This window comes from Grampus griseus (assembly GCF_964374135.1).
Source record: "Grampus griseus genome assembly, chromosome: 3".
Lineage (NCBI taxonomy): Eukaryota > Metazoa > Chordata > Mammalia > Artiodactyla > Delphinidae > Grampus > Grampus griseus.
The window spans coordinates 136,218,005-136,362,183 of NC_139019.1; the positions used below are offsets into that span (position 1 = coordinate 136,218,005).

Consider the following 144,179-nt stretch of genomic DNA (forward strand, 5'->3'; position numbering starts at 1 on the left):
AGGTAAAATTGTCATTATATGCAGATGACATGATGTTATACATAGAAAACCCTAAGGACTCCACACAAAAACTACTAAAACTGATAAATGATTTCAGCAAGGTAGCAGGATACAAGTTTAACATATAGAAACCTGTTGCATTTCTTTATACTAACAATGAAATATCAGAAAGAGAAAGTAAAAAAAACAATTCCTTTTAAAATTGCATCAAAAAAGCCCAAAACCAAAACCAAACTTAGGAATAAACCTGACCAAGGAGCTGAAAGACTTATCTGCTGAGAACTATTAAACAATGATAAAGGAAACTGAAGATGATACAAAGAAATGGAAAGATATTCCATGTTCTTGGATTTGAAGAATTAATATTGTTAAAATGGCCATACTACTCAAAACAATCTATAGATTTAATGTGATCCCTATCAAATTACCCATGACATTTTTCAAAGAACTAGAACAAAGAATCCTAAAAGTTTTTTGGAGCCACAAAAGACCCAGAATTGCCAAAGCAATTCTGGGGAAAACCAGCAAAACTGGAGGCATAACCCTCCCAGACATCAGACAATACTACAAAGCTACTGTAATCAAAACAACATGATATTGGCACAATAACAGACATATGGATCAATGGAACAGTAGAGTGAGCCCAGAAATAAACTCACACACCTATGGCCAATTAATCTTTGACAAAGGAGGCAAGAATATACAATGGAGAAAAGACAGTCTCTTCAGCAAGTGGTGTTGGGAAAGCTGTAAATGTAAATCAATGAAGTTAGAACACACCCTCAAACCATACACAAACAATAAACTCAAAATGCCTTAAAGACTTAAATATAAGACATGACACCATAAAATTCCTAGAAGAGAATATAGGCAAAACATTCTCTGACATAAATCGTACCAATGTTTTCTTAAGTCAGTCTCCCAAGGCAAAAGAAATAAAAGCAAAAATAAGCAAATGGGACCTAATCAAACTTATAAGCTTTTGCACAGCAAAGGAAACCATAAACAAAATGAAAAGACAACCTACGGAATGGGAAAAAATATTTGCAAATGATGTGACCAACAGGAGCTTAATTTCCAAAATATACAAAAACTCATACAACTCAACAACAAAAAAACAAACAACCCAATCTAAAAATGGGCAGAAGACCTAAAGAGACATTTCTCCAAAGAAGACATACAGATGGCCAATAGGCACATGAAAAGATGCTCAACATTGCTACTTATTAGAAAAATGCAAATCACAACTATAATGAGGTATCACCTCACACTGGTCAGAATGGCCATCATCAAAAGTCTACAAATAACAAATGCTGGAGAGGGTGTGGAGAAAAGGGAACCCTCCTACACTGTTGGTGGGAATGTAAATTGGTGCAGCCACTATGGAAAACAGTGTGGAGGTTCCTTAAAAAACTAAAAATAGAGTTACCATATGATCCAGCAATCTCACTCCTGGGCATATATCCGGAGAAAACTCTAACTCAAAAAGATATATACAGGGGCTTCCCTGGTGGCGCAGTGGTTGAGAGTCCGCCTGCTGATACAGGGGACACGGGTTCGTGCCCCAGTCTGGGAAGATCCCACATGCTGCGGAGCGGCTGGACCTGTGAGCCATGGCCGCTGAGCCTGTGCATCTGGAGCCTGTGCTCCGCAATGGGAGAGGCCACAGCAGTGAGAGGCCCGCGTACCGCAAAACAAAACAAAACAAAAAGATATATTCGGCCCAGTGTTCATAGCAGCACTATTTACAATAGCCAAGACGTGGAAGTAACCTAAATGCCCATCTACAGATGAGTGGATAAAGAAGGTGTGTGTGTGTGTGTGTGTGTGTGTGTGTGTGTGTGTCTCTAAGTCAGCCATTAAAAAGAATGAAATAATGCCATTTGCAGCAACATGGATGAACCTTGAGATTATCATACTAAGTGAAGTAAGTCTGACAGAGAAAGATAAGTACCACATGCTATCACTTATATGTGGATCTAAAATATGATACAAATGAACTTACTTATGAAACAGAAACAGACTCATGGATATAGAAGACAAACTTATGGTTACCAAAGGGAAAGGGGGTGGGTAGGGATAAGTTAGGAGTTTGGGATTAGCAGATAGAAACTACTATACTTAAAACAGATAAACAACAAGGTCCTACTGTATAGCACAGGGAACTGTATTCAATATCCTGTAATTAGCCATAATGGAAAAGTATATGAAAAAGAATATGTCTGTATCTATCTATCTATCTATCTATCTATCTATCTATCTATCTATCTGAATCACTTTGCTATACACCACAAACTAATACAATATTGTAAATCAACTATAGTTCAATAAAAATAAAAAAGAAAGAAGTATCCCAGATCTTGTAAGACCAGTTCCGTGAAAAGGGTCACCACAGCTGTGTGCCCCTATTTGGGACCCTGGGAGCTAAGGGAAGCAAAGCTGAGACAGGCTTCCTCCATTTCTTGCCCTGTGTGGTCACATGACTTACTAAAAGATTTTGCGCGCTTGACTAGTTAAATCAGGACTCTTACCTAACCTTGCCGTGGGAGTTTGTGCACGTGGGCTGTCCCTGTCAACCCGGAGCAGACTATAAGTATGGCACAAATATCTTCCCAAGAATGAAAGGAAGACCAAGTTTCAAGAAAGGAGGCAGAGGGCCAAAGACACCGCCTTTACTTCCCTCTATTGCATTCTTTCTAGACAGGTGGGAGGGATCGTGCCCACAGAAGGGAGAGGTGGTGGGGTTTGGAGCCTAAACGGCCCTGATGCAAACTTTATGATTAGGAAAACAGTCTTTGGTCTGATGACTCAAAAATATTTTTCCAAGTGGCATGTCTAAACAAAGACTCTCTACTCCAATCTTGTCTGCTTACAGACCAGGGGGGAAAAGGCATTTCACTTTCCCTCCGGCAGGACTATTAAATGCTGGCTCAGAACTCACCACTTTCCCAAGAATATTACCCCACCCTAAAGCCACAGATTTTAGAGCAGCCAATTAGACAACAATAACAGATGCTTCCTTGATCTTTGTAGTAAAAGAAAAAAGCCAGCTTTTGTTGTAGTGGTTGTTATTGTTGATTTTTGGTTCAGAGCAATGGGCTTCTTTGGAATGGGGTTGGGTGCTCTGCCATGACCTGGCATCCTTGGGGCTTCAGAGGCAAGTTCTGGCTGAGTTTACAAGGGAAAGGTAAAGCACTGGTTTTGCCAAGACATTACCCAACGAGGTTGGTTGCCAGACGGGCGGGTGCAAGAGGAGGCAACACAGAAAGCCTGCCAAGCAGGGGTGAGTGGGAGCCAGGAGCCAGGGCATCCCCCCGGGGCTGACACGGACGTTCTCCATGGACTCACTCAAGGGTCTGCCACTCAGACACAGAGAGTTTACAGGTTAGTGTCAGAGCCCTTTAAGGCAACATACATCACCCCCTTTAGCGAATGCCTCCCAGGCTGTACAAGGTGCCCGTCTGAGCCAAATGAAGACCATTTTCCAGTGGGGTGATGGTATGCTTAGAGCGTTTCTCAATCTTGGTTGCTCACTGGAATCATCAGAAATAGAAACATGAATGCTCAGGCCCCACCCTAGACCGAATATCCCAGAATCTCAGGGGAGAGAGCTTGACATTGTGTTCTATGAAAACTCCCATTTCCCCTCCCTGTCATCAGTTATGTGAACGTTTGTCCAAGGCAGACAGCTTTCCTTTAGAAAAGTCATTTAAAACTTCTATTAGTTATCCATCTGTCTAGAACACATGAGCTTTAAGAATTAAATCCTCAAAATCAACTCACGAGGCATAACAGTAATCCCTTTTCAAGATGAGAACATCGAGGCTTCCAGCTCAGTGAGTTGACCAAAGTCATGGAGCTAATACACGGTGGAGCAAAGATGAGAACCTGGGACATGTGACCCCAAATGTGCTTAATTCATAGCTGGCAGCGACCTTGCAGGTCAGCACAAGCATCATGGTATTTGACTTTTAGGACAGCCAGTCAGAGTTGTAAGCAACGTATTTTCAGGTGATGAAACAGGGAAAGAGAGAGGTTTAACATGTTGCATGAGGCCACACAGCAAGCCTCAGCAGAGTTGAAACCAGAGCCTATGTTTCCTGACCCTTGACCCAGTGCCCTCCCTAACACATAGCCAGGATGCTGACCCCACTGACCCCAGATTTTCAGCCTGACTTGTAGAACAGCATAGTTAGCAGCTCATAAAGAGAACACATCACCATCCTGTCTTGCTCAGGCAACAAGAGTTGGGTCTTACTCTCTGTGTCCATTTCCTTATTGTTCCTAAATGCATTTAGTTAGAACTGGACTTGGAATGTGCCAGCCAGGGCAGAACAATGACATCCAGGATCTGGAGGCAGCTCATAAGTTGACGTGTCCCTTTCACTGACCATCAGCTAAGGGCCCCGAATAAAAGTTATACTGACTGACTCAGGGCTGCAATTTTTCTGGGCTGCTGAGATTTGTCCGGCTGGGCAATGAATCTGTGTATCCCAAATGAGATGTACACAGGAAAGCTTCCTTTTTTCCCCCGTGTCCTGGGGGAGACATTCTCAGACACACGGGATGCCCATGGTATCTAGAACTGGAAGATGCCAAAAGACACTGGTAATGCAAGACTTACTACCTGTGCCCAATGAGAATTCACTGAATTCATTGTCCAAATATTTAGGTAAAGAACTGAGGGGAAGGGCATTCCATTCAGAAGGGACAGAATTAAATTAAAGAAGGAAAGACTTGACAATATGCATGTCCTGTTGTTACTTCATTTGGGAAAATCAAAAAGAAAAATAAAACCTAAAATCTTCTCAAAGGATCATTCTTCTTGTAGGTTTATAAGCATCATATGTCTTAACACACTGTTATTGTTTTCTCCTGCTACTATTGCATTTCTGTGCATGATAATAACATAAGAGAGTTAAATTTGTACTTACTTAAAGTTAGATAAACAACAACCCAGAACATACAGTCTCACAGCATTTCTTGTCACAGCCAGAAAACAGAGTCCTGGATAATGAATACTAGGTAGCAATGTGGAAAAGGCTCTTGATATCATGTCAGATGAAAAAACCCAGCAGCTATAATTTATGTGTACTATGACTGCAAAAATGTTAAAATATGTAGTTTGTGTGTGTGCACGTGTGTGTGTGTATTAGTGGGGGAAATAAAAGACTGGAAGGAGATTCACCAAAATGATCATTTTGAAAATCTAATGTTCTAATAATGGGATAATAGCACTTGCAGTCCCTCTGTATGTGTGTCTTGTTCAAGATACCTGGGGCTCCCTGAGGCCTTTTCTGTAAGTGCAGAAGACTCTGGATGATGTGTTCCCCAGAGGAAAAGCCTGGTGCAGAGGAAAGTGTGATGAGATGGGAGTCAGAGGCCCTGGTTCTGGCCTTGACTTTTTGGGCATGCTGTGTCATCTTGGGGAAGGAACTCAGTTTCTTCACCTGCTGCCTGGACGTCTAGTGGTAACTATCCCAATGGATCAAATGTGAGGAGCCAGATGCAGAAAGCCCCAAAGTTGCAAAGTCGAACATCCTAGGGGCCTGGCAGTTAGCCTAAGGGAGTGACGTGGACTGAGTAAATTTGACAGAGATGTTCTTTGCATCATAACAATTTAAGGCTCTTTATCACAATAAATACATTCTCCCATTTTTCTTGAAACCTAAGCCTTACGGGCTCATCTTTTGTTTTTCCACTTTATAGAAACGTGGACATGTCAGATATTTCTTTTTCCTCTTAACTGTGTTTTGGAAAAAATGCATAATGAACATGCTGCTGGGCCTCAGCTCAGGGATGAGGATACAGAGAGAGGGGGTGAGGGACAGTGATGGACTGAGGACGGCACGCCCAGGCTGAGCACTGACTTCTTCATTCAAACCACTTATTGCCACAGGGAAATGCCGGCTTAGTGGGGACACTTTTTTCAATCCCATTTAGAAATCTCCCAATTTCTAAACATTGAACATTTGAAATTAACAAGAATCCTACACCTGTGTAGATTACATACAAGACCAAGAGCTGCCATTCTGAGAGCTCTTCAGGGTTTATACACCCTTTTCTCTTTCATACCCCAGAGCCCTCCCCCTTCTCTCCCCGAGACAGGCCACTAGCAATTCAAAGAGGAAAAGGCAGGGACTTACTATGGAGCTGCTGAAGGCCACAGCGGGCTGTGAGATTTCACAGCGCCCCCTGGACCTTTGTCGCCAGTGGCCCTGGATGCGTGCCCGGGCACTCTGGCTCCTCAGAGGCTGGGACCCTCCTTGGCCCCTTATTGTTGCTGGTCCCTGGTCCCTTCGGGCTGGGAAGGACAAGCACCGGTATTGGGTCCACTCTTCACTGTCTGAGTCCAGCTCCTCTGGGGTCTCTAGTCGCTTAGCTGCAGGAAAGGAAGCCCGTTATTGCGCCAGTCACACCTTGGCCAGATCATGGTTGGGGAGATGCCAGACTTTGGGGGTGGAGCTAAGAGTAGGCAGCTGGCTACCCCAGCTGGTGAAAGAGGGGTGCAACTAAGTTGCACAGGTTCAAATCCTGGCTCTCCTACCTCCTAGCTATGTGACTTTGCGCTTCGCATAACCCATGCCTCTCTTTCCTCAATTAGGGGTTATAAAAAAGTACCTAACTCACAGGTTGTTTTGAAGACTTAATGATATAATGATATAAAAGTGATTAGCATACTCTAAGGACTGGTAGCGGTAGCTGTATTATTATTAAGAAGAGATTAGAAGCTCCATGTAAATGGTTACCACTGTGGCAAAGGGGATTGGACCGCCTTTAATATCCCCTCTTTTCTCTTTCTCCATCCCTCCCACTCAAAAGAATGAATGCTGCTCTTGTGAGTTTCTTCTCCTAGTTAGGAAGCGCGCGCGTGTGTGTGTGTGTGTGTGTGTGTGTGTGTGTGTGTGTGTGTTGTCAGGGGAGGGAGCTGAGGGGATCAGTCAGCTCTGTCGGCCACCTTCAGTCTGTGCAAGATGACAGTCCAGGCATTTTATAGCCACATCCCCTAAGGCAAAGCTTTGCGTCAGTGAAAATCTAAGAGATCAGTTACTATGGAGGGCGTTTCCTGGATGTATCACATCTCACCATGTGCCTACACCTGGGCCTGTCCTCTCAGGTAAGGGGACGTGAGAAATTCTTAAACTTTGGCTACATGACTGGCACATAATTTGGACATTTCCCCAGTGCATTCCTGACAGATAAAAATCCTGTGTGTAAATGGCACCAAAGATCAACCGACTGGAGGGCTACCACACAGGAGATCACTGATAGCCTTTGTGAACAAATGCAAGTTTACAAGTGATAAGAACAGCATTGATCTTTGACAAGGAAGCCACAGGGATGCAGGAAGCTACTTCCCACAGAGCCACCCAGCCTCTGCTGGGAGCCAGGATAATGGTTTTTATCATCATTCTCTCAGGAGAGCAGGGGCAATTCCTTTAGAAGAGGGGTGGGAGCCCCTGGAAGCCCTCGTACCATTTTCTTGGTGAGAATACTCGTGGCCCATGATGGTACAACGCCTGAACACCATCTTGTTCTCGGTCAGTGTCCCCGTCTTGTCAGAGAAGATGTACTGGATCTGGCCCAAGTCCTCAGTGATGTTGAGGGCTCGACACTGAATGGACAAATAGGTCTCTTCATCGTACAGGTCAAGGTCATTGTGCAGGAAGAAGACTTGCCCGAGCTTCACCAGCTCGATGGACACGTACAGGGAGATTGGGATCAGTATCTGTGGGGAGATCAATTCCCATCGTATCAGAAAACGGGCCGGTCCCCCATCTCAGAACCTTCACTGGGTGATGGGAGTAGCAAAGGGATTTCATGGAAAGCTCAGGTCAGCTCACATGTGGACTTTCTCTGAGAAGTTAAAGATTAATGACCTCATGCCTCCCTTGGCATTCTTAGGGTCATCTGAAAAAGAGATACACCTTCTTCAACCAGAGATATCCAGTACGGGGTAGGCACTCACCATTGCTTGTTTAATGACTGAGCCAGGAGGAGGTAAGGAGCTCTAGCTACCTCAGTCCAGAGTCTCCTGGTGCCCCTCGGATCTCTATGCCACCAAAGACCGCTGCCCACTTTGATGGGTATTCAGACTCATTTTCTTTTGAAGGATAGTTAACTTACAATGTTGTGTTGGGTCCAGGTATGCAGCAAAGTGATTCAGTTTTATGTATATAATATACATATATATATTCTTTTCCATTGTCGTTTATTACAAGGTTTTGAATATGCTACACAGTAGATTCTTGTTGTTTATCTATTTTATATATAGTAGTGTGTATCAGCTAATCCCAAACTGCTAATTTATCTCTCTCCCCCCCTTTTCCCTTTGGTGACCATAAGTTTGTTTCCTATTCAGACTCATTGTTGATCACTGCCCACTGATCCAATACCTAGTACCTATCAGGTGCTTTAGGTGTCACATGCCATTTTAGGTCCTGCAAATGGCAGTGAGCAGAACAAAACCTCATGTTCTAGTAAACAAACAAAGAAATAGATACTGGGTAGCGGTAAGTCTCATGAAAAAGCGTAAAGAAAAGTGAAAAGGGTGAAGGCTGGGAGGGAGTGGGTCATAAGCCATGACCTTTGCGCAGAGACCTGAAGAAATGAGGGTGTGAGCGTGAGGTTATCTGTGGGAGGAGGAGGGTTCTGGGCAGCGCATGGGTGGCTGGGTGCTTGCAGGGTGGGCATGAGAGTCAGCAGGCCTGTGTGTGAGTGTGCAGGAAACAGCTTGGAGACGTGGTCCAGAAAGGAGTCAGGGTCCAGATCACCTAGGACCTTGTTGGTTGCAGTCAGAACTTCAGTTTTCACGTTGAGTGGATGTGAAACCACCAGAGGGTTCAGTGCAGAGGACAGCATGACCCGATTCACATTTTAAAAGGATTACTGTGCTCAGTGAATGAACGAACTAATGAATGAAAAAGGATCATCAGTAAGAGGACAGTGAAACACCCTCAAATACTGTAGGGACTCAAACACAGATGGGGTTTTGTTAAAACAAAACTACAACCTGCCTTATCTTTTCATAGACTGTGATTACTTATAGAGCCTGAGGATTTTTTTAATCTGTCTCTTTATACTTCACTGCAGGTGTTTACCTACAGTCGTTGCCTTTCTTACGTCCCTCATAGGTGCTCTATGTTTTTGTTTCTTTCCTCCTATATAGTGCCAGTTCTCTTTTTCCATCTCAAACTTTCAAATGAGAAAACACTAACCTGTGGTTTCTTTCTCTCAGTGTTTGGGGTCTGAAAGTTCTCTGTGCTGCATTATCTTTTGTTGTTCCCAGGTCACTAGGGTTTACCTGTTTAGGTCTGGCAGAGGGACAGGCACACGTGGATCACTGCTATAATCTTACTTTTAAATGGAAAATGCTGATAAATATTTTCCTCTGCTATTATCTGAGGCCAAGGTCCCCTCCACAAGGCAGGGCTGGTCCTGGCATAATCCCAGTTGTGAATACTTTCAAAGACCCATAAGAAAGCGATAAACATTTCCCCATCTCAGTCCAGTTCTTTCACGGGGCCAGCGCTGATTTTTCTTTAGTTTGCAAAGTTGTGCAGATATTGGCCACGGGTCTTCTGGGTCCCAAGTTACAGAGGGCCTCCTACCTGGAGCAGAATGATCATGGTGAGGAACATGTAGAAGCCTCCAAGGGCAAGGGGAAGGAAGTTGCCCTCGGCATCTGGCACATCAAAGGGAGGGTGTTCTGCAAAGGTTCCATTCCAGAGGCTGTGACCTAAGAGGAGGCAAAGCCAGGCATGAGGCAAAATCTCCCATTAATCCTAAATGGGTCACTTACATCAGCCCTTCCCTGACCTATTGCCAGAAGCGAGCGTGCTTTGGAGGAACCCATCCTTTTTCTATATAACATAGGTGTGTGTGTGTGTGTGTGTGTGTATTAATTTAGCTCTAAAGTGGTCCTTCATATATACTACATTTCAATCTCTTGATAGGCATTAGGTCTGTCCTCCCAGAGGAGACTAGCGTGGGGATTACTTACATTTTGTGGAAGTCCTGTTATTCAGGGGTTGGAAAGCAAGAAAGGGGCATGAGTTTTTTTTTTTTCAGTTGTGTGGTAGAAAGTACATGGCTGGGAAGTCTTCACAGACCTGTATCCTAGTCCCTCTTTCTCTCCCATGCACATACCCATCCACCCATCCATCCATCCAATCAATCATCCAATTACCCATCTACCCATCCACCCGTCCATGCATCCATCTATCCATCCGTCCGTCCGTCCATCTATAGCTCTGTTCAGTCACTCCTCCCTGCCTCCTTCCTTTCCCTCCCTTTATCCAAAATTTTTTAATTCAAGAAGGAGTCGGTCCTACTTCTTGTCTTTGAGGAGTTCCCTACCAAGTCAGGGAGTCCGATGTAAAGATACAAATCCCACCTAGCATGAGGGGTGCTATGCTAGATCCCGGAACACTACGAGAGCCCATAGTGACAGCACCAGATGCAGACCGAACCCTCTGTTTCCTTAACTGCAAATGGGGATAACAACACCCATCAAGTGAGGATTGATAAGTGCACCTCGCACCAAGCTCTCTGAATCTCAGCATCCTCATCTTGCAATTAGTAATAATACCTTCTCCATGGGGTTGTTGTGAGAACAGGATAACCTAATGTGTATGATGCTCTTGGCCCCAGGGCCGGGACTATAGAGAATAAAAGGCATAGGGGTTCCTACCCTGCCCCTAAGATACTTCTTTGCACAGGAGGTTGGGTCACATACCATCAGATACAGCAGAAGAAAGGAGACTTACAGACGTGAGGTTAAGGGCCAAATGTAAGGCACAGAGTAAGGGTTACTACAGACCGTGAAAGAAGTCAGAGCAGGCTGCATGGAGGAGGAGGAGGCCTGGAGGGGTTCTGAAGCCCAGGTGGGTACTGGGTGATCAGAAAAGCCTGGGGAGGACATTCTGGGCAAATAAAAAAGAAACACCATCTTCACACAATTAAAGCAAACATGTGATAAATGACCCTGAATGGTGTTCATTCGAGAGCTTTCACCTCCTGCGGGAGCTGTGTTTGATACGGTGCCAGCAGCGGCCTGTGTTATTCTCAGGCAGAATAGAATCCTGCCCCTCCCAATTACTTTCTCCACGTATTTATTATCTTGGGCAATCTACCAAGCTGCTTCTGGTTGGCCTGTACCTCATCTAACTCTGTGACCTTTTAATCATTCACTTCCTTTCCCTGGAGACGCAGTGAGATGATCTCCAATGTCCTTTCCAGGTCTGACGTTCCCTGAAAAACCTGTCCCGAAGCAGAGCTGACAGTTCTCCAGAATTTCCGGGGACACAGGGATGGCCCACAAAACGAACAGTTGGTTTTCTGGTTTGCCTGCTTCCGTCCCATGCGGGTGCTGCCCTTCCAGCCACGAGCCCCTCACATGGAGTGCCATTAGACACATCTGGGAAGCATATTCATTCAAAACTCCAGGCCACGCACAAGATTGAATCCCACTGTCTTCACTGTGGTGACATAGAAAATCTCTGTGGGCCTAGGAAGATCTTAAGCTTTGGACACTGTCTTTCTTTTAATCTTTTTAAATTTTGTCCACACCTCATGTCTTGCAGGATCTCAGTTCCCCTGCCAGGGATTGAACCCGGGCCACAGCCGTTACAGCACTGAATCCTAACCTCTAGGCCACCAGGGGGCTCCCTGGACACTGTCTTTTAAAAACAGTGATGGGTGCGATTTCTGACAAAAGTAAAGCCCAAACGCTATAGCTGCTCACTGGCGTGAGGATGGCAGGGGGTTCTGGACTCAGCATACGAGTTCTCCCTTTTGATCCTCCCTGCTTCTTTTTGGGGTCTCCTTTAGGGTCCTGAGAACCATCGTTAGTGTTAAGCCACAGAGGGGGAGAGTGGGTAAGAGTGAGGGCCCCTCTTCCCCTACCCTCTGAGGATCTACTGAAATGGCTCTGATCACTCATGTCTACACCTCCCACAGCTGTCTACACCTGGCCGTCGTAGAACCTGGCCACGGCCCATTTCTAATCAGGTCTCCATCCTTGGCCTTGCTCTTGGCACACCAAATGGCCGAACACTCCTCTGCATAACATGGCTCTCCTTCCTGCCGCTGTGCTTTGCTTGTGCTGCCCCTCGGGTCAAGTGACCTCTCTCTTTCCTTTCACAGCTGCCTGCCCCCTCCTGTTCCTGTCCCCGCCCTCCTCTGGTGAACACCTGCTGCATCTGGGAATCAGCTGCAGCGAGACTTTCTTCCTTGATGCTCCCATAATCCCGGTCGTGGGCTGGATAATGGCCCCCTAAGGTGTCCACGCCCTCATCCCTGGGCCCTGCGAATGTGCTACCTTAGATGGCAAAAGGGCCTTTGCAGATGTGATTTAGTTAAGGATCTTGAGATAGAAAGAAGAGCCTGGATTATCCAGGTGGGCCCAATGATGGAACTACAAGCGCCCTTATAAAAGGGAGGCAGAGGGCCACACTCCCACAGACAAGGAGAAGGAAGTGTGAGTGGAAATTGGAGTAATGCGCTTTGAAAATGAAAGAAGATGCTTCAAAGGGAGAAACACAGGCAGACGGTAGAAACTGAAAAAGACAAGGGACCGATTCTCCCTCTGGAATCTGCAGCCCAGAGGACACCTTGGTCTCAATCCAGTGAAACCGACTCTGGACTTCTGAACTCCACAGCTATAACAGAATCAACTAGCATTGTTTTAAACCACTGAATTTGTGTTGACTTTTGACAGTGGCACTAGGACACGAGCACAGTACCTGGTACCGCCCTCACTGAGTGGGACAGATGGTGTTACTGATTCTGTTCTCAGATTGGACTTCCTCCTACTAGACTATGAGGACCTTCCTGCTCTTTGAGGACCGGTCCTGTGATCGATTCATCTCGTTACCCTTTCATGACAAGGGGGTGCCTGGGTTCAGGAAGTATTTCTTGGACAGACACATGATAGACGCTCTTCCTAAGATTTAGAGTGCATACTACATTCAGGAGAATGTCATCTGCATTTGTACTTAATTGGCACCCTGTTAAAATACGGAGTAGGCTTTCTTTGAGGCTTTTCTTTCTTTAGATGAGGAAACTGAGGCTCCGAGTTGCAGCAACTCGCCCAGAGAAACAGAAGATGATTGTGGGGTTGTCCTTTCCAGAACATTCCATACCTACAGCCCCAGTGAGGCACATGAGGAAGAGGATCCCGATGCAGAAGAAGATGTCTGTGTTCATGCGCCGCTCGATCTTGCTGCGTTTGTACCGCGGGCCGCTGTTGTTCAGCATGGCTTTTGTCTCATGGCCTTTGAGAGAAAATGAGATCGTCAGCCCTTGGCCCCTGTTTGCCTCTGGCTCTTCTCCCATGAGATTTCGATACAAGAGAAGCTTCATTCTCTAACCTGAATCTGTCCTGCTGCAGGGAGGTTCTGGGAACGGCCGGAGAGACCTCACACAACTTGTCGGCAGGTTTTTACTGAACATCCCCTACCTGCCAGACACTGGTGGGCATGGACAGAGCTACTGTGCACAGGCTGTGCCCTTGCACAACTCGAGAGGTAGCCCTCATTTTGTAGCTGTCATAGATTTGTAAGTCCATTAGGACACATTTGTAGCAAATGACAGTAAGCTGTCTTGAGGAAGGGCCATCTTTTTCTAATTTGCACAGAGGTGCTGTTATGGGCTCAGTGGTGGGATACAGTGGTGAGAAAGATGATTCACAATCTGGTGAAAATACACAGGGAAATAAGTAAATAAGGTAATTACAGTTAGCCATAAGTCCCATGAAGTAAACAATAAATAAAGGGCTAATAAATAAGAGATGGTGTTAGAGTGTGGTCAGGGAAGGCTTCTCAGAGGAGGTGACATTTGAGAGAGACCTGAAGGGAGAGAGAAGAGTTGGGAGAAAAGGGTTTTAGGCTGGGGAACAGTATGTGCCAAGGCCCTGTGGCAGGACTGTGCTTGAGGCCAGTAATTATCATGCTTGCTTCTTTGCCTAAGGTGTTGTCGTGCTCTTGCAAGAGTGGTGGCGGCCAAAGGTCTCCACCCCAGCATTAACTCTGGGCAGCTACTCTCCTACCCTGGAGTTCTGCATAAAGTTCTGTTTAAAGAAAAGACAGTAAAATTTTAAAACTACTGAGCTCATTCAGGCACCCACCGCCCTTTTTTTCCCCAATTAGAGAAATTCAGGACCAAAACGTAGAAGGGACCCGCTCCAAACGAAAGAATAAATTGACACCAGAGCCACATGGAGAGCCCAGGATTCTGACTCCCAGTCTATTTCTCCTTCCAGTAACTCCTGGAACCCAAACCACCCATTTAAGAGTTGAGAGTCAAACTGAGCCTTTGTCTTTAGAACAGAGCCTCCCCTTTGGGGCTGCCAAATTGTATTCACCACGCTGTACCCCTCAGCAGTCAAATTAAAAGAGACCCGTCACACATTTTCTGTGCAAAATTAGAGAAAACCAATACATCAGCTCCAGCAGTGTGTGGTTTAATGCTACTTAGCTGGTGGCCTCGTGGATTTAAAGCAGCAACAACACTGTAGGCGTGAGCATGCTAGGCTTATTAAATTAGACTCAAGTTGCTGCAGCTGTGCAGGGGCTGACACAGCTGTGGTTCCTGCGTGCCCCAGGCTCACCCCGTAAAAGGGGTCCTCGGACCACCCCCTTCACCCACCTGCTTCCTCACTTCCTAAGATCCCCCTGTTCTTTTGGCAAAATTTGGGCTCAAGGGGGAGGCAGTATGGTGTAGTGGATAGAATGTGGGCTCTAGCGTCCGACAGAGCTTGGCTCTGTAGGTACCTGACCTTGGGTTACAGGGAATTAATCTCAGGAGACATGTGACCTTGGGGGAATTAATCCTTTTGTAACTCAACCCCTTATCTGCAAAATGAGATATAATTGTTGCGTGTTTTGGGGTGGGGGAGTGAACTGATATACACAAAGTACCTAAATTAGTTTCCAGTACACAGTAGGGGCTCAATAAACGTTTGCTGTGAGGAGCGCATACCTCCACACTGAATCTCTTCCTTCTGGAAAGCTCACTTGTCCATTTTCTGGCCTTTGACTCTGAGGTGCTCCCACTTTGTCCATCTGTATTACCAAGGCAGAGAATGTAGCTCTAGGCCAGTCATTCTCCCCAGGGGACACCTGGCCAAGTCATGAGAAATTTTTGGTTGTCACCTTTGAGGAGGTGGTGCTAATGACATCTAGTGAGCAGAAGCCAGGGATGCTGCTAAACACCCTATAGGGTGGCCCCCACCACAAAGAACAATCTGGAACAAATGTCAATGGTGCTGAGGTGGAGAACCCCTGGTCTACACAGTAACACTAAACACAATTTGCATCATTTTTGCTCACATTTCTTGAGGCCCTAATGGGTGCCAGGCATTGTGAACCTTATAACCCTAGGAGGCAGGGGTTATCAGTGCTCCTTGTGGTGAAAACTGAGCCAGCTTCTCAGCAACTTGCAGCCAGGCAGCGATTCAGCCCCAGGCGGCCTGAGTCCCCAGTCACGATTAACTCTCCCTCCATCTGCCTCCCCACACACCGCTCCCATCACCCACTCCGACCTTTGTTTCTGATTAGGCAAAGAAGCAAATCCGTGTCTATGCAGGTTTTTTAGGGCGGTAGGCATTGTGGAAGTGTTCTTGTCTACTAGGTCTACCAGATGGCATTGAACTCCATTGCCAAAGACCCTTGAAAGCAGTGACCTGTACTGACAAATATAACATCCCTCCCCCAAATTAGGGAAAGCCAGCTAGATTGTGACACAACTTTTTAAAAAACATATTTTTGTTTTTTTTAAAATTTAATTTGATTATTTTTTATACTGCAGGTTCTTATTAGTTATCTATTTTATACATATTAGTGTATATATGTCAATCCCAATCTCCCAATTCATCCCACCACCACCGCCTCCCCTCATTTTCCCCCCTTGGTGTCCATACATTTGTTCTCTGCATCTGTGTCTCTATTTCTGCCTTGCAAACTGGTTCATCTGTACCATTTTTCTAGATTCCACATATATGCGTTAATATATTTGTTTTTCTCTTTTTGACTTACTTCACTCTGTATGACAGTCTCTAGGTCCATCCATGTCTCTACAAATGACCCAATTTTGTTCCTTTTTATGGCTGAGTAATATTCCATTGTGTATATGTACCACATCTTCTTTATCCATTCATCTGTCAATGGACATTTAGGTTGTTTCCATGACCTGGCTATTGTAAATAGTGCTACAATGAACATGGGGGTGCACGTGTCTTTCTGAATTATGGTTTTCTCAGGGCATGTGTCCAGTAGTGGGATTGCTGTGTCATATGGTAGCTCTATTTTTAGTTTTTTCGGGAACCTCCATACTGTTCTCCATAGCAGCTGTATCAATTTACATTCCCACCAGCAGTGCAAGAGGGTTCCCTTTTCTCCACACCTTCTCCAGCATTTGTTGAAAAACCTATTTTTCTTTCACAGTCCCCCAAAGGGAATCTTAGGGTGGATTGATGTTTTAGTACTCTTCTATGTCTAACAAAAGTGGGAGTCTACTCCGACCAAAACGAATCAAATCAAACAAAGTAACAAGCAAATGAAATACTACAAGGTGTCCCAGTGAGTGGAAGATCCAGGGAAACGTATGCTGGAGACTTCCAGGGAAGGTAGACACTCCAGGGGGACTGTGTTTCCTCTATAGAAGAAGTCTGCAGTTGTTCACGTAACAATAGACACGTACTGAGTACCCACTGAGTGCCAGGTGCTAGGTACTGGGGATACAGCAGTCCCAAGACCTCCCTCCAATACTTCAGGTACCATTGTGAGAAGTGCTGCTGTTACCTTTTATCAATGGGAAGCAAAATCAAAGTGCAAAGGAGAGATAGGCCACCATATATGGAGACACAAAATGAATAGAGGTAATAATAAAAACAATAACTAAAACCCATCCCGCCCTCACTTGCTACACACAGTTCTGGGTTCTTTCCATGTGCTGGGTCACTGGACCCTCATGGGGGGCCTATGGGGCAGGTAGAAATATTCTTCCTGTTGTATAGCTGAGGACACTGAGGCACACAAGGTGAAGTTGCTAAGTTTGGTGAGGTTATTCCTCAGGCTCAAGGAGATACTCTTCATCCCACCTGTGGTTAGTGTCAGAAAAGTGTTAGGGACACATGAGCATGAGTCCCCCTCCCTGTCTTATCTGGATGAGTGACAGTAACTTGGAACTGAATTATGTCTCTGTGGACCAAGTGAGCTGCTGTGATTCCAGCCTCAGTTTGCTTAGCTGAGAAATGGGAAGTCACATGACTCTACTCCTTAGAACTGATGTGACTTCCCACTGACTGAAGATAAATTTGGAGGAGGTTTTGGAGAGAGGATAAAGGACAGGGACATAGGAAGCTGTCCAGGGACAGTTACCCGCGTAGATGACAATGCCAACAGCCACTTTGGTGTTTCTGATGGTGCAGCCTCGAAGCAGAAGACTCTCACTGCCAAAGCCGGTTCTGCTCTGGTCGGGATGTTCCCTGGGGATGAGGAAAGACAGGGAGCTGTTTGGTGGCCTCTCCACGCTGTCACCGGTGAGTGCCATAGAATTAGAGGGGCGAGTAACAAGATCCCTCTTCTCTCTCTTCCTCAGAAGAGTGATATTAACTCAGAATCTAATCCCCGTGTTCAAGTGCAACCCTTCATTGCTCCTGGGATGTCTAGTGGGGGCTGGACCATTAGAAGGGAATTACCCATCCCTAAGGACGTAATCATTTACTCACCTAAAAGGCAGAACTCTGCTGAGGAAGCCTTGAAATAAACAGACCTCACAGGAGGTGGACCAGCGACCCTGTGCAACATCGTGCATGGCAGCTTCTCAAAAGCGAGGTACGTGGAGTGTTTCCCTTTCTCTAGCCTCCAGAAGCACTGCAATTTTCCACCTCACCCTAGAAACTTCTGAGTCAGCCCACATTAGTGATTACGCAGCGTCTGGCCCTTATTCTATCCTGATGCCCTCCATTTGGGTTTTTCAGGAATTTAAAATATAACTTTCCCCCAACATTGGGGAGAACAGAAAAGTAATAATCTGAACCCTTAGGGATTTTTCTCCTTCTAATTCTTTAATGCTTCATGTCTCTAGGTCCAGTTATAAGTGTTTTCCATGTATTAATTAATGGTCATGACAACCTTATAAGATAGGTCATGTTTCCTACTCATTCTATAGATAGGGAAATTGAGGCAAGTTCACAGAGCTAGTATGTGGCAGAAAGGGGATTCAAACCCAGGGAGTCTGCCTCCAGAGTGCTATACTGCCACTCAATACTCCTCTTAATAATAATTCTTTGTTTGTAAACTACATTTATTTACATTATTTTATTTGTCTCTTCACAGCTCTGGGAAGTTAGTACGGTGATCATCCTCACTCGTAAGAACGATGAAGCTCAGAGAGGATGAGAGACTTTTCCAAGGCCACTCACCTAGTACATGGAATATCCTAGGACTTGGGAACCCAGGCCCCAGACACCAACCCTCATGTGGTTTTCACTACACCAGGGTTCCCAAGGTAGCACCCCGTTAATTGACATTGAATCGGAGTCATTCCCATTTGCAATTCTTTGAAATCTAACGAGGAAATGTCTTAGTATTTCGTTCACGTTTTTCTAGCCCTTATTTATCTAACTTTTCAACACAGAGGAGGCTTTGGCAAGTAAGTCTGTAGTTAGAATGAAATAATAACTGTTTTGATTTCATTTTATTAATTTTACTGTTATGAAATTTATATATGGAAAGCAATACTGCCATAAATCTATGGCAATCTACATAGGGCAGTGATGCTTGATGCCCACAGTGCCAGTAACATACATTTTCCTTTGGAAATAAAGAAAGCCAATTAAAAAGTTGGAAAGTAGAGGTGTTTTATGAATGTGATACAAATCATAAACGTGGTCCGAGAATGGCTAAATTTTATGACCTACCTCTCTTTATCAAGGAGGGAGTTGGCTATGGATAGAATATTGGGATAGAAACTTGAATGATTCAGTGTCAGTAGCTAGTGGTTTAAAGAGCGTTTTTTTATGATTCTCTGAGGTGATAACATATGACAGCATCTTTTTCTCCCGGTCATAATGTTCCTTTTTCAATGGATGGTAGAAAGAGATTAGCCATCTCATAGCTCTTCTATTTAGTGCTCTGTTTACAGGGATTTTTTTTTTTTTTTTTTTTTTTTTGCATACGTGGGCCTCTCCCGTTGCAGAGCACAGGCTCCGGATGCGCAGGCTCAGCGGCCATGGCCCACGGGCCCAGCTGCTCCGTGGCATGTGGGATCTTCCCGGACCGGGGCACGAACCCGTGTCCCCTGCATCGGCAGGCGGACTCTCAACCACTGCGCCACCAGGGAAGCCCCAGGGATGTTTATTTAACCAACTCAGAGCATTATGAGGGGGAGCATATTTCTTCACCTCAACACTACTGACATGTTTTGGGGGATCGTTCTTCGTCGCGGGCGCTGTCCTGTGCTTTGTAGGGTGCCGAGCAGCAGCCCTGGCCTCTACCTACCAGATGCCAGCAGCACCCCCTTCCCTAGTTGTGACAACCAACAATGTGTCCAGACTCGCTAAAGGTCCTCTGATTGAGCGGAGGAGATGGGGTTTGAGAACCACTCCTTTAGAGAGATCTTATTGTTTAAAAGTTACATTTTCAAATCTGACATTCCTAACCTTCAAAGCATTAAAAACTACTCATTTTCTAGCCAACCTGGCTATCCCCAGGAGAACTCCTAAATTAAGGGGACCCAAAGAAGCTTCCAGAGACCTGGAGGCATCAGGCAGTGGGTTTGTTCAGGAAGAGAGTGCTTATCATCTGTGGGTGCTGGGCCTTGGCAGGGATGTAGGACCACAGTGAATTCCCCAGCATCCCGTGGGTTGGCTGCTGGACTGACCAACTGGACTTTCAGGGCTCACGCATGAGGCCCGGGCAGGTGGGGAAAGACAACTCTAAGGGCAGCAGCCAGGAAGAGGAGGTGCTGGGGGTTGAATGGAACTGGGAAAGTTCTGTCTGAGATGAAGGGCCAGAGCCCAGGATGAAGCTTAGAAAGGCTGGGTGCTGGCATGAGCTGTTTGGGGGAGAAAGGATTACAAAGAGAAACCCAGCGATGAGGCTGCTCTCTAAGAGGAAGAATGGCTCAAGGCATGGGTCACTTGGGATGAACCAAATCCACAAAACTCAGACACGAGGGGTAGCCTCCTTGCCCCGGCAGGTGGCAAGCTCTACCTTGCCAGATGACTGCAACGAACCCTCTTCTCCCCCAGGAGCTCGTGCCCTTCTCGCCTGTCTCCGTCTGCTCTCTATGAGCTTTTAAAAAGTAATTTGCATTGAAAAGCTGCTATTTCTCTTGTACTGTTCTTACCCTTTCCCCTCTTTTCTTGCTCCTCAAGATATCTCATATGGCCTGAGAAAATGTGGGTGGAGGGAAAGCATTGACACCTGCCTCCCAAGAAGCCTTCTTAAGCTTCATTGCAGGGCACATTGGTAGAGAAGTTGCTATAACATGTCTGAGCTGTGGGTGCAGACAATGGAAAACACACCGGGGTTGGAGTGAAAAGACCCAGCTGTAAGTCCTGGCTTTGCCTTGAAGCTGCTGTGTGCCTCTGGGAGAATCCTGAAAAATCTTATCATCACATGTCCCATCTGAAAAATGGGAATCATAATTCTCACTTCCCTGGGTTGTTTTGCAGATTAAATGAGACGATGTTCTGTGAAAGTCCTCTAACTCTTAAAGCCAGAATACAGGCATTTATTCACATCTGTTACCACTACTCTTTTTTTTTTTTTTTTCCAGTAAGACCGGCGGTCAAATGTGGGAGCAAAATTACAGTAAAACTCTTATGCTGAACCAGAGGTGAGGAACAATAACAACAATAATTGCAACAGCAGCAGTTGCATTAACTATCTACTCTGTGCCAGTTTCTGTGCTACGGGCTTTGCATATGATCAGTTCTTAGACAAGAAAAATCCTATGATGTAGATATAATCTTTATTTTACAGATGTGGAAATGAAGGCCCAGAGAGGTTAATTAATTTACTCAAGGTCACACAGCTTGTAAGTGATAGAGCCTGGTTTCGAACCTAGGTCTGTCCAACTCCAAAGTCCCCATTCTTACCTACAGGGCAGTAAAGGCCCCTTCAGAAATCTAATCTAAATTCAATCATACTTGCCTCCCCTGAATCAGAGTGTGGTCTCGATTTTGATGCTGTTTCACCAGAGTTCTGAACTATTAGTGAATTTAACCCTGTGAGATAATTAAATATCACTCCAGCAAAAAAAAAAAAAAAAAAGACTAGAAAAGTTTTCCCAATTTAGTTAGTTTTCTCTAGCCCTTTTTTTTGTGATAAAAAGAAATAAACTTCCTTAGGACCCAGATGCTTATCTGTTTGGCCATTTCAAGAAAAAATGTTTTCTAGCTGCAGACGAGATATTTACAAGCAGCACACAGGCAGCACATACTTACATATAACCTTTAAACCTGTTAAGGTGGTTGTTAGGCTTCTCACACACGATGATGTTGTGGAAACCTTCTGGTTGGAACTGTACCTCCTGTGAAAGAGAGGACGCTGTGAGGTTATTAAGTCAGAGGGATCTCGTTTTAATAGGATCATCAGGAGAGCTAATCACTGTTAGAACCATTGCAAATAAGGTAATCCCCGCTTTGTCACACTGTGATAGTTGTAATGTGTTAAAAGAAACAGTCAAATCCTCATTAAGGAGGAGAGAATAGATGCAGATGAAAAGTTGGATGCGCTGCAAAGGGAGGGCCCTGTCCTGACCACTCTTCCCCGGCCTGGGTTTGAGTCTCTAGACTCAAGCTGCCCCACAGAACTTACTGCAATGATGGAAATGTTCTATGTCTGCACTGTATAATGTAGAAGCCACACATTGCATGTGGCTGTTGAAATATGGTAGTATGACTGAGGAACTGATTTTTAAATTTTATTTAATTTCACTTAACTAATTTAAAGTTAAATAGCCACATGGCGGCTAGTGGCTACCAAACTGGGCAGCATAGAAACAGATGATCAAAAAAGTAGAGATTATAAATCACACAACCTACAGCTAGCCAATATTCGTGGGTATACAGAACTTCCAGGCTTTAAAAAATATATGCGTATACCTACATACACATTTATGTATGGACAAACACACACATTTATGCATTTCAACAATGAGATTTAGTGTTCATACAACTTGAACATTTTTACATGTTACCTGGATAGATACCTATTGCATGAGTGTCGCCCTATTTCATTTAATTCTTTCACTACTGAACATTGACATGGTTTCAATTGTTTGGCTGTTGCAAAAATGCTGTGCAAATAGTAGCTAATAAAATAAGTAGGGACTTCCCTGGTGGCAAGGTGGTTGGGAGTCTGCCTGCTGGTGCCGGGGACATGGGTTAGAGCCCTGGTCTGGGAGGATCCCGTGTGCCGCAGAGCATCTGAGCCCGTGCACCACAACTACTGAGCCTGTGCTCTGGAGCCCGTGAGCCACAACTACTGAGCCCGTAAGCCACAACTACTGAAGCCCGCACACCTGGGGCCTGTGCTCTGCAGCAAAGAGAAGCCACCACGATGGGAAGCCCGTGCACCGCAACAAAGAATAGCCCCCGCTCGCTGCAACTAGAGAAAGCCCACGTGCAGCCACAAGGCCCAATGCAGCCAAAAATAAATAAATTAAAAAAATTCTCAACAAACAAACAAACAAACAAAAAACACAAAACAAGTAGCATTTACTAGACTCTTATTTCTGTCAGATGCTGCAATGAGAACTTAAGGAATGCTATTTTTTTTTCAAGCTTTCAATCATTTTATGAAGTAAGTACTTTGATTAGCCCCTCTTTAGAGATGGGAAAACTGTGACTCACAAGGGTTAAGTGGCTGTCCGTGGTCATATCAAGACTGGGATTTGAATCCAAGTCTGAGTGCAGACCCTCTGTTCTTTACTTGCACAGCACACTGCCCCCTGGTGAACATTCTTATAGCAAAGCATTTAAAACACATTCTTGACTTCACTTTTTCTCTTTCATTCAGTATTTTAGTTGTACAATCTCTTTAAGTTCAATGAGTGGGAAAACACAACTAGGGGCGGGGAGATCTTGCTTTCTAATTCTACCCCACATTGCCTAATAGTACATTCAACTGTCGAGCCTCAGTTTTCTCCTCTGTAGAATGGGGCTGACACCCCCTCCCTGTCCATCTTACTTGTGCCCCAGAAGATAGAATCCATGTGGGAAAGTTTTGAAAGGTATAACATGCTATGCATATAGAATGAAGTACTACTAAAGGTGGGATTGGAAGTGGTTCCCAGGGTAGAGCTTTTAGCACGGGGAGTGAATTTATCACTCCAAGCTTCAAGGTACAGCTGTTCAAAGGAGTAAATTGATTAGAAGAAATGATAGCATTTTCTGGCTTCGTGTAAATATACTGTCCATTGGTTCTGTGGGGCGCCAACATAAACTCTCCATTCACTTGAAATAAATTAACCATCCAGGAGTTTCTAAAAATACAGCCCTCTTCCCTCCAAGTATTGATTCTTTCAGGGACAAACACTTGCCGAGTTCTGAGATGATGACAAATCATGCTGTAATTTGTCAGCTGCTTTCACGGCCCTGATTAAGCCGTGTGCTTCCCTCCTGATCTGTACCGCTCAGCTCATTGCTAGCTTTCTAAATCCAAACTTATTTCAGATGTGAGCGGCAGCAGGGTCTGAGAGCTAATGATCCTGCTGCAGTGAGTCCCTGTCAGCTGTTTAATCATACCTGGCGGATCCCCGGCAGTGCTCAAGTCTCTTGTCCCTCAGTGGGGCTTCCCAGTGACCTTCCTCTTGAAGCATCCCTTGCTCTTTTATTCTTCTGGGCACTGGCCTTGGGTGCTCTGTCTCCCTCTCTACACGGAGAGGTGATTTCGCCCTTTCTAGCTCTCTGTCCTCGGGCCCCTTCTGTTCCTCCCCGAGATGGACTGTGGAGAGGGCCACACGGCCCTGCTGTCTCCAGAGACCCCATCAGCATTGCTTGCTTCTTAGGCTTTCCTGTAACTCACTCTAGGGAGCTGCTAGGAGAACTCAAGGACAGCAGCGGCAGGGGCATTGCCAAGCCCTACAAATCTATCAGGGTCCTTATTTTTTACCTTGTTCAGGAATTTCTGATTCACTTCTGACTCACTACCCCTTAGCTTTTCTTAGCTTGGGAATGAAGTCCACCTAACCACCTTTTCTTTCAGACCCAGCCTTTTATCTAAGGTGTTGTCCTTATGAAAGGAACAGCCATCAGGGTACAGGAAAAGGCAAACCCTTTCCAGAGAGCACAGTGTGTTTGTGGTTCTTCAGGCCAGACCTACTGATCTGGAGTATTTACTATGTGCCAGGCACCTGCCATAAAGTTCTCACAGTAACCTTAAGAGATGTGGACAGAAGTGCAAATGCAGATTCAATAAAGCAATTGTCTTATGTTTGGTAAGTAACAGAGCCTGCAATGCAATCCACATCATCAGACTCCAAAGCCAATCATCAATCATTATTGTCTTTGTTATCATCGTCATCACCAATACATTTATTCCACTTTCTCCTCTCATTATTATTATTATTATTACAGTACTTACTGAATGCTTATTGTGTGTCAAGTATAACTAAATATTTTATACATGCTATTCTCTTGAATTCACACAATAACTCCACCAGGTAGGTACTATTATTACCCTATTTTACAAATGAAGGAACTAAGGCTTCGAGAGATTCAGTGGATTTTCCCAATGGTGCACGGCTAGCAAAGCAGAAGACAGGCTTTAACCTCAGGACGTCTGATGCCACACAGCCTGCTCTCTTAAACCACAGTGTTATTTTTTTTTTTTTTTAATTTTTTTTGGCGGTATGCGGGCCTCTCACTGTTGTGGCCTCTCCCGCTGCAGAGCACAGGCTCCGGACGCGCAGGCTCAGTGGCCATGGCTCACGGGCCCAGCCTCTCCGCGGCATGTGGGATCTTCCCAGACCGGGGCACAAACCCGTGTCCCCTGCATCGGCAGGCAGACTCCCAACCACTGCGCCACCAGGGAAGCCCCACAGTGTTATTTTGATGCACAATGAAAGATTATTGTTTCAGATCTCCTTTTGGCTCTATTTCCTTTTCTATATTCCTTTTCCACTTCCTATGACCGAAGTACAATACATGAGGTCTGTATATAGTTGACTCTTGAACAACATGGGTTTGAACTGTGTGGATCCACTTATGCAGGTTTTTTCAATAGTGAATACTACAGTGCTACCCGATCTGTGGTCGGTTGAACTGGTAGATGTGGAACTGCGAGTACATAGGACTGACTATAAATTACATGTGGATTTTCCACTGTGTGGATGGCTAGCATCCCTGACCCCAGTGTTATTCAAGGGTCAACTGTATGTGGAATCTAAATTTAAAGAAAAAAGCTTATTGCCAGAGGCAGGGAGTTGTGGGTGGGTGAAATGGGTGAAGGGAGTCAAAAGTTACAAACTTCCAGTTAAAAAATAAATAAGTCAAGGAATATAACATAAGCATGGCAACAATATTTAATAATACTGTACTGCATATTTGAAAGTTGCTAAGAGAGTACACCTTAAAAGTTCTGTTCATAAGAAAAAAAATTAACTATGTATGATGACAGATATTAACTTAGACTTACTGTGATCATTTCACAATATATACAAATATAAAATCATTATGTTAGACACCTAGAACTAATATAATGTTATATGCCACTTGTATCTCAATAAAAAATGTAAGCAAACCCCAGTGTCTAGAAACTATCGTCATTATCACCATCACTACCACCCTTCTTAACTTGGGTCAGATAAGGAAGAATCAAAAAGTAAATTACATAATATTGTCCTGCTGACCTTTGATTGACTGCTATTAACATTTTTTTATTTCTTTGATTGTTTCTAAAAGATTTGTATTTATGTTTCATGAAAGGTTTTGCACTGGCTCACTTTCATTTTTTCTAGTGTCTACATAGACATCTGGTTGATTGGCAGCTCAAGGCATTTTTAGACCAGGGTAGCTCAACTTGCCACTCTTGACATTTTGGGCTGGATAATTCTTTGATGTTTAGCAGCATCCCTGGCCCTTACCAACTTGATGCCAGTAGCACCCTCTCCTTCTCCCCCTCAGTTGTGACAGCCAAAAATGTTTACAGACATTTCCAAATGTCCCTTGGGGGAGGGGGAAGAACAAAAAATTGCTCTAGAAAAAGTTCCAAGTTAACAGGAGATGAAGTTGCAGAGATTGAGAATACCCTCTATCCTAACAGTCCATTAGGAAAGGACACAATCCAAATTTCTATATTTTCTTCTCTTCAGTTGGAAAAAAGTTAGGTTTTATGACTGGGGGTCATAATGACTTGTAATAAGAGAAATCTGTATATATCATTTGTATACCACAGAAACTACTGTATAAGCATGGTGGAGGTTCCTGGCAATATATGTACTATCCTACAGTTACAAATAAAAGGGGGGCGCTTCCCTGGTGGCACAGTGGTTAAGAATCCACCTGCCAATGCAGGGGACATGGGTTCGAGCCCTGGTCAGGGAAGATCCCACATGTCACGAAGCAACTAAGCCTGTGCACCACAACTACTGAGCCTGCACTCTAGAGCCCGTGAGCCACAACTACTGAGCCTGTGCTTTAGAGCCCGCGAGTCACAACTACTGAGTTTCTGTGCCACAGCTACTAAAGACCGCACGCCTAGAGCCCATGCTCCGCAGCAAGAGAAGCCACTGCAATGAGAAGCCCACGCACTGCAATGAAGAGTAGGTCCTGCTCACCACAAGTAGAGAAGGCCTGCATGCAGCAACAAAGACCCAACGCAGCCAAAAATAAATAAAAGGGGATTTGTTATGAAAAAAGAATTCATTTTTAATATATAGTAGAAAATATATAAAAATTACTACAACTAATAAGCAATGTGGTGTGTTACCTCTTCCAAGTATAATTTGCATTTTAAAGTAGGGTACCTTCAAAAGGTAGAGGTTAAGACACTAAATTGCCTAGACAGAGAACATTCTTTTGAGAATTATTACTATATATATATATATATTTATTTTTAAAAATAAATTTATTTATTTATTTATTTTTGGGTGTGTTGGGTCTTCGTTTCTGTGCAAGGCCTTTCTCTAGTTGCGGCGAGCGGGGGCCACCCCTCATCACAGTGCGCGGGCCTCTCACTGTCGTGGCCTCTCCTGCTGCGGAGCACAGGCTCCAGACACGCAGGCTCAGTAGTTGTGCCTCACGGGCCCAGTCGCTCCGCGGCATGTGGGATCCTCCTGGACCAGGGATTGAACCTGTGTCCCCTGCATTGGCAGGCAGACTCCCAACCACTGCGCCACCAGGGAAGCCCCTTTATATATATTTTTAACATTTGAGAGGTTTTTTATCTGCCACCTCCTCTATGAAGCCCACCCATATCCCCAAAGACTGTTTCACCCTAGCCAACAAAAATTGCTCTTTTAACATGTTTCCACATCCACTCTCATGCCTCCATTTAACACTGATGTATCTAGATCTCTGCTTCCTTGAATAAGCTGTCAGCTTCCTCTAGAGCATCTCCTGTGATATCTTGTGTTAACAGGCACACTATAAAGATTTGGAGAGGTAAGGTTAGTGCTGGGGAGATGAATATTATAAATATAAATACTGAAAGGTGATGGATGAGGAGGTAACAAAGAAGACCTCTCTGTAAAGACTGCCCCACACAAGTAGGAAAAGCCCCAGGTACAAATCTTAACTTTGATTCATGGGAATAAGATTGCTTCTTGCAAGGAAATTCTTTGGCTCAACTAATAAAAAAAAGAAAAAAAGTAGTCAAAATCCTAGATCCCAACATGGGCCAGACTAGTCTCCCATCCATCCATCCATCCATCCATCCATCCATCCATCCATCCATCCATCCAACGATCTATGTATGAGCCATGGAAGTGAGAATTAGAGAGAAGGAAGAGGTTATTGACACAAATCAATTATTGCAGCCATAAAACAACTCAAAGTTCCCAGTTTAGCTGGATGTGTCAATGGTGGTATCAGTGAAAGCAAAGAAAAGTGAGCCAAGTGTTAGTGTGTAATGACTCTCCGGGATTAATGTACTCCTCACTGACCTATGCCCTAGATACAGTAGGCTGTATCCTCCTGGGGCAACTGGGAAGGCCATGGTGAAACAAAGAGGTTGTGATATATTCCTGTATCTAGACTAGGCCATTTCCTTTGAATTAGCCTCAACTCTTACTTTCCTAGGCTTATTTTTCACTATTATTCAAAGTTGATCAATAAATATGATTACATAAATGTATCTTTTGAAATTGTCTGTAGTGGATAGGTGTTTTCTGGTGACTCACTCTCTATCGTGTTCTCCTTTCTTTAACAATCCTTTAACTTCCTTTTGGAAAACTACCTTTTCTCCCTGGTTCATAATCTTAATGAGACTATAAATCACGATGCCCTGCCCACTAAATTTGCTCACTGTGGGACTTTGCCTTGAGTAGAATAACTCAGGGAAGGAAAAACAAAGGAGAACCTTAAGTAATTGCTGCTACCGATATTCTCCTGCTGAGCTGAAATTTCCTGGTACTTGTCTCTGAGCCTGGTTCTTCAGATTTCCTTAGAATCTGTGAGTCATATTGTGTACTTCACCCCTTCCACCTCACCTCCCGGCACATTGTTCGATAATTCCGTTTTGTTTAAGTGAGCCAGAATCATTTCTGTTCCTTGAAAACAAAGAATCCTAATCAACACAGTGGTCTACTCAGTCCACTGGACATCTCTAGGCCTTTAAAAAATAATGATGTGTATTTACTTGGTAAAATCACACTTCACAAAATGCTGCCCCTTATTTATGTGATCTTATTTGATCTTCCCAACTCTTCTGTGAAGTGTTCAGGACAGGTTAGTCCCATGTTATAAGAGAGAAACCTGAGTGTTGGTGATGCTAAGTAACTTGCCCAAGGTCACACAGCTCATGAACACCCACATTTGTCTGATTCTAAAGCTTGTGCTTGTTCTTTGCTGGATGTAAGCATTTAATGCTGTCTTCTTATAGAGCAAACCCTCTGAGCCTTTTTCATGATGTCTTTGCAAGTTTTTCTCATTGACAATTCCCTTAAACCTTCATTGCCAAGCTCAAGGGTTTACCTCTTAAGGACCCATATGTCTACCATAGATCATACAAATTCTCCTTCCTTTGAGCCTAGACAATTTGTAATAGCCATACCACTCACTTGGAACTTGAAATGTTTTACACTTTTATTTGTCAAATACCAAGCTGTTTCTATAAGCCAATTGGTAGATGAAGCACTGCAACTTGTGTATACATCCCCATGTGCACCAAAATGCTGTCTGTAGACAGAGTAAAAATAACTCTAACACATACATGGTTTTCAAATTTCTGTAGGAATTCCTGAGATCAATAAATACAAATCCATTTAAAAAGGTCACCAAATTCATGGTCGCTTGTTTTAATTTATTTTCTTAACTAACGGACACTGAAAAGACAACCACCTTCAGGGAGGAGGGATTTGGGGGTTAGGATTATCAAAATTTTTTGATAGTCACTGCGGGTATTTATGTTAAAGAAAAATAGGGACCCACAGTTCTAAGCTCTTACAGGACAGGGAGTATGTCTTAGACCATTCTGAAACCCCTCTACAGCCATTAGGAAATATTCAAGAAAGATTCTGCCAGCCAAATGGCAGAGTAAGAAAACCATGAGCTCAACTCCTCCCATGGGCGTATCAAATTATAACTATTTACAGAGCAACTATCGATGAGAATGACCTGAAGACTAGCAGAAGAGAGCTTTCAAAACTAAAGCTATAATGAAGGAACCACAAGGAGATGGGTAGGAGGTACAGAGATGTGGTAATAGTCAAGACCCATACCCCCAGGTAAGCAACCCACAGATGGGAGGATAATTCACAACTGCAAAGGTTCTCCCCAAGGAGTAAGTTCTGAGCCCTACATCAGGCTCCCCGGCCCAGGAGTTCTGCATGAGGAAGACAAGCCCCTAGACTACCTTGTTTTGAAGGCCAGTGGGGCTTGTGTATGGGACAGCTGAAGGAAACAGAGACTTCATTCTTAAAATTCATATGCAAAATCTCACACACTCTGAGACCCAGAACAAAGGCTGTCATTTGAAAGGAGCCTGGGTCAGACCCACTTACTAATCTTGGAGAGCCTCCCAGAGAGGCAAGAGGCAACTTGGACTCCCTCTGGGGAGTGGAAGTCATTTTCAGAAGCTCATTCTACCACGAGGACTCTGATGCTGCCAATTGCCATCTTGAAGTCCTCTTTCTAGCCTATTAGAGCTGGGGCCTGGCCCCACCCACCAGCCTGTGAAACACAATGATTCAAAATCTATGCAACACAGCAAAAGCAGCTCTAAGAAGGAAGTTTATAGAGATACAAGCTTACCTCAGGAAACAAGAAAAATCTCAAAAGAACAACATAAACTTATAGTTTAACTAGAAAAAGAAGAACAAACAAAACTGTAAGTTAGTAGAAGAAAAGAAACAGTAAAGATTAGAGTGGAAATAAATGAAATAGAGACTAAAAAACGAAAAAGAAAGAACAATGAAATTAAGATCTGGTTCTTTGAAAAGATAAACAAAATTGATAAAGCTTTAGCCAGACTCATCAAGAAAATGAGAGAAAACTCAAAAAAGTCAGAAATGAAGGAAGCTACAACTGACACCACAGAAATACAAAGGATCAGAAGAGACTACTATGAAGAGTTATATGCCAATAAAATGGAAAGACAGAAGAATGGATAAACTGGTAGAAACATATCATCTCCCAAGACTGAATCAGAAAGAAATATAAAATATGAACAGATCACTAATACCACAAATGAAATTGAATCAGTAGCCAAAAAAACTCCCAATAAGCAAAATTCCAGGACCAGATGGCTTCACAGGTAAATTCTACCAAATACGTAAAGAAGAGTTACTTCCTATGCTTCTCAAACTATTCCTCAAAATTGAAGAGGAATGCTTTCAAACTCATTCTATGAGTTCAGCATCACCCTGATTCCAAAACCAAAGACAAAAAAAGAAAAATTAGATATGGGGAGAGGGAAGGGTAAGCTGTGACAAAGTGAGAGAGTGGCATGGACATATATACAATACCAAATGTAAAATAGACAGCTAGTGGGAAGCAGCTGCATAGCACAGGGAGATCAGGTAGGTGGTTTGTGACCACATAGAGGGGTGGAATAGGGAGGGTGGGAGGGAGGGAGATGCAAGAGGGAAGAGATATGGGAACATATGTATATGTATAACTGATTCACTTTCTTATAAAGCAGAAACTAACACACCATTGTAAAGCAATTATACTCCAATAAAGATGTTAAAAAAAAAGAAAAATTACAGGCCAATATCAATGACAAATATATATGGAAAAATCCTCAACAAAATATTAGCAAACCAAATTTAACAATACATTAAAAAGATCATTTACCATGATAAAGTGGGATTTATTCCAGGGCTGCAGGGATCATTCAATATCTGCAAATCAATGTGATGCACCATATTAACAAACTGAAGAATAAAATGTCATATGGCCATCTCAAGAGATGCAGAAAAAGCTCTGACAAAACTCAACATCCATTTATGCAAAAAAAAAAACCTCTCAACGAAGTGGGCATAGAGGGAATACAACTAAACATAATAAAACCCATGTAAGACAAACCTGCAAGCAACATCATACTCAACAGTGAAAAGCTGAAAGCATTTCCTCTAACATCAAGAACTAGACAAGGATGCCAACTATTACCACTTTTATTCAACATAGTATTGGAAGACCTAGCTATAGCAATCAGACAAGAGAAAGAAGTAAAAGGCATCGAAATAGGGAAGGAAGAAGTAAAAGGTCACTATTTGCAGATGACATGATACTACGCATAGAAAATGCTAAAGACGCCAACAAAAAACTACTAGAACCCATCAGTGAATGTGGTAAAGCTGCAGGATACAAAATTAATACATAGAAACCTGTTGCATTTCTATACACTAACAATGAACTATCAGAAAGAGAAATTAAGGAAACAATCCCATTTACATTTGCATCAAAAAGGATAAAATACCTAGGAATAAATCTAACCAAGGAGATTAAAGACCTGTATTTGGGAAACTGTAAGACACTGATAAAAGAAACTGAAGACAACACAAACAAATGGAAAGATACACCATTCTCATGGATTGGAAGAAATAATATTGTTAAAGTGACCATACTGCCCAGTGCAATCTATAGATTCAATATAATCCCTATTAAAACACCAATGGTAAATTTTACAGAACTAGAACAAATAATTCTAAAATTTAATTAGAAGCACAAATGATGCAGAATAGCCAAAATAATGTTGAGAAAGAACAGAAGAACTGGAAGTATCACACTCCCTGATTTCAAACTATACTACAAAGCTACAGTCATCAAAATGGCATGGTACTGGCATAAAAAATGACACATAGATCAATGGAACAGGATAGAGAGCCCAGAAATAAACCCATGTTTATATGGTCAATTAACTTATGACAAAGGAGGCAAGAACATACAATGGGGAAAGACAGTCTCCTCAATAAATGGTGCTGGGAAAACTGGACAGCTACATGTGACATAAACTGTACTACTTTCTCATACTACATACAAAAATAAACTTAAAATGAATTAAAGACTTAAATGTGAGACCTGAGAGCATAAAACTCCTAGAAGAAAACATAGACAGTACATTCTTTAACATCAGTCTTAGCAATATTGTTTTGTATCTGGTTCCTCAGGCAAGGGAAACAAAAGCAAACTTCCAGTTACAAAATAAATGAGCCATGAGGATGAAATGTACAATATGGGGAATATAGTCAATAATAATGTAGTATCTTTTTATGGTGACAGATGGTAACTAGATTTGCGGTGATCATTTTGTAATGTATAGAAATATCGAATCACTATGTTGTGCACCAGGACTAACATAGTGTTGTAGGTCAATTATAGTTTAATACCAGCCAACCAATCAAACAAACTCATAAAAAAGAGATCAGATTTATGGTTACCAGAGGCAGGAGGTGGGGCGGGGGGGAATTGGATGAAGGCAGTAAAAGGTACAAACTTCTAGTTATAAGATAAATAACTATTAGGTAAGGAATGTACAACATGATTAACATTGCTGACATGAATTAACATTGCTGTATGTTATATATGAAACTTGGTAAGAGAATAACTCCTAAGAATCCTCATCACAAAGAAAAACATACTTTTTCGTTTTCTTTTATTGTGTACCTATATGAGATGATGGATGATCACTAAACTCATTGTGGTAATCATTTCATGATGTGTGTCAGTCACATCACTATACTCTATACCCTAAACTGAAACAGTGCTGTATGTCAATTATATCTCAATAAAACTCAAAGAAAAAGAAAAGCAAAACAAAAAAATAAAGAGCTAAGCGCATTAAAAAAATAAAACGAAAGATTCTGTTCATTGAAGAAAGAGAAATCAGCTAAACTCTTTCCTCCAACAGAGAATGCACTTATATACTGAGCTTTTATCATAAGCTGGTGATGTATGTGAAAAAGAAGAGTTGAACAAGGGATTGCCAAGCTTCTGCAAAGCTCTCAGAGTGTGTTTTTACACAACCCTCAGGTTAGACGACTAGAAGAGCCAACTCCACTCCATGCCAGGAGGAGAATGACAAAGCAGCATTTGTAAGTCATTTGTGGACTCTGCAAGGACTCACAGGCTCACAGGAACTCTGCAAGGATGGGGGTTACAGGGTACACAAACCACACCAACCTGGGCAGCTACACAGGAGATATACTGAGACCTTAGAAGAGTGCTACTTAAAGTGGTTAAAAAAATTTTTTTTTCTTTTTTTAGCATACTAGTTTGGATAAATGGTAGAATTAAATGTTCTTCATGCTCCAGCTGCTGAGTCAGGTGACTGAGGTTTCCTCCCTGACATGCAAATTAATCCTGTGATTTCTGAGAATTCTATCTGAAAACTAATGACATTTACCAGCACTCGATAACCTTTCTGCTTTCTGGTCAGAGTCCTTTTCAAGATAACCTGCAACAGTGACTGGCAGATACTTTCCTCTCTGACTCTGGATGAGGAAATTGTCTGCGTGTGCAAGTAACTGGGTCTTCCTACCTGCCCCAGTGATTCCCACAAAAGCACACAGAGAGGGCTGGAGGGCTGTGGGAGAAAAGGTCTATTTAAGGATTCCTTATAGTCTGTGTTCCCTTTTTTTTAAGTGGACAAATATTCTGATTTTTATTCAGGGCGAAGACTAAATTTAATCTTGAAATCTTCCCATGACATTTTTCCAACAAAAAGGCATGGGTATGGCATGTGAAGCTAATACTGAAAAAAGAATGATTTCTTCTGTCATTCCTAAAAGGAATCAATTAATTATTTGTGGAATTGTTTGTTAACAATTGTCTGTTTAATTCCCTCTTAGAGCCTGTATGTCTCTTGTTTACACCTGGACCCCCAGAACATGCTACAGTACTTGCCGTATAGAAGGCATTCAGTCAATACTTGGTGAATGAATGCATGAATGCATGCTGGAAATATGGGCAGCTGCCACCAGATGGGCAGTGGAGCCTTAAGGGAGTGTTGCAAAGATATTCTTTTCTGTACACATTTTTATTGCTGTGGATAACTGAGACGCAAGAAAATGACATGAGATCCAATGTTTTGTACCTCATGTTTTGGCAAAAGAGGTGACAAAGAAGCGAGTATGAATTCCAGTTTGAGAAACTCTATATTCAGTTATTTCCAGAAGAGATGATCATAATGAGTCACCCCTGTGATAACAACAACAACAGTGACAAATCCTAACACAGTGTCTGGCAACAGAAGGACCTAATTGGGTGCTGGTTGAGTAAATGAATTTATCAAATGAACTACAAAGAGGTATGTGCAGTGGTTGAGAGTGGTAAGAACGAAGTCTATGGGAGCACAAAGAAAGGAGGGATTCATCCCACGTACCTGGTGCCTAGGCAGACAAAGGGCAGATGGGAAAGGGCTTTTGGGGAAGAGGAAATGCCACTGGGAGCTATAGGAGAGAGGACATTGGACCCCCCTCCTTAAGCATAGATGACCTTGGTTGTACCTAAGTTAGGCTTATATAGCCCTGATGCAGAATAGATGCAATGGATATTTATTGCTGTGCTGCTCAGTACCCTCCTGCTTCACAGGCCAATTTCAAATATGAAGTTGAACTAGAGGATGCCAAGGACAGAATCCTTCCCCAGTGGCCAGAGTGAATTGTTCTAGGGGTGGGCACATGATACCAGCCAGGCTAATCCCTGGGATGCTTTTCAAGTGGGACAACAGGGAAGGTCCCCAGTCCCTTTTTGGGGGGTGGGGCATAAATGCAGTTTTATTGGTGCCAATTTTTCTTCCACATGAAAGAAACTGACTAAAACCAAACATGGAGAGAAATGTAGACAAAGGAGATGGAGATTGTACTGATGGATAGAAATTTCGGGTCCATAGCACTCTGAGGCCCATCTCACACTGTATCCTTCCAATAAGACTCCTTTTTGTCCAAGCTACTTCGAACTGGAGTTCCGTCACCTGCAAACAAGAGTCCCGACTAATCCATATACTAGAGTGGTGTGTCTCCCCTTTGAGATACCAAGTATTTCCCACATTGGCCTGAAATATCCACAATTATTCATAGTGTTTAAGACAGTGAAGGCCACTATTACAACATAAATATATTATCGTGGGGTATGGAGACAGTGGGAGGGAGAAAAACTTTAAGCTGTTAAAGATTTCGTCTGTTAACACCTTAATGAGATTATATCTTTCACACAACCTGGCAGAGCTTCCTAATGTGGCCCTTAAGGGGTAAAAATAGAAAAAGAATGTTTAATAGAAGTGGGCAAACCATTGGGAACAGGGCAGCCCATGTCTGTGTGTGTGTGTGTGTGTGTGTGTGTGTGTGTGTGTGTGTGCACCCATGCCCCAGCAGAACTCTGGAGGAGAGGTTCACCAAAAGGAAGTCAGAAAAGCAAGAAGAACTACAATCCTGCAGCCTGTGGAACAAAAACCACATTCACAGAAAGATAGACAAGATGAAAAGGCAGAGGGCTATGTACCAGATGAAGGAACAAGATAAAACCCCAGAAAAAAAATGAAATGAAGTGGAGGTAGGCAACCTTCAAGAAAAAGAATTCAGAATAATGATAGTGAAGATGATCCAGGACCTCGGAAAAACAATGGAGGCAAAGATAGAGAAGATGCAAGAAATGTATAACAAAGACCTAGAAGAATTAAAGAACAAACAAACAGAGATGAATACAATAACTGAAATGAAAACTACACTAGAAGGAATCAATAGCAGAATAACTGAGGCAGAAGAACGGATAAGGGACCTGGAAGACAGAATGGTGGAATTCACTGCTGCAGAAAAGAATAAAGAAAAAAGAATGAAAAGAAATGAAGACAGCCTAAGAGAACTCTGGGACAACATTAAATACAAGAACACTTACATTACAGGGGTCCCAGAAAGAGAAGAGAGAGAGAAAGGACCAGAGAAAATATTTGAAGAGATTATAGTTGAAAATTTCCCTAACATGGGAAAGGAAATAGCCACCCAAGTCCAGGAAGTGCAGAGAGTCCCATACAGGATAAACCCAAGGAGAAACACGACAAGACACATAGTAATCAAATTGGCAAAAAATAAAGACAAAGAAAAATTATTGAAGGCAGCAAGGGAAAAACGAAAAATAACATACAAGGGAACTCCCATAAGGTTAACAGCTGATTTCTCAGCAGAAACTCTACAAGCCAAAAGGGAGTGGCATGATATACTTAAAGTGATGAAAGGGAAGAACCTACAACCAAGATTACTCTACCTGGCAAGGATCTCATTCGGATTCAATGGAGAAATCAAAAGCTTTACAGACAAGCAAAAGCTAAGAGAAGTCAGCACCACCAAACCAGCTCTACAACAAATGCTAAAGAAACTTCTCTAAGTGGGAAACACAAGAGAAGAAAAGGACCTACAAAAACAAACCCAAAACAATTAAGAAAATGAACACAGGAATATACATATCGATAATTACGTTGAATGTGAATGGAGTAAATGCTCCAACCAAAAGACACAGGCTTGCTGAATGGATACAAAAACAAGACCCATATATATGCTGTCTACAAGAGAACAACTTCAGACCTAGGGACACATACAGACTGAAAGTGAGGGGATGGAAAAGGATATTCCATGCAAATAGAAATCAAAAGAAAGCTGGGGTAGCAATACTCATATCAGATAAAATAGACTTTAAAATAAAGAATGTTACAAGAGACAAGGAAGGACACTACATAATGATCAAGGGATCAATCCAAGAAGAAGATATAACAATTATAAATATATATGCACCCAACATAGGAGCACCTCAATACATAAGGCAACTGTTAACAGCTATAAAAGAGGAAATTGACACTGACACAATAATAGTGGGGGATTTAACACCTCACTTACCTCAATGGACAGATCATCCAAAAAGAAAATAAGTAGGTTTAAACAGAAGGTTTAAATGACAGAATAGACCAGACAGATTTAATTGATATTTATAGGACATTCCATCCAAAAACACTAGATTACACTTTCTTCTCAAGTGCACACAGAACATTCTCCAGGATAGATCTCATCTTGGGTCACAAATCAGGCCTCAGTAAATTTTAAAAAATTGAAATCATATCAAGCATCTTTTCTGACCACAACGCTATGAGATTAGAAATGAAGTACAGGGAAAAAACTGTAAAAAACACAAACACATGGAGGCTAAACAATACATTACTAAATAACCAAGAGATCACTGAAGAAATCAAACAGGAAATGAAAAAATACCTACAGACAAATGACAATGAAAACACGACGATCCAAAATCTATGGGATGCAGCAAAAGCAGTCCTAAGAGGGAAGTTTATAGCTATACAAGCCTACCTCAAGAAACAAGAAAAATCTCAAATAAACAATCTAACCGTACACCTAAAGGAACTAGAGAAAGAACAAACAAAACCCAAAGTCAGCAGAAGGAAAGAAATCATAAAGATCAGAGCAGAAAAAAATGAAATAGAAACAAAGAAAACAATAGCAAAGATCAATAAAACTAAAAGCTGGTTCTTTGAAAAGATAAACAAAATTGATAAACCATTAGCCAGACTCATCAAGAAAAAGAGGGAGAGGACTCAAATCAATAAAATTAGAAATGAAAAAGGAGAAGTTACAACAGACATTGCAGAAATATAAAGCATCTTAAGAGACTACTACAAGCAACTCTATGCCAATAAAATGGACAACCTGGAAGAAATGGACAAATTCTTAGAAAGGTATAACCTTCCATGACTGAACCAGGAAGAAACAGAAAATATGAACAGACCAATCACAAGGAATGAAATTGAAATTGTGATTAAAAATCTTCCAACAAACAAAAGTCCAGGACCAGATGGTTTCGCAGGTGAATTCCATCAAACATTTAGAGAAGAGCTAACACCCATCCTTCTAAAACTCTTCCAAAAAATTGCAGAGGAAGGAACACTCCCAAACTCATTCTATGAGGCCACCATTACCCTGATGCCAAAACCAGACAAAGACACTAGAAAAAAAGAAAATTATAGACCAATATCGCTGATGAATATAGATGCAAAAATCCTCAACAAAATATTAGTAAACAGAATCCAACAACACATTAAAAGAATCATACACCATGATCAAGTGGTATTTATCCCAGGGATGCAAGGATTCTTCAGTATACGCAAATCAATCAATGTGATACACCATATTAACAAATTGAAGAATAAAAACCATATGATCATCTCAATAGATGGAGAAAAAGCTTTTGACAAAATTCAACACCCATTTATAATAATAAAAAAAAAAGTGGGCATAGAAAGTGGGCATAGAGGGAACCTACTTCAACATAATAAAGGCCATATATGACAAATCCACAGCAAACATCATTCTCAATGGTGCAAAACTGAAAGCATTTCCTCTAAGATCAGGAATGAGACAAGGATGTTCACTCTCACCACTATTATTCAACATAGTTTTGGAAGTCCTAGCCATGGCAATCAGAGAAGAAAAAGAAATAAAAGGAATAAAAATTGGAAAAGAAGAAGTAAAACTGTCATTGTTTGCTGATGACATGATACTATACATAAAGAATCCTAAAGATGCCACCAGAAAACTACTAGAGCTAATCAATGAATTTGGTAAAGTTGCAGGATACAAAATCAATGCACAGAAATCTCTTGCATTCCTATACACTAATGATGATAAATCTGAAAGAGAAATTATGGAAACTCTCCCATTTACCATTGCAAAAAAAAGAAAACCTTGGAATAAATCTACCTAGGGAGACAAAAGACCTGTATGCAGAAAACTATAAGACACTGAAGAAAGAAATTAAAGATGATACCAACAGATGGAGAGATATACCATGTTGTTGGATTGGAAGAATCAATATTGTGAAAATGACTATACTACCCAAAGCAATGTACAGGTTCAATGTAATCCCTATCAAATTACCAATGGCATTTTTTACAGAACTAGAACAAATCATCTTAAAATTTGTATGGAGACACAAAAGACCCCGAATAGCCAAAGCAGTCTTGAGGGAAAAAAATGGAGCTGGAGGAATCAGACTTCCTTACTTCAGACTGTACTACAGAGCTACAGTAATCAAGACAATATGGTACTGGCACAGAAACATAGATCAATGGAACAAGATAGAAAGCCCAGAGATAAACTCACGCACCTGTGGTCAATTAATCTATGACAAAGGAGGCAAAGATATACAATGGAGAAAAGACAGTCTCTTCAATAAGGGGTGCTGGGAAAACTGGACAGCTACATGTAAAAGAATGAAATTAGAGCACTCCGTAACACTGTACACAAAAATAAACTCAAAATGGATTCAACACCTAAATGTAAGACCACACGCTATAAAACTCTTAGAGGAAAACATAGGAAGACCACTCTTTGACATAAATCACAGCAAGATCTTTTTTGATCCACCTCCTAGAGTAATGGAAATAAAAACAAAAATAAACAAATGGGACCTAATGAAACTTCAAAGCTTTTGCACAGCAAAGGAAACCATAAACAAGACGAAAAGACAACCCTCAGAATGGGAGAAAATATTTGCAAATGAAGCAATGGACAAAGGATTAATCTCCAAAATATATAAACAGCCCATGCAGCTCAATATTAAAGAAACAAACAACCCAATCCAAAAATGGTCATTTTTGGATTGGGGAAATAGACATTTCTCCAAGAAGACATACAGATGGCCAAGAAGCACGTGAAAAGCTGCTCAACATCACTAATTATTAGAGAAATGCAAATCAAAACTACAATGAGGTATCACCTCACACCAGTCAGAATGGGCATCATCAGAAAATCTACAAACAACAAATCCTGGAGAGGGTGTGGAGAAAAGGGTACCCTCTTGCACTGTTGGTGGGAATGTAAATTGATACAGCCACTATGGAGAACAGTATGGAGGTTCCTTAAAAAACTAAAAATAGAATTACCATATGATCCAGCAATCCCACTACTGGGCATATACCCAGAGAAAACCATAATTCAAAAAGACACATGCACCCCAATGTTCATTGCAGCACTATTTATAATAGCCAGGTCATGGAAGCAACCTAAATGACCATCGACAGACGAATGGATAAAGAAGTGGTACATATATACAATGGAATATTACTCAGCCATAAAAAGGAATGGAATTGGGTCATTGAGATGTTGATGGACCTAGAGACTGTCATACAGAGTGAAGTAAGTCAGAAAGAGAAAAAGAAATATCGTATATTAATGCATGTATGTGGAACCTAGAAAAATGGTACAGATGAACCGGTTTGCAGGGCAGAAGTTGAGACACAAATGTATTGCACAAATGTATGGACACCAAGGGGGGAAAACCGTGGTGGGGTGGGGATGGTGGTGTGCTGAATTGGGTGATTGGGATTGACATGTATACACTGATGTGTATAAAACTGATGACTAATAAGAACATGCAGTATAAACAAACAAACAAACAAGCAAGTAATACTAAACTTTCTTTGGGTTATTTGTATGGAAATATGTTAATATAAATGTTTCAGACATTACATGAAATTTCTAAAAATCTTATATGTTCTGGTAGAATGTTATAAGTCATAATTCTAGTTATTACTTTAAAATGTATATCTCAGAAATAACTAAATTTCCTTGTCAACTGCATTATATGAACTTTCATCAAATCTTTAACCGTGGTCGTTTTTAAGTCTTTTGTCATTTACAGACAGTTCTGGGTGTACTCTGATGCTTTTGTAAAAATGTTCCTATAAAAGGGTTTCATCTTCAAGGAATTCATGGAAAAGACTCTGACAAGCACAGGTTTCTGGTAACTGACTATACTGCTGAAGTGAATGAATAAGCATTTTCAGAACTCTAATGGAAAACTGATGAATTCATAAAAGTGCTAACAAAAGATCAAGATAAAAAAATTAATTACATGGGACTGAGTGAACTGATGAGGATGATTATAATTTTTGTGACTTTTTGTTTGAATTAAAAAAAAAGGAAGTCAGGGGGCTATAAAAATAAAAATAACAGCTTTTTATAGAGTTGTGTCCATCATGGTCATACTAAGTATTATTGTATATTATTATAACTAAAACTTATAAAACTTCAGTATTTTCATATATATGAAAATTGTATTTATTTGAGAAATGGAAAATACATATAAAAGAATCTAAAATTTACTTTAGCAGTGGGAGAAATAATCAGGTACATCAGAATTTAGTTCCAATTCTGTCTCCGTACTATATTGGCTAGGTAATCCTTGACAGGATTCAATCTCTCTGAAATTAATTTTTCTCATCTTGAAAATGTCGTTAATTCTACTTCTAACGGTGAGTGTCCAATATCGAGTGTCAAATATCAAAAGGGAGCTGTGTAGTACAGTGGTTAAGGACTTTGCCTGATGTGGGAGAAGGATTTACATACTTAACATTGATGAGGTTGAGTAAACCCCTCTAGCCCTTAATTTGAAGTATCAGCATAATTCTTGATGTATTTAATCTTAAAAAAAAAGTCCTAGTTCTGTTCACTTAAATGCCCTAGAAACAATGATTAACCCAATAGCAAAAAGTACCTCTAGCATGTACTTACTATGACTTCTAAACGCCATTTTTCTATCGAAAGGGACTAGATTTGTCAAAGACTACTGAGGTCATGGCAAAAGAACTTGGAAGCCAATTTGAAGAAGTTCCCACTGGCTAAAGATGGGATACTCAATAAAGATAATAACTGCAATGATTTGACATACATCAAACATGTTTTAATCCAGGAGTTCATATTGATACTAAGGAAGAAAAACTCACTGGTCAACTTTGGAGGATGTTAGGGAATCAAATCATTGTTTTAAAACTGGTAAATAAAAGGAAAGGAACAAACATCCTGCCTTTATAGAGGGTAGTGCACAGTAACCAAATACTTGATGAGGGGAAATTCCTCTTTATACATGAGTTAGAGTATCGCCATTTTGCAAATCCCAATTGAATTAATGGATCTAAACAATGATCATCAATGACTGCTTACACTGAAAAAAGACCACCAGACATTTTGTACCTCAAGATGGTAACACACTTTATTTCCTATGGTGTAATGTTAACATAAACATGCACACAAACACAAGTCTAACCTGAGTCTAATTTAGGCACTAGATCCAACCACCAATTTATAGAAATATAGTGGGTAGGAAAACAAAATGGAACCACAAGGAAACAACACAATCAGCAGAATCCAGACTATGGGAAATTTTATGGGACAAACAACTTGTTTTATTCAGCAGCAAAAACTAAATATGCAAGGGGGGAAAAAAAGCTGATTAGGGAACCTACAGAGTAAAAGAGATTTAAGAAAGTAATCTTAGTATTTGGCCTTATTTTGATCCTTATTCAAACAAACTGGAAGTATTGAACACTGACTTGGAAGTTGAGATCAAGAAATTACTGCCACTATTTTAGGCGTGACAAAGATAGAACGGTATATTTTTAAAAATCCTATTCTTGACAGATAGATATTGAAATATTTACAGATAAAATGCTGGGTATTGAAAAGACATGCTTCAAAATAATTAACAGAGAGAAGAGGGTGGGGATCTAGATAAAACAAGATTGGTTATGAGCTGATCGTTGAAATTTGGTGATGAGCACATAAAAATTTATCATATTATTCTCACTTTTGTATATACTTGAAAATTCCCATAATGAAAAGTTAAAATAAAAGAACTCTTCTTGGGTTTAAAGCTGAGCTCAGTCCTTTGCTTGCAGAGTTAGTGAACTGTTCTTGCTTCATTTGTCAAATGCGGATAATCAAAGTGCCTGTCTCATAGGGTTTTTTAGAAGGAGTAGAAAGAAATAATAGGTATGAAACACTTAGAAGAGCTGTTTATGGCACATAGTATGTGCTCAACCAAGTTACCTATTGATACTGTTTATTATTATTATTATTGTGTATTGTTACGTAGATGCAGTCCCATTATAAAATCCAGCAGGAAAGAGGATTCTTCTCTGGTTCTCAGGGCAGACAAGTTGAATGGACAGGCAGAGACTTTTTGTTTCATTCAAGATGCATCATCACTGAACTGGGATGGTGATAGATAATTCCCCACCCCACCTCAACTCCGTAGGTAAAGTGCTCTCCTGTCTAAATACGTTAAATCAGCACACACATTCACTGTGGAGGATCCAGGTTACAATGGCTCTTTTTAGTTGAGCAAATGGCTTAAAAGCACTAATCATCAGTGGAATTCAAGCTAGTTAAAAGGCAGAGTCAATTAAGAATCTTTAACGTGTGCAATAAAACAGATAGGCACAATTATTACATTAATCAAAGATGCTCTAGGCCCGTGCTTTCCAACTTCAATTGCACATGAATCACCTGGGGATCTCTTAAACTGCAGAGTCTGGTTTAATTTGGGGCAGGGCCTGAAATTTTGCATTTCTGACAAACTTTCAGGTGATGCTGAAGAGGCTAGTCCATGTCAACTTGGTGTCCCAAGTTCCTTGTTACTGGGAAATGATCTGACACACACTTCAGTAGGATTTGGGCTTCAATGGTTTGGATAAAAGATAACTAGGATAATTGCTCTGAAATACTAATTGGAAGAATTCATTTCTGATTCTTTGGCTTTGGTAAATGTTCCATCTACCAAAATAAATGACACATACTTATTTTCAGGTGTTAAATCTCTAGTGCCCATCTTGGAACCCCTTTAAAGAAGAGATTTTACTAAGCGGGGGGTGGTGGAAGAAGGATGGATTGGGAGTTTGGGATTAGCAGACGCAACTATTATATATAGAATCGATAAACAACAAGGTCCTACTGTATAGCACAGGGAATTATATTCAATATTCTTTGATAAACCATAATGGAAAAGAATATAAAAAAAGAATGTACATATGTGTATAACTGACTCATTTTACTGTACAGCATAAATTAACATAATATTATAAATTAAATTAAAAAAAATTTAAAAAAGAAGACATTTCAGGTGTCAAAAATGTCCCCAAAGAGAAAACTGTACAATTTTTTTTTTTTTTTGGCGGTACACGGGCCTCTCACTGTTGTGGCCTCTCCCGTTGCGGAGCACAGGCTCCGGACGCGCAGGCCCAGCGGCCATGGCTCACGGGCCCAACCGCTCTGTGGCACGTGGGATCCTCCCGGACCGGGGCACGAACCCGCATCCCCTGCATCGGCAGGCGGACTCTCAACCACTGTGCCACCAGGGAAGCCCCAGAAGTGTAAAATTTAATTCTCTAATGAAGTTTTCTTGCCTGCTTTGCAGACCTCGGCATAATCCTAATTTTGTATTCCTTCCCTTTCTGTCCTAAACCAGCAATGGGATGTAGGAATAAATATTTCAAGAACAGGTCAATAATGTTGTGAATGCAAAGATGGCCCATCATGATAAAAGTTCCGACTGAAAAAAAAAACAACAACCCTGAAACCTGGCTTGGTCTAAGTTGCATTCTGGGAAATGGATTTTGAAACTAACTCTTTGGCAACCTTGAGAATGATGTGCTGTGTCACAGGGGAAGTATCCTTTTGAGAAGCTCTCTCATGTTTATAATTTTCCCTGAACCTAGACAGGAAAGGCAAGGATGAGCTGTCTAAGCCATGAGGATAGTCAGCCTCTCGGTCATTCCTCACCTGTTGTGATCACGTGTGTTCCACACAATGTAGAATAATGTGTTCAAGTTGCCATATTAAGGTGAAAAATTATTGTGCCCCAAATGGTTCTGAGGTTAAATAAGTTTGGAAAGCTCAGGGTTAAAGAAAGTTTAACTGGCCTCCTTCCTCTAGGTCTTCTCTGAGACCTTAAAATATTCATGGACATTGGAACCTCCTAGAGGGGTCCACAGGACTTCGGCCTCCTAATCAGATTTGACCACACACCTTTTTTAGTTTTTAAAGAACTATCTCTTAAGATAAGGATTTGGCAGACTCCACCTTGAGAAGTGCTGATCTAGGGGAGCTGGGACAAAGTTTGTCTTATTGACTTTCAATGAACAGAACACAGCAGTGAAAATAGTTGTGGGTATATGGTGTGGGGTTGGGAGTTTCTAGAGATCTCTGAGGTTAGTAAAAACCCCCTTTTGGCAAAATAAAAGTCTCATAGCCAATAGGAATAACAAGCTAAAAAAGTCATTAATACTAATTATTTAAGATATTAAATTTACAAACCACATTTGCAGGTGTTCAAAATCTTCTCTGAGACAAGTGGTGAATTTTGCCTTTTTTGTACCTTAGGGTTTTCATCTGTCTAATGGAGTAGTGATGTCCTCCTCACAGGATGGTCATGAGGACAAAGGACAACATGGGCAAAACATGTAAGACTCCTGTAGATGGTGGCTTTATTCCCACTATTATGATGAGTGTTTTTTGGAAGTAACAGCTTCCCTTTATTATACAGGTTTTTGATGAGCTAGTGGTAGGTTCATATTAAGATCATCTGGGAGAACATTTAAAAAATATGCATGCCCAGACTACTACTCAGTCCCCATGAATCATAATTTGGTGATAATAATGGGGAAGGATGCATGTATATATGAAAAAGTTTCTCCCTGTGATGGTTATGATACATCCAAAACACCTTCAATGCATTTAAGACAAATTTCTAAATTGTGATCCCACCTCTCCTGGGATATGGTCCTTGGAATCAAAGGTTTCTGTGGTTAAATAATTAGAAATATTATATACTAGTACCTTCCCCCCCTCCCCCTTTATTAAAGTATCTGAGAAGTTCTGCAATACACACTATTGGAAAACTTGTAACCTATTGCCTTCTGATCTTATTTGACAGTGCAACATGTATTTTTCTTGCAACTCTCATCAACATCCTTGTTCAACACATTTGAGAAATATTATATATAGAGTTAGACAGAAGAGAATTCTATCCATATTCAGAAATATTTTTGCACTGAAGACATAAGGGAGAAGCAAGATCGCACAGAGCAGCTAAAATTCCTCCTCCCCAGGGAGCTGGCTAGGCCTGCTTTTATTCTTCCTGCTGCTTGTTACTTACATGTGGAAAGAATATTGAAAACGATAAATGTGTGTTTTCAAGTAAGCAATTCTGGGTAAAGTCTGGGTGAGAGTCAAAGGACCAGGGAGGTGAGCTACTGCAAACCTTAAGAGCTGAGACTGGACAAACTTGGCTTTGAATCGTGGTTCCAATACTTCCCAGCTTAGTGACCTTGGGCAAGTTGCTTCACGTTTCTGTGCCTCACTTACCTTATAAGGGCTTTACAAAAGTGCATTATTATTAGTACTATTTATCCCTGTTCTTATAGAAGTGGAAAAGCACATTTAAGCAAAGTGAGGGGGAGAATCAAGAATTGAAATAGAATAGAGAATTCTGGAAACTTTCAAAATCAAATAAATCTTGTTCCCTTTACAAGTGAATTTATTTATTTATTTTTTTTGGTAAATCATTACACCAAGTACCCTATGAGAATTCAGGGTTAGAGTTTGAGAGATGTGATTAACTTGAATTGGCTGGTTTATAGCAGTGGAGCGTGAATGACCCTTTCATCCAGCTCTTCATTCTAGTCAAATCCCAAACTATCAGACTAATTAATATACAAGAAACAGCTTGGGAGCCGCTGCCAATGGCAAAAAAGAGAAGGGACTGGGTGAACCTCAACAGCGCCGAAATAACTGCCCGAGAAAGAGAATAAAAGACTCAGAGTTGTGGTGGGCTGGCTGAAGGGTAGATTTACAAGCACACACACGTTTTCTGCTCCCAGAACTTAAAAACAACAACAACAACAAAAACCAGGGCTTCCCTGGTGGCGCAGTGGTTAAGAATCTGCCTGCCAATGCAGGGGACATGGGTTCGAGCCCTGGTCCGGGAAGATCCCACATGCCGCGGAGCAGCTAAGCCCGTGTGCCACAACTACTGAGCCTGCACTCTAGAGCCCACGCACCACAACTACTGAGCCTGCGTGCCACAACTACTGAGACTGCATGCCACAACAACTGAGCCCACACGCCACAACTACTGAGCCCACAAGCCACAACTGAGTCCGTGCACCACAACTATTGAAGCTCAAGCGCCTAGAGCCTGTGCTCCATAACAAGAGAAGCCCCCACTCACTGCAGCTAGAGAAAGCCTGTGCACAGCAATGAAGACCCAACACAGCCAAAAATAAATAAATAAATAAATAAATTAAAACAACAACAAAACCCAAAACCCGATAGAATAGAATAGAAAGTTTCAGAGTCCTTTGCACGTAGTATGACTGAGGCGGCAGTTTTATACACTCACACACATACCCACATGTGCATGTGTTCATATGCGATATGTATTTCTTATTGTGAGTTATGGTTAAAAAAGCTTGAAAACCTTTGCTCTAGAGGGCAGCCCACAGGGCCCTGAGCCAAGAAATAGATTGTTATTTTGTGTCTAGAATGGCTTTGTGAGCTTACCCAGATCCCACCCTACATTTTTGTAAACACTGGGATGATTGGGTGAGTGTGACAAGGATAAGCAAAGGAGAGAAAACTCAGACGCCAAGCCCCAGGGCAGTGATTGACTCAATAGAGCCTGGGCACCAATGGGAGGACTGAGCCACTATCACAACCACAAAGCAAGATGCCGGTGTGGTGGTCATGGTAGTTTCCATTCCCATTGTAGGAACTGTAGCTGAGGTAGCAGCAATAGACCATTTATTGTGTATCTACAATGCAGCAAACCCTCTATTTTGTTCTTTACTTTCCTTATCTCACCTGAATCACACAGTAAAACTTTGGGAGAGCTATTATTACTATTCCCATTGTAAGGATGAGAGAACAGAGTTCAATCATAGAAAAGCGATTTTATGAGAACTGTTCATCCGGGGCTTTGAGAGAGGCAAAGTGAGGTATGATGAGTGGCCTTCTCTTGAGAAGTTTCTGTCTAGATAACGAAACGTTAGCTCATGAGCATCTCTGAGGAATGAACCACTTGCCTTCCTTCTTCTAAATCCCCTGATTCATCCGTTTTCTCCCCAGCCACAGGCTGTCAGGATGAAGAGGAATGATAGAATTTTATTCTTTTCCATGCATAGAGCAAGGTACCAGATGGGAAATCAACCATTTCAAGGGGAATTTTAATTGAAAACTGGAATATCACACCCAGTTTCGATCAGTCAACACATATTCCCTATGCACGCCATTGATATTTACTGCCAACTATTTACTGGTCTCTAACTATGTGCCTAGCTTCATGCTAAGTAATTCATGTACATATTATTTTATAATCAAGCAGGACCTTATGGGGCCTTTTGGGGGCTGACCTCTCCCCCATATTCCCTGCTTTAGTTCCTTTGTGAAGTCCCTAGATAATAGTATCTGATGCACATTTCCTGAGTTGTTTTACAGACATGAAAACCCCCATCAAATGGAAGATGTTAACTGCTTGATGACCATGAGCACATAGCCCCAAGACCTACTGGAGCCTGTGGATTGATAAACCCTGTGACACCACCCTGTTCCCTCACCATCAACCAATCAGAGAATTGTGCACGAGGAGATCACATACCCTGTGACCCCCCTCCCTTAGCTGGCCTTTAAAAATGTTTTCCTGAAACGCATCGGGGAGTTCAGTCTTTTTGAGCACGAGCTGTCCCAGACTATTTGTATGCAGGCTTACAATAAATGCTGCGTTTCCTTTACTACGACCCAGTGTCAGTAGACTGGCTTTACTGCACGGGGGCACGCAGAAGCAAGTTTGGCTCAGTAACAACTCAGCCTTCAGAAACACCCTATGGAGAGGGTACTATTTCTGTGCCCATTTTCCAGATGAGGGAATGAAGGTGTGAGAGGGTAATAACTTGCCTTAGGTGAGACAGCGAATAAATGGTGGGGTTGGACTTTTGAGTTCAGCTCTGCCAGATGTAGAGCCTGGGCTCTTAACCACCAAACAATCATGATTCCTCCATGATATCCAAGGTATCACACACATAAAGTGGGGATTAAATTAAAATGTTGATGATCACTCCCTGGCCTTAAAGAGGTTTCAGTACTGTTGAGAAGGTAAGACCTACACGAATGGTAAAATAGTTAATGGTACCTTGCTGCTTTTATGCTGCAGTCAAAGGAGTACTAGCAAAAATTCATGGAGGGAGAAATTGCTGAAGCTGAGCTGGGCAGGATGAGCCAGGATTGGATACGCACAGAAAAGTGGGTTGGTCTCAAGAGTAATTGAGCAGATACTAGACTCCTCGGTTTAGAGCAGAGAGCACGGTTTCTTCAGTTGAATGGAGGGGGTCCCCATTTAAGGACTCTGAGGTCTTCAGCAAGTTATTTACCTTTCCCAAGCCTCAGTTTCCCCATCTGTGAGAAGGGGATGATATCCATCTCAGAGAGTTGGTGGGAAGATTAATTGTACCTAAGTGCCTGGGAAAAGGAGGCATCTACTACCTTCTCCTCTACACACCAGATTAAATCCAGTTTCCCAGTAGAGCTGGCTGGCATCTTCCCTTTGCCATTCCAGTTGAAGATCTTAGAAAGAGCCCTACCTGCTGTGTGAAGCCCTTTACAACACGTCTCTGCTTGAGGTTTGTCTCTCCATCCAAGTTGGAGGTTTCCAGATGACAGATCCCACTGGGGTCCGAGGAAAAGAGGAGGAGTATGTCGGCTGGGATGATCTCATTGCATTGCATTTGGATGAAGTCCCCCACTTGCACATCCTTCCAGCACTTCTGCGTGTAGCTCTGCTCTTTTCTGGGGTTGGAGAAAGACAGGGGTCAGAGTGAATGTTAAAGTTCTCCAGAACATGAATGAGTGAATGGAAAAGGTCCCCCTGCACCTAATATCCTCCAGTCAGCCTGTCACAGGACCGCTCTGTATTCTACCTTGCCCCAGATGACCACTCTCATCATCTCTAGAAAAGCTAAGCATGATCTACAGAATCTCACTAGTAAAGATCCCTCCTTATGACCATGTAGACTTTTGATTGACCGTCGGCTATCGACTGGTTGCTGTGCTCAGCCCTTGCTTCCTAGCAGGAGAAAAAATTTAAAGGAGAAGGTGATTATATAGTCATATTAACATAGTGTTCTTAATATACATCACTTCCTAGAATACCCAGTTATCACTGTAGAAAGCAGGGTCACAAAAGAATGGAGTATAGGAAAGACTGCTTCTGGTTATGGGTGGAGAGCAGCAGTGGGAAAGGTGAGAATATAGACCATTGCCTAGGAAGATCTGCAGTGGTGCTGAAATAGGAAGCAGGGAATTAGGAAGATGGCACCCGGAACTTTGATAGGATGGGCCCCACAGTGATCACAGGATCAGAGGGCTAAAGAAATCTGAGAAAATGATGTACTTTCTCTTCCTATCCAATTTATCAAGCTCAGGTAATAACAGGGGCAGCAATTGTGAATTTAGCATTTCTACCGTGCCAAGCACTAGGGTGAATTAATACTTGATTTAATTGCATAATAACTCACTGGAGGAGATGTTATACCCATTTTATAATGAGGAACTTGAGGGTTCAAGAGAAATTTCCCAAGGCCTTACAGAAACAGAGCTGAACCCCGAGTCTGGGTCCAACTTGACACCAAACCCAGTTTTCACTGCTTGAATATCCTACCTCCTGGAAATCATTCCCCTCTTTCCTCTCCAGTGGAACGGCAGCATCAGCTTTTACAGCCCTTGCAGAAGGACTCGCTACTCCCCAAGGCAATACATCCGTTTCCAAGAGCCTTCATTTTACGAAATTCTTCCTTCTGATTAGCCAAATATTGAACTAATTCTGCTCTCCCAGGCAATCTGATTTACTCCATCTTCTACCATTAAAAAATATATATATATATTTTAATGAATTCATTTATTTTATTTTTGGCCGTGTTGCGTCTTCGTTGCAGTACGCGGGCTTTTCCCTACTTGCAAGTGGGGGCTATTCTTCGATGCGGTGCGCGGGCTTCTCATTGCGGTGGCTTCTCTTGTTACAGAGCACGGGCTCTAGGCGCCTGGGCTTCAGTAGCTGTGGCTCATGGGCTCTAGAGCGCAGGCTCAGTAGCTGTGGCACATGGGCTGAGTTGCTTCCAGGCATGTGGGATCTTCCCGGAGCAGGGCTCGAACCAGTGTCTCCTGCACTGGCAGACGGATTCTTAATCACTGCGCCACACAGGGAAGCCCTAAAATAATACTTTAAAGTATTCATCGGGTGTCTTCTGAAGCCTTTTGGACTTGCCAAGTCAAATTCAACTTTCCAAGTGCCCTCAATTATTCTGTGTGACACAGTTTCAAGATCTGTCTTAGAGGTGAGGGCTCTTCTGACTAAGGCTGTGTTTGGAAATGTTCCTCTTTAAATGTGGGATCTGGGACCAAACCAATATTCCACATGTGGTCTTTTAAACTAAGTCCAGCTGGCTTGCAGCTGGTTGCCTCTGAGCCCAGCCAGGCCTGGAGAAGCAGGCTCTCTTTTGCTATTTTTCTCCACTGATGCTGAGCCTCTCTGGGCATGTTACTGATTCTGTTTTTGTTGGAATCTGAGCTGCCCTGGGCATGACAAGACCACTCTTCCACGGAGAAAGAGACGTGACGAATTTCACTTTTCTCCTCTGAGTTCGTAAAAGTCCTTGAGGAGGATAAGGGTTTGATGCCTTTCTCCTTTCTTTGGCGGCCCTTTAGAGAACCCCAAGCAAGCCCTCCTAAGACCCCATTTTCCTTGTCAAAAAGATCCTTTCAAAGGAATCCCCCAGTTTCCTGAAATAGATGCACATCCATCTGGAAGACTTTCGGAAGGCCAACCAAGGGAAGGTCTGATCAGAGTCTATAAAATAATCAGGGATTACAGTTAGGGAGCAGTCTTGTAACTCTAAAGACCCACAGAGTTCTGTGGAAGTGCCCATGCTCTAGGGAGCCCAGTGCAGCAGCCACTGGTTAACCGTGGGCAGTATCACCCAAACGGGGACCACTTCTGAGCATTTTGTGGGCAGTGCATCTGTAGCTTTTTTTTTTTTTTTGCGGTACGCGGGCCTCTCACTGCTGTGGCCTCTCCCATTGTGGAGCACAGGCTCCGTTTTTTTTTTTGTTTTTTTTTTGTTTTTTTTTTTTTTGCGGTACGCGGGCCTCTCACTGTTGTGACCTCTCCCGTTGCGGAGCACAGGCTCCGGACGCGCAGGCTCAGCGGCCATGGCTCACGGGCCCAGCTGCTCCGCGGCATGTGGAATCTTCCTGGACCGGGGCACGAGCCCGTGTCCCCTGCATCGGCAGGCGGACTCTCAACCACGGCGCCACCAGGGAAGCCCCATCTGTAGCATTTTAATAATAATAATTCTTTTAATGGAAAAATGATGTAACAGGTTTCTAAGCACTTTTTCATTCCATCAACTTATTTTAGAGCAGCTTATCATCTGCTCTTATTTTTTTATTTTTTATTTTTACCATGGAAAATAGAGACAGTCCCCCCAGATCTGTTTCTCACTGCCATTTCAGAAAAACATTTATCTGTTGATTCAGGGAAGAATTTTTTTCTTCAGAGCAGCCTTGGGAACACCTGTTAAATGTCCAAATATGAAGCTACTTAAAGAAATTGGAATGGCAGATACTCTCCACTGGAAAAGGAATCTTGTATGGTGAAGGAGGGAGGCTTTCCCTAGTGCTTTTTTTTTCCTTTTTGAGAGGGCACTTAAAGAAAAGGATCCTTGAATATTACAGCAAAATTGCTCCAAGGAATAAAGGATTATCACTCAACTTGTCCTTACTCTTCTCCCCTTTGACTTCTGCCCTATTGGGTAATGCCTTTGGGGATGGCCCACCATTGGTTGCTTGCTGTAATCTCAGCAATCTGGCCGGTATTGAGATTGGATTTAATGAGAACACCTTTGACTCTGAGCAATATCCTGACTGCTAACACTTCCAAAGCACACTGGTTCAAACCAGAAGGTTTGCAAAAGCTAGTTGGGAACGCTACATACATAGACATACCGAAGGCAAGGCCAATGCACCGCCACCCGTGAACACTGAAATTCATTTTCTTCCTTCTAATAAAGGGCTCCACTGCATATTATGGGATGTAAATTATTAATGGGATGGAAGATGGATGTTATACAGATGAACTTATGAAATATGTGTGTATATATGTATGTGTGTGTGTGTATGTATATATATTTATGAGCAGTCACTTCTGTGAGTTTGGCTGGAGTGCTGTCTTGTCAATTCCCATAATGATGATAGGTATCGCGAGGTCAATGGAACCACACAAGAAGCTATAAGTCAGACTGGTCTCTGTTTTCTTTCTATTATTCTTTGGGTCCCTGGGAGGTCCTGTCCAGTACTGCTGTCCCGTTAATAATCACCTGTCTTTCCTTTAGATGTAATCTTCTCTTCCTTAGGATGCAGTGGTGAAGGGACACTCTTCGTCCCTGTTGTAGGCTTACCCTCCCCTAAACAGAGATTGCCCATCTCCGGGTCACGCTCAAACAGAGGCACATACGCCTCCAGGCACACAACTTGTCGTGTGTGTCCAGGAGCACTGAAGCTATGGGAACAACATGATTTTTGGGGTGTTCAAAATTTTTTTGGGGGGGGACATAATTAAGTAATTTAGCTGGTACAAAATTTGAAGAATTATATATTTATATTGACCCAAATGTAGTAATATTATAGAATCAGAGTCAGATTTTATAGGAATTTTGGGATAAGAACAAGTGGCATCAGGGACATTTCCTTCTTGCACTGGGTTATTCTGTGCTGGTTTCCTGATCCTCTGGGGGCCCACTTTGCCTCCTCAACTGTGGAAAAGGCAAGGGTACATAGCTCCGGGGTTGGGGCGTCCAGTCCGAGGAGGTGCTGAGTGGCTGAATCCAGCTGAGGCAGAAAAGCGGCGTGCTTCTGCATTGAGGGATGCCCAGATGTGGCCACAGCTGGCTGGGAGCCACTCTGAGGAGTCATTCCCCGGTTAATCCAGCCCGTTCGGAACAGCTGCCATGGGTGGACACATGCACACACTCCTGGTCATTTCCCTGCTCAGTGAGTCCACACCTGGGAACTGATTGCTATTTTAGTTTTGTGGCATGTTCACTGCTGCTTAAAAATAAGACAAATCGACGTGGCTGGGGACGAAGACTCCATCTGGCAGATTCTGCCTTGGGGAGAAATTAAGTGGTGCAGTGCTAAATGGCTTTCTGAGAGGAGATAGGGCTTATTAAGAGGTAAATAAACAGCAAGAGAGGTTTATAACCAACTGGATCCTGTGGGGAAGCAGGTGAAAGGGGGGGAATGGAGGAGGAGAAGGTGCTTAAGCTTCCATTGCTCAAGTGCTATGTGGGTTTTGTAAAAAGGGTTTCAAGGAACTAGAGTAGAGGGCATTTATCAGGAAGCTTAGTTGTCTGTGGGATTTCCCATTCAGTGTAGGATGATGGGCTGACCTGGGCTGTCCTTCAGGAAGCTGGAATGTCAGGCCCAGGATGGTCAGCATCGCTACCGCAGGGTGAAAGGGGAAGCCAGTGAGAATGAGTGCAGTCTAGGGGTTAAGAGTGGGTTTGAATCTCAGCTTCACCACTTACTACCTGTGTGACTTGGGGAAGTTACTTAATCTTTCAGAGACTCTATTTCTTCAGTTGAAGGTAATACGTGTATTTGTCTCAGAGAGTTATTGGAAGGATTAGTGACATGATGCATGGAAGGGATTGAGTTCTTGGTTTTGCACTTAGTAAGTACTTAATGAATACAAGCTTCTTTTATGATGTTGATGACAACGATTGTTAATGTTATGGTGAGGGCTAACCACCACCGCCAGCCCCAGCATTTTCTTCTTCGTGCCATTGGGGTCCCCGCTTTATGTCCGTGATTACATTTCATGAATTGGGCTCAGGCACATAATGTGCAAATACAAGGAACTTAAAAAATCCAAACATGTTCCCCAAGTCCAGAAAAGAAGGACCCAAATTCAGCCCACTGAAGACCAAGGGCTCTGGATGCTGGCTACTGGGCAAACTCCCAGAAAAATATATCGTTAAGATCAGGGCTGTCCAGCAAGTTCTTTGTGGATGTCGACAAACTAGTTCCAAAGTTTACATAAAGAGGCAAAAGACCCACACTAGCCAACTCGATATTGAAGGAGAGGATGGACACTACCCATCCTCGAGACTTACTATAAAGTTACAGTAATCAAGACAGTGCGGTATTGGCAAAAGAATAAACAAATGGATCAATGGAACAGAATAGATAGCCCAGAAATAGATTCACATAATTATAGTCAACTGACTTTTGACAACGGAACAAAGGCAATACAACCGAGCAAAGATAATCTTTTCAACAAATGGATATCCATATGCCAAAAAAAAAAAAAAAAAAAGAAAGAAAGAAGAATCCACAGACCTTACACTCTTGACAAAAATTAACTCAGAATGCATCACAGACCTAAATGTAAAATGCAGAACTATAAAACTCCTAGAAGACAACATAGCAGAAAACCTAGATGACCTTGGGTGTGGCGATGACTTTTTAGGTAAACACCATAGGCACTATTCATGAAAGAAGTAACTGAGAAGCTGGACATCATTAAAATTAAAAATTTCTGTTCTGTGAAAGACAATGGTAAGAGAATGAGAAGACGAGCCACCATCTGGGAGAAAATATGTGTTTTGCAAAAGACACGTCTGATAAAGACTCATTATTCAAAATATAGAAAGAAAAAACAAACTCAAAACTCAACAATAAGAGAACAAACAACCCAATTAAAAATGGACAAAAGATCTGAATAGACATCTCACCAAAGAAGATATACAGATGTCAAATAAGCATGAAAAGAGCTCCACATCACATGTCATCAGAGAAATGCAAATTAAAATGAGATACCGCAAAATACCTATTTGAATGCCCCGAATCGTGAACGCTAACACCACCAATTGCTGGTGAGGAGGTACAGCAAGAGGCACTCACACACTGTTGGTAGGAATGCACAACGGTACAGCCACTTTGAAAGACAATTTGGTGGTTTCTTATAAAACTAAACGTATTCTTACTATACGATCTAGCAATCACGTATCCTATTTACCTAAACGAGTTGAAAACTTATGCCATGCAAAAACCCACACATGTATGTTTATGGCAGCTTTATTTGTAGTTTCCAAAACTTGGAAGCATCTAGATGTCCTTCAGTAGGTGAATGAATGAACTATGGTACATGCAGACAATGAAATATTATTCATAGCTAAAAAGAAGTGAGCTATCAAGCCATGCAAAGACATGGAGGGAACTTACATGCATATGGCTAAGTGAAAGAAGCCAATGTGAAAAGGCTACACACTCTATGATTTCAACTGCGAGACATTCTGGAAAAGGCTAAACTATGGAGACAGTAAAAATATCAGTGGTAGCCAGGAGTTGGGAGGTGGGTAGGGATGAACAGGAGGAGCACAGAGGATATTTAGGGAAGTGAAACTACTCTGTATGATACCCTAATGGTGGATACAGGTCGTTATACATTGGACCAAACCCATAGAACGTATAATACCTAGAGTGAGCCATCTTGTAAACTATGGACTTTGGGTGACTATGATGTCTCAATGTTGGTTCATTAATTTCGACAAATGGACCACTTTGGTGAGGGATGTTGATAATGGAGGAAGTTGTGCATGTGTGAGGGCAGAGGGTATACGGGAAATCTCTGTACCTTCCCCTCAGTTTTACTGTGAACCTAGCTCAAAACTCAACAATAAGAGAACAAACAACCCGATTAAAAATGGACAAAAGATCCATTAAAAAAATAAAGTCTTAAAAAAAAAAAAAGGCTGGAGGAAATTTGATAAATCTCCAATTTGGGTGAGGAAACTGACCTGGCCAAGGTGTATAGGAACAAAACTTGGGTTGGAACCTCTGTTCTTTCCATGGCTCCAAGAAGAGTCAAGCGTCCTGTAGCTGGTTCAGGAATACTTGAAATGCCCAACGGTCTTTGTCTTGACAGTGGTGTGCTCACGTAGAGACAATATCGTGGGGTGGTTAAAAGCTCTGGAGTCATGTGAGCCTGACTACAACCCAGAACTACTTCTTACTTCTTACATACAAGGTAGTGTGACCTTGAACCCACTACTTGACTCTATGACCCTCAGTTTATTCATCTATCAAATGGACAAATAAAATCTATTCTACAGGTTAAAGTGAGAGTTCAATAAGATAATACACGAAATGGCCTTAGAGCAAATGGCATTTACTGCTGCTATTAGTATCATCACAGTTATTATTAGCTTGGAGGAAACAGGGTCACTGCTGTGGTGATAGCAGAACAGAATCTGTGTGGTTGTCTATTTTCATGAGCTGTCGTGAATGAGGGGTGGGGCTTTGTGGTTGGAGGAGGAGCTTAGCAAGGGAGAAGGAACTGAAAAGGGAGGAAGGGTCCTGTGGCTTCTGTCCTGACCTGGTCCCACAAAATGGAAATGGAACAGCAGTTAAAGGTTTAGCGTTAAGTTAAAGTTACGCTAAAGACAACGTGGGCCTGGGGCAGAGGGCAGTGAGTGCAGCTGTGTCCCCGCACCCGCCTGTTTGCTACAGACCACGATGATGGGGGCTTTAGACTCAGGCAAGCTCCAGAAAGAAACAGCTGAGGCTGGAGGAGTGGGTAGGAGACCCGGACCCCTGGCTCGGATGGAAATATTGGGGGACATGAACATATTAACTATACCTGAGGATGCCCAGATATATCTGGGGAGGCCTGAGTATTAGGGCGGGAAGAATGAAGACCCAAATCAGCAGCTTGGGGCATCTGTATTTATGTGAATTCATTAACACCCAGAGGCCTAATTGTTTCATGTGTCTTCTACTTTCAACTATGCAATAAGCTTGCTGACAGCTGGGATGACCCTGGGTCTTATATCTCCATACCTACGTGGAGTCTGGTATGGTGTCTAGCGCACAGGGGAGTGTTCAGGAAATATTCACTAATTGATTCCTTGTAGATTTGTCTTGAACATGAGGCAGTAGAGGAAAAGCTTTTCCTAATCTTAAGTCATTTTGACATCTATCTCTTTTTGTTATGGACGCACTAACGGAGACTTCCAAAAATGATATCATAATAATATAATATGATGGATGATATGAATAGATATGATGAGATGATATAATATAATGTATTTAATGTAATGTAATATAATAAACTTATTTGTATTAAGTGCCTATAATAAGCCCAGCACTTAACCAACGTTACCATTTAGCTGCCTAATAATGACACAACTTCTATTGTTATTGTTATCTGTGTTTCATAGATGAGGAAACTTAAGCCCAGAAAGGTTATCTAACTTGTGTAAGGTCACATAGGTGTGTCTGCCAGGACATAGGAGTGATAGCTGTGGGGACTTCAGGGCTCAGCGTGGTCTCTTGGTCCTGTTCGAAAGTGCAGTACTAAGCAGATGACGCCTCAGAACCTGGCGACATAAACATAACTGAGGCTGGGTCGGGAACAGGAGCCTCAGCTTTTGGAATTGTGAGCTCCATAATGGCAAATCAGAGGCTATAAACGCTCACCCGCTCACATACAAATCACGCCTGTTGACACAAGTGCAGAGCTTCAGGGACACCTGAATTCTTGTTTTTTGATTCTTCCACCCATTGAGTTTGGGGGAGAACCTAATGCACTCTATCCTGAAATGACAAGCTGAATTGGCCCACATAGTTTATGGCCTTCTGTGAGCACAGGGCGAGGCCATGGGAGTCGGGTGGGCACTTGCAAAACCGACCCTTTAGAGAGGATGCTACTTGGCTGGTGCCAAATGCAGAGCAAAGACCTGCAGAGTGGATGCAGCGGTCTGCTGGTCTGTCAACTACAGCCAGTGGCACTTTTCATAGTCATGCTTCAAATGACACTATGATCCTCTGTTTTGTGCACTTTCAGATTCTTTCCCCAGGCCTAGTTTGCTACGTTATGATAGCTTGGAGTCAAGTTCTATGGTAAAGCGTTTGTCCTCTTCTATGCGGTTCAAAACCCCAGCCAATGATCTGTCTATCTTACTCCCCTTGAGTCAAGCTCATGGTGACTCTTGGCTATCAAGGTTATCGAACTCTCCTTAGTAATATTTTAGGCAACATTTTCTGAGGGCTACTGAATGCCAGGAACTATACTAAGCATTTTACATGCATTACTTCATTTAACAGCTGCAGCAAACCGAGGATATAGTTTTAGGGTAAAGAATACATATTGTATTTCGATATTAGGACGGCCCTGGCAAAGCCTGAATTCTACCCTGTCAATCATTTCATATCCTCTCGGTTTCCCAGAGGGATGTTATATGGAGGAAAATGATAGTAGAATGGGGATCCAATAGCTACTATATTAAGAGCCACACAAATATGATATTTGAATGTACATTCTATGTTAGAAGCTGGGTTGGGAGAAGTGGCTTAGGCTCCGGGCCAGATGAAGCCACCTAAATCCCTCGCCTAAATCTAAACCCTGGTCTGGGTGTGCTCAGGAGTGACGTGGAAACGGAGTTAGGGGAAAGAGGTCCAGGCTCTAGAAGGGTTTCCCAAATTCAGATTTTAAATCCTGCCACATAGAATAGAAGAGAAATGAGAGAGCAGAGCATAAGTTTTTGCTTTTAAAACACTGTTACCCTGCCCACTGGTACATGTGGCTCAGTGAATGTCCTTGACCTTTGCCAATAAAATAAACAATTCCTCCCTTGTATGGGTGGGAAATGTAGCAAGAAAGATGAAGGCTTAGGTTGGGCCTGACATTGAAAAAATTAGAGTTGAAGTGAAGGGAAATTTAAAAAATTATGTAGTGCTAATTATGGTGCAGACACTGAGTTAACAGTTTATAAGGATTATTTCATTCAACCCACATGCCCCTGGGAGATAGGTGCTAATGCTGGCCCTACTTTATACGAGTTGAAATGGCGGCTGCAGTGATCAAGTAACTACAAGTGTCCACACATTTAGTAAGTGGCAGTTCTGAGACAAGCCCTGGTGTGATGCCAAGTGTCCAGTATGATGTCATGTTTTAAACATCCCTGCTGAGACTGCTTTAAGCACTCTCCTTTGGCACTGCATTGTAGAGTTGTTTCTATAGCTCTGCTACGTTCAAGCCCTCTGACATGTCATCTCACATCTTTTCACAAAGTTTACCGTAGAGAGACTATGACCATTATTTAAAGATGAGACAAATGGGGACACAACTGCCTAAGTGGCTTCATTTAGGTCATGTAGTTAATTGGTGACAGACCCAGGATGAGGACCTCTGGTTTCCTCATTCTCAGGCTTTCCTATGGGGACACCGGCACGGAAGGAAACTGACATACAAATAAAAACAGGCTGCAGGCCAGGCATCTGCCTTCTCCAGCAGAGCTTTCCACAGCTGGGAAACCAGGCCCTCAGTGCCATGCTGTCAGAAGACCGGCCGCGATCCTGTAGCATCTGGAATTCTTTTTATGTTATAGCAGCCACCTGACTTACAGAAAAGAGAATCTCCAAGTCTTGGTAAAAAGTCAGAATTTAAACGTTTCTAGGGAATTCCCTGGCGGTCCAGTGTCTAGGACTCGGAGCTTTCGCTGCCAGGGCCCGTGTTCGATCCCTGGTCGGGGAACTAAGATCCCCCAAGCCATGCAGCGTGGCCAATAAAATAAAATAAAGTTTCTAATCGATTCATTTCTCTCTTAAGCTCCTGCTATCTCTTGATCCTGGTCTTTTTGATACCAGCATAAATCACACATACAACCTTCAGGTGACACATGAAGAGGCTGTGAGCTGACCTGTTTTCTTTACCTATTTGAATGCTCATCCTTCAGTGCCCTCCTGAAATGTCACCTCTTCAGAGAAGGCTTCCCTCAGCTGGCTCTGATGTTTTTGGCAGGCAGATGTGTCACTGCAGCCCATGCATGACTGTGACCCTTTGTCCATAGGCAAGGGACACTGTAGCTGTTTACAAGTTCCTCATGCTCTCTGGACTGAGAGCCCCTTGAGGGTACATGGGGCCTTCCATGTTGATATACACGTACTCGGTTCAGACGTAAGACTTGCTGAACAGATGAATAATTGTGTGCTCGGCTGCTGAAACACTGGAAGGCTTTTGCTGCGTTACAATATGGGGACAAAAACCTTCATGGATTCCCTTAGTTCCCACTCCTGCTTCCTTGTTGCCTGTTTTCTGAATACAAATAAAAATATACGAAGCTGGATGGAAAAATACAATTCTCTTGCTCGGTATGGTTTCTAGATTCATTAAATTGAGCCCTGGGAGAAACTAAGCTAATACAATTCTGAAGCTAATCTCTCCTTGAAGTCATTCCATAAATCTGATTAATGGGTCACTTTTAGACCACAAGCACAGTTGCTATATTAAAAGAAAATGCTCTAACAGGATTGTAATTCTGTAAACAAGGCTTCTGCTGTTTGCAAAAACATTCTCTCACAGTTTAAACAAGTCTAGGCTGGATGATGCGTGGGATTAAGGTGAGCAAAATTCTTAGGGTCCTAGTATTCAACTGTACAAAAATGAGGACATTTGATATCAGCTTCTCAAATGTGTGAAATTGAGACAAGATGGATAGAACTAGTGCTTGAGATATAAGCTTTCATGTTGCTTCTCAGAAAAAAATTGTCCTCTCAGATCTTGTATTCTTTGCCTGACATACCGTCATATATTGTGTTGGTCAAAAAGTTCATTTGGGGTTTTCAGTAAGATGGGATGACAAACCCGAACAGACTTTTTGGCCAGCCCAATATCTTCAACGTTTGGCAAAAGGAAATGCTCCCTCAGCATCATCACTTAAGATAATAATAACAGCTAGCATTTTCTATCTTCCTATTCTGGAGTTTTTCATAGAATTAATCCACTTCAGGGTTAGAATAACTTTAAGGATATATATTACAGAATGTCCCAAAGTGTGTCTGCTCCTGTTAATATGTGAAAAGCAATTCACAAGGAGTCGAGGCTCAAAACTATTTTAAGGTGATGATGTTGAGGACATAGTGGTGGCCTCTCCAACATGTGTTTCTCCTTCTCTTGGAAAGACCTCATTTTTTAAATCTGGACTTTTCACCTTCCCTGTGTAGCCCATATGCTTTCAGGGAAGTGAACCTCATGCTGAGCTCTATGGCTCAGGTATAACCTAATCAGCGTAATCTCATCTCCTGCTCAGAGGGATTGGTTCAGGGATGGGCATGTGACCCACTGGGGTCACTGAGAGATGAGGAGGATCTGTGGAGTAAGCTTCCTGGACCTTCCAAGAATGCTTCTGGAAGTGCTTTTCTTTCTCCCTTTGTGGGTTATTATATGTAGATGTGAGGGCTGGAGCTGCTGCAGCCATCTCATTGCCATGAGGGAAATCTACCTGGGGGTAAAGATGACACAGAGGGGGACTGAATGAAAAGGACAGCTAACTGCTGCAGCTAGAATGCCGATTGGCTGAATGAACCATGCTTGATCACCTGCCCACCTCAGCATATTTGTAGTGACTTAAGAAACAAAGTCTCTTCATTGTTAAAATTGTTTAAGTCGAGGTTTCTGCTTCTTGCAGTAGAGAGCATCTCAACTGACACAACAGAATATATATAAAACTGAATCACCTTGCTGTATACTTGAAACTAACACAACATTGTAAATTAATTATACTTCAATTAAAAATATGAATTTGTATATCCATTATCAATAACCATAAAGTCTTCCCAAGTACAAATTGCATGATGTGTGCTTTTCTCTTTTTTTAAAAAAATAATTTATTAATTAGTTTATTTATCTTTGGCTGTGTTGGGTCTTCGTTTCTGTGTGAGGGCTTTCTCTAGTTGCAGTGAGCCTGGGCCACTCTTCATCGTGGTGTGCGGGCCTCTCACTGTCACGGCCTCTCTTGTTGCGGAGCACAAGCTCCAGACGCACAGGCTCAGTAGTTGTGGCTCACGGGCCTAGTTGCTCCGCGGCATGTGGGACCTTCCCAGACCAGGGCTCGAACCCATGTCCCCTGCACTGGCAGGCGGATTCTCAACCACTGTGCCACCAGGGGAGCCCGATGTGTGCTTTTCCAAGGTAATTTTTCAGTCCTGACAACTATGATAATCAAGTATTGAAATAAACTGAACTTAGAACCTGGTTTTCAAATACTCTCTTTGTTAAACTATGATTCACCAAAATAGTGAAGAATGATCAAACCCATTATTATCACTAAACTTTTATCTATAATCATTTTAGAACGATTTCTCTGAAATTATATTATTAAGAAATAAATAAAATAATATTATTTGTTTTTAAAAAATAAAAAACCTGTATGTCCCTCCCTGCCAGTGAGCCTTTTTTCTGGATTGTTATCTCCTCAGTTTTCTGCCACTTTCCTGGAAGCTATTTTGAGAACAGAATGACAACAGCCTGGCCTGTATCAGGCCAGCACCCAGCACAGGTCAGTCTGTGATCTGATTGACACTGAGATTATCCCCAAGAACAGGCCTATTTTTCTGGGATGCTCAGGGCAGAGGATTTCTGGCAAAGCAGGGAGAAGAGAACCAGGCTCGCTGAGGTCCCCCTGTATCCCTCCCCAAGGAACCAGCCTCACTGTGCATCTTCCATGAGAAAAACAACAAAGGAGAAAGACAGAAAACAAAAAGTGATGAGGTGGATTGGTGACAAGAGAAAAACAATGTTTTCTTAAAAAATCAGTCTCTTTAGGAAAGGCGGCACACTCCAACAGTTTTTTTTTTTTTCTCTCTTTATAATCTCCTTACTCAAAGGTGAGGAATGACTCAGTCTCAACTCTAGGTATTCAGTGTGCTAACAATACTCAAGACAATTAGATCCAGCTGAAAAAAAAAAAACCCAAACCTTCAGATTAATATTTTTAGATGTGCAATTTTGGTCCTGTAGGCAAACAGAACAGAAGCTCATCTTTTGCTGAGGAGAAGGTACGGAAGTTCTTTTAGGGGTGCCCTGGAGACAGCTGAGTCCCTTGCATTACATGATCTCCTTAGAAGCTTCCCCAGGCTACAATTTTCCGAGTGGAGTCTGCCTCATAAACTGTCATCAGCCAGCTCCAAGTCATAAGCTCCATGTTCTCCCCCGGGGAAGGGAACTTCTTAGAAAGAAGCAGCCCCTAAACAGCTGTAGGGCACACATCGGAGCAAGCGCCTTTCACTCTAAGAAGGACCAGAGCAACTGCAGAACGTCTTGGGGTCCATAAGGTCAGAGGAAACAAGTCAGAGGGATGGTGCTTCTTGAGAGAGATGGACTTTTTCCCTTATTTGGCAGGAAGTCAAGCCCCTACCTGCTGTATTCATCTAAGTGACTGACTCATCCAAAGTTTCTTATTGCCAGCCTAGAAAGCACTCTTTGTCACTGCAATCTCACTGCAAGCCCAGCCTCCATTCCCTTGCTTCTTTCTGGGCTACATGAATTGTCACAAAGTTGAGACACACGGTAACTCTGTTTTCTTCCCTTACTGATCGAGAGCGTGTCCTTTTCCTAACAACCCAGTTTGGTTTTTGACTCAATGGAGTCTTTCTAAGACAACGACAGGTATAAAATTATGTTAAAGTACATGGCAAGACAGGTGGTGAACCATGTTTGTTTGGGTTGGGATATCAGAGAGAAAGCTTAAGGACAGTCTTGATCGAGCTAATGTGCATTTCACATTCTAAAAATAAAGCAATTACAGTTTGCAAACTGAGTATTTATCATACATCAGGAGCACTGCTAAGTAATTTCCAAGGATTATCACATGCAATTCTCACGACCACCTCAGGAAGTGTTCCAATTTTACGAGGGACAAAATGAGTCTCAGAGAGGTTAGGTCACTTGCCTAAGGTCACAGAGTTAACGATTGATCGAGACAGCGTTCAATCCAGGCAGTGTGTCTCCAGGACTGGTTCTCCTAATACACTGCCTACTGCTTTCCTGAAAAAGTGATGCCACTTTTCTCCAAGGGTCTCCAAACCTGCTCCAATGTGCTCATGGCCACACTGGACCTAAAATGGTTGTGAATTTATGCAAAACTCTTAAATGTCTAACACATTTGAAACAGCAAAGAAAATGTCACATAGTAAAGACTTCCTAATTTTAATCAACGATTGACTCAAGGCTCAATTCCTTTTGTTTTATGTTTTTCAGTTTTAAACCATAATCCCCATTGTGGAGAACTGAACAGCTTCACTGTGATAAAATGATGCTATCTTCCTACCCCATCCTTCTAGAAACAGCACCTGCGGTGGCAGCAGCCACAGAAAGCTCAGAGCTGGGGCCGAGACTTCCCCGGGTGTTTCATTTTACCTGCTATAGACGAGGCACTCTCGGTTATTGATCACTGTATCGGATTTGTACCTCCGGAGGTCTTCCCAAGCATCCTTGATGGCAGTGACCGTCAGGATGATACAGATCGGTATCATGCTCACCTCAGGCTGGAAGGCATTGACCACGGGGATAAAATTCAGGACCACAAGGCCCACAAAATAGAAATTGGCAAACCGGTGTAGCTGCTCAAAGATGTTCTTGGGTATGAAGGACAACAGAGTGTACTTGCTGGTCTTAATTTGATTCCCATGGTAATGTCTGTTGGGGTTCTCTTTGTGGGACCGTCCTTCAAAGGGCAGGTTGGAGACCACCACTCGTTTCCTGTCTTCTTTCCTTTTCAGCCTTTCCTTGCCTTCCTTTCTCATCTCTGCTCAATCCCGTCTCTTTAATTCTCATAGCAGGACACTTGAGCTCCCCATAAAAGAGGTTCTTCCCTGATCAGTTCCGTTGTTCAGCTGTCAGCGAGTGATGTTCCTGACATCTTTTACTCGCCTTGTCTGCTGAAAATTTCTCTCTTCTTTCAAAAGGAAAACTAAAAGTAAAAAGCCGGGGTATAAACTCTAGGGGAGAAGTATGACAAGGAAAGAGCTTGCAGAGAACAGGTGTGTACCCACCAGGTCACTTCCTTCTATTTGTTGAGACTCCACCTGTTGGAATGCAGACGTCACCCACAGGTAGCTTCCTTTTCCACCCCAGGCAACCAAGAACAGGTGTGCCAACTCTGGGTCCTAAAACCTACCTGGCTAAGTTCTAAAAGCAAGGAGTTTTAGCCAAGAGCCACAGATGCTTTAAAAACAGTATACATTTTCCTGTTTGGGAGACATTGCCTGTCACTCTCCAAAGAGCTGTTCCTGAACTTGGTCTCCTGAGATGATTCAGTCAATTTTAGAGTTTAGTTCTTGAGGTTTCAACCCTGCTCTTATGGCAGTTACACGAGTTAAATTAAAGGTTTCTAAATCTCAGCACTACTGACATTTTGGGCTGGATCATAATTCTTTGTTGTGGAAGGTTGTCCCGTATATTGTAAGATGTTTAGCATCATCCTTGGCTTTTACTCACTAAATGCCAGTAGCAACCTCCTTCCCGATATGGCAACCAAAAACATCTGCAGACATTGTCAAAAGTTCCTTGCAGGGCAAAATTGCCCTGGTTGAGTATCACTGAATTACATGAATTGAAGAAAATTAATGTGAGAAGAGAGACCAATTTTTTGAAAACACTGATAAGTTTGCATAATCTATTTGCCACAGAGAAAACAGAGGAATGATTTCCCTTACCTTTCATATATCTGGATGTTGGAGCAGTTTATCTCTCTATCAAGGCGGTGTCTCTTGAAGTCCTCTATGCCATCCTTGACCATGGTGATGAACAGGACAATGGCCAACGGTAACATAGTAATCTCCCTGTGGAAGACTTCCATGGAGGGCATCCAGTTCAGAATCACCAGGAACAGGAAATAGAGGTTAGCCCATCTGGAAGGGGCAAGCAAGGTATGAATGAAAACCGTGGAGAAGAGAAATATACTTGCCGCATTACTGCTTCCCTATTAGCCCTTGCCAACTAAAAATGACATTCTCTTTCAGTGTCACCTCGAACATCATGGTAAGGGCTTTAAAGTCAAATCCATTTAAAATGGGGATAGTACTGTCTACTTTATAGGGCTCCTATAAATATTACATGGGATGAATATTTGTTATGTATGCAATGGAGGGTTCCAGAGTATAGTAGTTGCTCAATAAATGATAGGTGCTAATAATTACAAAACTTAGGATAATGTCTAGGTGCATATTTTGCTTTATAATTAAAAGATAATTTTGCATATATCATCTCAAAAGAGTGGCTTGCACTTTTACGTTTTCCAAGTGCATCTTTCTCCCTCTTGCCACAGTGCCTTTGCACATGAAGGTCTGTTCGAAAGAACATTCTTCTGGCTCCCTTCTCTGACTTCTCTCTGCCTCTTTCCACCTAGTTAACACATTCTCTTCTTTCATATTAGACTTCCACAGTTACTTCCTCCTAGAAGTCTTCCTTGACTTTCCTAACTAGGCCCGATTTCTCTTGTACTCACTCTAATAGCACCATATCCTTCTCCTTGGAAGTATCTATCTGAATTACAGTTTACACCAATTTACATAATTCCTAAAATTAACATCTGTCTCTTTCACTAGCCAATATAGTCAGGACAATGTGTCTTTTTCTTTTCGCTCATGTATCTCTAATACACAACACATGGCTTAACACAGAGTAGAATCTGATAAATACTGAATGAATGAACGAATGAATGACAAAGCTTCTCAAGGTACACGCATTTGGCCCAGAGGGTAGCATTTCTGAGTTCATCTGAGTGGCAAATACTTGGCTCTAAAGTGTGTACTGTCCAGCCAAGTGGTCGTATACCTGTGAAACTGCTCCAAGAGATTCTGGGGCAGGAAGGTGAAGAGGGTATACTTGGTGGTGCAGATTCTGTTGCCAGAGTATCTCCTGGAGACCTTGGCCCAATCCCAGTGGAATACGTTGTTGTTGGGGAGCACGACCCGCTGCTGTGCCAGGTTGTAGTTCTGCGCCCCCTCCTCCGGGGACAGCAGTGGTGTGGCTTCTGATGGAGACTGTGGGAGGCCATCTCTGACTCGCCACTGCCACCGGTACCAAGACGAGTCCACTGAGAGGGCCATGTCTGGCAGCAAGCTACGATCTGAGAAAGGACATGAAATCACCGCGGTCAGGAGAAATATGAGGCTTGTCAGCGCGAGGTGTGGATATGTTTACGACACACGGGTGGCATATTGGCTCATCCACTTGTCCACCCAACCATCCAAGGTAGACTGTGGCACACGAGGCGAGAAAAATATATTCAATCCCTATAATTCATACATTCTAGGGTGAGAGACATTAAGCAAATGATCATATAAATAAAATGCAACTAACACTCTGATAAGTGCCATGAAAGTATTTCAGCTGGTCGATGGTATGGAGAGGGTGTAGATGACCTCGATGGGGCAAAAGTGTGGCCTGGAGGACTGTGAACCCAGGGCTCAGAATTCTAGCTCTGGTTCATTCCTGACTCCAAACTGCCCCTTCACCTCTCTGGGGTTGTGTCCTTACCAGAGTATGAGGAGACCTAGTCTTACTCTAATTTTTTTCACAAGCCTTTTGTGAGGAACAAATTGGACAGTATAAAAAGTGGAGACATGTCTGAAAGGGAAAGCTGTTTATTCTCTAGGTTTTCCCTCGCTCTAAAGTTTTCTGATACTGATGATATTTCAGAGGCGCTCATTTGTGGTCAGAACCTCACGTGAGAGTGATTGGTGAAACAAGAGAAAGTCTCTTTCCTAGGAAATTTGGGCCTGAGGTGACTGGACTGCACTGAATGCGGTTCCATGAACGCCATGGGCTTTTCCTGATCTGGTTGTCTGGGGGTGAGGGCTGGAGACCCCTCTCTTTCTTGCCATTCCATCTGGTGGTTTCTGAAACTGAGCCCTTAGTCCTAGATGGAGGAAGGAGGCTGCTTTATCTAGGATATTCCAGTTTCTGAGCTCTTTTAATAGAACCTATAAGCAAGCTCTCAAGGTTCCTTTTGGCCACATCTTGCTTAGAGACCCAGTAGAATTAATTCAAATACATACTTTATAAGGTTAGAAGTTGTAGATAGTTTGCTTCTCACCTAGTAGGCTTGCAGGATGATTTTCTTTTGAATAAATGGATGAGGGAATGTCAGGCATTATTAATCTCACAGTGAGCAACCCCATCTGTCATTGAAAATGTGATTCACTAAAGGAGAAGTTCCATTTCCCATTTAAATGGTAATATTTTACCTTCCTGATGCTCCTATGATCTGACCCTTACCCTAATTCTCCTCATGACTTTAATGAACCCAAATGATTTCTAATGCACAGACCCCAAGGCTGAAAGAAGCTCTTCAGAGTCTTAAGTGAGTCCTTGTATCAAGCATGAAAAAAAGTAAATGCAATTACTGACACCCATCATAACGAGACAAAAGCAATATTATGACATGTGGTAAGCCCGAAATAATCATGTATATCTTCTTTCTCATTATTAAAATAAATGCCCCTTTCACGGATTCTTTTTCAAAAATATTATTATTATAAAAGGAAAGGAAAGGAAAGGAAGAGATCATTCATGAATAGAGTGGAAAATGCAAACAAGAAATCTTGCCTTGGCTAATGCCATACATATCAGATGTCTGTCAATTTTACGTGATAAGGTCTTCACAAAGGAAGACTGGATTGACACGGGAGATGCAGGTATTTTAGGTGGGGCAATTGAGAAAGTCCACTTATCATATTATATTCTTTTCTTTATTAACAGTGTAAAATGAGCTTACTTAAAAGCAAAGCAGATATAAAGTGGATGCCAAACAAGTAGTGAAGTTTGATGAGGAACTGAATATTTGCATAGTTTCAAAGTATCTTTCCTTCAAGTTATTAATTACAATGGTTAAAGAAAAAGAGAATCACTTTGTAGTGGAGAAATGTGGCAGACACCACCTTACCCAAGAGATCAAAGCAAACATCACCCATTTTGGGATAACTGGATATGCTGGGTCTCCTGATACAATATACTGAGAACGCCACTTCTGTGGTAGTCACAAGGAAACACTGAAAAATCTCAGCCTGGGGGCTGGTCTCCAGAACTACTGGCTTAGGTTGTTCAAATGCCAAAGGTCAAAGAAAAGCAGAGGAACTGCTTCTGATTAAAGAAGACTAAAAAGGTATGACAACTAAGAGTAATGTGTGATCCTGGATTGGCTCCTGGACCGGGGGAGATAAAATAGGTATAAAAGACATTATTGGACAATGGGAAAAATTTAAATATGAAATGTGGATTAGAAACAGGATCTTAATAATGTTAAATCTTCTGATTATGATAATTACATGGTGGTTATATAAGAAATTGTTCTTAATATATGGAAACCAAGAGCGGAAGGGGTGGGGTGGGATGAATGGGGAGATTGGGATTGACATATAAACAGTACTATGTATAAAATAGATAACTAATGAGAACCTACTGTATAGCACAGGGAACTCTACTCAGTGCTCTGTGGTGACCTAAGTGGGAAGGAAATCCTAAAAAGAGTGGATATATGTATACGTATAGCTGATTCACTTTGCTGTATAGCAGAAACTAACACAACATTGTAAAGCAAGTATACTCCAATAAAAATTAATAAAAAATAAAAAGCAACAAAGAGGTCAGCAAGAAGAAGCTAAAGAAAAATAAGGGGAGGAAGGAAACTGACTTATTTAGCTAGATTATATTTAAGTATGGTTAGAGGTAGGTACTCAGATGATGTCAACAGTAAACCATCTCAGCTCTGCTTTCCCTTGCGTTGACTTTAGTGTCATTTCCTAACTCCTGCACGCATTGAAATCTTACTTCTCCCCGTGCATACATGTATTACCTGATCCAGCCTTTTCAGCAGTTGGCTATATTTAGTCAGTACTTAATTAAATAATAATATATATGAATTTAGTAAATAAGCTCTTTTTCATCAGTCATTTGAAACAAAGAATCTGAAGGAAGGGGCCACATATCATGTCTTTTGGATTATCTGTAGCAACTTGCATACGACCTTTCACAAAGCAGATGATCAATATATACTAAAAAAAAAAAGAAAAGAAAGAAATTGCTCTTGCTTGCAGGAAATCCATCCTAAAGTAGTTATGGGTTAAGGAGCAAGACACTTCAATGGTGTGTATGTATATGTGTGTGTATACATATATGCGTATGTGTATATATACACAGTTAGCTAGGTAGGTAGGAGGTTGTGGAAGGGTGTTCCAGGCAGAAGAACTGGTTCTAGAAAGTTCATAGGACTGTTCTATAGAGGCCATGAAGTAGGGGACAAAGAGTAGCAAAAGGTGAGGGTGGAGAGGCAGGCAAGGGCGAGGTGGCCTGTTAGAGCTATTTATTACGCTGAGAGTAAGAAGTCCTGGAGGGTGTTGGGCAGGGAAGCGGGGAGCAGAGCTGTGGGCCCCAGGCCGTGTGAAGCACACGAGAATGGGCTGGATGGACCAAGACGGGGAGGCAGCTCCGTAACCCACTGCTTCCCCTTTGCTCCAGAGAAGCCACTTCTTTCCAAAAGTAGAACAGGAAACAAAGGGGGATTGTGCAATTCTTTTATCCGAGGTGTGGTTTATTACTGCTTTCAGAAAGGGAGGGGCATATCTGAAGCAACTCTCCAAGGTCCTTCCGATTGTAAAATCTCTCTCTCATTCTAATTTTCCCGAAATGGCACTTTCCACTAACAATAAACTTGGGGATTATCTTATTTTGCTAATGAACACTCAGATCACCTCTGGCTTGAGACAGTAATCCTCTCTGGCACCAATATCACTTTTCCACTGGGCAGCATGTCCCCTAGATGGGGTGTGTGTGGGGAGTCTTTCTATACGGTGGACCATTAGTCTAAAATACTGGGTTAATTAGAGTTTGCTAAGAAATTCTGTTCGTATTCCCAAACTTCCTCTATCCTGCCTGGCTCACGTTTTCAATTAACCCTAGTTCTTTGCTTTTACATTTTAATGAACTCAGCTAAACCCCATCTTTAGCAAATTCCATTTTTATTCTTAGGGGTCAATTAACCAGTTATTCATTGAATCAAAAAAATACTTATTGAACCTTTGTCAGGATAAGTGCTACAAAGGAGAAGAGGGTGCAATGTGATTGCAGGACAGAGGGATGTGACCCCGTCCCTGAGGAGGTGGGGTTCACTGAGCTGAGATCAAGAGATGAGAAGTAACTGCATAAAATTGTGTGTGTGTGTCTGGATGTAAGTGAGCAACCTAGGAAGAAGCTACATTTGCAGGCTTCCTGTGGCTACAGTAAACATGTTGACTTTAAAAATGGAAAGACCCAAGTGTTAGAAAGCAGGAAAAAGTTGTTACTAGAAAATTATTTTCCCTTCATGTACAGTTCTCTGAAAAGGATATCAGTTGGTCAGGACCGTGGGAGTGGGGGGACCCTATAAAATTAAGTTTAATCTACACTTAGATTCTTGAAGAATAGTACCCTATCCTGATATTAGAATTAATTAGAATCTAAGAAAGTTTCATCCTCAGTTAACCACAGGGGTTTTTAAAGCACTCCACCCTGAGGACAAAATGTGTAAATCTTACAAAAACAATTTCCTGTTAGACACTGAGTTAAACAATAACCACCTTAGAAGAAATAGTCTGGGGTTAGTGTGTCCTCAAATCTATCAATTATATCAGTTTTCCCCAAATTGCAAGCATTCTTGAGTCATCTTTCCAATTCTTGCTATACCCAATAACATTTGTTTTATTAAATGCAGTATATTTTATTTCAAGTCAACTCACTTTTTAAAAGCTTAATCAACTTTGGCTTTGTGCTAAAGCACTGATAACTGAAATTAGGAGTCTGACACACATTATTTTTTTTAATAGGCATTAACAGGTCCGACTTTTATTAAAATAAAACTGTTGTCCTGTTACTACAACATTTGTCCTAGACCATCTATAACTCTATTTGCTATCTGGAAACCAGGTTCAGAAACATCACCAATCACCCAGAAAGTATCAGCCATTTTCATTATTTGAGGTATTTCCAACTACTGCAGGAAAGACTGCTAACATGTTTTGTAAGATTTTTGTTTGCTTGTCACAGAAGTTTCAGAACAACAGAGGCAACAGCAACAAAAGGTTTTTCATCAACCTGAATTAAAGCAAAAGTCCACTGACCACATTCCTATCCATTCCCCAAGCATTTTACTAGATCAAGGAAAGATTTCCAATAAAATAATCTTATCATCAATTTCTTATTCATTTTGCTTTTTCCATTTATGTTGACTGGATTTGCTTAAGAAAATGGCCCTCACGTTTATGTAGTATTTTACCTATTTTACCCATACTCATTTTACAGATGAAGAAACAAAAATAAGGGAAATAGAGTAATTTCTCTGTAGAACCTGTCATTTCTTCCTAGTCCATTTCAGGAAAACCTATATTTGCTAGAATCTGAGGTATACCTTTATTTTTTTTATTTTTTTTTATTTGGCTGTGTTGGGTCTTTGTTGCTGCGCATGGGCTTTTCCTAGTTGAGGTGAGCAGGGGCTAACCTTTGTTGTGGGTGCGGGCTTCTCATTGCAGTGGCTTCTCTTATTGTGGAGCATGGGCTCTGGGCATGCAGGCTTCAGTAGTTGTGGCACGCAGGCTCAGTAGTTGTGGCTCATGGGCTCTAGAGTACAGGCTCAGTAGTTGTGGCTCACGGGCTTAGTTGATCTGTGGCATGTGGGACCTTCCTGGACCAGGGATTGAACCTGTGTCCCCTGCATTGGCAGGCGGATTCTAAACCACTGTGCCACCAGGGAAGTCCAACTTTTTTTTTCACATTTGTTTTGAACCTAGGATGTGTCACATTATTGATATGGTAATGTTTCTTTGTTTTTTTACCCTCGTAACATTACTAAGAGTCTCACGCTCTACCAACTGAGCTAGCCGGCAGGCTTCCTCACAACATTATTAAATTGATAGCGTCTTAGATTCAAAGAAATGTCTTTGGTCGCAGGCCAGAAAACAGAAATCATGGTTTGAGAGCCGCTCACTAAGGTTTCTAGTTCTGGGACCCCTCCAGGAAAGTTCAGTAAGGCTTCATGAGAAAGGAATGGTCAAAGGGGAGACCTTATCCTGCAGTAGAGTTCAGCTCGGGCAGAAGCCTTGTGGTTGCCTCAACTTCAGAGTCTCCATTGGCCTTGAATTCAGTACAGGAGTCTACATAGAGCTGCTATGTGCCATCAGTTCCTGAAAGTACTACACAGTGCTCTGTCCTTCCCAAAGGGAAGGGCAAAAGCTGTGACTGTGCCTCATTCACAGACCACAAAACGTGTCCTATAATTAGGATGCCAGATGCTGCCTTCCTCTAGAGAGGAAGAAATACTGAATAAGTACCGAGTCTGCAGGCCCTTGCACAGGGTGGGGTGCGGATGGCTGCTTTTAGAGGTTGGTGAAAGTGGGAGGAGTGTGAGAGGTGTGGGGAGAGTGAGAACGAAACAGCAATCACCTTAAATAAAATTAACCAAAGGATGCAGTTCTGTAGAAGAGAATGAAAATACCTGACAAATGAAATCCTATGGGACCATTGTGGGAAAGGAACGATCAAAAGGTAGATTTTTATAAAACTTACGTATTATCAGCATGCCACACTCAGTGTCCATCACGAGTCTAGTTAATGTTTTTTACCTGATTGATTTTCTCTTAGCTCCTCAGTCCATAAAAGACTTACTCCAACAGATTTTCAAGGACAACTATTTTTTAAACAGATGAGAAGATATTTCTGCCATGTTAAACGTCATTATCCTCCGAGTTCATTAGCATTTAGGGCACCACCAGTGATCCAGCAAGCTTATCTCCCATTCAGTGTATTTGGAGCTCAAACCTCACTCATGGAGTATTGGACAGTGGTAATCCCACTGCCTACCTGCCATCTCTACTTCTTTGCTGAGTATCTCAACTTTATCATTTCTAGAACTCCTGGATTCTCTCCAAAATTCACTTTGGCTCCAGTAGTCCTTATTTCTATGAATAGCATCTCCAGTTACCCAAATGACCTAATCATTAACTTTGATTCCTCCTTCATTTGATACAGCCAATTTATCTTTGTGTTCTATCCATTTTTGTCTTCTGAATATTCTTCAAATCCATCAGCTTCTCAACATTTCTACTGCTTCCATTTTAAAAAAGGCATTAGCATCTCTTGTCTTGGATGACTGCAACAAACTTTTAACTGGTTCCTACATCCTTGCTTGTTCCCTTTCCAATCTAGCCTTCACATAGCAGCCAGAGTTATTTTTCTAAAGTGTAAGTTAGATCATGTCAGTTCTCTTATTAATGCTCTTTATGATTGATTGCCTTTGTACAAAATCGAGACTTCTCACTGTGGCCTACATTTCTTTATAGGATGCAGCTCCTGCCTACCTCTTTCCTTGCTGCTCAATATTCTCAAACACTCCAAGCTCTCCCTCTCTCTCTTTTTCTTGGTGCATGGATCTAGGCATTTAGTAGTTCCTTTCCTTAAAAGCTCTTTTTTCACTTTTAAGCTAGGCTAGGCTGTGAAACAAATAAGCCTCCAAATCTCAGTGGTTTAGCACAATCTACGAAGAGTTTGCAGGTCCAAGTAATTCACCTCCATCCAGTGACTCAGGGATCCAGGCTCCCTCCACCCCATGACCTCAACATGTGGCTTTAAATATAACCATGACAAGGACCCAGAAGTGAATAACATTACCTTGCTCATAGTCAAATGGCCAGAATCAGTTACATGGCCTCATCCTAACTGCAAGGGAGGCTGGGCTACATGGGAAGCACACAGAATCTTTGGTGGGTATTGGTTGTCTCTGCCAGGTCGCAGATTAAAAGACGTTTCTTCAGAGAGTTAAATAACAGATTAATCCAGTGAGTGCTACTGGAGTAACGTGGCAGCACGACGACAGGACATGGTCAGAACGTCATTATTGCCGTTAGCTGAAGGAAGAGTTTACATTTTCCAAATACTCTGACACCTTCTACTTGCGTGTCCTGCTTCAAATTTGAGGCCAAGAGAGTAGCTCCTACTCTGGCCCTTCAACATTGCCCTTGAGGTAGACCGCTGACAGCAAGAGGTCAGAGAATTCCCATGTGCTCCTGGCACAGTCTGTAGATGGAACACATTATATGCTGCCTACATATGAGAGCCCCTATTTTAAAGTGTGGCAGATACTTTTAAGATAGATATATTGTAAATTTGTATAAAGTCATTACCAAATACACAATCGGATTCAGCTGCTGTGCATTTTTCAATTAAAATTATAGCAAATTCCAGGTGGAGGTTGTAAAATTCTTTGATGACAAAAGAGATCTTTGGGCTCTGAAAGGTTGGAAACACTGGTGTAGTAAAGGGAGCCCAGGACTGCACGCAGGGTGTTTGGCCGAGAGACTGATCTGTAATGCACAGTTCCTGACCTAACAAAATAATTGTAGACATGAGATGTATACACAGGAAAGGTAACTGGATAGGCTATCAATGGGGAATTGAATAAATGCAGACATCAAGGAGTGGTGGTTGTCAGAGATGGAAGAAAACGTGGATGACTAGGAAGGATGAGGCAAGTTCCTGGGGAAGCAGAAGTGGCCAAGTAGTGAATATGAGGGCTTGGGTATTGGTCCAGAAGCAGGCGTTGGTCCAGAAAGTATAAGAATGGGCAAGTGAGAAGCCCCATCTGTTGTCCCCGCCTCTCAGACCTACTAGTCAGAAAGCCCGGGGCTAGGGTGGGGAATCTGCTCTCTTAACCAGTTCCCAGATATTCTATGGCAGGGGTTGCCAAAGAACCAACCTGGAGAGGCCCTGCCTTATGCGCTCACATATCTGCTCTCTATTGAAAATGACCTTTTCCCATTTTCTCCCCTCTACTCCAAGCCTGATTTCCCAAGTCTTTTCCTTAATGAAAGACAAAAGGTCTTGGGAAATAAAAAGACAATCTGGGCAATCCTGTCTTTGTAACAGGCAGGTAAAATGAGATACGCAATTTCATTTTTTATATCCCTCCAGGCAGAAATGTGATTTCACTTAAAAGTTGTTTTATAGATTCTTTTGGTTTGTTTTACCGACAAAATATAAGTTGGGTCTAATTAAAAGTGAATAAATTGCTTGCAGAAGCTGAATAAATCAGTGCTGAGCTGCAGGGTGAAGAAAGCTGTTCAAAGTCTGCAGGGCTGAAAGCAATTAAAAGACAATAGTATACACTGGCAGGCTCAGTTCACCTCACTCAAAACATATGCGTGCCTATGTGAGTTTCATGCTGACTAACAAGCCCAGGAAAGCCTGAGGTGGGGACAGGCAGGGAGCAGGACCTGGGAAATTTGGGAGGAACTTTCTACAAGGTCAGATGGACGAGTCACCTGGCTTAGTGCAAAGAGCGTAGGACCAGATTTGTTAAGTGGGGTGAGAAAAATGGATATTTTAGCAGGTACCTCCAGAGTTTCTCTAGGGAGGGAATATCCTCTGATTAGTACATGGGATGAATGGCAAGGGGACAAGAATTAAGGGGAAGAGGAAACAGGAAAGGGAACGGGAGAGAATCAGTTGCCCAAAGCATGAGAAATGAGATTAAGATGGGAGCAGGTTGGTGCTTGTGTTGTCAAAAAAGGGCAGAGGGGCTATTTTTAAAATTGAGGTATAATGGACATAAAACATTATATAAGTTTCAGGTGTATAACATAATGATCCTATAATTGTATACTTTGCAAATGATTAGCACAAGAAGTCTAGTTAATATCTGTCACCATATACAGTAACAAAATTTTTTTTTTTCTTGTGATGAGAACTGTTAAGATCTACTCTCTTAGTAACTTTCAAATCATTATTAACTATAGTCGCCATGTTGTACACTACGCATGACTTAATTTTATGACTGGAAGTTTGTACCTTTTGACTCTCTTCACACATTTCACCGCCCACACCCACCTCTAGCAACTACTAATCTGTTCTCTGTATCTATGAACTTGTTTTTTGTTTGTTTTATGTTCCACATATAAGTGAGATCATACAGCATTTGTCTCTGTCTGGCTTATTTCGCTTAGCATAATCCATCCTTAGGATACATCCATGTTGTTACAAATGATAAGATTTCCTTATTTCTTTATGGTTGAATAATATTCCATGGTATAAATGATACTTTAAACAATATTTACTTACAAATACGTATGATATTCTAATGTGATATAATATCCATCCATGTTACTTTAAAATTGTCAGTAAAACTTTGCAACACAGAGTGGCCTTGTCTGATTGGTACCGTTTGATTGGGGGTAGAGGTCTAAAAGTCAAGAAGGAGGTGTCCCCATATTTGGCTCAATGCCAGTGGGAGAAGCTAAAAGAAGAGCCACAAGAAACAGTAGAGAGTGAGAAATTTGGCCAACGCTGGGAATGAGAACCAGAGATGACTGGGAGAAACGTCAGTCCCACAGGCATTCACAGAAGTTGGGGGCAGGGGAAGTGGTGGCATGGGGCTTTCCATAGGATATGGGATGGGGGCTCAGGTTGATCTCATCTGGATTTTAAAGGGCAGAATAAGACACCAAGCTGACATCTGGCTTACACATCCCATTGACCAGCTGTGTGAGCATGGGCAGGTCAGTCACACTCTCTGGGTCTTGTCTTAGTTCCTTTCTCTATAAAAGGAAGGAATTGGACCAGGTAATGGTGAAGGCCCATGTATGTCTCTCACACTTTCACTTCAGCTTTAATTCACTCTGACTTTTCTGACATCAAGGGGATGAGTGCCCCTGATGAGGGATATTGCCAGAGGGCAGATTATTTCCTCCCCAGATGCCAGCCTTTCCATAAAAGGTAAATGACCTCACAGCACATAATTGCTAAGTGGCTGATCTTTTCTCTTTTCAGAAATGCAGCTTTTTCATCCAACCGTTTTGGTTGAGTTACTCTCTCACACATACTTTGGACTGAACATTCTCTTATTTCCAAAGAAATAACTTACTCTCTCATTTTTATTTCTCCTCTTTTATTAGATTAATATTTTAATAACAAAGTTCTCAAAAGGCCTCCATATGTTCCAAACTCCTATTCTCAAAGTGGAGAGAAATTTCAGGAAAGATCCAACTGTCTGTTGGACATCACCACTTGGACATCTCTTAAGAATTTGCCTCCAAGTAAACTCATTATCTTTACTCCTACATCTGCTATTACCCCCTCTTTCCTGTCTCCATGGCATGGCAATGCTACCCTTTCAGTTGCCCAAGCTTTTGATTCTTCTCTCATCCAGTGTATCCAATCAGTTACCAAGTCCTGTTTATTGTAACCTCTACATATCTGTCAGTTCTGTTGACTCTTTTCTGGGCCCACTGCCACCACCCCAGTCCAGGCCACTCGCATCTCTTGCCTTGATTACTTGAACAGTTTCATAGTTTGTCCTTCTGTTTCCAACCCCCCACCCCCACCCCCCCACCCAATCTGTTTTTCCACAGTAAAGTCAGAAAGACGTCATCAAATTGTCCATCCATTTATGTCATAACCTTGCTCAAAATCCATTCTGGGGACTTCCCTGGTGGTGCAGTGGTTAAGAATCCACCTGCCAATGCATGGGACAGGGGTTCGAGCCCTGGTCCGAGAAGATCCCACATGCCACGGAGCAGCTAAGCCCGTGCACCACCATTACTGATCCCACACACTAGAGCCTGCTGGCCGCAACTACTGAGCCCACGCACTGCAACTACTGAAGCCTGTGTGCCTAGAGGCCGTGCTCTGCCACAAGAGAAGCCACCGCAATGAGAAGCCCACGCACCAAAACAAAGAGTAGCCCCCCGCTCGCCGCAACTACAGAAAGCCTGTGTACAGCAACGAACCCCCAATGCAGCAAAAAATAAATAAATTTATTAAAACAAAAAAAAACCCATTCTGGCTTCAGTTTCCCTCAGACAGGATAAGGAACAAAACTTTAACATAACTGACAGCTCCTTCCCTCCGTGAACTAGCGATGGCCTCTCTTTCCAGGCTCATCTTTTGTTAATCTCTCGTTCATGCTCTATTCTAATCATAGGAAATTATTTTATTTCCTTTTGTGCCTGTCTCTGTCACAACCAACACCACCAGCACTCCCTAGCTCCTAACCCCCCAAAACCTAGCTAATTTCCATTCAATTTTTTTAGGACTTAGATGTTACCTCCCCCAGAAAGCCTTCCTTTGTCCTGATATATGATTGAGGGGCAACTCATGTGCCTCGTAGTACCCTGTCCTTATCCCGTTTTAGCTCCTAGCTCTGTATATTAAGCCTATGTACTTGTTGGGATTGAGGGCTTCTACAGGGTAGTCACCACTCTACCCACCAGTGTCTTGTGGGAGCAGTCAGCACTTTACGCCTCCTTTCCCAGTGCCATGATAGGCACCAAGACATGCTTGATTTCTCTGATGAATAAAAAACGTGTATATCAATATTATTTTTAAAAATTTCAAAGAACTTCAACTCTATTACAAGCATACCCTTAGAGATATTACAGGTTCAGTTCCAGATCACCACAATAAAGTGAATGTTGCAAAATAAAGTGATTCACATGAATTTTTTGGTTTCCCAGCGCATTTGAAGTTATGTTTGTACTACATTGTAGTCTATTAAATATGCAAGAGCATTATGTCTATGGCTGCTGACCGATCAGGGTCGTGCTTGCTGAAAGTTAGGGTGGCTGTACAAGTTTCTTAAAAAGAACAATGAAGTTTGCTGCACACGATTTCTCTGTAGCATGAAATGCTGCTTGATAGCATTTTACCCACAGTAGAACGTCTTTCAAAACTGGAGTCTGTCCTCTCAAGTCCTGCCACTGCTTTATCAACTAAGTTTATGGAATAACAATCAAGTTCAATGTCTTATATGGGTGTGGTTCGTGGCGCCCCAAAACAAATACAAGAGTAACATCAAAGATCACTGATCACAGGTCACCATAATGACCTGTAATGAAAAGGTTTGAGATATTGGGAGAATTACCAAAATGTGACACAGAGACACGAAGTGAGCAAATGCCGTTGGAAAAGTGGCATCGGTAGACTCGCTCGAAGCAGATGTGCCACAAACCTTCGATCTGTAAAAATCGCAGTATCTGAGAAGTGCAATAAAATGAGGTATGACTGTATTCCACTTTACCCTCCAAATAATCCTTTGAGGTAGGCTGGGTCTGTATTATACTGGTTCTCCCCAGCTATAGGTGTTAAGTTCCTCAATATGCCCATTTAGGAGAACCTGTGGTTAAGGGACTTCAGAACTCATAGTAGAAGTTCTTCCTTGCGACCAAGTTTGAGAGTGTAATAAAAAATATTTTGAACAAAGCAATCAAGGTAGCATGTCAATATCAATGACATTTATCTTTTAAAATAACCATAGGTATGGCACGATTTCACTCAGAATCTGCTCTCTGGAACATTTTAATGCTTGCCTCAGCTAACACGAGAAACTTGAAATTAATTTTGTTTGTCACTAGCATCTGTTATGAAGCATGAAAACAAAATTGTTGATTTATGACTCAGAGCTTTTGATTTCTGGCTCCTCAGATCTCAGAGACTCTGAATGACTGGATTTTTGAGATGGGCAAATTATTGGGGACGTGCTTCTGAAACTACCTTCCCATAACGCAGTGTTACATGTCCTTCACTCTGCTCAGAAGGAATTCTGATCAAAGTGCTTGTAACAAAATGCTCTCATACCTCTCAGCAAAGGCTTTCCCTACAGACCCAGGGTGCGGTTCTAAGATCGCAATTCACATGCTTTCAGTATTCTTTATCTTTCAGTATTACGTCACTCCCATCTCTACTTCCAATGTACCATCTTCTTCCTCTTTAGTTCCTTGTTCTGTTAGAAATGAAGTGATATTTGCATATACCAGAACTGAAATTGCCTGGGTCAACTAGATGTGCAGAAGTAAATCTGCTGCTACTGAATTTTCATATTTGGTGGAATCATGCCTTGGAGGGTATGGCTGTGGATAATTCTGAACTTTTCCATATTTTGCAGATCAATCTAATTGCCCTTTTTCTCTGGAATCATAAATAAAAAGAAGAGAGGTTAGGTGACATGCTTAAGGTCACAAAAATAATCAGCGGTAGAGCTGACATCAGTTTCCTAATGTATAGGCTGGACAAATGGCTTTTGGTTTTTCTATGTCAGTGTGAGCCATTTATGTTTATTCCTATAATTTTAGACATCTGTGATTGCCCTGTGATTGTTTGTTTGAAAATAAACTTTTGATTTTGGAATAATTTTAGGTTTACAGAAGAGTTGCAAAGATAGTACAGAGATTTCCTTCACCCGAGATTCTCCTAACGTTACAAAACCAGGATATATTTGTCAAAATGAGAAATTAGTGTCCGTACACTACAATTAATTAAACTACAAACTTCATTTGGGTTTTACCTTGGCATTTTACGATTTCTCAAGTTACAAAGCATTTCAAATTAGAGAAAAATACAGAGCTTGACCCAAGTGCCACAGTACTTGATCATTGGCAGCAAGAGACTCAATCGGTTAAATATTTGTTGGTGGATTGTTTGTTTTCAAATCCTTCTATTCCTATCTGAAACGATACTAAGTGACTTTCTCATGCGACCCACACTCCTTCTATCTCTCCCACTATGGTAGAGCCCTGAGCTGGTGTGGGTGGGCAGGGGGCTAGCTCTTCAGGGCAGTAACTTTGGACTCTTGAGAAGAGCTAATCACAAGCTTCTTGCCTCATTTCAGACTCTGAAAGGTTCTCTGGCTATTTTAAAACCCAGTAAACTGCAAGCGAGCAAATTTCTGGACAGAGACTTTGCATTGGCATGTGACAACATCACATACTCTTTTTCCTTTTTGGTAATATGCACAATTTACCTTCAGGATAGGGGCACACAGATCCACATACTGCTTTGTGAAGAATAATAGACCATAGTTGTTGATGTTTGTTTCCCACAGTAAAGAAAAGTTTGTTAATATCGGGTGAGTGAATGGAGGTCTACAAGATTGTAAAGGAGAAACTGACTGTGGCTTCCTATGGTGAGATCATAAACCCAGAGACAGAAGGAGAGAGAAAATAGACAAAAAAGGAATGGGAAGAAAGTAGGAAAATGGGTTTCACCATTTAAATACTCTTCTGCCTTAAATGGCAAAGGCCCATGGAGATAGGGGAGCAGCAGCACAGTGATAAACCAAACAGCCATGATCAGCTTGAAAGGGAATGGCAGAGTGATGTTCCCTGGCTGGACTGCTTGATGGAGCTCGGGGGCTGCGCACTTCTCCAGGAAATTTACCCCTTCTGAAGACTTGGTCCCCGAGGCCCAGTTCTCCCCTCTTCATTAAACCTCAGTCCTTGGTGAGAGATCCTGGATGTTTAGAAAAACCACTGGGCCTTGCTTTTTATGTTCTTGCCTGATTGAATTCTGATTGAGGCTGCTGAAGCAGACCCACTGACATTTCCTGGTGCCCAGGGGGGGGTTGCAACCATTTAAACATTTACTTAGGGTGTTGCAGGGGTTTTGTTACCTGATTAATAAAGCAAAATCAGCATTCTCTCTGAGGCACTTTGTTTGGCTATTATTCTGATACAGAAAATTGAGATAAAAGCAAATTAACACATGTAGGTAGCTACACTCACTCTCCTTCCCACCTCCTAATCACTTCATTCTGGCCTTTTATGAAAGAGCCAAGGAGATGACACTCCATCTGGTAAGCAGATAATTTATTTCTAATTTTCTCAACCTTTTCAGAGTTGTGCGTGTGGGGATTTGGTGATGTTTTACATCTCCAGTATAATGGTTCCTGTCCCAAGTGCTTCATAACTATCCAGGCTATAAATATTGCATCTAGGCACCTTTCCCTTTCTTTGGACCATTAGAAAGACAAAATGGCTTTGCTATCAAGTAGAGTTGGGGGGTACTGTTGAGTACAGCATCATGTAGAGTAAACTCTGATGGTGGCAGGATGCACGTATGGGTTTCGGAGTCTGAAACACAACAGGGTATATATTGAGAAGAGAGGGAAGATGCAAGTTTGAGTTAAACCTATTTCTCCCTTCTGCTGTGTCCCTGTGGCACTGAGATTTGTCCTACATAAAGCTGGAAGAACTGTCTGAACAGGGGAAAATCCATCCTAACTATGATTTGATTTATCTGCACGAGGCCAAAAAACCAGGGTTCTCATGGACTAAAGACCCTTTAGAGACTGAGATTCAGGCAGTGCGCACTGGCACTAGGATAGCAAGCAGACAGATGATACACACCAGAGAGCTGGGCAACAGACTCGTGTACATATGGGGACTCAATAAGCGACAGCGGTAGCCTTACAAATCAGTGTGGGTGGACGGACTGCTCAATCAATAGTGTTGAGATCACCGTTAACTCATACAGAAGCAACCAATTTCTATTTCACACTGCACGTACAAAAAACAATGGCAGGTGTAGCCAAGGCTCCCCTCCTGGGGAGAGGAATTTAAAACAAAATATAGGAGAAAATCCCTATGACCTTGAGGTTGAGAGGGAACTCTTAAGGCACAGACATCAATAATTAAAGTTTGATAAATTTGACTATGTTAAAATTTCTATGCCCTAAAGAATGTGGAAAGACAAGTCACAGATCGGGAAGATATTTCTGTAACATTATTATAGATACAAATTCAAAAAGGAAAAGGGAAACAACCCTGAAGAAAAATGAGAGATGATAAGAACAGGTTGTTCGCAGAAGAGAGCACCCAAATGCCTCCAAATCACATGAAATTATTTCCAGCTTCACTACTGATCAGGGAAATATGAATTTAAACAACAACAAAGTGATACCTTGCTACGATATCAGATGGGCAAAAAATAAGAAGTCGAATTACGTTGGGATTTGGGGAAGATGAGCTGTAATGGGCACTTTCTTAGATTGTTATGACCACTTGGGAAAGCAAATTAGCTTTATCAAGCCAGGTGGAAAGTGCACATGGCCCTGGACTGAGCATCTCCACTTCTAGGTAGATACCCTGGAGAAACTCGCACACGTGTAAAGAAGGAGATATATTCAGAAATGTTCAATGCACCATCATTTAGTAAAAGGTAAAAACTGGAAACAACTTAAAAATCCATCAAACATAGAATAAAAAAATAAATTATAGCATGTTTATAAAATGGAATATTATATGGTGGTTAAAATCGAACTATATCACCATCAATAAGCTGCAAAGTAATAGTTAATAAGTCTCTACAGGTTTACTTATCATGTTGCTGTAGGTACAATTGTAAGCACTTTGCATGTGAATATTAACTCATTTAATTCCCTTGCCAATCCTGTGATAAGGGTACTATTATCATTCCCATTTTACAGATGAGCAAACTAAGATACAAAGAAGTTTAAGTAGTTACCCAAGGTCTCATAGCTGTCAGTGCCAGAGCTGGGCTGTGACCCAGCCTGTCTAATTCCAGAATGGGTGCGTTAAACCCTATACCTGTCTTGTAAAATAAATAGAATGCTGAGCAATGAAAATATAATGTTGAACAAAAATTCAACTTGGAAGATGATACATACAGTATGATTCTCTGATTCTCTGGTTAGTATGATGAGGGTTAGCTTCAACTGCATTTAACCACAGTAACAAAAAACGTGCCTTAACCAGGATATTTAGTCATGACACAAAACAAATCTAGAGGTAGGTCTCCGAGGCTGGCTGAGACACAAGCTCCAGGGTAATGAGGGACGCAGGCCTTTCTGCTCCACCATGTTTAGCACTGGTGCCCAACCTCCAGGTGTGTTATAAACCAAAGAGCTACTGGAGCTTCATCCACCTCACTCATATTCCAGGTAGGAAGGAGGAAAACGGGAGGAAGGGCAAGGGTACACCTGGCAGCTGAGTCTCTTCAAAGGGTCATTCCAGAAACACTGGCCAATGACCTTCACCTTCATCTCACTAGCTGCCTCTCTAGCAGCAAGGGAAGGTGGGAAATGTAGACCTTTAGCTGGATGCAGTGTTGCCCAGAACAAACTACTTGTTCTGCAAAGAAGGAAAGTAAATATTGAAGTAGGTCGACTAACAAATAAATACTGAGTAGGCAACAAAGAGTTTCTATCGGAAATGCCATTTATATAGGGCTTAAAAGAATGTGATATACTGTTTATAGATTTATACATACTTATTATGATATAAAAACATGCATGGGAATAATTAATACCAAATTTAGGACAACAGTTATGTTTGGAGAAGGACGGAAGTGGGGGGATACACAATAAACTTCAACTGTATCTCGACCTAAAAAAAAAATGTGAAGCAAAAATGACGGTTAAACTGCAATAATTTGGGTGGAGGGTAGGGCCGGGTGTGCCTTTTGGGCATGTAGGCATGTTTTCAATGCTCTCCTTCTTCTTCTGCGTGATTCATTCACTCCTTCTCATTTTCCTCTCTTTTTCTAGAGAAGGGGAGAGATCCCCCAGAGCCATGTCCCCGGTTCAAAGCTCAAGCCCTCTCTGAACTTACGGCAGTTTGTTCCAAACTGCAGCATTTTTGGAGTGTGCCTGCTTCAACAGGAGGGCTTATCAAATGTCAAACACTAAGCTATGGCCTCGGCAAGCATTAACTTATGTAATCCACAAGAGCCCTGGCAGCTAAGAACTACTGTTATTTCCATGGGACAGAAGAGGAAATAGGGCTCAGAGAGTTTGCATATCTTTCTGAAGATCCCACAGTCCACGGGGGCAGAGTCCTGATTGGAAGCCACACCTGTCTGGCCTCTAGACCTGGGCTTGTAACCAGCTCTTCTGATGTCCAATCACTCCCCTGCCCCATCTCCTGCTAGAACTTCTAACAAGGGCTCTCTGGGATGTAGCCAAAGCAAGATGCCAAGCATAAGGTGGGATGCTAGGATCGGGATGGAAAAATAGGCTGGGTTTTCCTATGGTTGGTAGGGGTCTCAGTTTGGAAGGGCCACAGAGGGCCAGGCTGAGATGAAGGAGAAAGCTAACTGCTCAGAGCGGGGACTTGGTCTAGAAGCCAAAGAAATAAGGGGGGCTTCTCAAGGGGCTTTCATTAGTCACAGTGTTGCTGCCACAGGCTAGGAATCAGCCAGGTACTCAGGGTGGAACCCTGGCCAGGAAGAGTGTACCTACACTGACGTCCCCACTGTCATTTCTCCCTGAGTTTTAAGCAGGGCACAGTACCAATTACTCGTGCTCTCACTGCCTGTTCCCTCTGCTTCCCCTCTAGAGAGCTCCTTGAGGAGACTGTGTCTGGTGCAAGATCTGAGATGGTGCTGGCATACGGTAGGAACACAAATGTTTGCTGAATAAACAAGTGAACAAACAAACAAACAAGTAAACTCAAGAGGACTGAGGTTCGCTGGTGTCCTCTGAGTTGGGGCTGAGCACTCAGCACAATAAACACAAATTTAGTTTAAGTTCCTTGAGGACAAGGCATTATTCGTGTTTGCACACTTTGCCCCGGCATCATGCCCACAGCTGAGCAGAACTGAGATGAATTACAAAATAAAAACAGGGATTTATAACAATGCACTGGAATCGTATGGCGTATTCCAGAGATCCACAGGTAAAGATGCCAGGAGGTTGTTTGAAAATGATCCCAAACCTCGAATAAAAACATCATGAATCTCATCATCAAAACTAAAATAACTATGGCCACAAGTTATTTGGTCTATCTTATGTGCCAGGTGTTGTTAAGTATATTATCTCTAAAACTTACCGTCACTTTGCAAGGTAGGTATTATCCTTACCATTTCACAATGAAGAGGTTAAGTGGCCCCTTGAAGATCAAACATATCGTAAGGAGCCCAGTTAGGATCCCAGTTAGGATTTAAATGCGGGTCTCTTGGGCTCCAAAGTCTATACTTCTACTACTGCGGTGGCCAGACTTTTCCCCTTTCACAGACTGAGTTGCAACATCAAAAAATGGCAGTAAAGAAGTTACATTTCTCCTTAAGGAAAGATTCTGGCATGTTCCCATAACTCCTCCCAAGGCACAGGTGATCTTATGGCTACTCTGAATATACTTAAGCTGCAGCTCCTAATCTAATTGTTTTCTGCTGGCAAATCTAGTTGACTTAATGTAAGTCCTTATTTCCCAGAGGAGTGACGCTGTGAATTGGTATTACCCTATGGAAACGTGGTATACCCTAAAAATACCAACGTTAATCTTGAACATAAATGAAGGAAAAAGCAACCCCCAAATGCATGCTTTTGCAAACATTTATTAAGAAGCAAAAATCAAATAGGGAATATAAAGGCTACATTGTATTTTCTTCTTTCTGTTCTTAAAGAGGCTTTATAAAAATCTGAGAGCAATGAAGTCTGAGATGCAAGCGCTGGCTTCCTTTTTTGGCAAATATCCCTCTAACAAGCTTCCTAAGCACTCTTTTTTGCTCCAGGGTCCTTTGAATTGAATTCAAATGAAAATCAACTCAAACTTTTCTTATGAGTCAATATGCCTGAAAACCTCTGCAATCAGGCTTTGACCAGGAAATCTTGATCCTTGTTTTGTGATGTAAAATACTCTGCAATGACTACCCTCTTCAAGAGTTTCAGCTCAGATCTCTTGAAGATTCTTCTTTTGCTTCTTTTATATTCTCCCCCTGAGTTTATAGCCTTGAAATCTCAAACTATCCTTAAACTCATGCTAGAAACTCATCTTTGATATCTCACCACAAGTGCTGTTAGCTTTTCAGAGAGATATTGTCTTGGTAAAAATTGTTGCTTTGGTGGAAAAGTATATGATTTGCATGTCTGCACGTAAAGCCATGCGATCAAAAATTATTCCACCTCATGACTTAGCCCATTGCTTTTTCTTTTTTTTTCCCCCATATTCTTTTCCATTATGGTTTACTACAGGATACGGAATACACTTCCTTGTGCTACACAGTAGGACCTTGTTATTTATCTATTTTATATATAATAGTTTGTATCTGCTAATTCCAAACTCTTAATTTATCCCTCTCCCACCTCCTTTCTTCTTGGGTAACTGTAACTTTGTTTTCTATGTCTGTGAGTCTGTTTCTGTTTCATAAATATGTTCATTTGTGTCATGTTTTAGATTCCACATGGTATGGTATTAGGGAGTGTTCTAACTTCATTGATTTACATGTGGCTGTCCAGCTTTCTCAACACCACTTGCTGAAGAGACTGTCTTTTCTCCATTGTCTATTCTTGCCTCCTTCAAAGATTAATTGACCGTAGGTGTGTGGGTTCATTGCTTTTTCTAATTATTGTTCTGCCAATTCACTCAGCTGATAATTGGCATGAGTGACTACATTGGTTGTAGTAAGTAGGCCAGTTTTAACACAAGTTGTGGGTGCTAAGGACTAAGAGTGTGTGTGTGTGACTTGTGATAAGAACAGTATGAATGTGGAGGGTTGCCAGTTGGGCCGTCTAAGTTGGGGACAGTGCACACACAGTGATCTCTTTGAATCACAGGATAGGATGCATCAGAACACCTAGGGATCCATGGACAATGGTGCTCGCTCCTTATGGAACATGTAGTGGTGGAAAACTTTCCCCTTCTTCCTTTTTAGGTTCTCTGTTTGGTCTAATAATTAAATTGACACATGACAGATTAACAGGAGAAAAACAAATTTTGTACGTATGAGAGGTCTGTAAAGATGAGAGTCCCCAGCATTCAGGTGACTGAGGCTTACATACCATCCTGAGCTAAGGAGAAGGGGTAAGGGATCTGGGGCCCTAGAAGGGAGGAAGACAATTCACAGGAAGATGAGATGAGCAAATGTTTGGTCAAAAAATGTTTGCTCTGCCATCCAAATGAGTCTTTCTGATATAAAAAGTTATCTCTGGTAATAGTTCTCTTCCTGGTACAGGCCCTCTATCTAAAATTCTATTTTTTTTTTTTTTTTTGGCGGTATGCGGGCCTCTCACTGTTGTGGCCTCTCCCGTTGCGGAGCACAGGCTCCGGACGCGCAGGCTCAGTGGCCATGTCTCACGGGCCCAGCCGCTTCGCGGCATGTGGGATCTTCCCGGACCGGGGCACGAACCTGTGTCCCCTGCATCGGCAGGCGGACTCTCAACTACTGCGCCACCAGGGAAGCCCCTAAAATTCTTTTAGGTGGTTAAGGGGGAGGTAAAAAGCGCTGAGTTTGCTGGGCCTGAATTGTCTTCAGCTCAAAATAATCCACGTGCCTAAGTAGCACATTCTGGAGATGGTGTATTCTGCTCCCCACCAAATGTTAACACTTCCTGAGCAATGAGCTTTCATAGGTAATTATGGTGATATTGACCTAATTCATAATACTGATTGAATATTGAAATGAGGTTTCAAGATATAAAATGGGTTCTGCTAGATCTTCAACACTGTCATCCCTAGGCTAAAGCTCACACTTTTCCTCTTCTTGGCCCAAGTCCATTGCCATGAGTATGATGGCATGAAGGAAGGAACATGGAATGGGGAGTTCCCAACAGGCTGCTACAGTGCAAATCAAGATTTCCAATGAAGCTTCTGGAGATTAAGCTTAGGAAGCTCAAGCTGTGTTTTGATCAGCTATAACGAGCCATGTTCAACCTGATGGATGGGTTCATAGGACAGTCTTGCAGAGAAGACACACAGAAACTCTAATAGACCAGATAGATGGCCGCAGAGCTTCCTGATGACTTGACCTCTGGTTCTACTCTCTGTGAGGGTAGCTGCTTTCTTGCCCTTGGAGTCTATGAGATGCTCTGATTTCTTTCAATATACCCTCCTTTATAAAACAAAACTGAAAAACAACTCCACATCAATGCTTTCTCCTTGACCTATCACGACATCATGTTTACAATTTGATCCAGACTACCAGAGTTAAAACGCCAGCTCTGCCACTCCCTGGCTCTAAGTCCTACTTAGCCTTTTAGTATCTCAGTGACCTTATTTGTGTGGAGATAGTAATAATATCTACCTCCTAGGGTTGTAGGGATTACATGAGAAACAATTTCTAAAACATTGGAGCAATGACTGCCCCATACTAAATGTTTCTTTTTTAAGTGGTTGCTAACTTATATATATAAATACATACATTTGTATTTCATATGTAAATATATATACACAGTTTGTGGATATTTATAAGTCCATTGACTTATAAGTTAGAAAGTTATAAGTTAGAAAAGTTCCCTGATTTGGATTAAAATTTGTGTTTATAATCAGAATGGGTTATTTACTTGAAGATTATATTCCATGGAATATCATCTATACAAAGACTAAATTTCTTAGACCAACAACAGAAAGACTAAATAATAGAATTTAGGTTACGTCCTCTCCTCTCAGCTAAAATCAGAGGAAATAAACTTTGAGGCTTCACTCATTTTCTCACTCATTCCTTCATTCAGTACCCCAGTTGCTCTATCTTATCCTTCCCAGTGGGTTGTCTTAGCACCATGTCAGTTGATCACTGGCACCCTCACTGAATTCGATTGCTATTTCAGCTGCTCCCAAGAATATGAAATATTCATTACAGACCAAACAGCCTTTCTGCAGACAGCAAACACATCCAAACACAGAGAAAAAGACTCAGGGATTAAAAAAAAATAAGGCAAGAAGAACAGTACTTGCCATGCCAAATGGACAAAATCTTATTTACAAATGACCTCTAACCTCTGAGATCAGCTCAAATAAAGAAACATCTGTCATCTCTGGGAACATCCAAAACTCTTTACCCTGACAGGGGCCGCCAAAGACCAGATTCCATTTCAATCTAATTGGCTCCTTGCCCTTTTCCTGCCTTCCTCAGCCATGCGCAGAGAGCTAAACCATCTCGGGACAGGCAGCCAGCCCAGAGACGTGCGACATCTTGACAGCAGAAACGGGGTAGGGGCAGGGCAACAGCTCTGCTAATTAAAGAACTGGATGCATTGATTTCAGCTTCAGAAGGAGCAGCATAGATTGTGGTGCCTGCAATCTTGGAGCTCCTGTTGATGGCAGCACTTAGGTAGAACTTTTCTCCTCACCAAGGCATAGTACACAGACTTCTCTGAGGGAACTATTTAGCCTAAGCGTCATCCACCTTTTAAAAAGGCCCTCCTTAGTGTCATTTTCTAAGCTGCAAACGGACAAGTGTGAGTGCATGAAACAGACAGATGTCAAGCAGAGATACCACGAGAAATGCAGGCTGAGTGTTATAGCCTTTTATGCTTCTACTCGTAAGTATTTACCAAGCATATATTAAAGTTGAAACAGTGTTGTAGAAGCTGACGATATGGCATGAGCTTGGTCGATGAGATCTTTCCCCTCACGAGGCTTCAATTCGGTGGAGGGGATAGATGACAAAGAAAAGTAAACAAGATCATAGCCGACTGTGCTTAGTTCTCTGAAAGAAGTAAGCAGGGAAAGGAGAATAATCCTGAGATTAGTAGCTAACACTTGAGTTTTACATACCAGGAATAATTCTAAGCCATTTGCTTGTAACAGCTCATTTACCTTTCACATTTTAATTAATTGACCCATTTGGAAGATGAGAAAAAGGAGGCAGAGAGACATTAATCATAATTTGTTCCCAAATTACAACTCCATCCTTCCAGTTGTTGGCCAAATACTTTTGTGTCATTCTTATTTCTCTCGATCTTTCTGTCTCTCTCTATTGTACCCCATTAACCAATCATATATAATCCATCAGGAAACCTCTACCTCAATATACAATTGACCTTTGAAACAAAGCGGGAGTTAGGGGCACTGTCCCTTCACGCAGTCGAATGACCAGCCCCTGGTGTGCATAATTCCTCTGTGATTGTGTTTCTGTATCCATACATCCAACCAGCTGTGGATGGTGTAGCACTGTAGTATTTACTATTGAAAACAATCCACGTATAAGTGGACCCGCACAGTTCAAACCTGAGTCATTCAAGGGTCAGCTGTATTTACAGAGTCTGACCACTTCTCTCCGCCTCCTCTGATATACGCTGGTCTGAGCCGTCATCACCTCTTAACCGGCTTGCTGCCATCAACTCCTAACTGGTTGCACTTCTACCCTGGCTCCTTGGAGCCTGTTCTTAACAGAGTAGCTACAGTCATTCTGAAAAAACAGAAACCAAGTGATTTCACAACGCCTTTCAAAACTCTCCAATGGCTTCCCATACGCTCAGAGTAAAAAACATAACTAAATTCTTTGTGTTTGTATTCTTTAGTTACCTGCAGTCACCACAGAAGGCCCTGTGCATTGCGGCCCCTCCTCTCACCTTGACCACCTTTCTAAGCCCCTCCCCTCCTGGCTCGCTCTGCTCCAACTATGATGGCCTCATACTTGTTTTGAGGGCACTCCTGCCATATGACCCCTTAAAGCCCAAGAATCTGTCTTGATGCTCCCCGGGATCCCTTGATCACCCGGTTTTTGCTCAAATGTCATCTTTTCACTGGGGACTTCCCTGACCCATTTAATACTTAAAACCACAAGCCCTGTAGGCCCCAACACTGTTTATCATTTTTCCTTACATTTTTTTTCTCCAAACCATTTATCATCATTTGCTAGAACACGTTTTTACTATTTTTTGTTTGCTTATTGTTTGCTCCCCACTACCAAAATATAAACGACTGAAGGCCATGAATTTTTGTCCATTTCATTTTTTAGATTGCCTAGAAGAGTTCTTTGTGTGTAGGAGGCACTTAGTAAATATCTGTTGAGTTAATGAATTAAGGAAGAGGACCTACTCCTCTGATTTGATAAATTTTTAAAAAAATCAAGATTGAAAAATTAGTTGACTCGGACGCTAAATAAGAGAGGTCAGGCATAAAAATAGCCTGAATGTGTAGAAAGCAAAATGTTTGCTTACATGCACTGCAGTTTAGTCTTCACGGATTACCCTAGATTATTCAGTCACTCTCTGTGCTCACTAAGAACATCTGGGAACTCAGAGAAGTGACTTTCTCTCTCTAGACCTAACACGTAAAATAAGGGCAACACACCAGCATTTATCGTACGCAGCTCTAATTGCTGGGGCTACGTCACAGGCTCATCATGGGATTCTCAGGCAGCAAATGTGCAGCCGCCTTATCATTGATCATCCCCAATGCCACGTTCATGGGAAGAGGTACAGGGAAGAAAACAGCAAAATCTGTGACTCAGATCTTCAACAGTCAGAAAACTGAGACCCTAAAGCAGGACTTTTTCTTATTCATGATTGTAGCTCTGTAGGAGAAGGTATTTTTGGGGAAAGTGTACATGGAAGGCTGATCTCAATCATAGAATAGGGCTCTGGGGGAAGGTTTGCCTTTTCCCAAACCACAGAACAATTCCAGGCAGCATCAAGAGAGCTGCTGAGAGCCGCACAAGCCTAACTCAGGATGACGCAAGTTGCGGTCTCGATACGACCTCGCTTCATAACATGGTCAGTGTTCCTCTTGGGTGCTTTAGAATCTCTGTCTGTACAGTGGGTGGGCTGTGCTAATGCTAGTGAGGAGGGCAGGGCTATTCTTAGGGAAGTTTCCTGGCATGTGAGCCCAACCTTCCCTGTGAGCCCAGAAGAGAAGCCCAGGCAGGACTGTTGTGTAACCAAAGGTGAAACAGGCCCAGACATCTGTAGCAGCCCAGGTATTTTTAGAAAACGTATTTTCGTCTTCAATTTACACCAGATCTGGAGTGGAGCTAAGTCATTACAACGTGTTAGGTCCTGTTTATTCCAGCCCTGGACAGCTAGCTTTGTTCAGTAGACACTGGTAGGGCCTGTCTATGGGGGCAGTGTATGCCAAAGCTGCTGCAGGCATCTGCGTCCCTTGAATTTGGCGTTTCCTTAGTCACAGCGCAGTGAAGTGACATCCTCCTATCCTGAGAGAAGATGCAAGGTTGGAAAAGAAGAGAGCATAAGTGAGGAGGGAGGGAGGGATGAAGGGAGTGGGGCTGGAGAGAGGGAGAGAGAAAGAGAGGTGAAAAAAGAATTGAAGAATAGGAAAAGGCTATTCAATTTACTGGGTATCTACCACACATCAGCATTATATTAAGAACATTAAAAACATCAACTCTAATCCATACAAACACTGCAAGGGCTAGGCATTCGCATCTCCATTTTCCAAAGGAGAAAACTGGGGCTTAGAGACGTGAGTGACTGGTGAGGTTATACAGGGATAATGGTCGATCCTGCACAGCCCTGTCTGGCTCCAAGTTCATGCATTTCCCAGCATGCTGAAGTGGGGGTAATAAGGGTCAGGAAGGGTGTCTATGCTGGACTCTGCATAGTGAAGAATTTAACCTTTTGCCCCAAAGAGGTCTGCTGTTTGTCCTCGGCTTCTGGGAAATAATCTCTAAGGCCTCGGAATGTCATATGTGAGTGTTTTTGTTTGCTTGGGGATGTTGGGTCATGTCAGATATACTAACAACATGACTTAGGGTGGATGCTTTGGGTCACGTAGTGTCAATTCAATGTCCAGAGGGGCTGAGATCAGCCATGTGGGCAGACGGCTGTATCTACAGGATGGAGCCCCAATAAAAACTCTGGAGGCCAAGGCTTGGGGGAGCTTCTCTGGTTGAGAATACTCTGTGCATGCTGTCACACATGGATGTTGGGAAAGTAACACTGTCCACAGCTCCCTGAGAGGACAATGGAAACTCTGCATTTGGAACTTTCCTGGAATTGGCCCCATGATTCCTTGGCTTATTTTTATCCATATCCTTTCCCTTCTGTAAACTATGACCTGGAGTATAACAGCTTTCGGTGCGTTCTGAGTCTTGCTAGTGAATGATCAACACTGAAGGTGGTCTTGGGAAACCACAAACTTGCAATTGGTGTGAAAGGTGAGGGTGGGCTTATGGACTGTGCTCCCTCTAACTTTGTGGGCTCACTCAGCCCTTGTGCTGGCAGCTTTCTTCTTCTGGACTGTGTTTCTCTCTCCTCTCCTTGTCTGACTAGCAAATCCTGGAATGAGCCACTGTAACACTGGGTTGGGCCAGCAAGGGACTGGCGACATGAGATCAGGGGTCAAGTCCAGGAAAGTGACAAGCAAAACCTGGGAATGGCAGGTAGGAGCTGATGAAGGGCTGGTCTGGACACAGCAGTCACAGATGGCCCCTGATCCTAGCCTAGCTCTGCCTCTTGTTTGTTTAATGCCTCTGGGGGCTGGAGGTTAAATCTCTCTGGACCTCAGTTTTTTCATCTGTAATATGAAGATACTGAAATAATTATTATTAGGTCGCTTAAGGCTTCAGATTTTCTGGGATTCTATGGTCTGACAGCATGGAAACAGTAACAACCCCTTGGAGGCTTAGAAGAAGATGTTTTTTGTCCATTTCTAGATATTCTTGCAGGGCTGGGCAGCTGGGGTGCTTAGAACACAGTGCTAATACTTATGGTGATCACAGATTGATGTCCACAGAGGCCAGGTTACAGCACCATTCCTCCTGTCTTCCTGCCCTCCTTCCCTCCCTCCCTTCCAACAGCTCTAGTGTTCCACCCATACACTTCAGCCACTGTGCTAGCCAACAGGGACTACAAAGGCCATCATGACACAGTCCTGCCTTAAAGGGAACTTTAATAAGGTGGGGTGTTGGGTCACGTGAACAACTTCATAGAACATCTAAGTAAAATAACGGTTAACTAGGAGTAGAGAGACACGCAAAATTTGAAGGAGTGAACAATTGTTCAAAAGGTGACAACAGTAGTGGCTGCAATAACGGCCTAGAAGGAGGTATTATTGAACTTGAAATAACAATTTCAATGGATAGAGGTTGGTCAAAGTGTCTTTCCAAGAGATGAAAGTGGCAAGAATGAAGGCACAGAGTTTTAAGTACAGAGTGTGTCACGGGCCCACAGCCTGTGAACCTGCGTGACGAAGTGTAGCAGGGGAAGCAGCAGAGCAGGAGAGGGGGGGAGAGGGAGGGGGGAAGGGAGGGAGGGGGAGAGAAAGAGAGAGAGAGAGGGAGGGAGGGAGGGAGGGAGGGAAGGAAGGAGGGAAGGAGGGAGGGAGGGAGGGAGGGAGGGAGGGGGAGGGAGAGATGAGGTTGGAAACACAGAGATCGGAGAACGAATGGCCTTGTCTGTCAAGTCAAAGCATTTTTATCTTGGTAGCAAAGAAGAGTCTGCTGAAGAAGGAAGGATAAGACCATCCTGTGAAACTATGTTTATCCTGGTTTCTACTGTGCTTTCTTGAATCAGTGGTGATGTGATGATAGTAGTGGTGACAATATATAAAAAAAAAAATCACAGTGCACCCCTGTAGATATTTTACATTTTTCAAACCACCATCACTTAAACAGTTTTTAAGAAGCACAATTTTAAGCCTTCACACTGCTAGGCCCAATGCACAGAGTTTCTATAAATCATTTCATGCTGACAAAACCCATGATGGGTATACCCGTCTGTTTTTGAGACACAGAGCATGCAGGTCCAAGAAGGTGAGTTTGCACAGGGGCCCAGAGCTGGCGAACAGCAGCGCTAGCCTTGACTTTGCCTCTCAGACTCAAGTCTGTTCTCCTGACTCCTGTGCTGCCCCACTATCTCATTTCATTCTTACCCTGCCTGGGGAAATAGTACTGTTCCCATTTTATAGATGAGGAACCTGAGGCGAATAAAGATTAAGTCATAAACCCAAGACCCCACAACAAGAACGAAAATTATTTCTTTGGCTTCCTAATGCGCTCTCTTCTTGCCTGACAGGAGATGTAATGACACATGCTACATACAGTGTGCACAGCTGTTGCATATGCTTAAGTCTGAATGAGCTGCTGGGATAAATCAATATTTTTTCATTATTGAATTGGATGACTGAGCCCACATGGAATCTTTCTTCTGCCTGTGTATGTTGCCCATAGTGGCTCCTCTGAATTTGCATTCTATTCTCCCTTATGTGTTCTAGACACTTCCCAGGGTATTTCTTCAATTATCCTTCCTCTTGTGAAAACTTTACCCCTCTAACCTCCAGCACCATGTTTCTACCATATGACCCATCCTCTGGTCAATTGGTTGGACCAGTTGGTTGGACCTGAGGGCATTCTCAAAATCAGCCAGGTCAATCAAATTCAGGGAGAGGACTGGGGTTGGCTGTGTGAACACAGCCTTAAGGGGGCTACTGCACCACAGTTAGCCGGGAAGGAGTTCGGGAAGAAGTCTGGAACTGCCTAAGAGGCAAGAGACCACTGTTTCGGGGTGCGCAAGCACAGGGGATTCAGAGCACCACCTAAATGAGCTACAGAGATGCGTGCGAGCCGCAGCTATCAGCATGGACCCCAGAGATGGGCATGAAATGCTAAGGCTGCTGCTGCAGCCACCAAGAAGCCTGTGTGCAAGCACAGGTCACTATCCACACCTCCTCTCCCACAGCCTGTGCACTCCACCACTGCTAGGGTCCCGGGATCCAGGGACAACTCCCCCAGTAGAACGCACGACACGCCTCAGGATGGTGCAACGTCACGCCGGCCTCTGCCGCTGCAGGCTCGCCCTGCATTCTGTACCCCTCCCTCCCCACGGCCTGAGTAATCCTGAGCCCCCGAATCAGCGGCTCCTTTAACCCTGTCCTGTCTGAGCAAAGGACAGATGCCCTCAGGCGACCTACACACAGAGGCAGGTCCAAATACAAAGCTGAACCCCAGGAGCTGTGCAAACAAAGAAGAGAAAGGGAAATCTCTCCCAGCAGCCTCAGGAGCAGCGGATTAAATCTCCACAATCAACATGATGTACCCTGTATCTCTGGAATACGTGAAAAGACAACGAATCATCCCAAAACTGAGGTGGTGGACTTTGGGAGGAATTGTAGACTTGAAGTTTGCTTTCTGCATCTAATTTGTTTCTGGTCTTATGTTTCTCTTAGTTTAGTATTTAGAGTTTATTGTCAATGGTAGATTTGCTTGCTCTTTTCCTTTTTTTTTTTTAATATATATATATATTTTTTTCCTTTTTCTCTTTTTGTGAGTGTGTATGTGTATGCTTCTTTGGGTGATTTTGTCTGTAGAGCTTTGCTTTTACCATTTGCCCTAGGGTTCTGTCTGCCCGTTTTTTTCATTTTTTTAGCATAGTTTTAGGAGTTGTGATCATTGGTGGATTTGTTTTTTGGTTTGGTTGCTCTCTTCTTTCCTTCTTTCTTATTTTTTTCATTACTTTAAAAAAATTTTTAATAATTTATTTTTTATTTTAATAAATTTATTTTCTTTTTTTCTTTCTTTCTTTTTCCCTCGCTTTTCCTTTGAGCCGTGTGACTGACAGGGTCTTGGTGCTCTGGCCGAGTGTCAGGCCTGTGCCTCTGAGGTGGGAGAGCCGAGTTCAGGACATTGGTCCACCAGAGACGTTCCAGCTCCACATAATATCAAAGGGCGAAAGCTCTCCCAGAGATCTCTATCTCAATGCTAAGACCCAGCTCGACTCAACGACCAGCAAGCTACAGTGCTGGACACACTATGCCAAACAACTTGCAAGAAAAGAACACAACCCCACTCATTAGTAGAGAGGCTACCTAAAATCATAATAAGATCACAGATACACCAAAATACGCCACTGGACGTGGTCCTGCCTACCAGAAAGGCAAGATCCAGCCTCATCCACCAGAACACAGGCAGCTCCACCAGGAAGCCTACACAACCCACTGAAACAACCTTACCCACTGGGGGCAGACACCAAAAACTATGGGAACTATGAACCTGCAGCCTGTGAAAAGGAGACACCAAACACAGTAAGTTAAGCAAAATGAGAAGACAGAGAAATACACAGCAGATGAAGGAGGAAGTAAAACCCACCATACCAAACAAATGAAGGGGAAATAGGGCAGTTTACCTGAAAAAGAATTCAGAGTAATGATAGTAAAGATGATCCGAAATCTTGGAAATAGAATGGAGAAAATACAAGAAATGTTTAACAAGGACCTAGAAGAACTAAAGCAAACAAACAATGACGAACAACACAATAAATGAAATTAAGAATTCTCTACAAGGAACCAATAGCAGAATAACTGAGGCAGAATAATGGATAAGTGACCTGGAAGATAAAATAGGGGAAATAACTACCACAGAATAGAATAAAGAAAAATAAAGAAAAGAAATGAGGACAGTCTCAGAGACCTCTGGGACAACAGGAAATGCACCAACATTTGAATTATAGGGGTCCCAAAAGAAGAAGAGAAAAAGAAAGGAACTGAGAAAATATTTGAAGAGATTATAGTTGAAAACTTCCCTAATATGGAAAAGGAAATAGTCAAGTGCAGGAAGCACAGAGAGTCCCATACAGATAAATCCAAGGAGAAACATGCCAAGACACATATTAATCAAACTATCAAAAATTAAATACAAAGAAAAAATATTAAAAGCAGCAAGGGAAAAACAACAAATAATATACAACGGATTCCCCATAAGGTTAACAGCTGATCTTTCAGCAGAAACTCTGCAAGCCAGGTGGGAGTGGCAGGACATATTTAAAGTGATGAAAGAGAAAAACCTACAACCAAGATGACTCTACCCAGCAAGGATCTCATTCAGATTTGGTGGAGAAATTAAACCCTTTACAGATAAGCAAAAGCTAAGAGAATTCAGAACCACTAAATCAGCTTTACAACAAATGCTAAAGGAACTTCTCTAGGCAAGAAACAAAAATGAAAGAAAAGACCTACAATAACAAACCCAAAACAATTAGGAAAATGGTAATAGGAACATACATATTGATAACTACCTTAAATGTAAATGGATTAAATGCTCCGACCAAAAGACATAGACTGACTGAATGGATCCAAAAACAAGACCCGTATATACGCTGTCTACAAGAGACCCACGTCAGACCCAGGGACACATACAGACTGAAAGTGAGAGGATGGAAAAAGGTATTCCATGCAAAGGGAAATCAGAAGAAAGCTGGAGTAGCAATTCTCATATCAGACAAAATAGACCTTAAAATAAAGACTATTACAAGAGACAAAGAGGGACACTACATAATGATCAAGGGATCAATCCAAGAAGAAGATATAACAACTGTAAATATTTATGCACCCAACACAGGAGCACCTCACTAATAGCCATAAAAGGGGAAACTGACAGTAACAAATTCATAGTAGGGAACATTAACACCTCATTTTCACCAATGGACACATCATCCAAACTGAAAAAAATAAGAAAACACAAGCTTTAAATGATACATTAAACAAGATGGACTTAATTAATATTTACAGAACATTCCATCCCAAAACGACAGAATACAGTCTCTTCTCAACTGCTCACGGAACATTCTCCAGGATAGATCATATCTTGGGTCACAAATCAAGCCTTGGTAAATTTAAGAAAACTGAAATCTTATCAAGTATCTTTTCTGACCACAACACTATGAGACTAGATATCAATTACAGGAAAAAGTCTGTAAAAAATACAAATACATGGAGGCTAAACAATACACTACTAAATAATGAAGAGATCACTGAAGAAATGAAAGAGGAAAACAAAAAATACTTAGAAACAAATGACAATGAAAACATGATGACCCAAAACCTATGGGATGCAGCAAAAGCAGTTCTAAGAAGGAAGTTTATAGTAATAAAATCCTACCTCAAGAAACAAGAAACATCTCAAATAAACAACCTAACCTGACATCTAAAGCAATTAGAGAATGAATTACAAAAAACCCTAAAATTAGCAGAAGGAAGGAAATTATAAAGATCACATCAGAAATAAACAAAAAAGGAATTAAGGAAATGATAGCAAAGATCAATAAAACTAAAAGCTGGTTCTTTGAGGAGATAAACAAAATTGATAAACCATTAGCCAGACTAATCAAGAAAAAGAGGGAGAAGACTCAAATCAGTAGCATTAGAAATGAAAAAGGAGAAGTAACAACTGATACTGCAGAAATAAAAAGGATCATGAGAGATTACTACAAGCAACTATATGCCAATAAAATGGACAACCTGGAAGAAACAGACAAATTCTTAGAAAAGCACAATCATCTGGGACTGAACCAGGAAGAAACAGAAAATATAAACAGACCAATCACAAGCACTGAAAGTGAGACTGTGATTAAAATTCTCCCAGCAAACAAAAGCCCAGGACCAGATGGCTTCACAGGTGAATTCTATCAAACATTTAGAGACAAGCTAACATGTATCCTTCTCAAACTCTTCCAAAATATAGCAGAGGGAGAAAAACTCCCTAACTCATTCTACTAGGCCACTGTCAACCTAATACCAAAATCAGATAAAGACGTCACAAAGAAAGAAAACTACAGGCCAATATCACTGATGAACATAGATGCAAAAATCCTCAACAAAATACTAGCAAACAGAATCCAACAGCACATTAAAAGGATCATACACCATGATCAAGTGGGGTTTATCCCAGGAAAGCAAGGATTCTTCAATATATGCAAAACAAACAATGTGATACACCATATTAACAAACTGAAGGAGAAAAATCATATGATCATCTTAATTGAGGCAGAAAAACCTTTCAACAAAATTCAACACCGATTTATGATAAAAACCCTCCAGAAAGTAGGCATAGAGGGAACTTTCCTTAATATAATAAAGGCCATATATGACAAACCCACAGCCTATATCATTCTCAGTGGTGAAAAACTGAGACCATTTCCTCTAAGATCAGGAACAAGACAAGGTTGTCCACTCTCACCTCTATTATTCAACATAGTTTTGGAAGTTTTAGCCACCTCAATCAGAGAAGAAAAAGAAAGAACAGGAATCCAAATCAGAAAATAAGAAGTAAAGTTGTCACTGTTTGCAGATGACATGATACTATACACAGAGAATCCTAAAGATGCTACCAGAAAACTACTAGAGCTAATGAATGAATTTGGTAAAGTAGCAGGATACAAACTTAATGCACAGAAATCTCTTGCATTCCTATACAATAATGATGAAAAATCTGAAAGAGAAATTAAGGAAACACTCCCAGTTACCACTGCAACAAAAATAATAAAATACCTAGGAATAAACCTACCTAAGGAGAAAAAAGACTTGTACGCAGAAAACTATAAGACACTGATGAAAGTAATTAAAGATGATACAAACAGATGGAGAGATATACCATGTTCTGGGATCGGAAGAATCAACATTGTGAAAATGACTCTACTACCCAAAGCAATCTACAGATTCAATGCAATCCCTGTCAAACTACCAATGGCATTTTTTTTTACAGAACTAGAACGAAAAATTTCACAATTTGTATGGAAACACAACAGACTCCAAAGAGCCAAAGCAATCTTGAGAAAGAAAAATGGAGCTGGAGGAATCAGACTCCCGGACTGCAGACTATACTACAAAGCTACAGTAATCAAGACAGTATGGTACTGCCACAGAAACAGAAATATAGGTCAATGGAACAGGATAGAAAGCCAAGAGATAAAACCATGCACCTATGGTCACCTTATTTTTGATAAAGGAGGCAAGAATATACAATGGAGAAAAGACAGCCTCTTCAATAAGTGGTGCTGGGAAAACTGGACAGCTACATGTAAAAGAATGAAATTAGAACACTCCCTAACACCATACACAAAAATAAACGCAAAATGGATTAGTGACCTAAATGTAAGACTGGACACTATAAAACTCTTAGAGGAAAACATAGGCAGAATACTCTATGACATAAATGACAGCAAGATCCTTTTTGACCCACCTCCTAGAGAAATGGAAATAAAAACAAAAATAAACAAATGGAACCTAATGAAACTTCAAAGCTTTGCACACCAAAGGAAACCATATACAAACCGAAAAGACAACCCTCAGAATGGGAGAAAATATTTGCAAATGAAGCAACTGACAAAGGATTAATCTCCAAAATATACAAGCAGCTCATGCAGCTCAATATCAAAAAAACAAACAACTCCATCCAAAAATGGGCAGAAGACCTAAAGAGACATTTCTCCAAAGAAGATATACAGATTGCCAACAAACACATGAAAGGATGCTCAACATCACTAATCATTAGAGAAATGCAAATCAAAACTACAGTGAGGTATCACCTCACACCAGTCAGAATGGCCATCATCAAAAAATCTGGAAACAATAAATGCTGGAGAGCGTATGGAGAAAAGGGAACCCTCTTGCACTGTTGGTGGGAATGTAAATTGATACAGCCACTATGGAGAACTGTATGGAGGTTCCTTAAAAAACTAAAAATAGAACTACCATACGACCCAGCAATCCCACTACGGGGAATATACCCTGAGAAAACCATAATTCAAAAAGAGTCATGTACCACAATGTTCAGTGCAGCTCTACTGACAATAACCAGGACGTGGAAGCAACCTAAGTGTCCATCGACAGATGAACGGATAAAGAAGATGTGGCACATATACACAATCGAATATTACTCAGCCATAAAAAGAAATGAAATTGAGTTACTTGTAGTGAGGTGGATGGACCTAGAGTCTGTCATACAGAGTATAGTACGTCAGAAAGAGAAAAACAAATACCGTATGCTAACACATATATATGGAATCTTAAAAAAAAGAAAAAAGTGGTTCTGAACAACCTATGGGCAGGACAGGAACAAAGATGCAGATGTCGAGAATGGACTTGAGGACATGGGTAGGGGAATGGTAAGCTGGGACGAAGTGAGAGAGCGGCATGGACATATATACACTACCAAATGTAAAATAGATAGCTAGTGGGAAGCAGCTGCATAGCACAGGGAGATCAGCTCAGTGCTTTGTGACCACCTAGAAGGGTGTGATCGGGAGGATGGGAAGGAGATGCAAGAGGGTTGGTATAAAGCAGAAACTAACACACCTTTGTAAAGCAATTATACTCCAATAAATATGTTTAAAAAATGTTTCTAATGTTTAAGTTCAGAGCAGCCATGTGTTCCTGACCCAGCCTTCTGTCATAATGGCCACATCCGGGTTGATCCTCTGTGGGTGAGTTTGGCTTTGCACAGGGGTTGCTTTCTGGCAAGTGAGCAGGTAGCTGCTCCTGGTATCTTTGCAAGTGTTCGACTTGGGGAAGGTTACACTAAAAGTGTCTTTCATGAGCGGGATGCAATGGCTTTCTGAGCCCTGGGCACACAGCATCTGGATGGGGAATCTGGTGAAGTGATCAGGAGGGGAGACACAAGATCAAGAGGCAGATGATGATTATAGCTCATTATAGATAAATTTCCTTTTGCTACTTTTGAACAAACTCAATCATTCATTCAACACATATTTATCAAGTGCCTGATAATAAAACTTATGATTTATTAAGTGCTTACTATACTCCAGGTACTGTGATAAGACTTCGGTCTGTATCAATATTATTCATCCATCCATCCAATAACAATTATTGGATGCTTGTTGTATGTCAGGCATAGTTTTAGGTACTGGGACTATAGCAGTAAAAACAAAACAAAGCAAAACAAAATCCCTGTCCCTGTGTGTGTGTGTGTGTGTGTGTGTGTGTGTGTGTGTGTGTGTATTGTGTGTGTGAAACAACTATGTAATAGTTCAGACAGTGGTAAGTGCTATGAAGCAAAATAAAGCAGGGTAGGGGAAATAGGTTATGGGGGTGTGGTTGCTATTTTATGCAGCAAGATCAGGAAAGTCCTCTAGGACAAAGTGACATTTACACAGAGACTGGAAGTAAGGGAGTAAATCCATTGGGATATCTTAGAGAGGATAATTCCAGGAAGAGAAAAACCAGTGTAATGCCCCAAAGCAGAAGCATGCTTGCATTTTTGAGCAAAAGAAGGACATCAGTGTAGCTGGAGCAAAGAATAGAACTAGGAAGCACAGTCTGGGGTTTACTGAAATAATATTGCCACTTGAGAGATTATCTTGGTTTAGATCAGTGAGTTAGTGATGGAGATGACAGATGGTCAGATTATAGATATACTTAGAAGAGCCCAAAGGATTTCCTGATGTACTGAATGTGAGGTAAAAGAGAAAGAGAAGTCAAGGACCAGAGAGTAGTATTTGTCATAAGCAACTGAAAAGATGGAGTAATTATATATCGAGATGGGAAGACTATGGAAAGAACTGGCTTGAGAGATGAGGCCAGGAGTTCAGTTTTAGATATGTATTTTTGAGATTATCATTAATTATCCAAGTGGAGATGACCTGTCGAGAGCTCGGTATTTGAATCTGGAATCTGGGGGAGAGATCTAAGTTGGAGATATACATTTTCAAGTCATCAATGTGTAGATAGTATTTAAAGCCAGGGGATAATATGCGATCATCTAGACAGCAGTGCAGAGAAGTGTCCTAAGAAATGAATACAGGGAAATTGAAAAAGAATGGCTAATAAAGTAGGAGGAGAACCAAGGGAGAACAGAGTCCTGGAAGGCAGTGAAGAAAATAAAGAATAAAGAGTGATAATAGGCATTGGATTTGCCATTATGGAGCTCTTAACAAGAAATGTTCTCATTGAATGATAGATACAAGAGCCTGATTATATTGATGTAGCAGAAAATGGGTGGCAAGGGAATGAGAGAGTGAGCCCAGACAAGTGTTAGGGAGTAGGACAATGGAAAGTATGTAAATCAGGAGAAGTCTTTTTGTTTTAAGGAGGGGAGTTGTTACAGCATGTTGGCATGTTGATGGGAATGATTGAGTAGAGGTGGAAAACTGAAGACCTAGGAGAGAGGGAGTAATTGCAGAAACAATGTCTGAAAGTAGAAAAGTACACAAGTACAAGACTTCAAATACAAAAGTGAAGGAATTGCCTTAGGTCAGAGCATTGACACTTAACAAGAAGAAAAATAGAGAAAATGGGCACAGAGGTAGGTGGGGAGGTAGATTGGTTGGTGGAAATGTGTGGAAGTTTCCTTCTTACGGCTACTGAGTTCACAGTTTTCTCAGTGCAATAAGAAGCAAAAATTCATTGGCTTGAAAGTGAAGAAGCAGCAGAAGGTGTTGGGAGTTTGAGGAAAAAGAAGGTATAAAACACTCATGAAGAATAGGAGAGTGTGCTAGGGAAATAATTTTATTTATCCTAAAGTAGCCTCATAAGTCAGGTATTATTAAGTAAATTTAAAATATTAGGATGCTGAAGTTATAGAGTTAAGTAACTTGTCAGAAATATATAGTAAATACATAGCAGAATCTAGATTTAATCTTGGTCTGTCTGCCCTTAATTATTGTGGAGGATAAAAAATAACTATATAAGACATATTTCTTGTGGCCATGGTGTTTAAGCCAATTATGAGGGAAAAAACCACCTTTACTTCAAAAGGTTAATAATAATCTAAGACGCTATAAGTGATGTAACCACTGAAATTCTAGGAAAACCTTACTTGAAGGATTCGATGTTAACTTGGAATAGAATGGATGATGGTTTCATGGTGGGACATGAGTTAGGATTTAGATGGTAGGATTTGGATAACAAATAAACACTAGAGAAGGCACTCAAATGAGAAGTAGATCAAAAATAAAGAAGAAGGTGTAATTGATAAAGGAGTACTTAAGGAATGGAGTTTTGGTAAATCTAACCTTAGGAGAGCCTGAGACAAGTAAAAAATTTATGTGTTAACAAGGTTCTCTATCAATGGAGATAATTTTAGTACTGAAAAGATAAGATGTAGAAGTGGAGGAGGTTGTGCTGGAGAGACCCGTGCAGTTGTTGAAGAGAAGTTGATGGGGGTGCTAGTGGAAAAAAAACAACATTTGTTTTTCTGGCATTGGTAACCAGAGGACTAAGTCTTGGGGAAATCATACTCTCTATAGAAAGAAAGAGGAATAACTCCAGAAGGCAAAGAGCCAGAGAGGGGATCCTTAACTTCTGTCTTTCCGCATCTCTGACTAACCTCTGAACTATGCATACATGGAACAGATCCAAGAAGATCAACTAAAAACAAACAAAAATATCTGAATTGAGATAGAAGCTGCTTCCCAAGGAGAAAAGTTTGTAGTCTACTTCCAACAAAGTTAAATGCCTACTAAAAGAAAAAAAGCTATATCTTGTAGAAAAATAATAGGATCCAGAGTCTCCATGCTTAACATTCAAAATGTCCAGGATATTCAATGTATATGACCCAGGAAAATGTGACCAGTTCTCAAAGGAAGAGACCATCAGCTAAGATGAATCCAAGATGACCCAGATTTTAGAATTAGCAGACATGAAATTTAACAGTTATTATATCTACCTTCAATGATATAAAAGAAAATATGCTTGCAATGGGTAAAAAGAGTAAACATCTCAGCACAGGTATGGGAACAGTAAAAATGCACAAAATTAATGTTCTATAACCAAAAATAAAATATCTGCAATAAAATATTCACTGGATGGATTTAACTGAAGAATGGAAATGACAGAGGAAAAAGTGAACCTTAAGATAGATGAATAGAAATTATCCAATGTGAAGAACAGAAAGAAGATGAGTAGAGCCTCAGAGGCTTGCTAGATAATATAAAAGAGTTTAACATACATTTTATTGAAACTCCAGGGGGACAAAAATGAGATAATAGAGTACAAAAAATATGTAAATAAGTAGTGACCTAAAGCTTCCTGAATTTGATACAAGACATAAATTTACATATTCAAGATGCTCAATAAACCACAAGAAGAATAAATATGAAAAAGGCCAGAGACACATACATGTGTCAATGACTATGAAAAGCCAAGGAAAAGAGCAAATCTTGAAAGAAATCAGAGAAAAATGACACATTACATATAAAGGAATGATGATTTGATTAAAGGCCAGAAAAGATTAAAACATCCTCAAAGAGTTTTTAAAAAGTCAACAGAATTATATAAGCAGCAAAAATAATTCTTCATGAATAAAGCAAAACAGACATTTTCAGATAAAAGAAAACTATGAAAACTTGTTGCTACCAGATCTGCACTATAAGAAACACTAAAGGAACTTCAGGCTAAAGCAAAATGATACAAGATGGAAACTCAAATCCCCAGAAAGGACTGAAAGCATCAGAAGTGGTGAATATCTATGTAAATGTATAAAAGACTATTTTTTTGGCCTTTTTCTTCTTAATTTGTTTACAATACATGTGCCTGTATAGAGAAAAAACAACAGCATTGCCTTCTGGGATTTTTATGTAAGTAGATGTCATAAATATAAGAACAGCATAAAGATGTAAGTAGGAGAATAAATGAAATTACAGGATTTTACAGCTTTTACATAGTTAAATAGGAAAATAGACAATTCCACAATTATAGAGATTTAAAAACTTTCTTTCAGCAACTGGCAAAGACAGACAAAAAATTAGTAAAGACAAAGAAGATCTGAACACTATTATCACATTTATCTGACATTTATAAAACTATACCTAACAACTGCTAGCATACACATTCTTTTCAAGGGTATGTGCACACCAGAATATGTTAGGTTGTAAAACAAATCTCAATAAGTCTTAAAAGTCTGAAATCATACAGAGTATATCCTCTGACCAAAATGGAATTAAGTTAAAAATCAATATGAATAAGGTATTCATGAAAGTCTCAATTATTTGGAAATTAAATAATGTACTTCTAAATAATCTGTGGGCTAAAGAAGAAATCAAAATTATTTCAAACTAAATGATAATTAAAAAAGGAAAAAAAATTTAAAAAATCAAGGATCTAGGTTTCTACCTTAAGAAAAAGACCAAATTAAAGCCCAGGTAACAGAATGAGGAAGACAATAAAGATAAGTCTAGAAATCAATAAAATAAAAACTGGACACAAAACAAGAAAAAATGAAGCCAAAAGGTCAGTTTTGAAAAGGTCAATAAAATTAATATACCCTATTTGATTGCTGAAGAAGACACAATACACAAAATATGAATATCACTAAGCACTGCACATCTTACAGACATGAAAGGATAGTAACGGAATGTCGTGTACTACTTTATGATGATAAGTTTAACCACTAAAAGTGAGCCAATCCTTTGAAAGACATAAATAATTAAAATGGACACAAGAAGAAACAGGAAAAAATGAATAACCTTAGGTCAATTAAAAAGTTGAATTAAAATAAAAATCTCCTTACAAAGAAGAACCAGGCACAGATAGGTGCACTGGTGGATTCTAACATTTAAGGAAAAATAAGAACAATCTGATACAATCTTCTTTAGAAACAGAAGAAAAGGGAATTATTTTCAAATTATTTTATAAGTCCAGTATTACTAGGTGAACACATCACAAGAAAAGGAAACTACATACCAATTTTCTTCATGAACATAAGTTAAAAATCCTTAACAAAATGTTTGTAAATAAAATCCAGTAATGTATAAAAAGGGCAGTGTATTACAACCATTTAGGATTTATTCTATGAAGCAAAGGTTGGATTTAACATTCAAAATCAGTTTGACTCCCCATATTAATGGAATAAAGGAGAAAACACATGTGATAATTTTAGTAGAAGCAGAAAAAATTATTTGATGAAATTCAACTTGCATTTATGATAAAAACTCTCAGAAAACTAGGCATAGATAGGATCTTCCTCAACCCAGTAAGGATATCTACACAAACCTTACAACTAATGTCATACTCAATGGTGAAAGACTGAATGCTTTCCCCTAAGAACAGAAACAAAGCAAGGATATCCACTCTCACAACTTTTATTCAATATTGTATTTGTAGAACTATGTAGGTCAATAAGGCAAGAAAAATAACTAAAAGTCATATAGATGTAAAAGCAAGATATAAAAATATCTTTATTTGCATACAACATGTAGTATACATATAGAAAATCCTGAAAGGCAGTAGAATTAATAGGTGCCTTAAAAGGTTGCAGAATACAAAGTCAATATGCAAAAGTCAATTGTATTTCTGTTCATTATCAATGAACAACTGAAAAATAGCATTAAAATAACAAACCTATTTATAATGCCATAAAAATACTAAGAACAAATCTAATGAAAGATGTATAAGACCTGTACACTGATAACAGCAAAACACTGCTGAGACAAATTAAAGAATATCTAAATTAATGGAGAGCTATACTGTGTTCATAGATTGGAAGACAATATTGTTAGGATAGAATTTTCCCCAAGTTGATCTATAGATTCAATGAGATCACAATCAAAATCATAACCAGATATTTTTGAAGAAACTTAATTTCTTCAAGTTAATTTTAAAAATTTATGTGGAAGTGCAAAAGTCCTGGAATAAATAAAACAATCTTGAAAAAGAATATCAAGTTTGAAGGACTTATGCTGCCTGAATTCAAGACTTACTGTAAACATAAAGTAATTAAGACAGTGAAGTATTGGCATAAATACAGACAGCTAGATAAATGGAATTGAAAAGAGAACCTAGATATAGACTCATGTGGTCAACTGATTTTGACAAAGACACCAAGGTAATTCAATGGGGAAAGGATAGTCTCTTTGACCACTGATGCTGGAATAATTGGATATCTGTGTGCAAAAAAGCAAACCTTGACTATTATTTTACACTATACATGAAAATTAATTTGAAATGAATTGTATACCAAAATGTAAGAGCTGAAACAACAGCAACAAAATTCCACAAGAGAAAGTAGGAGAAAATATTGTGATCTTGAGTTAAGTAAAAATTTCTTCGGATTCCAAAAGCACCAACTATAAAAGAAATTAATTCATAAATAAGATGATATCAAGGGTAACACCTTTTGTATTTTAAAAGACATAGAGAAAACCAAAAGGCAAGCTATCCTCTTACAGGAAATGTTTGCAAAATATATATCTGACAAAGTGGTGTATCAAGAATAAAAAACTCAATTATAACAAGAGAAGCAACCTAATTTAGAAAGTCTACAAAATATTTGAACAGATACTTCACCAAAGAAGATAAAATGAATGGCCAGGAGGGACTTCGGGGAAGATGGCGGAAGAGTAAGACACGGAGATCACCTTCCTCCCCACAGATACACCAGAAATACATCTACGCGTGGAACAACTCCTACGGAGCACCTACTGAACGCTGGCAGAAGACCTCAGACCTCCCAAAAGGCAAGGAACCCCCCACGTACCTGGTTAGGGCAAAAGAAAAAACTAAACAGAGACAAAAGGATAGGGACAGGTCCTGCACCAGCGGGAGAGAGCTGTGAAGGAGGAAAAGTGTCCACACACTAGGAAGCCCCTTCGCGGGTGGAGACTTTGGGAGGCGGGGGTGGGGAGCTTGGGAGCCGCGGAGGAGAGCACAGCAACAGGGGTGCGGAGGGCAAAGCGGACAGATTCCAGCGCAGAGGATCGGGCCGACCGGAACTCACCAGCCGAGAGGCCTGTCTGCTCGCCCGCCGGGGTGGGCGGGACTGGGAGCTGAGGCTCCGGCTTTTGTCGGAGCGCCGGGAGAGGACTGAGGTTGGCGGCGTGAACACAGCCTGCAGGGCATTAGTGCACCGCGGCTGGCCGGGAGAGAGTCCGGGGAAAAGTCTGGACCTGCCGAAGAGGCAAGAGACTTTTACGTCCCTCTTTGTTTCCTGGTGCACGAGGAGAGGGGTTAAGAACGCTGCTTGAGAGAGCTCCAGGGACGGGCGCGAGCCGCGGCTAAAAGTGCGGAGCCCAGAGACGGACGTGGCTAGGGCCGCTGCTGCCGCCACCGGGAGGCCTGTGTGCGAACACAGGTCACTAGCCACACGCCCTTCCGGGGAGCCTGTGCAGCCCGCCACTGCCAGGGTCCCGGGATCCAGGCACAACTCCCCCGGGAGAACGCACGGCGCGCCTCAGGCTGCAACGTCACGCTGGCCTCTGCCGCCGCAGGCCCGCCCCACACTCCGTGACCCTCCCTACCCCCCGGCCTGAGTGAGCCAGAGCCTCCGAATCAGCGGCTCCTTTAACCCCATCCTGTCTGAGCAAAGAACAGACGCCCTCTGGCGACCTACACGCACAGGCGGGGCCAAATCCAAAGCTGAGCCCCTGGGAACTGTGAGAACAAAGAAGAGAAAGGGAAATCTCTCCCAGCAGCCTCAGGAGCAGCGGATTAAAGCTCCACAATCAACTTGATATACCCTGCATGTGTGGAATACTGAATAGACAAGGAATCATCCCAAATTAAGGAGCCCTGTGGATGAAAGGCTCTTGGTGCTGCAGCCAGGAGTCAGTGCTGTGCCTCTGAGGTGGGAGAGCCAACTTCAGGACACTGGTCCACAAGAGGCCTCCCAGCTGCACATAATATCAAACAGCAAAAATCTCCCAGAGATCTCCATCTCAACGCCAGCACCCAGCTTCACTCAACGACCAGCAAGCTACAGTGCTGGACATCCTATGCCAAACAACTAGCAAGACAGGAACACAACCCCACCCATTAGCAGAGAGGCTGCCCAAAATCATAATAAGTCTGCAGACACCCCAAAACACACCACCAGAAGTGGACCTGCCCACCAGAAAGACAAGATCCAGCCTCATCCACCAGAACACAGGCACTAGTCCCCTCCACCAGGAAGCCTACACAACCCACTGAACCAACCTTAGCCACTGGGGACAGACACAAAAAACAACAGGAACTACGAACCTTCAGCCTGCAAAAAAGGAGACCCCAAACACAGTAAGATAAGCAAAATGAAAAGACAGAAAAACACACAGCAGATGAAGGAGCAAGATAAAAACCCACCAGACCTAACAAATGAAGAGGAAATAGGCAGTCTACCTGAAAAAGAATTCAGAATAATGATAGTAAGGTTGATCCGAAATCTTGGAGATAGAATGGACAATAGAATGGACAAAATGCAAGAATCAGTTAACAAGGACCTAGAAGAACTAAAGATGAAACAAGCAACGATGAACAACACAATAAATGAAATTAAAAGTACTCTAGATGGGATCAATAGCAGAATAACTGAGGCAGAAGAACGGATAAGTGACCTGGAAGATAAAATAGTGGAAATAACTACTGCAGAGCAGAATAAAGAAAAAAGAATGAAAAGAACTGAAGACAGTCTCAGAGACCTCTGGGACAACATTAAACGCACCAACATTCGAATTATAGGGGTTCCAGAAGAAGAAGAGAAAAAGAGAGGGACTGAGAAAATATTTGAAGAGATTATAGTTGAAAACTTCCCTAATATGGAAAAGGAAATAGTTAATCAAGTCCAGGAAGCACAGAGAGTCCCATACAGGATAAATCCAAGGAGAAATACGCCAAGACACATATTAATCAAACTGTCAAAAATTAAATACAAAGAAAACATATTAAAAGCAGCAAGGGAAAAACAACAAATAACACACAAGGGAATCCCCATAAGGTTAACAGCTGATCTTTCAGCAGAAACTCTGCAAGCCAGAAGGGACTGGCAGGACATATTTAAAGTGATGAAGGAGAAAAACCTGCAACCAAGATTACTCTACCCAGCAAGGATCTCATTCAGATTTGATGGAGAAATTAAAACCTTTACAGACAAGCAAAAGCTGAGAGAGTTCAGCACCACCAAACCAGCTCTACAACAACTGCTAAAGGAACTTCTCTAGGCAAGAAACACAAAAGAAGGAAAAGACCTACAATAACAAACCCAAAACAATTAAGAAAATGGGAATGGGAACACACATATCGATAATTACCTTAAATGTAAATGGACTAAATGCTCCCACCAAAAGACACAGATTGGCTGAATGGATACAAAAACAAGACCCATATATTTGCTGTCTACAAGAGACCCACTTCAGACCTAGAGACACATACAGACTGAAAGTAAGGGGATGGAAAAAGGTATTTCATGCAAATGGAAACCAAAAGAAAGCTGGAGTAGCAATTCTCATATCAGACAAAATAGACTTTAAAACAAAGACTATTAGAAGAGACAAAGAAGGACACTACATAATGATCAAGGGATCGATTCAAGAAGAAGATATAACAATTGTAAATATTTATGCACCCAACATAAGAGCACCTCAATACATAAGGCAAATACTGACAACCATAAAAGGGGAAATCGACAGTAACACATTCATAGTAGGGGACTTTAACACCCCACTTTCACCAATGTACAGATCATCCAAAATGAAAATAAATAAGGAAACACAAGCTTTAAATGATACATTAAACGAGATGGAGTTAATTGATATTTATAGGACATTCCATCCAAAAACAACAGAATACACATTTTTCTCAAGTGCTCATGGAACATTCTCCAGGATAGATCATATCTTGGGTCACAAATCAAGCCTTGGTAAATTTAAGAAAATTGAAATTGTATCAAGTATCTTTTCCGACCACAACGCTATGAGACTCGATATCAATTACAGGAGAAGATCTGTAAAAAATACAAACACATGGAGGCTAAACAATACACTACTTAATAACGAAGTGATCACTGAAGAAATCAAAGGGGAAATCAAAAAATACCTAGAAACAAATGACAATGGAGACACGACGACTCAAAATCTATGGGATGCAGCAAAAGCAGTTCTAAGAGGGAAGTTTATAGCAATACAATCTTACCTTAAGAAACAGGAAACATCTCGAATAAACAACCTAACCTTGCACCTAAAGCAATTAGAGAAAGAAGAACAAAAAAACCCCGAAGTTAGCAGGAGGAAAGAAATCATAAAAATCAGATCAGAAATAAATGAAAAAGAAATGAAGGAAATGATAGCAAAGATCAATAAAACTAAAAGCTGGTTCTTTGAAAGGATAAACAAAATTGATAAACCTTTAGCCAGACTCATCAAGAAAAAAAGGGAGAAGACTCAAATCAATAGAATTAGAAATGAAAAAGGAGAAGTAACAACTAACACTGCAGAAATACAAAAGATCGTGAGAGATTACTACAAGCAACTCTATGCCAATAAAATGGACAACCTGGAAGAAATGGACAAATTCTTAGAAAGGCACAACCTGCCAAGGCTGAATCAGGAAGAAATAGAAAATATGAACAGACCAATCACAAGCACTGAAATTGAAACTGTGATTAAAAATCTTCCAACAAGCAAAAGCCCAGGACCAGATGGCTTCACAGGCGAATTCTATCAAACATTTAGAGAAGAGCTATCACCTATCCTTCTCAAACTCTTCCAAAATATAGCAGAGGGAGGAACACTCCCCAACTCATTCTATGAGGCCACCATCACCCTGATACCAAAACCAGACAAGGATGTCACAAAGAAAGAAAACTACAGGCCAATATCACTGATGAACATAGATGCAAAGATCCTCAACAAAATACTAGCAAACAGAATCCAACAGCACATTAAACGGATCATACACCATGATCAAGTGGGGTTTATTCCAGGAATGCAAGGATTCTTCAATATACGCAAATCAATCAACGTGATACACCATATTAACAAATTGAAGGAGAAAAACCATATGATCACCTCAATAGATGCAGAGAAAGCTTTTGACAAAATTCAACACCCATTTATGATAAAAACCCTGCAGAAAGTAGGCATAGAGGGAACTTTTCTCAACATAATATAGGCCATATATGACAAACCCACAGCCAACATCGTCCTCAATGGTGAAAAATTGAAAGCATTTCCACTAAGATCAGGAACAAGACAAGGTTGCCCACTCTCACCACTCTTATTCAACATAGTTTTGGAAGTTTTAGCCACAGCAATCAGAGAAGAAAAGGAAATAAAAGGAATCCAAATCGGAAAAGAAGAAGTAAAGCTGTCACTGTTTGCAGATGACATGATACTATACATAGAGAATCCTAAAGATGCTACCAGAAAATTACTAGAGCTAATCAATGAATTTGGTAAAGTAGCAGGATACAAAATTAATGCACAGAAATCTCTGGCATTCCTATACACTAAGGATGAAAAATCTGAAAGTGAAATCAAGAAAACACTCCCATTTACCATTGCAACAAAAAGAATAAAATATCTAGGAATAAACCTACCTAAGGAGACAAAAGACCTGTATGCAGAAAATTATAAGACACTGATGAAAGAAATTAAAGATGATACAAATAGATGGAGAGATATACCATGTTCTTGGATTGGAAGAATCAACATTGTGAAAATGACTCTACTACCCAAAGCAATCTACAGATTCAATGCAATCCCTATGAAACTACCACTGGCATTTTTCACAGAAGTAGAACAAAAAATTTCACAATTTGTATGGAAACACAAAAGACCCCGAATAGCCAAAGCAATCTTGAGAATGAAAAATGGAGCTGGAGGAATCAGGCTTCCTGACCTCAGACTATACTACAAAGCTACAGTAATCAAGACAGTATGGTACTGGCACAAAAGCAGAAATATAGATCAATGGAACAGGATAGAAAGCCCAGAGATAAACCCACGCACATATGGTCACCTTATCTTTGACAAAGGAGGCAGAAATGTACAGTGGAGAAAGGACAGCCTATTCAATAAGTGGTGCTGGGAAAACTGGACAGCTACATGTAAAAGTATGAGATTAGATCACTCCCTAACACCATACACAAAAATAAGCTCAAAATGGATTAAAGACCTAAATGTAAGGCCAGAAACTATCAAACTCTTAGAGGAAAACATAGGCAGAACACTCTATGACATAAATCACAGCAAGGTCCTTTTTGACCCACCTCCTAGAGAAATAGAAATAAAAACAAAAGTAAACAAATGGGACCTAATGAAACTTAAAAGCTTTTGCGCAGCAAAGGAAACCATAAAGAAGATCAAAAGACAACCCTCAGAATGGGAGAAAATATTTGCAAATGAAGCAACTGACAAAGGATTAATATCCAAAATTTATAAGCAGCTCATGCAGCTTAATAACAAAAAAAAAAAACCCAACCCAAAAATGGGCAGAAGACCTAAACAGACATTTCTCCAAAGAAGATATACAGAGTGCCAACAAACACATGAAAGAATGCTCAACATCACTAATCATTAGAGAAATGCAAATCAAAACTACAATGAGATATCATCTCACACCAGTCAGAATCGCCATCATCAAAAAATCTAGAAAAATAAATGCTGGAGAGGGTGTGGAGAAAAGGGAACCCTCTTACACTGTTGGTGGGAATGTAAATTGATACAGCCACTGTGGAGAACAGTATGGAGGTTCCTTAAAAAGCTACAAATAGAACTACCATATGACCCAGCAATCCCACTACTGGGCATATACCCTGAGAAAACCATAATTCAAAAAGAGTCATGTACCAAAATGTTCATTGCAGCTCTATTTACAATAGCCCAGAGATGGAAACAACCTAAGTGTCCATCATCGGATGAATGGATAAAGAAGATGTGGCACATATATACAATGGAATATTACTCAGCCATAAAAAGAGATGAAATTGAGCTATTTGTAATGAGGTGGATAGACCTAGAGTCTGTCATACAGAGTGAAGTAAGTCAGAAAGAGAGAGACAAATACCGTATGCTAACACATATATATGGAATTTAAGAAAAAAAAGTCATGAAAAACCTAGGGGTGAAACAGGAATAAAGACACAGACTTACTAGAGAATGGACTTGAGGCTATGGGGAGGGGGAAGGGTAAACGGTGACAAAGCGATAAAGAGGCATGGACATATATACACTACCAAACGTAAGGTAGATAGCTAGTGGGAAGCAGCCGCATAGCACAGGGAGATCAGCTCGGTGCTTCGTGACCGCCTGGAGGGGTGGGATAGGGAGGGTGGGAGGGAGGGAGACGCAAGCGGGAAGAGATATGGGAACATATGTATATATATAACTGATTCATTTTGTTGTGAAGCTGAAACTAGCATACCATTGTAAAGCAATTATACTCCAATAAAGATGTTTAAAAAAAAAAAAGAATGGCCAATAAGCACATGTAAATGTGCTTGATACCATTAAGTATCAGAGGAATGAAGATTGAAACCACTTACACATACACATTAAGTTGGCTAAAATTAAAAAGAGTGACAATATCAAGCGTTGGGACGAATTTGGAATAAGTGGGACTCTCATACAGTGCCAATATGAGTGCAAAATAGACAGTTGGCTTGAAAGAGTTTGGCAGTTTCTTGTAAAGTTAAACAGATACTTGCCATAAAACCATACAATCCCACTTCAGAAAACTAGTATTTACCCAACAGAAAAGAAAATATGTGTTCATCCAAAGACTTGTATTTACCCAACAGAAAAGAAAACATGTATTCATCCAAAGCCTTGAATATGTATATTTACAGTAACATTGTTCATAATAGTCAAAAACTGGAAACAGCCACTATGGAGAACAGTATGGAGGTTCCTTAAAAAACTAAAAATAGAGCTACCATATGATCCAGCAATCCCACTCCTGGGCATATATCTGGAGAAAACCATAATTTGAAAAGATACATGTACCCCAATGTTCATAGCAGCATTATTTACAATAGCCAGGACATGGAAACAACCTAAATATCCATTAATGGAGGAATGGATAAAGAAGATGTGGTACATATATACAATGGAATATTACTCAACCATAAAAAAGAATGAAATAATGCCTTTTACAGTGACATGGATGGACCTAGAGACTGTCATACTAAATGAATTAGTCAGAGAAAGACAAATATCATACAATATCACTTATACATGGAATATAAAAAATGGTACAAATGAAACTATTTACAAAACAGAAATAGAGTCACAGATATAGAAAAGAAACATATTTACCAAGGGGGGGAAGGTGAGGGAGGGATAAATTGGGAGATTGGGATTGACATATAGACACTGCTATGTATAAAATAGATAACTGAGAGAGGAACCAAGATGGTGGAGTAGAAGGATGTGCTCTCACTCCCTCTTGCGAGAACACCAGAATCACAACTAGCTGCTGGACAATCATCGACAGGAAGACACTGGAACTCACCAAAAATGATACCCACATCCAAAGACATCCATCTCACATCCATCTCCAAAGGAGAAGACATCCAAAGACATCCATCCCACATCCATCTCCAAAGGAGAAGCCACAATGAGATGGTAGGAGGGGTGCAATCACAGTAAAATCAAATCCCATAACTGGTGGGTGGGTGACTCACAGACTGGAGAACACTTACACCACAGAAGACCACCCAATGGAGTGAAGGTTCTGAGCCCCACATCAGGCTTCCAAACCTGGGGGTCTGCAACAGGAGGAGGAATTCCTAGAGAATCAGACTTTGAAGCCTAGTGGGAATTGATTGCAGGACTCTGACAGGACTGGGGGAAAGAGAGACTCCACTCTTGGAGGCCACACACAAAGTAGTGTGCACATAGGGACCTAGGGGAAGGAGCAGTGACCCCAGGGGGACTGAACCAGACCTACCTGCTAGTGTTGGAGGGTCTCCTGCAGAGGTGGGCGGGGGCTGTGGCTCACTGTGGGGACAAGGACACTGGCAGCAGAACTTCTGAGAAGTACTCCTTGACGTGAGCCCTCCCAGAGTCTGTCATTAGCCTCACCAAAGAGCCCAGGTAGGCTCCAGTAATGGGTTGCATCAGGCCAAACACCCAACAGGGAGGGAACCCAGCCCCACACATCAACAATCAAGTGGATTAAAGTTTTACTGAGCTCTTCCCACCAGAGCAACAGTCCACTCTACCCACCACCAGTCCCTCCCATCAAGCCTCTTAGACAGCCTCATCCACCAGAAGGCAGACAGCAGAAGCAAGAAGAACTACAATCCTGCAACCTGTGGATCAAAAACCACATTCACAGAAAGACAGACAAGATGAAAAGGCAGAGGGCTATATATCAAATGAAGGAACAAGATAAAACCCCAGAAACACAATTAAATGAAGTGGAGAAAGGCAACCTTCCTGAAAAAGAATTCAGAATAATGATAGTGAAGATGATCCAGGACCTCAGAAAAAGAATGGAGGCAAAAATCGAGAAGATGCAAAAAATGTTTAACAAAGACCTAGAAGAATTAAAGAACAAACAAACAGAGATGAACAATACAATAACTGAAATGAAAACTACACTAGAAGGAATCAATAGCAGAATAACTGAGGCAGAAGAACGGATAAGTGATCTGGAAGACAGAATGGTGGAATTTACTGCTGTGGAAGATAATAAGAAAAAAGAATGAAAAGAAATGAAGACAGCCTAAGAGACCTCTGGGACAACATTAAATGCAACAACATTCGCATTATAGCGGTCCCAAAAGGAGAAGAGAGGGAGAAAGGACCAGAGAAAATATCTGAAGAGATTATAGTAGAAAACTTTCCTAACATGGGAAAAGAAATAGCCACCCAAGTCCAGGAAGTGCAGTGAGTCCCATACAGGATAAACCCAAGGAGAAACATGGCAAGACACATAGTAATCAAATTGGCAAAAATTCAAGACAAAGAAAAATTATTAAAAGGAGCAAGGGAAAAATGACAAATAACATACAAGGGAACTCCCATAAGGTTAACAGCTGATTTCTCAGCAGAAACTCTACAAACCAGAAGGGAGTGGCATGATATACTTAAAGTGATGAAAGGGAAGAACTTACAACCAAGATTAATCTACCCGGCAAGGATCTCATTCAGATTCAATGGAGAAATCAAAAGTTTTACAGACAAGCAAAAGCTAAGAGAATTCAGCACCACCAAACCAGCTCTACAAGAAATGCTAAAGGAACTACTCTAAGTGGGAAACACAAGAGAAGAAAAGGACCTACAAAAACAAACCCAAAACAATTAAGAAAATGGTCACAGGAACATACATATCGATAATATGTTAAACATGAATGGATTAAATGCTCCAACCAAAAGACATAGGCTTGCTGAGTGGATACAAAAACAAAACCCATATATATGCTGTCTACAAGAGACCCACTTCAGACCTGGGGACACATACAGACTGAAAGTGAGGGGATGGAAAAAAATATTCCATGCAAATGGAAATCAAAACAAAGCTGGAGTAGCAATACTCATATCAGATAAAATAGACTTTAAAATAAAGAATGTTACAAGAAACAAGGAAGGACACTACATAATGATCAAGGGATCAATCCTAGAAGAAGACATAACAATTAGAAATATATATGCACCCAACATAGGAGCACCTCAATACATAAGGCCACTGCTAACAGCTGTAAAAGAGGAAATCGACAGTAACAAAATAATAGTGGGGGACGTTAACACCTCACTTACACCAATGGATAGATCATCCAAAATGAAAATAAATAAGGAAACACAAGCTTTAAATGACACAATAGATGAGAAAGATTTAATTGATATTTATAGGACATTCCATCCAAAACCAGCAGATTACACTTTCTTCTCAAGTGTGCATGGAACATTCTCCAGGATAGATCACATCTTGGGTCACAAATCAAGCCTCAGTAAATTTAAGAAAATTGAAATCATATCAAGAACGTTTTTTGACCACAACACTATGAGATTAGAAATGAATTACAGGGAAAAAAAAGTAAAAAACACAAACACATGGAGGCTAAACAATACGTTTCTAAATAACCAAGAGATCACTGAAGAAATCAAAGAGGAAATCAAAAAATACCTAGAGACAAATGACAATGAAAACATGATGAACCAAAACCTATGGGATGCAGCAAAAGCAGTTCTAAGAGGGAAGTTTATAGCTATACAAGTCTACCTCAAGAAACAAGAAAAATCTCAAGTAAACAATCTAACCTTACACCTAAAGGAACTAGAGAAAGAAGAACAAACAAAACCCAAGGTTAGCAGAAGGAAAGAAATCATAAACATCAGAGCAGAAATAAATGAAATAGAAACAAAGAAAACAATAGCAAATATCAATAAAACTAAAAGCTGGTTCTTAGAGAAGATAAACAAAATTGATAAACCATTAGCCAGACTCATCAAGAGGGAGAGGACTCAAATCTATAAAATTAGAAATGAAAAAGGAGAAGTTACAACAGACACTGCAGAAGTACAAAGCATCCCAATAGACTACTACAAGCAACACTATGCCAATAAAATGGAGAACCTGGAAGAAGTGAACAAATTCTTAGAAAGGTAGAACCTTTCAAGACTGAACCAGGAAAAAATAGAAAATATGAACAGACCAATCACAAGGAATGAAACTGAAATTGTGATTAAAAATCTTCCAACAAACAGGGGCTTCCCTGGTGGCGCAGTGGTTGAGAATCTGCCTGCCAATGTGGGGCACACGGGTTTCAGCCCTGGTCTGGGAAGATCCCACGTCACGGAGCAACGGGGCCCATAGGCCATAACTGCTGAGCCTGCGCGTCTGGAGCCTGTGCTCCGCAACAAGAGAGGCCGCGACAGTGAGAGGCCCGCACACCGCGATGAAGAGTGGCCCCCGCTCGCCGCAACGAGAGAAAGCCCTCGCACAGAAACGAAGACCCAACACAGCCAAAAAAAAAAAAAAAAAAAAAAAAAATCTTCCAACAAACGGAAGTCCAAGACCAGATGGCTTCACAGTTGAATTCTATCAAACATTTAGAGAAGAGCTAACACCCATCCTTCTCAAACTCTTCCAAAAAATTGCACAGGAAGGAACACTCCCAAACTCATTCTGTGATGCCACCATACCCTGATACCAAAACCAGACAAAGGTACTACAAAAAAAGAAAATTACAGACCAATATCACTGATGAATATAAAATGCAAAAATCCTCAATAAAATACTAGCAAACAGAATCCAACAACACATTGAAAGGATCATACACCATGATCAAGTGGGATTTATCCCAGGCATGCAGGGAGTCTTCAATATACGCAAATCAATCAATGTGACACACCATATAAACAAATTGAAGAATAAAAACCATATGATCATCTCAATAGATGCAGAAAAAGCTTTTGACAAAATTCAACACCCATTTATGATAAAAACTCTCCAGAAAGTGGGCATAGAGGGAACCTACCTCAACATAATAAAGGCCATATATGACACACCCACAGCAAACATCATTCTCAATGGTGAAAAACTGAAAGCATTTCCTCTAAGATCAGGAATGAGACAAGGATGTCAACTCTCACCACTATTATTCAACATAGTTTTGGAAGTCCTAGCCACAGCAGTCAGAGAAGAAAAAGAAGTAAAAGGAATACAAACTGGAAAAGAAGTAAAACTGTCACTGTTTGCAGATGACATGATACTATACATAGACAATCCTAAAAATGCCACCAGAAAACTCCTAGCGTTAATCAATGAATTTGGTAAAGTTGCAGGATACAAAATCAATGCACAGAAATCTCTTGCATTCCTATACACTAGTGATGAAAATCTAAAAGAGAAATTATGGAAACACTCCCATTTACCATTGCAACAAAAAAGAATAAAATACCTAGGAATAAACCTACCTAGGAGGACAAAAGACCTGTATGCAGAAAACTATAAGACACTGATGAAAGAAATTAAAGATGATACCAACAGATGGAGAGATATACCATGTTCTTGGATTGGAAGAATCAATATTGTGAAAATGACTATACTACCCAAACCAATCTACAGATTCAATGCAATCCTCATCAAATTACCAATAGCATTTTTTACACAACTAGAACAAACCATTTTAAAATTTGTATGGAGATAAAAAGACCCCGAATAGCCAAAGCAGTCTTGAGGGGAAAAAAAGGGAGCTGGAGGAATCAGAGGCCCTGACTTCAGACTATACTACAAAGCTACAGTAATCAAGACAATATGGTACTGGCACAAAAGCAGAAACATAGATCAATGGAACAAGATGGAAATCCCAGAGATAAACCCACACACCTATGGTCAACTAATCTATGACAAAGGAGGCAAAGATATACAATGGAGAAAAGACAGTCTCTTCAATAATGGTGCTGTAAAAACTGAACATCTACATGTAAAAGAATGAAATTAGAGCACTCCCTAACACCATACACAAAAATAAACTCAAAATGGATCAGAGACCTAAATGTAAGACTGGGCACTGTCAAACTCTTAGAGGAAAACATAGGAAGAACACTCTTTGACATAAATCACAGCAAGATCTTTTTTGATCCACCTCCTAGAGTAATGGAAATAAAAACAAAAATAAACAAATGGGACCTAATGAAACTTCAAAGCTTTTGCACAGCAAAGGAAAGCATAAACAAGACCAAAAGACAACCCTCAGAATGGGAGAAAATGTTTGCAAATCAATCAACGGACAAAGGATTAATCTCCAAAATGTATAAACAGCTCATGCAGCTCAATATTAAGGAAACAAACAACCCAATCCAAAAATGGGCAGAAGACCTAAATAGACATTTCTCCAAAGAAGACATACAGATGGCCAAGAAGCACATGGAAAGCTGCTCAACATCACTAATCATTAGAGAAATGCAAATCAAAACTACAATGAGGTATCACCTCACACCAGTTAGAATGGGCATCATCGGAAAATCTACAAACAACAACTGCTGGAGAGGGTGTGGAAAAAGGAAACCTTCTTGCACCGTTGGTGGGAATGTAAATTGATATATCCACTATGGAGAACAGTACGGAGGTTCCTTAAAAAACTAAAATAGAATTACCATATGATCTAGCAATCCCACTACTGGGAATATACCCAGAGAAAACCGTAATTCAAAAAGACACATGCACCCCAATGTTCATTGCAGCACTATTTACAATAGCCAGGTCATGGAAGCAACCTAAATGCCCATTGACAGCCGAATGGATAAAGAAGATGTGGTACATATATACAATGGAATATTAGCCATAAAAAGGAACGAAATTGAGTCATTTGTTGAGACGTGGATGGATCTAAAGACTATCATGCAGCGTGAAGTAAGTCAGAACGAGAAAAAGAAATATCGTATATTAATGCATGTATGTGGAATCTAGAAAAATGGTACAGATGAACCAGTTTGCAGGGCAGAAGTTGAGACACAGATGTAGAGAACAAATGTATGGACACTAAGGGGGGAAAACCACGGTGGGGTGGGGATGGTGGTGTGCTGAATTGGGCGATTGGGATTGACATGTATACACTGATGTGTATAAAATTGATGACTAATAAGAAGCTGCAGTATAAAAAAACAAACAAAAAAAACCCAACTAATACTAAAGTTTCTTTGGGTTATTTGTATGGGAATATGTTAATATAAATGTTTCAGCCATTAAAAAAATAGATAACTAATAAGAACCTACTGTATAGCACAGGGAATTCTACTTAGTACTCTGTAATGACCTATATGGGAATAGAATCTAAAATAGAATAGATATATGTATATGTATGACTGATTCACTTTGAGGTACAGCAGAAACTGACACAACATTGTAAATCAACTATACCCCAATAAAAATTAATTAAAAAATGAAAAAGAAAACATATGTTCATCCAAAGACTTGAATGTATATATTTATAGGAACATTATTTATAATAGTCAAAAAACTGGAAACCACTGAAATGTCCATCAACAGGTGAATAGATAAAAAAGTTGTCAGGGTGGAGGGAGGGATAAGTTAGGAGGTTGGGATTAACATATACACACTACTATATATAAAATAGATAAACAACAAGGACCTACTCTATAGTACAGGGAACTGTACTCTATATTTTGTATACCTATACCCACAAGGGAAGAGAATCTGCAGAATATATATACACACACGCATATGTACATATATATATGTATAACTGAATTGCTGTGCTATATACCTGAAACATGATATTGTGAATCAACTATAATTCAATAAAAAAAATCTAAAAAGAAAAGTTGTCATATGCTGATACTGTGGACTGTTAGCCATAAAAAGGAACTATCGATAAACAACAATGTGACTGCATCTCAAGACATGCTGAGTAAAAGAAGTCAAACACAAAAAACTGTTAGACATCATATGATTCAATTTATACGCAATTTCAAAAAAGGGAAAACTGTAGAGACAGAAAGCAGATCAGTGGTTTCCAATGACTAAGGTTAAGAGGAAAGGATTGACTGTAAAGAGGCCTGGGCACAAGGAAACTTTTGGTGGTGATAGCAATGTTCTATATCTTGATGGTGGTGATGGTTACAGAACAATATGCAGTTACCAAAAAATGGGCAGAAGACCTAAACAGACATTTCTCCAAAGAAGACATGCAGACGGCCAAGAGGCACATGAAAAGACGCTCAACATCACTAATTATTAGAGAAATGCAAATCAAAACTACAATGAGGTATCAACTCACACCAGTCAGAATGGCCATCACCAAAAAATCTACGAACAACAAATGCTGGAGAGGGTGTGGAGAAAAGGGAACCCTTTTGCCCTGTTGGTGGGAATGCAAATTGATACAGCCACTATAGAGAACTGTGTGGAGGTTCCTTAAAAAACTAAATATAGAACTACCATATGACCCAGCAATTCCACTACTGGACACATACCCTGAGAAAACCATAATTCAAAAAGACACATGCACCCTAATGATCATTGCAGCACTGTTTACAATAGCCAGGTCAACCTCAATGTCCATCAACAGAGGAATGGATAAAGAAGATGTGGTACATATATACAATGGAATATTACTCAGCCATAAAAAGGAACGAACTTGGGTCATTTGTTGAGACGTGGATGGATCTAAAGACTGTCATACAGAGTGAAGTAAGTCAGAAGGAGAAAAACAAACATTGTATATTAATGCATATACGTGGAATATAGAAAAATGGAATATAGAAAAGGCTCATACAGATGAGCCTGTTTGCAGGGCAGAGGTAGAGACGCAGAGGTGGAGAACAAGCGTATGGACACCAAGGGGAGAAGTGGGGGATGGGATGAGTTGAGAGACTGGGATTGACATATATACGCTGCTATATGTAAAATAGAACCTGTTGTGTAGTGCAGGGAGCTCTACTCAGTGCTCTGTGGTGGCCTGAATGGGAGGGAAATCCAAAAAGGAGGTGATGTATGTATACATATAGCTGATATACATCACTGTACAGCAGAAACTAACACAACATTGTAAAGCAACTATACCCCAATTAAAAAAAATGCAATTATTAAAAATCAGATTGAATATCTAAAATGGATAAATTTCGTTATATTCAAATTATACCCCAATATATCTGGGAAAAAAATCTCTGATATGTAAGACAGAGATAGGAAGAGCCTTTGAAATTGTAGCAAAGATGGGTGGGCCCAGATTTCACCCCTGCCCTCATCCTGTGAGATTCACAAATAAGCAGCATATCTAATTTTAAATTGGCACACTCAACCATATGTGCCACACCCCATGTACACAGAAATGTACATTAAGTTAAATAATGCAGGTGGGTCCTCTTGCATCCCACCCACTCACTGAGCACGTGCCCTGATGAGAGAGGTGAACAGCTGCGATCCCTCCAGTCCTCAAGCATCTCACCCCACTGAAAGTGATTCCAGTATGTAAAGACCCATTTTCAACAACATGGTTTCCGGAGGCAACCCAGCCTTAACTGTCCAAGGTGAAAAATAAAATCATATTTATATATAGCTTTTTATGGACAATTTAAAGGATTCTCAAAAGTATTTTTTTTAATTTTATTTTTGGCTGTGTTGGGTCTTTGTTGCTGCGAGTGGGCTTTCTCTAGTTGTGGTGAGCGGGCTTCTCACTGCAGTGGCTTCTCTTGTTGCGGAGCATGGGCTCTAGGTGCGCAAGCTTCTGTAGTTGTGGCTCGCAGGCTCTAGAGCACAGGCTCAGTAGCTGTGGCTCACGGGCTTAGTTGCTCTGCGGCATGTGGGATCTTCCCGGACCAGGGCTCGAACCCATGTCCCCTGCGTTGGCAGGCAGATTCTTAACCTCTGTGCCACCAGGGAAGCCCGCGAAAGTAATTTTGACCAAGTATGATTTTTGTTCAGGGCCAACTTCAATGCTAATTTCTACACCAGCTGTGACTTCCTTGAACTTCAAGAGAACCCTAAGGCTACCCAGAACAGTTTGTAAACCACTCCATGTCTGGACACCTCAAGTGAGGAACCTGTCACCTCACAAAGCATTCCACTCCATTTTGGACCACTGAACTGTCAATTTTCCAAACGTGGGTCATCTTGCCATGATCTCTACTTACTGGCCCTGGCTCTGCTCTATGGAGCCATGTTGAAAAATCGTCTTTTCCTTGAGAGTTCCTTCAAATTCCTGATGGGTAATGGGTTCACCTCTGGTCTTTTTTTTTTCTAATACTGAACAATCCTAGTACTAGATTGATTTTTCTCTTCTGTAATCAGTATAGCAATGGCCTGTGGCCTCAACCCAAAATAGATGCTGAATTAGGTGATGGTACCTTGGCACCGCCTGTCCTCAAGTGACTTAACAACTTCAGCAACTGCCAAGTACAGGAAGCCTGGGAATATCAAGAGTTCCTGCACTCAGTACATTTTCCCAGCTGAGCTCTGCAGAAGGAGTAGCAGTGGTGAAAGTCTTTGGACCTTTGTCTGACCTCCATCCCCAGACATGTCACTGACCTGCTTTGGGAGGTTACCATCCCTGGCCAGCTCTCTGACTCGGCTCCCATCTCAATGGGACTTTATAAAGTCATGGAATGGAAACGACCTCCCCCGTCCTCACTTCCCTTGCCCCAGCCTCCGTCGGGGAGCTATTCAATGTACAGTAATGACCATTAAGAAGCTGCATGTTTATTTTGCAGGCAATCTCGGCTGCCTCCATTGCTGGACTGAGCCCTCTACCAGGCTTGCACAAGCAACTCTGCTGGGAGCAGTCACGCTTATGAACTGTTCATGGGGTAAGCCCATCGCCGGCTGTCAGCAGCTGAACGCTCCTACCCTGAAGAGAGAGAAAAGGAAGGAAAGACAAACAGCTCTGAAGAAACGCTTCTGTAAATTTAGCAATCAGAAGGGCTACACAGAATCATCGAATGCCTCTCATTTTGTGAATGCCATTAGTCAATAGTTCTAGCCTCCGTACAAGGTCCAGTACTCTGTAGGACCTCTCCCACTCGGTGAGTGAGAAAGAAACTAGATTGAGGTCACAGACTTGGGTTCTAATCCTGACTCAGCCTTGAGTTAGCTTCAGCAATGGTTTCTGGCAGTCTCTCCTTGTCTAGGAATGTGCTAGAAGAGCCTATGTGTAGTGAGCCTGTCAAATGCCACTACCAGGATCAAAGGCAAGCGTAACAAGAGCAGCATGCAAAGAATGAGAACATTACTATTGGTTAAATCTGTTCTGCACTTTACATTTTTCGAGGTTCCTTTCTTCCCTAGAGCTCAGTTGAGACTTTCACCATTTTTCAAAGCAATTAGAGGCAAATAATAGTAACTCCATTTTAGCCCGATAGGAAACTATGCTGCAGAGGTTGAGATAGTCACTCAAGGTAACATTTAGGGACAGATCTGGGGACTTAGGTCTCCTAATTGCTAATGCTCGGCTCTTTTCATATACTCTCTGCATAGACCCCAATTATTGTCATCTAAATAGCCATTATTTTCAGAACTATTTATTGAATACCTATTAGATGCCAGGGTTTGAGCTAAGTATGTCACACTGTTTACAAACTGAATCATTAGAACAACCCTATGCAGACGAAATACAGATATGAAAACTGAAGCTCAAACAGATCAAATACCTTGCCAGAGTTATTCTCCAATCCATTACAGACTAATAAGTAATCTCGAGCAACAGGCAACCTCTCTCTGTGTCTAACGGGTTTAATGATATCTCCTCCTGGTCTCCCAAGGCTTAGGTAGCATGGGGACCATCTGTGCTAATGGACAGGAGAATGTCTTGAAACATGTGAAGTGACAATCCTTTTCTCACAGCTAGTAAACAGCCAAGCTGGGATTCAAACCCAGGCGTGTACATTTCCAGACTGAGGGTGTAAGCATGATGCTATATGTCATACTAAGTATTCACAGAAAAACCCATTACCCAGACCACTCACTGCTGGTCACCTACACAGAAAAAAGGACTCCATGGTAAACACTTCAATCTGTGTTGATTAAGAAAAAAGGTCAGGGACTTCCCCGGTGGCACAGAGGTTAAGAATCCATCTGCCAATGCAGGGGACACGGGTTCGAGCCCTGGTCTGGGAAGATCCCACACGCTGCAGAGCAACTAAGTCCGTGCGCCACAACTACTGAGCCTGTGCTCTAGAGCCCGCAAGCCACAACTACTGAAGCCCGCATACCTAGAGCCCGTGCTCCGCAACAAGAGAAGCCACCACAATGAGAAGCCCGCGCACTACAACGAAGAGTAGCCGCCGCTCACTGCAACTAGAGAAAGCCTGCACACAGCAACGAAGACCCAACACAGCCAAAAATAAATAATAAATTAATTTTTTAAAAAAAGAAAAAAGGTCAGTAAGTCTTTTGAACCCTTAAATCCCAAAGGGCTGTTCCCTTCATTCTGGACACAGGCAGCAAGGAGTTAACGCTGGGTGATGAGAAAGGGGTTGTAATTACTTTGGCTGCACCAGAGTTTCACCTCTTTCTTGCAAGTCTTTGCTTTTCACCTGCTGAGCAAGTAAGTATCACCAAGGAAACAAGATCTTTTCTTTCCTGTCATTCTGAACTCAAGTGTAGCCACTTCAAATAATGGCAGGAGCTACTTTTGGAAAAGGAAAGGTGGAGGGAGTGAGGGGGAGGTCCTATGTAGGTGGCTATGAAAAGAAAGAGGGAAGAGTGATTTGGAGGACTTCCGGGGGGCGGGCGTTGTCTTTTGGAACTTCCTGGTTTCGGGTTCTGGCTGAGTTCATTGTGGATATCCTATGGCCTTCTTGGCTGGTGGTCTCAGAGTGATAGAAAGGTATGGTGGGATAAGTTTTAATTGCTTTTTAAAAATGTTTATTTCTTCAAAAGTTCCTGAAGCAATCTCCTGGCTGCCCGAAGTCATTACTTCCAGATACTTCTAGTGGAAATTGGAGGATAGGGAATGAAGTGATCATTAAAAATAATTATAATCGTGATGATGATAGTGGGAAGAGCGTGTACTGAATGCTTGCTATATGCACAGCATTTTGCTGAATACTTCACATACATATTTTATTAAATTCTCACAGCCACCATGTGGAGCCAGCACTACTACTGTCTCCATTTTGTGGATAATAAAACTGCAGCTACGAGTCTCAGGAAATTACCCAACATCCTGAAACTAGTGGGTGGATGGATGGGCAGGTATTCAAACCTGGGCTGTGGTCTGATTACGGGGTTTGAATTCTTAACACCCACACTTACATACAGGATGTGACTTAAGCCCTTAAACAAATAAGTAGTAATTACTAGAGAAAATTGTTTAGAAAAAGACAATGGAAAAAAACAAAGTGAGAAATAAATAATGCCCCTTGATATGAGAAAGGCTGTCTGGGTGGGTTACACTGACTCAGCCAAGATACCTGACATTTATTTTCATTTGTTTTCTAGTTTCGCATTTGTGGGAAGAGGAGATATGTTGAGAGAAGGGAGTTGGAAGCAACAGGAGGTGGTGAGAGAGGCTGATCTCTGCAGGATTATTAACCTATATGCTTTTAGGAACTAACTTGAGGTCCGGTAGCCAGGAGCAACTGGAGTGAAGGCAAACCACTATGATGTTGGCCTCGACCTATGAACCAGGACCTCCAGACAAAGTTGAGCAGTAGGAAAAATATATTGAGCTAAACTTTTCTTTCTTTCTTTTTTTGGCCGTGCCCCATGGCTTGGGAGATCTTAGTTCCCTGACCACAGATCGAACTCGCGTCCTCGGCAATGAAAGCATGGAGTCTTAACCACTGGACCGCCAGGAAAGTCCCTGGGCTGAAGTTTTCATTTAAAACTTATCTCAGATATCATAGGGATCGTAGGATGATAACTAAATGGCATCTCTGAAATCACCTAATTCAGTGTTCTCACGGGGATTTATTTTGCCCTCTGGGGGATATTTAGCAACACGCAGAGGTATTTTTGTTTGTCACAAACTGGGGGAGTGAAGGATCATGCTAATGGCCCGGAATGCTTAGAGGCCAGAACTACTTCTAATCATCCTCCAGTGCCCAGGACAGCTCCCACAGCAAAGAATCATCCAGCCCCAGATATCAATAATGCCAAGGTTGAGAAATCTGTTCTGGTTCAACTCTCTAGAAGCTTAACGGTTAAGATCCATGTTCTATTTAAAAGTTACATTTTATTAGTAAAGTGTAAAGAAAATAAAGCTCCGGAGACGTTTAACCTATCACTAATTGTACCATCAGCCCTGGCTTAATCATGCAAATTAAACAGCTTCTGTGTTGTCCCAGGCAAACCAGAGAGCAGACCAGTATGTTTCTTCCTGGCTAGTGGCTTTCTTTTCTGCCTGGGTTCCCAGAGCCTGAGGTTCCCTGAAGAGGCCTCGTGGGCAGCTGGGCCCCTTTCTTCCTGGGATCACTGCAGATCCTCTTTTATGTATATAAATCCAGTGGATTAGGGTCTGTTTCTAACCACTCTGGACAGATTTTCACCCAATTTGGAGAGTGACATTGGGGATATTCTGACTTCTAATTTATTTTTTGAGGGAGACACGACTATCTCTTTGAAAGACCCACTGAAACACCTCAAAGACAGATTAGCTAAGACTGAGGTACAATGACAGGCCTAGTCACTGTCAGTTAGAAGAGAAGTCTGTGTGGATAGTAAAATCAAACTGGGGTTTCAATATGACTGGGAATCATAAGTGGCAAAGGTATGGCTCTGTATCACTGTGGCCCTCATCTGCAATAAGCTGCTCCTTCCTTTTACCCTGGCCGTCTGGAGGGGACTGGGGTGGAGAGCAGAGCAGTAGAGCGGAAAGGCTGTGGGCCTTGGAGGCAGCCTCCGGCTAAGCGCTGTGACCTTGAGCAAATTACTTAACATCTCTGAGCCTCAGTCTCCTCCTAGAGTTGTTGTAAGGCTTCCATGAGTTACCGTGGGTCAGGTCTTAGAATAAATTGTGCCTGGCATGCAGGAAGTTCTCAGAAAGGATTAGCCGCTGCGTTCTTTTTTTTTTTTTTTTTTTGCGGTACGCGGGCCTCTCACTGTCGCGGCCTCTCCCGTTGTGGAGCACAGGCTCCGGACGTGCAGGCTCAGCGGCCATGGCCCATGGGCCCAGCCGCTCCGCGGCATGTGGGACCCTCCCGGACCGGGGCACGAACCCGTGTCCCCTGCATCGGCAGGCGGACTCTCAACCACTGCGCCACCAGGGAAGCCCAGCTGCTGCGTTCTTACCTTCCTCATCGTTATTATGCCGGAGCAGTACATAATGGACACCAGCTGATGCTATTCTATATGCTGGCATTCTATGCAAGGTTTCATTCTTTTTTAAAAAAAGGTTTTCTGCTAAAAATAAATCTAGGGACTTCCCTGGCGGTCCAGTGGTTAAGACTTCGCCTTCCAATGCATGGGGTGCGGGTTCCACCCCTGGTCAGGGAGCTAAGATCCCACATGCCTTGTGGCCAAAAAACCAAAATATAAAATAGAAGTGATATTGTAACAAATTCAATAAGGACTTAAAAAATCAATCAATCTGAAAAACCACTGGGCAGCTTCATTTTCACATCAAAAGCTTTTAAGACTCCTCTTATTTTGAGGCATGAATCAAAAGTGTCACATGACTGAGGAAAAAAAACCCAAGGATGCAATGTTAGGCCAAATGATGCGTAGCTGCGGAGAGGGCCTTCCTACCTCTTCTTTGCCCTTCACATTTAAACAAGTCTATGCAACTCTTCACTCACTTACTTTCATTCTTATTTGCTGTCCATCACTGGAGTTTCTTAAAGATATTAGCCAACGCAAATAGATCGCCATCCTGTGTCTCACCTAGATCTGGTAGCTTGGTTGGTGGAGGGTCTTAGAAGAGTAATGGAAACACATATTAAAGATTGTTTACATTTACGGTGATTACATTTCGTGACTCTGAACTGAGTGGGTTCAAATCCTGAGCTTTGCCACTTATAAACTCTGTGACCTTGGCAAGTTATTGAGCGTCTCAACCATGGTCTGGAGAGAGTATGTGACTTACCCAAGGTCACACAGAGAATGGCAAAGCTAGAACTGGAATCCAAGGCTCTTTTTTTTTTAAAATTTAATTTATTTATTTTTGGCTGCTTTGGTTCTTTGTTGTTGTGCAGGGCTTTCTCTAGTTGGGGCCAGCGGGGGCTACTCTTCGTTGTGGTGCGCAGGCTTCTCATCGCGGTGGCTTCTCTTGTTGCGGAGCATGCGCTCTAGGCGTGCGGGCTTTAGTAGCTGTGGCACACGAGCTCAGTAGTTGTGGCTCGTGGGCTCTAGAGCGCAGGCTCAGCAGTTGTGGCGCACGGGCTTAGTTGCTCCGCGGCATGTGGGATCTTCCCAGACCAGGGCTCGAACCCGTGTCCCCTGAATTAGCAGGCAGATTCTTAACTACTGCACCACCAGGGAAGCCCATGGAATCCAAGGCTCTTGACCAAAGATCACAAAGTGGCTGCCCATGGGCTGGGTTCAGTTTGCAGATGGTCTTAGTTTAGACTGCACAAGGTTTTGAAAAATATTTGATTTAGCTGCCACAAAGAACTGGGAGATTTCTCCCGAAACTCTGGAGTTCCTGCTTCTGTTCCGTCAATGAAATAGAAGTCATTATAACATCTACCTCTCAGCGTTGGCGTGAGAACGGCAAATAATCCACGGCATCTCTTAGCACAGTGCCTCGTGCATAGAATTTGCACAGTGAGCTATTATCATCAGCAGCGTTAAAGCTGGGATTGGAAGATTTCTGTCTCCACTCTGTGATGCTCTCTCCTAGCAACTCAGTTATATCTGCCTCACATCTCTGCATTTGGAACCCATGCATTTAAAACCACTAAAACAGCCGCTAAGTCTGACTCACAGAGGAGCCCTGAAAGGGGTTAGCATGAGGGCAGGAGTTACTCAGCGGGAGGCCGGGGCAGGCACTTTCTAGTGGCTTTAAATTGATCCACTTATATAATCTTCAGAACAACTGCAGGAGGTCACTCAAGTTTCCCAATGTGTAAGTCTTGTTTCTTAAACTACTCTGTAAGTACCTCCAGCATACGCCTGGCATCCCATACCTTGAAATATTCACCATCACTCACCACCATACTCTGTGGGATGATCGAGGCTGCCTCCTGCCCCACTAGGAAACTGTGGTCTAGAGACGCGAGAGGAATCACTGAAGGTCACACGGTAAGTTGCAAGCCTGGGACTTGAACCGAAGGCTCTTTACCAGTGGGGGCAGATTGGCTACTCACGACTGTTCTTAGTTTGCAGAAGGGCTTAGTTTGGGCTGCACCGCATTTTGAAAAAAAAAAAATTATTTGCCAAAGTTTAAAATACAATTGTGAAATTTTGCATATAAATCTGGATTCTTGCCTCCTTGGAGGGTCTGGCCTCCTTGAGCCAGTCCTACAGGGCAACATTGGCTGGAGCCGAGCAGCCTTTGCCCTTATCTGGGGAAAGAACTCTAGTTCATCCTCATCCCAAGGTCTTGGGGTAAGGAACAACCACCATTTGCCTATTCTGCAGCCTGTTATGTTACTTAAAAAATTTTATTATGTTACTTAACTATTATGTTACATTGGAATTTGTGACTCTGAAATCTCTACTAGTGCCTTTCCAGCCTTTCCCAGGGCCTTCTACAGTACTGGACTAAATTTATCAGACAGCAGCCCTCTGAACAGCCTCTAATGGGTTAAATTGTATCCCCCGGCAAAGATATGTTAAAGTTCTAACCCCCAGGGCCAGTGCATGGGACCTTACTTGGAAATACAGTCTTCTTTGCAGATGTCATCAAGTTAAGATGAGGTCATGCTTAATTAGGGTGGACACTACTTCAGTATGATGTGTCATTACACAAAGAGGAGCAGAGACACAGATACAGACCCAGAGGGAAGATGGCCATGTGAAGCCAGAGGCAGCTGATACGAGCCAAGGAATATCTAGGGCTACCAGTAGGGTGGAAGGGGCAAGGAAAGACCTTGCCCCAGAAGCTTTGCAGGGAGCATGGCTCTGCAGACACCTTGATTTTAGAGTTCTAGCCTCCAGAACTGTGAGAGAGTAAACTTCTGCTGCTTTAAGTCCCCCAGGTTGTGGCACTTTGTTACAGCAGCCCTAGGAAATTAATACACAGCACTGTCACGCATCCCTTTCATTTCCGGTTCTTATAGCCTGCTTTTACCTTTGTCCTCCTTCATTTCAGCTTCCCTGTCTCTCTCATCCATCCTCCAGTACATCTCTATCCTCTTTCTCCCTGTCTGCCTCAGGTCCACTATGGACTTTGAACCTGACTGATGTCTCCCAGGATGAAAAGGACCCTGGACCCACTTCCGAGTTTGGCAAATAGGGAGGTAATACAGGGGAGCGATTATTTGCACGTGTTGATACGGTTACCGCTGGGTGGCACAGTTGCCAGGCTGCCAGAAACAGCTGCCGGAAACCTGAAATCTCAGTGCCGATCACTGCAGTACCACCTTTGGGAGCTGCGAGAACAACAAGCTTGCCCAGGACTTTGTGTGAATTGGCCCAGACACCTCTTCTCCCTCCACAGCATCTCAAAATCGACTCCAGTAGCTTCTTAGCATTCAATGCAGCCCTCGCTGGTGAAGCTTAGACAGGCCGTTCGGTCCCTGCAAAGCAGGGCACTGACAGCTTTTTCCCTTTTCCCTTCCTCATTACTTAATCTGTCCACTTCCTGATACTAATGGATTTTTAAATGAGCCTAGGACAATTGATAGCATTTCCCAATTAAAACCAAATATCCCTCATCCACCCTTTATGCAGCCACTGGGTACGAAGGAGTGCCAGGGAGCAGGGGCCCAGCCAGACATATCTTTCTAGCTGTTCTGCTCTGACCCTCTCCACCTGCAGAGATGCCAAAGCCCCTCTCGTGGGAGCTGGTTATTGCAAAGTTGCTCTGAGATGCAGGAGTGACTTCTAGATGCCAGCGGGAGGAGTGCTGGCTGAGATTTCTGAGCAGATACAGTGATAGCGATAGAGTCAGAGACAGGATTTTTCCCAATCCTCTCTGTTGTCAACTGGTTTCATAACCACTGAATCCAGATGCTGCCCTCTGAATGGGGAGAAATCCTTGTACAGCCATAGTAATTGATAGAAAGTTTGAGAGACAGTGGGCTGAGGGTCTGCAGAAGTAGATCCTCTTATTTTTTTATTATTATAAGTGATTATAAATAAAAGAAGGGAGCTACTGCTTATTGAGTGCCTGCTGGGTGCTAGACCCTGTGATTGGCACCTTCCATAAATTATCTCTAATCCTTATAAGACCATTTGAGAAGGATAATCTCTCTTTGTTACAGATGAGGAAATAGACACTCACAGAAGTTAAATGACTTAACCAAGGCTGCACATCTAGTAAATGTCAGCACGGAATCTAGGTTAGTCTGAATCCAAAGCCATGTTCTTTCTGTTACTCTAGGAGAGACTTACTGCTACTGGCTGCAGGAAGCGTAAATTTAGTAACCGTGTTTGGGGACTGTGCTCAGGGCAACCTTAGAGGGTTGATATACGGTGAAGGTGCAGTGGAGAGTTTATTTACTTACTGTCTTATCGCGGGAGAAGAAGTGCCTGAGAGTGACAGCCCCACTACCTACATAGAATTCTATCTTCTCAGACCTCAGGGCCCTCCTACAGAAGTTTCAAGGTTACCCTGAGGGGATGCCTCCCAGAGAGTCCTAGACATGCATGGCAGCAGGAAGAAAGGGGCGGGAGGTTCGATTTTCCCATTTCTACAATCCAGCTGCCCTCCCCATGCTCCGAGAGTCAACCCCCAACTCCTGTTTCAGTTCCACACCTCTTTCCCACGCCTTGTTTCAGCTATTCCTCACTGCCACCAGGTGGGATGGGGCCCTCTCTTGTCACTATTATCCCTGCAACGCAGAGAAGGAAACTCTCTGAGAATGAAGAAGCTTGCTCAGGATAAACACCTCGGCTAGCTGCGGCACTAGGTCTCAAATCCACCTCCTCTGACTTCGTGTACACTCCTGGCAGTTAAAATGGTAGAAGCCAAGATCTTGCATGGCTGTGTGTAGAAACGAGTTCTGCCTTTGCAGCAAGACCGTGGACCCCTGGAAGAAGAATGAGTTCAGCGTTGGGTTTGCTGGAAGAGAGAATAGAGTGCAAGTGAGCACACGTGAGGGTCACAGATGGAATCCTCTAGCCAGCCAACTGGCCAACTACCACCAGAGACAACTCAACTAGGCCACATTCTATCTCATTTCAACATGTCCCACCTTTGGCATTCTCTAAACCTGACTGAGGTTGTTGAGCTCCACAAAAGCTAAGTTCCTGGATATCAGTGCAAAGAGCAATAGGGAAATTAAACATCCTTCTTTCTCCAAGGCTACAGATGATCTCCAATCTTTCATGTGCAGGTAGCAGTAATGGAGATTGCAGAAGGAATGTAGCTTGTAATTAAAGACGGAGAGTAAGAAGATGTTCTGAATTGTTCTGCTGTGGTTGCACTTATGCACCTGACGGTGGAGTCTACACAAGGTCTCATTCTAGAATCCCTCGTCATGTTCTAAGCTAAATGTGTAATCTTCTCATAGTGTTCCAGACCTATTTCAAACTCTGGGCAAACCCACATACCAGTCTCACACAAAAGCTTAACAAGTGCCCTTCTAAAAACTTAACATGACTTAACCAACTTGGCTACTTTGTAACCAACCAAAATGGTGCCAAACTTGTGGCTCCATCACTAACCATCATTTAGCAAATGGCTATGCCATTCACTCAGTTGTCCAACAACTTGGCTTCATTTTTTAATGCTCTCTCTTTCATGTTCAATAACTTCTGTTGGTTCTAATTTATAGAATTTCTAGAATCCATCCATGCCTCTCCACTGCCACTCGTCTTATCTAACCATCACCCACGCTCTTGTCTTTAGAGTGTCTCCCTCGTTCCCTCCACCACTACTGTTTGGCTCTAGAACCATCCTGTACTCTGCTGCCGGCACAACTTTATGTTACAAACCTGCTTAAAACACTATCATAGGGACTTCCCTGGTAGCACAGTGGTTAAGACTCTGCGCTCCCAATGCAGGGGGCCCCGGTTTGATCCCTGGTCCGGGCACTAGATTCCACATGCATACTGTAACTAAGAGTTCATATGCCACAACTAAGGAGCCTGCCTGCCGCAACTAAGGAGCCCAGGTGCCACAGCTAAGAAGCTGGCAGCCGCAACTAAGGAGCCTGCCTGCCACAACTAAGACCTGATGCAATCAAATAAATAAATAACCAAAAACTACAACGAAAAACCCACTATCATTAATCCTCATCATCTTCCAGATAAATACAGATGAGGAAATAGACACTCTCAGAAGTTTAATGACTGAACCAAGACTGCATACCTAGTAAGTGCCAGTGTTGAATCGAGGTAGTCTGAATCCAATCCATGTTCTTTCCGTTACTCTAGGAGTAATTTATTGCACTGGCTGGAGGGAGCACAAGTTACGTTAACCATATTTGGGGACTGTGCTTATTTATTCATTATCTTATGTGAGTGGGAGAAGAAATGCCGGGAGTGGTAGCTCCATTACACACAGGGAATTCTACCCCCTTCCCTCCTCCTGCCCCCTAAAAAAACACCAGTGTCAGTGCCACATACTCCCATTGCCCCCGTACTTATGCCCTGGAATAATCTGCCCCTTATATTTTAATTGCTTGTTTAGCTGTCTTTCTCTTTCAGACAGAGAGTTCTGGGAGGTTGCAGACTGTTCATTATTAAGCACCACACCAGGCATGTGGTGGGCACTCAATAAATACTTATTACTTTCTTTTCCTTCCCTCTCAGTTTCATTGGTACTGAACACATCAGTAAACAGCTAGCTCCTCTCCAACACGCCCCCGGCGTCCTCTAGGCTTTGCATTCCCCCTTTATCTCCCTCTCAGGTTCTCCTGTCCTTTCTTCTCAGAAGAAGTTGTTTCAGGCTCATGCCATGAAATGTCGCTTCAAAATATTTAACAAAAAAACAGAGAGAAGCTTGGTGTTATTTTCTTTTTTCCCTCAAGTCTTCCATAGTGACAGGATGAACTGAGCAGTAGTGGAGCTGTTGCCATGGTAACTGATAACGGTCTAGTCCTTTCACTTTCTTTGTAGGCGAAAAATATATCTCTTTTTCTATAACTAGCAAAAGATGAGGATTTTTCTTATCGTCTACTAGATACCTAATAGCCCAAAGGACTCATTCTCAATTACCCAGTGCTTGCATTCATTCTGGAAACTCTTTGCTGCTGATCAAAATGATCCAGCAGAACCGACACTGTCACTGGTACCATCCTCTTGGTTGTCACTCTGGAGCCCTACAGAGGCTCGGCAGGAAGAGTTCTGAATTGTTTGATACAAGGGGTCTGGAGAAAGAAGTGTTTGTGAACATGTGTGCACACGTGCCTGTGGGTCTGTTTGTGGTAGGAAAGGTGTGTTTCAAATTTTTGTCATGTTTGAACTAGGTCATTCCATCTAATAATTCAGGGACCCTCTGTACACAAAGTCTTTGCTGTAAAGATCAGAAGAAGATTCTTGGAGGCCCAGGATCAGTGTGCATCCTCTAATTGGCTACATGTGTAGGAGTGAAAGACGGCTGCTCAGAGACAGCTTAAACTCTAAGTAGGGCAGCCACGTATCCAATCTTAAATTAAAAAAGAAGATCTTCACATAAAAAGTCATTTGTGCATGTAAGAGAAAGAGAAAGATAAACTAGAGCCAATTCCAGCTCCAGGGGGACAGGTCCCCCTCGTTTTTTCTTCCAGAAAAAAGAAAAAATACGATTCCTTCCTTTAGATTTCCCTGGGTCGTTTCTCATTGGGCTGCCAATGCTATGATGTGGCCATGGTGGATTCCCCTGATGTCCAGAGAGGCTAAATGACCTGCCAAAGGTCACAGAGCAAGTTCATGACAGGCTTCATGAAAATTCAAGTTTTCAAACTTGAAATCCTAAACTATCCTACCCACCATGAAAGGACTCCCTCTCAAGAGACAGCTGGGCCTTCTGATATTAGCCACCTCCTTTGCATCCTACCTCCAATGGCCATAATATAAATATTCATGGAAAAAGCCTCTGAGGTTAGACATTTAAGTGCAAGAAAGTTGGTAAGTCTTCTAGAAGATTCTCTGTATGGACTCCATACTCATACTGTGAGACGAGTTTGCTGCTGCTGCTCTAATCCCATTTACTTTCCACAGCAAGCCAGTTTGGTCAGTACTAATGTGATCCTTGTTTTAAAAATGAAGAAAGAAACTCAGAAAGGTTAAGCTCCTTGCCCAAGTTCAAGGAGTTAATAACTTGTAGAATCAAATATGAACAAAAGAGAAAGGGGAAGAAGGAAGGGAAGGAAAGGAAGAAAGGAAAACTCTTCCAGGTAAATATGTACCTGTGAAGTTCTGGGCCCTGTGCTATGCACTTTCACATACAGCATCTGATTTAATCTCAGAGCATTTAATCTCAGAATCTGAGTTAATCTCAGAGCATCCCTGTGAGGTGGGTATTTATCCTATGCCGGAGGAAACTGAGGTTCAAAGAGGTTAGACTGCGTTCTGGATATCACGCAGCGAGTAAATAGCAAGGCAGGAATATCAGCCTAGTTTGAACTGCTCAGGCAAAGCCCGTGCTCTTAACTTTTGCAAGATGCTGCCTCCAATATCTGGCATTACTGACATAAATTCTGAAAAGCTACAGGGGAACAAACACTGTGAAACAACTTTAGGACTGAAAGAAAGCTAGGAGATGCTCTTAGCTCCCTATATATGGACACAGGGGGTAAGAACACAGGAATTCTCAGAGTTCAACACGTGTTTTAATATGTTCAGTGTAATGGACTGAGAGTTGTGTTGGTGAAAGGGCATGGCTACCCACCACTAATCAGCTGTGTGATATTGGGCAAATTGTCCACCCTCTCCGCTTCTATTTCTATAAGTGAAATCTGGTGGTTGGGCTAGATCAGTACTGATCAGCAGAGAGATTTCCAATCACATGCCAATGCTGATTAATTAATATGTAGTGGTCGCCTGGACTGCTGTGTTGTGAAGGATTCTGAGGCTGCACCTATGCCATGATCATCAGGGATCTTTACCTTGGGCATTAGAGGTGGGAGTGGGGGCATACATGTCATAGTTTTGCCATTGCAACACTGATGAGTAATATACATTTGCAGTTTTATCATCTTTGCTTATTCACTCAGTCTCTTGTAAAGCAATTTCTATTTTTGAGCTGTAGTTGCCTCAGCAAGAAATTCTCCTACTCTGTGTGTATCTCTATGGTCAAGCTTCAAGACCCCTCCCCCCAATAAAAAGATCCATTAGTGCGGAATTTGCTGAAAAAAACCCATCTTCATCCTTTCCAGCTCCATGATGATTTCATGGACTTCAATCATTCCAAAGTTTTGCTTGTATCTTTCCAGAAGAAAGAACCTTGAAAACTTTAGTCTCTTTCTTCTTAATTATTACAATGATGAGAAGAATGATGGCAGGATAGGAGGAAGCGCTTTTTGCTTTGTTGAAAAATGTAAGCTTTATCACTTTGGAAAGGAGGCACCTTAAAGGCAACATGACTGAAATGGATAGAAGCACAACCAGGAAAATCAGAGGAATGGTGGGCTTTTCATGAAATACACAAATACAGTGATGAAGAAGGTTTTTGGAAAACTTAATGGAGAAGTGTACTTTAGGACAGAAGATTCGAAAGTGTGATCTGAAAAACATACGGGATTTCTTGGAAGTACTGCAGGGGCAGGTGTAGGGGACAGGAGTGTGTGTGGGGTTTGGTTGGGTGGCCACTGGTTTCTTTTTGCAACCTACACTCCTCAGCTCCCCTCACGTTCTCCTTTATGAATTATGTTTCCATGCAAGGCTTAGTTGTGAGTAAACATCGTAAGTTTGAAAACCATGCATTTAGATAAGTAAAAGAAAGTACCATTTCACATAACGGCCAAATAAATAACTGAATCCATTATATGAAGGAGTGCGTTAAAGGATTAAGACAAAATCACTGATTCAAAAAGTTTGGACCATTTTCTGAAGGATAAGGCCAAAAAGTGCTGCTGGAGGAGGCTGTGCCCTGTCTAACACTACAGTGAGGAAACATCTTGCCCTTTTCTGGGAAACATACGTTAGCTGGAACTCAGTATAAGTCTAAATTCCCAGTCTTGAAATTGCTCTTGTGGAGGTGGCACCCTGCTTTTGCTGAATACCCTTTCTAGAAGAACCCTTGTTGTTGACACAGAAAATAGCACACTTGCTCCTGAGCTGGTAGGAAGACTGAAGAAGTAGCAAGGACTCAGAATGAATTAACTCTGATTTACAAAGCAGCATCACTGACACACGTGATAATTAAAATCTCACATTAGCCATTATTTTATTTGCTTTGCTACGCAACACATGCGCACACACAGAAAAAAAGTGTCATTCTTACTGTGATCTGAAGAATGTCTGGGTTTTCTTGGGAGCACTTCAGGGATGGCTGT

At 41.7% G+C, this 144,179-nt stretch overlaps 1 protein-coding gene across 1 annotated transcript; it reads right to left on the reverse strand.

Annotated features, from left to right (window-relative positions):
* Positions 1 to 7,262: 7,262 nt before the first annotated feature.
* ATP10B (ATPase phospholipid transporting 10B (putative)) lies at positions 7,263 to 68,451 on the reverse strand (the record flags this gene model as incomplete). The annotated part of the gene is given in 9 exon segments (XM_082650349.1): positions 7,263 to 7,411; positions 7,414 to 7,729; positions 9,612 to 9,739; positions 13,146 to 13,277; positions 17,382 to 17,488; positions 21,458 to 21,543; positions 50,088 to 50,292; positions 67,057 to 67,251; positions 68,177 to 68,451. Coding segments are annotated over 9 exon segments (1,593 nt in total).
* Between the last annotated feature and the right edge of the window lie 75,728 nt (positions 68,452 to 144,179).